Source organism: Liolophura sinensis, chromosome 8 (genome assembly GCF_032854445.1).
Source record: "Liolophura sinensis isolate JHLJ2023 chromosome 8, CUHK_Ljap_v2, whole genome shotgun sequence".
Classification (NCBI taxonomy): Eukaryota; Metazoa; Mollusca; class Polyplacophora; order Chitonida; family Chitonidae; genus Liolophura; species Liolophura sinensis.
Window position 1 is genome coordinate 28739884 of NC_088302.1, and position 119395 is coordinate 28859278.

Below are 119395 nucleotides of genomic sequence, written 5' to 3' on the forward strand. Positions count from 1 at the left end.
ATAAAGCTATTGCTTACCAGTCGGTATTGCAAGTTCCGTTGGGAATGCCTGGACATGGATCAAATTCACCGTATGAAAAGTCAAATCTGAAGTCTAACCAGAGATGTCAGTGTCATAAATCGGAACTTAAAAGTCGTCAATCAAGACCAGCCTATGCTGGCTTCCTCTCCGGCCGTACGCCGTACGTGGGAAGGTCTGTCAGCAGCCTGCCGATGGTCGTGGGTTTCCCCCGGGTTCTGCCCGGTTTCCACTAACCATAAAGCTGACCGCCGTCGTATAAGTGAAATATTCTTGAGTACGGCGTAAAGAACCAATCAAAAAAAAATCAAAATCGTCAACTAGGGTTCAAATTGATACGACTGTGTAATTGCTTCTGTGTAGCTAAAATCCATCTCGAAAATGGCATCGTGTTCGAATTCCCACGTCATTTTGGCCAGCGAGACTTGAGTTGGCCATCTGTGACGTCACCCGCTGAGCTTTACAGGGCGGCCGGCTGGAGATCGGCTGGGGGGTGGTAGACCTGTTTTGATGGATTTTAGGTCATAATTACGTTTCTCGGAGGCCCTCTCGGTAACATACTGTTTAACATGTTGTGGTCTTCATAATTTGGACAAGTAGCTAAATCTGGACACTCATCCTTTAACGAGCAAAAGCTAGTGTATCCAAAAGACATCACATGCGAACACGCGTACTGGACATGCGCAGGTGTGCTCCTAATTTGTAACCATAGAGAGGTGACGTTACGAAACACAAATTACAAGGGAATTGGAAACGACGTCGCCACGATTTAATACCATGATTTATATTTATCATATAAATTTATTTCTTTATTTGATTGGTGTTTTACGCCGTACTCTATCATATTATATAGGAACGGCTCTTTTGTAAAACAGTTTGCCGGCAGAAAGCCTGAGTCATGTCATCATATAAGCTTACTCTCAGCACACGGATAGGTAACTAATTCTCCAAGGTGCCTGCATGCTGGCATCAAAGATGTCACAACCAATTCTTTCATATCGGCTGCTGCTGCAAGGTATATTACCAAATACATGTGCATGGCCTAACACTGAGCTGAATTTAATGTCAGGTCTGGTATCAGGGTTTGTCAGCTGCCTACTTACGACATGATGTGGTCTGTGTGCTCAGTACAAGGACCCGTTAATGCAACAGCCCAAACAGCAATTAAAATGGTTGGGTCTTAAATTTTATCAGTAATTTACGAGTGTATAAAACAACGCCCAAACTGCATTTCATTATCACACCTAGACTATTATATATCATGCATGTTTTTCCCCCAGTTGTTTGTCACATGCCTTGTGTGGTTTATGTTCTCATATTTGTGCGCAGGCCTATTGATCGTGTTCTATAGCGAAAGTCTGATTTTCCGCTGACATGAAACATTATGAGCCTACCGGATACAATCTCCACAATTCATGTAAGGATTGATACAAAAATACGGTTTTGGCACTTGAGAATCATGTAGAAAAACGATTATGGTCATTTATTTGCTGTTTCTCAATAACAACCTGATTAGCCCACCGGGATTGGACAGTCAGTGGAAATCAGCCAAACAAGCCTACACCTTTTACGCCCAGCACACAACGGCGTTTTTATTGTTGGGAGCAATGGGCAAAATTCCACACAGCCAGTTTCGACTTAAAAGACAAAATTTGAAATGCGATTCAACCCTTATTTTAGACCACAGAAGTTAACATTTCTCGTTGAAGAAGTTTTATGTTCAACCAAATATATCAAAATTTAAACCCCTTCGATGTTGGTCACACAGAAAGAACTGCCATTCTGATGCGAACCATGCTATTTAGCCTTGTGATTGGACATGTCTATGAAGAAATCCGGATATATTTATTGATTGACTAAATTGATAGGCTCTTAAAGCCATGTAGTATATTAGGATATTATACACAACGGTGACTATGCAGTTTCATTTGTGAGTATGATTAATCTTCTTAAAGCTTAAAGCATTAAAGGCGGTGACTGGTTTCGATCCGTCGGCTGCATAGGTGGAAAGCCTGTTGGTCGCAGCGCCTGTCAAACCAAACCGTGGTGCGAATCTCTTTATATTGCCCTAAATGTGGTTATCTGTTTCTACCTTCATCTCGTGTACAATATTTGGGATAGACGTATACATGTTCAATACCCCAAAACATTTGCTGTGATTTGAACCTGACAAAGGGCTGTGGTTTCTATACATACACCACACTCTGGTTTCCTCCACCCATAAACCGGACTACCGGCATGTATAAGCACGGTACATAAAACAATTTTGAGCATACGAAGGTAAACGTCTATTAGAAGAATAAATTTATAGATTTGTTAGCAAATCTATGCGTCGAAACAGACATTCGTATACCAGCCGTCAACCATGACCATAAGGTCATTCCAGATCAATAATCCCAAGGCTAATTCCCAAAACGACAAGCCACAAAAGAACTAAGAAAGTATATAAAGTCTATAAGCACGAAGTTTGCTCTAGACGACTGAGTGAAATCATTATTCAAATGATGTAGCATACTATAGAATATAAGTTGTCGATAACAAAATTTCAGTTGCGCTTTGATTGCAACTGTTCATATATCCAAGGCTGCCAAAGAGATCGCCAGTAAGAGACACATGTATGGATGCAAATCTTCACATCAGTACATGCAATATACTGAAATATGGAACAGTTGCAACACCTTCCTGTTACTGTGCTTTACACATATGCAAGCCGGAGCTAAAGACATTTAGTATTTTTTGAGATACCACGTCTAACATTTACCTTACGTTGATTTTAATACACAAAACACAAAGTTGTGAATTTTGCAATTTAGACGGTAACTAATATGTAGACAGAGCAGGTTATTGTGCTCTGTACGAAAAACCTGAGCTCAATATTTTAGTTAGATACCATCCCTAACATTTTATACATTTACCTTAACATCGCTTTCCCTGTTACTGGACATTTATGCAGGTTCTGTATATTATATTATATTATACATGTATTATATTCATTATCTATCAAATCCCTGGGTGAGCAAAGGATTTATCGAGCAACTGACGTAACGGTCATCCATATACGCCTTAACAATCACGAGCTGTTAAATGCATAGTTCTAGTACACATACCGCCGAGGTTAAATGTATGAATATAATTAAGAAAGAATAGTGAGAAAAACAAAGCAGCTAGGACAGTGTGATATACCTAGCAAACTGTCAAAGGTACAACCGGTGAAATAATGCGATGTCTTTTTAATTTACCTCAATTAGGGTTTTATTCTAACTGTTCATGTAACAGAATTTGGCTATAAAAAGGCAGTGATGTTAGATTCATTTTATTAGACATCACTCATCTAGATAAATACCCACTTTTTAAAACAGCGGCAAATCAACGGCTGTGTGAGAAGAAAAAAAATTGGCAGAACGAGAATAGACTGGTTAGTCACACCATTTAGTGATCAACGGATGTTTGGAACTGCGTGAGTTAAACTTGCACCACATAAATCCGTCTTTAGAAACTGGATGACCGTCTGGAAAATGACAGATAATGTCATGCAAACGTAAATTACGGCTAAACTTTGACAGGAAATCGGAAGCTGGGCAGTCTATACTCCCAAAACACATCTTCGATGCTGTGGTAACATGACCGTAAAGGAGTATGAGCCGGAGATACATTTCTACATTGGCCTATTGGCTCAGTCACAAGATAGTGATCTAAGACGGCGTCGTACACATGTTATAAGATCAAATGCTATATTTTGACCAAACGGGGCCAGTATTGGAATCTAGGCTCTGCCGACTCAGCTGCACTTTAACGTTTCTCGAGGGTATGTTAGACTGATTCCTCAAAACGCTTTTTCCCCTTTAAAACTGATGTCAAAATTTAAGTTTCAAAATTGACCGAAGTCAAAACCAGCTTTGTTGAATCGGGCCTTGAAGAATTTGGGAACTGCAGGCCATACTGAGTTCGCTTCGGGTCAGCGTACAACACGTATATTTTTGTCTAGATGGAGTAGCTACAGATGCAGATCTTGGAGGTAATTTTTCACTTTCCTTATCTGTTTATGGAGATTGTCAATAACTGTTCACAGATCGAAAATTCAAGCATTAACTGATTTGACACGCATTTATTTTACCTCCCGCAGACCATTGTCATCTTCTACTGAGTATCATTTTCATGCGGGTTCGGCTGTGTGACTAGATAGAAAGTTTGTCTAGTACCTGACTTTCTCCACAGTCGTATAACGCCAACTTGGAAATAAATTTACTGCGGGTACATCTCAAAATACCCGCACGACTGCTTACGTACAGATATACTTCGGGTCGTCCTTCAAACCTAATTCGTCAAGTTGTCATCAGTGCATTCACCCTACTCGACATGTCTGACAACAGCCCTGTGCATATATCCCCTCTTCACTCTCCCTCGTTTTACAGCCCGAATCATCGGCGTACACTCAATCTATGCAGTTTACATTCTCTTTCAGGTCAATAAAAGAAATGGGACAAAAAGACTCGAAGTGCATTTTAGATGGGTTCGAAATGAAAGTTGTTATTATCCCGTCGTTCCGGGACAAGAAAGCCGTATTGTTCAGAAAGCTGTTGCTAAATGGATTGGATTGAACAATCCGAAATTCGCCTGGCCACTCGCATCCAATTGATCTTCCCGCCTCTCCGGAAGATTGATCGAGAACGGCTCAGACGGCTGGCAGTCCTAACCAACATCTGTCACTTGATCACTTCCCCTTAACTACCTCGGTGTGTGTGTGTGTGTGTGTGTGTGGGGGGGGGGGGGGGGGGGGGGGAGGGAGAGAGATTCAGGGATGGGACAGGAGAGTATTTGTGGGGATTTAACTAGGGTGTGTGTGACCGATTAAACTGAGTGAATATAATACAGCATTGGCTGCACCAATCACCTGCTGCTAGACATGTGACTACAGGCACAACTGGCTACAATACCCGGGTAACATGAGCAAAACGGTGGTCATGCAACAAAGCTAACTGTAAAGCCTCCATGCTCGAGTGGTTAGCGGGCTAGTACAGCTCAAGACCCTCTCACCAATGTGGTCGATGTGAATTCAAGTCCAGCTCTTGCTGGCTCCCTCTCCGGCCGTATGTGGGAAAGCCTGCGAATGGTCATGGGTTCCCAAAAACTGGTTCCCTCCCACCATAATCCTGACATAAAACTAACCTAATGGAACTCAGTTGTTCAAGATTTAATTTCACTTTCCACATTATTCTGGTCATATATGATCACATCTCTTTTTGTATACAGCATCTCCACTGTGCATGATGCTGTCTCAATGAAGTGTAAAGACACCATACATGACACCAAATACAGTCACAATATGAGTGAACACATACATACAGATGATCAATCCATGTTCTCTGCCTTAAATGCTGGGCATCAAGAAAGCATGGCACTGTAACAGTTTTGAATATTTTTAGTATGGCAGATATTCGAATAAGTAGACCTGTAATTTGATTGGTGTTTTACACCGTACTCAAGAAAATTTCACTTATACGACGGCGGCCAGCATTATGGTGGGTGGAAACCGGGCCAGAGCATGGGGGAAAACCCAAGACCATCCGCAGGTTGCTGACAGACCTTCTCACTTACGGCCGGAGAGGAAGCCAGAATGAGCTGGACTTGAACTCACAGCGACTACATTGGTGAGAGGCTTCTGGGTCATTACGCTGCGCTAGCGCGCTAACCAACTGAGCCACGGAGGCCCCTTATAACGAAATGACTGAATATAGCAGGCTTGTATTAATTAAAGCCAGTGAGCACAGTAAAACAACTCATAAAGCAATTCTCAGCAAAATATGAAATTCCACTAATTATCCTCTGAGTAACACTTAAGTGACAAAACAGGGAATTTGCTTCACCTTGTGGAGAATACAGAGAGTGTGTGCAAGAAAACGGCACCACCTTGTCAGGTTTCATGAAAACTCTTCTGTCTTTATATCGCAGTTTTGCTAACAGAAGCTTGTGTTAAACATGTTATGTTACCATAGAATTTCCGGTTAAGTCAACTGGAAAAGAACTGAAAATTAACATGGCAAAATTAACATTCGTTTTTGCTTTAGATACCGTTACCTAAAAAAAATTTGCATTTATTTAATAGAACTGTAGGTTTAATACCTATATCTACATGCTAAGACAACTGTGTTAAAATGATATTGTATTTTAAACCAATCACAATGCACCAATTTCATTTTGTTTCATCATGGTGAGCATATCTGTATGTGATATGTGAGAATGATTGGCAGTAGTTTGCCAACAGCTGGTGGTGTACCCCAGGCACTCTAGTTTCCTCCAGCCACTTCAACTCACTTCAATTGCATATAAAGTGAACAATTCCTGGTGTTAAACGGAAGTCGAATAAATAAATAAAAAAAAATTCAGACCCGTTCCAGATAACACAAACAAATTACAAGTACAAATGGTTTTCCAATGTCTGCAGTTTATTTCACTCCAGATAAGCTTCTGTCTGAAATTATATCATTTAATTAAAGTACATTCTTAACTTTATAGAGGAAAATCAATACAAGGATGGGTCCTTTCTTCCTTTCCTTTCAAAATGACACTAATGATATTTCAGTCTGGCCTAATAAAATGATGATAATTCTTTTACCTGACATGAAAAATTTTTTTTTTTATCTGAACTTTATATAATCAACAACAGATTCCTGTTTTGACTTTCTCAAAAATATCTGCCTCCTTTTTTGGAAACAGAGTGACCTTTTCCTAAAAACTGCAAGAAACTGGGAAGGATTCATTTGCTGGTAAATCAATCTCAGATGGCTACATCTTCTCCACTGGTTTTATGGACAGGATTTTGAAGCCCTGCCAATCACAGAGGTTGTGGCTTCACACAACAATAAGCGCTCCATGTTGATCTTAACAATCTTTCCTGAAAAGACAAAATTGAGTTATCAGTTTAATACAAAGACCATTTAATGTTTGCATGTCAGATGTGCCAGTAGTTTTATACATGTGCCAAAACAGGATTGCTGACAAGGTAGAGCGGGGCAATTTGCCGCCCTTTGTGACGTTTTGACTGTCTGGACGTCTTTGTCATCAGCGCAATAGATACATCATAAATACCGTAGAACAGAAATTAACAAACACATATAAATATACCCATACGATAATGCAGTATATCAACCCCCATTGAAGTTGTGGTGCTCAATGTAGGACCAAGGGATTATTTTGATAAAAAGGAAACACAATAATTTGAAAAAATTCTTTGAGTAAGCCCAAACAGTGCACACGCATGTACCTCTCCTCACAATTAGACTTTACAAGAATACACAGGTTCTTTAAGATGTAACAAGGGCTGTAATAACCTCTACACTTGAATTTGTCAGCATCCTGAAATTCATTTAAAATAAAACAATATATACCTATCCAGTGTGAGTTTGACAACAAAATATCCCCTGCTATAAATATACAAACCTTTTTTAACTTGACAGGAGGGAGTACCAAATGAACCTGCCCAACAAAACTTTTATCACACTGCCCCTGGACAAACTACAATACATGTCCACTATATGCTAAACATCATTTTACACTCTCTTCATGAAACTGACTGCCTTTGGCCTGATTCGCAAAGAGGAAAATGCTACGTGCCTATAACTACCATGGTGAGGCAATGCCTGCAGCACTGGTCAGCATGGAAGTTGTCTACACATAATGCCTGTAACTTCCACAGTGATGTACTGCCTGGAGCACTGGTCAGCATGAAAGTTACCTTCACATAACACTACATGGATGTAACTACCGTTGTGACCTACTACTAGAACACTGGTTGCCATGGAAGTTACTGTCACGTAACGCTACATCTCTGTAACTACCACAGTGACCTACTATCTAGAACACTGGTCACCATGGAAGTTACCTTCACATAACACTACATGCCCGTAACTACCATTGTGACCTACTACCTTGAACACTGGTTGCCATGGAAGTTACCTTCATGTAATGCTACATACCTGTAACTACCACAGTGACCTACTATCTAGAACACTGGTCGCCATGGAAGTTACCCTTCACATATTGCTACATGTTTGTAACTACCATTGTGGCCTACTACCTTGAACACTGGTCGCCATGGAAGTTACCTTCACATATTGCTACATGTTTGTAACTACCATTGTGCCTACTACCTTGAACACTGGTCGCCCTGGGAAGTTACCTTCACATAACCGCTATGTGATCTTTATGAAACAAGCCCCAGCACAATAGCAGAGTTGCCCGTGACATTTTGAGTAATTTGTCTACCTGTATCTTTGTCTTTCTCAACACAGTAGCAATGCTCGTAGAACTCAGTGAAGGTAGTGGAGAGTTCGTAGAGATAATCGCACAGGGAATGCAGAAAGAGATCCTCGTAGATCTTCAGATAATGTCCGGGAACTTCAGCAAACATTTGGCCAATTTCAGCTCCTTCGGGTGCTCCAATTTGATTGGTGTAGTTTTGGCTAGAGCAAACAGGTCATCCGAGGCCACGCCAGCTTTTCGTCGTATCGACCTGTAGAGGAAATGTAATCAATGTACAAATGGAATCACTTCTGTCCATCTTCATCGTGGAGATGCCATCATATAAACTCCTGAAAAAGTTTTAAGGGGCTTTGAAGCCTTGGCTAGTCAAAAATTTATTTTCAATTTCTTTTTTTTTTTGGACACACTCCCATATTCCTATTTATTTCATATCTAGCTTTCAACAACTGCAATTTTTTGGACCCACCAATAAATCAAGTTATCATAACAGTGATACATAAGTGTGTGCCAAATGTTACTGTTAAGATCTTCGATACTGCTCACAGTACAATTTTCAAAACCAATTCACATGCACATTATTGTCAGCCTGAACCATAGAGACATTAGTCAAACCATACATGTATATGTATATCTCCCTCAAAAATGACATACACCTACCAGAAAAATAAGTACATCTATAGGCACAAATTGTACAACACACTGATACAGTTTAATTAGCTTCCAGTATTTTCAACAACATAATTTCACTATGGATTAAGGATTACCTCATGTGGTGTTCAGATTTGTCCTTTTTTTAACACCTTTATCACTAGCAGAAATCAATTCACCTTCCAAACTACATTTGGTAAGCATTTCATAGAATCTCATTTTCTCCTAAAGACATAAAATCTTTATTAAATAACTTGTGGTTCATAAACTTTCCAAATATATACAAGTTACGTGTACAGTGTACGGCCGTTACTCTATATTATAATTTCAACTTGTATATAAAGAGTATAGACAATTTAATTTCTTAATGAAAACATTTTTAGCATTTTTTTTTTTTTGAGAAAGAATGCACATCATCCAAAAATTGTGGAATTTAAAGAAATATTCAACTAGTTATATTAAAAAATTGTTATCCATAAAGCTGAGAAGAGGAAAGCTGTCGCGAGGAAACTTTGTGTTACCTGATTCGTGTGTAAGCATACAGAAGATATGCGGCCGTGTTTCCTCTGTCATCCAACATCTGTCATCAACATAACGATGGGTTTTAATGCAGAAAACATGGAAAATAGATTCCTCCATAATGTTATGCAGAGGAAAAATAACAAATACTACAAAATGTCAAAATTGCACAATTATTGATGAGAAATGAATGGTATTAGATGTCAAAAAGAAAGGCAACTAAAATATTTACACATGGGGAAAAAAAATACTATAAGTGATACATGTATCAAAATTTTAGTGTGGAAATAATTAAAAACAAAAAAAAAAAAAAAAAAACAAAGGAAAGAAAATAAAATCACAGAAAATAGAACACAAATACCACTGGTCTACAGTAAAACTAGATGCTGCATTAGCGGCTTACAACACTTACATGCCCCACTCCCCACAGTTGGAGTATCTAAGCTTATTCTTATTTATTTATTTGATTGGATTTCACACGCCAAACTCAAGAATATCACACTTATATCACAGCACCCAGCACTGTGGTAGGAGAAAACCGAAGCAGGAGAGGGGGAATGCACGAAGGCCTTCCAACCTATTCCTTCCAGGCCACCTGCATGAGCTGGACTTGAACTTACAGCGATCGCCTTGGCGAGATGCCCTTGAGTGACTGTGCTGCGCTGGTATGCTAAGCACCACGGGTTATACTGAGTAACACACTCACACAATGGTGGGTAGTTCAGACTCATTACACTCAAATTAACCCTTGGAAAATTGCCTACATCCAAAACATGGCAAAACGAAATAAAAAATCCAGCAATACTTATCAAAGCCTGAGCAGGTGACCATCCTCATGTTACATAACTGTGTGCAAATTGTTACTCTTCTCAGTTAACTAGTAATTAGGAAGAATTCGGTAAAAACAGAACAAAATTATAAAGCAAGGTTCTTTAAAAATTAGAGAGATCATGACAATAGTTGTCACAAAGTTTATACCAAATTTAAGCAGGCTTACATGATTATTTTTTGGTATATCTTGCTCACAGAATTACGCCCACACCACGAACACACAGAGAGAAAAAAGTACAAATTAAGATGTCTCCCCTCACCCACCACCTTTGCATACCAAAAGGGACGTAAAAAGTGCCAACATTCTGAGCCTTCACACAGCTTTGACTCAGTCTGCCTTACCTGATTATGATCATCCATACCTTATCAAAGGAAAACACGTAGTCCGCCATCCTGTTATGTGACAAATCTGCATATTTGATACAGCCGAACGCCACTGCTTCCATGGCTGCTTTTAACTCATCCTCTGTTAACTCCTGTGTAAAATATTCAATGATTAACTGAATATTCAAGTAACTGTCTTTCACATCACAGTAAATAAACGCTGTGGAAACCGGAGTAAAATGAAATCTGGTCTCCTTACATGTACATGACATGTGAAATAAAAATATTCTATATTTAGTTAGGCAGAACTGACTGAGAGCCAGACAAGATGTCACTGAGACACAAGTGACTGCTGGATCACTCTAAAGCTGGCCATAATAATGGGAGCTTAACATGTGATTTAGCTAAACTCCTAGTTGGCGTAGACTACACAACCTTAGTACGTATGACAATAGCTGTATCCTTCTCCAGTATACATAGGGATATTTCATCTACGTCCTGACTCTCCAGTATCTCTCTCTCTCTTTCATGTGAAGGACTACAATATTTCTCTCTCCAGTAAAAGGACTATCTCACCTTTCTCTCTCTCTCTCTCTCTTGAGTGTGTGAAGGACTACAATGTTTCTCTCTTCAAAACACGGGACTATCTCACCTTGTCTCTCTCTTTCTCCTTCAGCTTGGCCTCTGCACGTTTTAACCCTTCTTCCAAGAGATCAATCAGCCGGATGGTTTCCCCTGAGCGGGTTTTGAATTTCTTCCTGTAATGCAAAAAAAAAAAAAAAAAAAAAATTCATCAAATTACTCAAAATAAAACTTCATAGATTCCTAAAGTTTCACATACATGTAGTTAGGCCTTGTGCCAACTGTCTGAATCATGAGCAGCCAAGAAGGATGGTTTACATGGTTTACATCTATTTTCATACATGCTTTATTTCACCTAAAGTTTGATATGTAAAAACACACAAAGCGCATAAAAGCAATACTTTTGATGCCAACACTTACATTTTTCTGTTATGAAATTAATCAAATTTCACTAAAACCCCCACTCGTTAAGCAGTCCTACAAGGTGGATGAATGAATCAGAATCAAGCAAATATGTGGCTTGAAAGATGCTAAAACTTTAGGTGATACAGTTTCTTACTTGTATAAATACTGTAGCTGCTTTAACAATTTGACTGAGAAAGCATTTCTTGAGACAGATATATGTCAAAAAATATTACATTTGGTGTTATAACTCACATTAGTGTATCATCCTACCTTAAAATATCTATCTAAAATGAACAGAACTCTCAGAAATGGGCTGAGTTACTTCATTATCAACTTGTATTACAGATCACTGATGTACCCTATACATGGTTCTGAATGTACCTAAACTGGTATAATGGTAAAAAGCACAATTGGGTGTGGCTAAATATTATTACAGTAAGTCTTCAACCTTTTTTGCATGTTTGCAAGGAGTCTATTCAAGCATATTCTGAAGGCATTATTCTGTGTAGACTGATAAAATGACACCTTTTGTGATGCCAATCTAACCAATTGTAGTTTTGTCTCCCGAATAAATGTAAAAAATGTGCATAAATCGCTCTGAAAGTTGCTCTTTCATCTGCGAAAGGGTTGAGGAATTAGGGTACTTGTATGTTGAGAAGATGAGATCCTTTCACTGCGCTAATGCTCTTCAACTGACCACAGTCAAGAGGAACGTTCCTCTTGAGGTGACAAGAAGTCAGTGTGTAGGCAAATCTGTTAAATGGATGTTTGATTTGCCCGTGAAATACTTCTACCTCTACTTGGACAGAATTAGTGGGCATAATTTCCTTATCACAAGGGTTCATCACAATAACACAAATCATAATCACAAGGCAGGGCTCAAGGTCCCTTTTGTCTTTTGTCATAATGTGCACCGAAAATCTTTTCTTTCACATGCTAGCTGCCACACTTAAACCTGCAGACATACATAGTGCAGGCCTAAATAATGTTAAAAACACTCCCTCCCCCCCTCCCTTTCCAGCATGTCTTTGATTTAGTGAAAGTGCCTTTATATGTGGAACGAGAAAAACCCCACCATCTATCCTTATCTTTTAAAAATGAAACTAACCAGCACTTATCATGAGATGAAAAACAAAATAATGAATCTACATTACCAGGAGACATTGAGTCAGAATGTAAACACTGTTTGAACTGGCAGGCCATTTGGAAATTTTACTTGACATGGCCAAAGTAACTACTGCCAGAAACGCCTGAGCCACTTTCCTCTGGTTAATCAAGAAGGCAGCCAAGTAACCGGGGCACAGGTCATAAATTGTGCAAAGCGAGACTGGCTTAAGGTTGCCTCCACATCAATATCAGGGGAGTTCAACACTCTCAACACTTCATGCTTAAAAGCAAAATAAACACTTGACCAAATTTAAATATACATCGATGAGGCATTCCACAGGAAGTTGAAGAAGAATTACTTTATTATTTTTTGTGATTAAGTACAACCGAGGCATCGTAGTTAAAAGTAAGAAAAACCGTGCATATTGAGACAATTGAAAGCGCCATCATGTTATCAGTTTTAACCAATCTGGCAGGAGTTATTTCTATATTTCTATTTCCACTCTTCTTCCAAAATATCTCAGGTTCTTTTAATATAAGTGAGCAATCTGGTGACATTGACATATTTGTACATGCTTAATTATTTCGAGAGGGGTTTAACTAATGAGTTTTTAATTTGCAAATTCTCAACTTGCTAGTTCAAAAGAACACTATTTCTAACTTTTCCAAACAGGCCTATTTGTTTATTCCGTAAATCCATTTTTATACTTACACGTACCACAATACAATTTAGATTGTTGCGCCAGATATTCAAAGTGGGTTATATTTTCCCCCGAACATTTCATTAAAGGACATGAATGCTTGTATGTGCATGTATTGATCTCTCCTTTCTGTTTGGCCCTTTCCTTAAAACCTAATTAGCAGATGACTGTAAAGCAATACAGCTAGGATTAGCTTTATCAACCTCGATAATCCCACAAGGCCGATAAGCCCTGTGTACAAACAGTTTGATAACTTTTCCGGCAACTTTAACAGAAAACAAAAGACATCTTATGGACACAATGGCTGCAGTAAATCCTGCTGAGAGAAGGAATTAAATCCTACCAAACATCAGCCACTTGGAATTAAAATGTTGAAAGGCAAACAGCTTGCGGTCTTTAAGCTAGCTTTAGATCCACATATCAATACTGTATACATTCACACAGAAAACAGCCTCAACCCTGGTCTGCAATCAATTCAAGAGCCTTCTCCAACTTTCGCTGAATGCATCTATTGTCTTAATACTAATGTGTTGAGCACGCAAAATTTTACCTCTCTATACATCCTACATTGCTTTGGCCACTGTATCCTAGCAACCTCAGCCAGAGCTGTGACTCCATAGCTTTGATATCTAATAAAGCTTTTTGTGTTTCACTTCTCTATCGTAGGATTCCAATCTCTGTTCATTTGTTCTCATGACAATGCCATTATGCAATAAGTACATACACTTCCATATCTTCCATTAAAACTCCCTTGAGCATCCTGAAGTTTGACTTCACAAGACATCTTGAGGAATCCATTCCCACCATGAAGTCAGTATCTCTATTGATTCTGATTCATTCAAAACACAAAATGTATTTGACTCTAAGCCTTAGTCCACAAACAAAAGACTTTAGCCATTAAAGTCGGCCTGGAAAAAAGTCAAAGATTACAGTCATCTTAGTCCATTCAAATTTACACATACACTGCTGCACAAATGTGAATGGTACAAAACAGAAATAAATTATACAGTTAATTGAAAAACATGACGTTTGGTGCATAGTGATACAGATTAAATGTAGACTATATTTTCTTATACAGATACAGAGTCTATAAGAAACTTACGAAAATTAACAAATGCTAGGACACCACAAATACCAATAATGGTAACTACATGTTCAGGTAGTGTCAGTGGAGTACAGGCTTAAAGTCAGTTGTAGATAGCCAGCAGTATTCTACTGAAGAAGTATTGTTAACATTTTACAGGGGGAGACAAGAACTCTACTGGCATCTCCACGCTGAGTGTAGCAAAGGATACAAGAAAAGGAATTCTGAAGCGAAGACATCATTTAAAGAGAATCAAAAAAAGTTATAGCAAAAGTTGAAATCTTTTTTGTCGTTTTTGAGGCAGATTTTATATCTCTTCATTTTCTGCCTATTTGGTGTCAAAGATCGGAAAGTTGTGGCTTTGTACCTTCAAATTAGATCCCCCCCCCCACCCCCCCCCACCCCCCCACACACACCCCAGCTAGCAAAGTTGTCACCACTGCACAACTATTTATAATTTCTGAAATGAAGAATATTTTATGGCCCAATAAGAAATCTAAGAAGCTTTGTCCAACTTTTATGTCTTGTGACACATACTAAACTGCATATAAAGAAATAAAAACAATGAAACCGTTTCATGTATCCTTCATAAAGGCTAAACTGGACACCTACAGAGGCTTAACATTTAATATCATTGGAAGATGTGAAAGTATCTTTGATCACTTACAGATTCTTAATAGTTTGCATTACAGAAGATGTTCAGACCCTCTTGTATTTTATTACCTGAACATTTATTTATTTCATTGGGGTTTTACACAGTACTCAAGAATACTTCACTAGCCGGGTATAAAAAGGCAGCCAGCATAATGGTGTGAGCAAGCAAACTGGGGAGACAGAATATTACGCGAACATGTCAAAGCTTGAAGTCATATACAGAACTACAAAAGAAGGGAATCTTTCTGCTAGCATAACTTTCCTCTGCACAAAGAAATCAGTTTATCATCTTGATCAAGGGAGTAAATATCCTGTCAAAGACGGCAATTTTCTGCCACTTTTAGGCAAACTAATTCTGTTCTGTATATACTTTGACAAATCTTTGCCTATTAAAACTTAACAGGTTAAGGCAACTTTCTTGTGAATAGACAAGCCTGATTTTGACTATAAGCCTGGGCTGTAGTGTACATCTTTTCACAGCTAAGAGGATTCTGACTCAATAACCTATGAGACTGTAAAGTATGAGTCCAGTTCCCACTCAGGCATGTCTACAGCTTTACATCAGAAGGTTTGTACACAGACTCTAATATACCGTTCATGTAAAACACTTAAGACAATTAAAAAAGACAACACAGTTTACTTAATGTCTGGTTTTTTTTCCCTTCATATTTCGAATGTTGTAATGACACAAACTGGGGGACACATGAAAAAGAAAAAAAAATGACCGATGACTACAGACATGAAAATGCAGCATCTTCAACAAGGAGAACATTATCCCCATTGAGCAGCTTGTGGTAGTTAAAATATTTAACTGTAATTTACAGGTTTCATATATATTTTGCATAGGTACGAATGAAATAAAAGTTATGTTATGAAGTAAGGTCTTCAAAACCCAATACCACAAAGAAAACATTCTTGGTGTTTTTTGTTTTTTTTTCACTGGCACTATATATTTTGCATAGGTATGAATGGAATAAAAGTTATATTATGAAGTAAGGTCTTCAAAACCCAATACCACAAAGAAAACATTCTTTCTGTTTTTTTTTTGTTTTGTTTTTTCACTGGCACTATTTTGAGAATGGGAATGAGAGGTTGAAGTTCTGTTATACATGTATGTCGTGTTGGCCTGATGCTTGAGTGAGGCAGCACAACAGTTATAGAAGCATTCTCTAGATATATGAGACAGATATTGGCATGACATTACACAGATCATTTTAATGTTGGAAACAGCATAAAAACCAAAACAACTTACAGTTTAACTGACAGAAACGAAAATTCTGACCACTAAACATCATAAGCTTTGATTTTCAAAATTTTTGCAAGATTATGGTGAAAAGGCTGGATGGAGTATCACTCAAGCAAGTCTTAACTAGCCTAGTAATAGTTGCTTCAGTGTGTAAAAATTTATCTGTGTTGATGTATTCCATGACAATACTTGTATTATCATACAGCTGTCCTGATGGGGCCACACCCATACACACTGGTCAATACATCCTCCTGCCTGGACCATCAACAACAAGGCTTAACAATCACCCTGATCAGATAACTGCTAAATACCTCTCTCTTCTCTCACTGTAAACTAGCTTGATAAATGTTTGATTTATTCATTTGATTGGTGTTTTATGCCGTATTCAAGAATGTTTCACTTACAGTGTACATGATGGCGGCCAGCTTTATGGTGAGAGGGGAAAGCCTGGGAGAGAACTTGCTGAACAGCTTTCACTTCTGCCACTGGGGACTTGCGACACAGCTTTCCTTTCTCTTACTGGAGACTTGTAAAATAGCTCTCCCTTCTTCAACAGCACTGAGATTTGCTGAACAGCTCCTTTCTCCCAGTGGAGACTTGGCACATAGCTCTCCTTTCTCCCATTGGATTGAGACTGGCTCCTTTCTCCTAGCGGAGACTTGTTAACTCTCCTTTCTTCCACTGGAGCCTTGCAAAACAGATCCTTTTCCCCAGCAGAAACGGCTAAATAGCTCTCTCTTTTCTTACTGGTGAGTTACTAAATACATGCAGTTCTCCCATCTCTTACTGGAGACTTACTAACTACAGGTGGTTCTCCTATCTCGTACTGGAGACTTACTAAATACATGTAGTTCTCCCATCTCTTATCGGAGACTTACTAAATACATGTAGTTTTCCCATCTCTTATTGAAGACTTACTAAATACATGTAGTTCTCCCATCTCTTACTGGAGATTTTACTAACTAGATGTAGTTCTCCTATCTCTTACTGGAGACTTACTAACTACATGTAGTTCTCCTATCTCTTACTAGTGATTTACTAAATACATGTAGTTTTCCCATCTCTTATTGGTGACTTACTAAATACATGCAGTTTTCCCATCTCTTACTGGAGACTTACTAAATACATGTAGTTCTTCCATCTCTTACTGGTGGCTTACTAAATACATGTAGTTTTCCCATCTCTTACTGGTGACTTACTACATACATGTAGTTCTCCAATCTCTTACTGGTGACTTACTAAATACATGTAGTTTTCCCATCTCTTACTGGTGACTTACTACATACATGTAGTTCTCCAATCTCTTACTGGTGACTTACTAAACACATGTAGTTTTCCCATCTTTTACTGGTGACTTACTAAATACATGTAGTTTTCCCATCTTTTACTGAAGACTTACTAAATACATGTAGTTCTCCCATCTCTTACTGGTGACTTACTAAATCCATGTAGTTTTCCCATCTTTTACTGGTGACTTACTAAATACATGCAGTTTTCCCACCTCTTACTGGAGACTTACTAACTACAAGTTCTCCCATCTCTTACTGGAGACTTGCTAAATACATGTAGTTCTCCCACCTCTTACTGGAGACTTGCTAAATACATGTAGTTCTCCCATCTCTTATTGGTGACTTACTAAATACATGTAGTTCTCCCATCTCTTACTGGTGGCTTACTAAATACATGTAGTTCTCTCATCTCTTACTGGTGACTTACTAAATACATGTAGTTTTCCCATCCCTTACTGGTGACTAGCTAAATACATGCAGTTCTCCCATCTTTTACTGGTGACTTACTAAATACATGTAGTTTTCCCATCTCTTACTGGAGACTTACTAAATACATGTAGTTCTCCAATCTCTTACTGGTGACTTACTAAATACATGTAGTTCTCTCATCTCTTACTGGTGACTTACTAAATACATGCAGTTCTCCCATCTCTTACTGGTGACTTACTACATACATGTAGTTCTCCAATCTCTTACTGGTGACTTACTAAATACATGTAGTTCTCCCATCTCTTACTGGTGACTTACTAAATACATGTAGTTCTCCCATCTCTTACTGGAGACTTACTAAATACATGTAGTTCTCCCATCCCTTACTGGTGACTAGCTAAATACATGCAGTTCTCCCATCTTTTACTGGTGACTTACTAAATACATGTAGTTCTCCCATCTCTTATTGGAGACTTACTAAATACATGTAGTTCTCCCATCTCTTAAGGCAGATTGCTAAATAGCTTTCCCTTCTCCCACTGGAGATTTGTTTGATGAAGTAGGCCTTATCCAAGTGGCATTATCCAGCATCTGCAACAATACATTCTTCGTACACAAACAGGAGATTATGATTGTGAGTCCCCACAATGGTAAGCGTGGACTAGACAAAAGTGGATTTTGAGCAAAGCTTTCTGCTGGCCGACAACAAGGGAAGGACAAGGACGAATGTAGTCTGATGACAGGTGGGTCCCCTGAGAGTGGTAATGAGGGTTAGACATCTGTCATTGTAACACAGCCTGCCACTCATACATCATTACACAGCTGTCCTAGGTGAGAGTGAGTGAGTGAGTGAGTTCACGAGTGCTTGGGGTTTAACGTCGTGCTCAACAATTTTTCAGTCATATGATGACGAAGGAATCCTTAGGGTGTATGTAATGTGCCTCCTTGTTGCAGGACGGATTTCCACCGTTCTCTTATCTGGTGATGCTTCACTGAGACGACTTACCGAAGGCAAGTAAATAAGTCACCCCGCCAGAGCCATTATACTGATACGGGTCAACCACTACCCCCTTCATTCTGAACGCCAAGCCCAACTTCCTCTTTTAAAGGTGTCACTCGACCCAGGATTGATCCTGGATCCACCGCTCCCGAAGCGGACGCTTTACCAACTGTGCTAGCCGGGCCGGTCTTAGGTGAGAAGCCTTACATGTATACCTGACCTAATGTTATACAAGTGGTTGGTCGGTCAGTCAGTCAGTCAGTCACTCACTCACTCACTTAGCTCCTTAATCCAGTATGTCCTTATATACAGTTTATGTACATTATTAGTTATATGACTACCTTCTGGGGGTTTATCGGCAGATATTTGGCTGAGGTTGATATTTCGCCCAGGAAAAATATTATCGACAGCCAAATATCTAACCGTATACCCTTTGACGGTCGTCAAGTAACAAATTTATCGCCACAAAGAGCCTTTTGGAGATGTGAAACTGGGGGAAACTAGTGCTAACTAGGCCTGGGCGATTGCTTACCTAGAGTTGTTTCCCTTTTTCTGAATGTATTGTACAGTTATTAAATGTCGGAGCTTTTCATATGTTTCTGTCACTGGCAGAGGAGCTACATCATCACAGTCACTAATCAGCTGATTCAAGTCAGTCAAGGTCAGAATTAGCGCTAATCAAATGAAACGCGCAAAGAAGATGAGACGACAGAAATAATGTGATGGATGCGATTCTGGCGATTTTGATTTCAGAAGAGAAGATGTCGACTTGGAGAGCGATGCAGATGGTACAGTACTCAGTAGGGGAAATCTCGGCACCCAAAACTCACTCTTTGATCACGTCAAATTTCTGTTGATCACAACCAACACTGTGATATCACGATCAACAGGCAGGGACGAAACTGATTTGTGTTCAGACACAGGAGCTTCTGGGCGGTGATTTAACTACACATAGAAATGACAAAGATATTCAAATGATAAACATTTTTGTAGTCCCATCCTGTTTTCAGGCCTCAAACCATGGCAAAAATGTCTTTGGACATTACCTGATCTTTCTGGAGGGAACACTTCAAAAGATTTCAGCTGTCCTTTTCATCACGACAGGAACAAAATATTATTGCAGCATGCTCATTAGATTTTTTTTCTTATTTCCGGAATAACACTTGCCCATTTTGCCACATTCCTTTTTTTTCGATGTCGGCCATGATCAAAGCAGACAACAAAATGTTATTTTGTTCAAGCAAAGTTGTCTCCCTTTTTGTTTACATTTCGCATCTGCGCGACTGGCCTTGACTCTGGGATACATCCGCCTGTGAGGCCTTCAATCCGGGGGTATATGGAAACTGATGTACCCTCAAAGTCCCGTCATATTCGGTATGTTTGGCATTTCAACCAATCAAATCACTAGAATTTTCTCTGAATGGTGATAAATGTACATACGTGTATATGTCTCTTACGGCCACTACACATTGTCAACAGTCATAATGTTCTCCACCATGGCCACCTGCCTTTGACAGCATGTTCTTTACCAGTATGCGTCAGCAGACTACCTGGTTAAGCTGCTATAGTCTTTCACTCACTAAGGTCACCCAAGACATGGGTTCAATCCCAGTCTTGAGAGAGAAATTTCAAGATTCCCCTGCTCCCTTTGTTCTCAGGTCCTTGCTGGCAAGAACTGGCTGATGGTGCTATCTTATATAGTTTAATATGACGATCACTAGAGAATGTTTGCTTTACTCAATATGACATAAGTATAACACATGAAAACTCACAAATATTAAACTTGTCAAACGTCAGATGTTTACTGCACCTCGAGTACCCATAAAACACCTGAGGTTCAATCCCCACCACCGTGCTCTTTACCAGCAATTCCTTTAACTCAAATTAAAATCTCATCCTGGAAACAAAGGTACAAAATGTTAGCTTGAGAGCTGCAACAAGCTGCTGTTCTGTATCAAATGATGGCTGACTTGGAATCCTCTTAGGCTGAGACAGCTACCACGACTCTTACTCAAATAAACAATGAAAGTTCTCACAAATGCTTTAGGGCTCACATCAAAAGTTCAAGAGCTATCATATCATGGATATTTCCCCAAATCAGCTTGAGGGCAGTCATACATTTTAAATAGAGAAGCAAATATTACATTTTCATAACTCTTTCACAAAATGAATGCTTTAGAAGCCAAAAAGCCCTGCGATGGCCACATGATTACAGCATCAACGTACTGGCAGCTTATACTTGTAGTTATTAGCAGGCACAAGTTCAATCCTGAGTCAGGTTAACCATAACACTTTAAAAGAGGCAATATCTTTGTATAATCTTCAATAAGTACTTGTTGAAGTACTTTTTAACAGGACATAAAAATGTACTGGATGTACAGTGTACTGGAATACTCTGAACAATGTTTGAGACCGGAGATCCACGCTGATAGCACAATAAATAACGATTTAATAATAATAATTTGTTAAGTAAAGCCATGTGTGCCTGTTATTGTTACGGTTACCATTCATTTACATGTCCATAAAAAAATCCAAGCAAGGAGAATAAAATCGGAGCAGTGACAACAATGTCATAGTTAGCAAATTGTGACCCATAACCTGTGAAATCTGTAACGAGTAGAAAATCAATACTCTCTGATGCTCTCATAGCTAAAATGTCTGTGTAAAGGTGGACCGAAATTTTTTCGAAAACTATAGCACTGACAACAGCAAAACTACACATTGTCCAATGCATGGTCATGTGGATTAATTGGAATTATTAACTCATACCGTATATTATTAAATCTAGCAACCTTAATCCTGACAAGTTAATCCTCTACCCATAATCTGATCGCTGTCATAGAAGTGAAAAATTTCCGAGCAGAGTATTGAACACCAACTAATCAAGCAATACATATCCCCACAAGCTCAATAATAGTTAAATGCATAATATATAACTGAAATTAAGAAAAGGATGTGACAAAGAAAACAGGTCCATTATTTGGAATTTGGCATTATCATGTGTATCTGCAAACTAAACAAACTAAGCAATGCCTCAAAATACCCCCTCAGCCTTGAGAAAATGTACAATGTAATGAATAGATCCAACTTAACCGTGGTTTGTAATAATGTGTAGATCTTGTTTGAGTGGCATTTAAACAGTTGTGAAACTGAACACAGGGATTGAATGCTTGAGCTACAGGGTGGTGTGTTGCCCCATCTCTTCCAAACATAAAAACCAATTTAACTCTTTCTTGTACTCTTAGTTTATTAGCCATACTTAACCCTATATAAAACACAAATGTCTACATGTATATACAATTTAAATGCCTATATACAACACAAATGTCTACATGTATATACAATTTAAATGCCTATATACAAACACAAATGTCTACATGTATATACAATTTAAATGCCTATATACAACACAAATGTCTACATGTATATACAATTTAAATGCCTACATACAAACATAAATGCTTTCATGTATATACAATTTAAATGCCTATATACAAACATAAATGCTCAACTACATGTACTCCTCACATCAAATTCCAAGCTAAGCTAGAAAACTTAAACCAACTCATACAGATATCATATGAAACACAGTGTGTTCATTTCCACTTGCTTGCACTTCAATGTTGTTTTTGGCCATGTGAAATGCTTATTTATTTGCTTGGGCTTCGGGTTACTTTTGGCCATGTGAACTTCAAGGTTACCTTAAATGCATGACCAAGTGATCTGTGTATTTGTTTGCCTTGGCTTCAAGTTTCTAATTGGTCATTTGATCTGTGTATTTGATTGCTTGGGCGTCATGCTTCCTTAAGACAGTGTGAATTGTGTATTTGTTTACTTGGATATCAAGGTTGACATTGGCTACTTCATCTGTACCTGTGCTTGTTTGTGCTTCGTACAAGCTTTGGTCATCTGAATTATGCATTTGTTTGGTTCATGGGTACCAAAGTTGCTGTAATTTAGTTATGTTTATTACTTTTTTTAATTTATTTATCTATATTTATTTCATTGTTTATTTTTTTTTCATAGTACAGTCAACAATTTTTTTCACTGATGCCGGTTCGTTTTATGGGTGGGGGAAACTGGAGTGCCTCGGGTTAAACCACTGTGTCCTTGATGAGAGTCCAGTCCCAGTCATGCTGTCTGGGTAACCATAAAGGTAGAGACAAATGACAGGCCATCTATGGCGACTTGGTGTCACCTTACCCAGCTAGACACTAATCAAATCAGTCTATCCTCTACACGCTCATCACCCCTGGTGGGCTCATACATACATATATATGTACATCAGAGTTAACAGAGAATATTGTCGGTGTATTCAATTATGCCTGTTATTTAATACAGGCAGAGTTATGTAATACATATCATAACTGTCCAAGTCTTCTTGTAATGCATGATTGGCTTACAATCAATAGTGTAGACAAATCCATCTTGGGTGTGACCCAAGATTGTATTTCTGTACCTCAATTATAAATCATTTGCAATTGCCAATACCAATGCAATGTGCCAGAATATAGTACATGATCGGGAAGCATTACATTGTACATGTATCTCCTCAGTGTCTGCATGTATATATAAGAATGGGCTGTACATGTAACTCCTCAGTGTCTGCATGTATAAATGAGTGGGCTGTACATGTATCTCTTCAGTGTCTGCATGTATATATAAGAATGAGCTGTACATGTATCTCCTCAGTGTCTGCATGTATATATAAGAATGGGCTGTACATGTATCTCCTCAGTGTCTGCATGTATATCTAAGATTGGGCTGTACATGTAACTCCTCAGTGTCTGCATGTATATATAAGAATGGGCTGTACATGTATCTCCTCAGTGTCTGCATGTATATCTAAGATTGGGCTGTACATGTAACTCCTCAGTGTCTGCATGTATATATAAGAATGGGCTGTACATGTATCTCCTCAGTGTCTGCATGTATATATAAGAATGGGCTGTACATGTATCTCCTCAGTGTCTGCATGCATATATAAGAATGGGCTGTACATGTATCTCCTTAGTGTCTGCATGTATATATAAAAATGGGCTGCACATGTATCTCCTCAGTGTCTGCATGTATATATAAGAATGGGCTGTACATGTATCTCCTCAGTGTCTGCACGTATATATAAGATTGGGCTCTACATGTATCTCCTGAGTGTCTGCATGTAGACAAGAATGGGCTGTACATGTATCTCCTGAGTGTGTGCATGTATATATAAGATTGGGCTGTACATGTATCTCCTCAGTGTCTGCATGTATATATAAGAATGGGCTGTACATGTATCTCCTCAGTGTCTGCATGTATATATAAGAATGGGCTGCACATGTATCTCCTGAGTGTCTGCATGTATATATAAGATTGGGCTGTACATGTATCTCCTGAGTGTCTGCATGTAGACAAGAATGGGCTGTACATGTATCTCCTCAGTGTCTGCATGTAGACAAGAATGGGCTGTACATGTATCTCCTGAGTGTATGCATGTATATATAAGAATGGGCTGTACATGTATCTCCTCAGTGTCTGCATGTATATCTAAGATTGGGCTGTACATGTATCTCCTGAGTGTCTGCATGTAGACAAGAATGGGCTGTACATGTATCTCCTCAGTGTCTGCATGTATATATAAGAATGGGCTGTACATGTATCTCCTCAGTGTGTGCATGTATATATAAGAATGGGCTGTACATGTATCTCCTCAATGTGTGCATTTATATATAAGAATGGGCTGTACATATACATGTAACATACAAACAGTTAGGAAGACACATTACAGACCCATAGCAATGAATGCATTACAGACCCATAACACTGAATGCGTTACAGACAGGAGGTGGGAGGGAGGAGAAAAAAAATCACTTTCTCCTGAAACATGGGTAAAACTTTCTATTTGGATATAAAATATGTCTTTAAAATTACCCAGCTCACATATATCTTTTCACAATGTTGCTTAGCATAGGGAAATGAAAGTGAACTCAAGAAGTCAACAACATATTCTGGAACTGACAGTCAATTTAAATTTTAACATGGTGACAATATACTAGATTAATGCATCAACTGGCTCCTGGTGAATCCTCCACGGTGTTTAGCATGTAATTAGCTCTGCTGCAAGCAGCGTGTTCCAGCTTACCAAATTAACAGTTATCTCTGCTCAGTGTATAGGGATGGAGAGGAATGGGCCAATGTTACATGTGCCTTAAGACCATCCACATGAACATAATAATGTAACCTATCTGCTGGCAATATGCATCCTTAATAATTAGAGTAGTCTCTATCATACGGTGTTACCCTTGACCCTTGACATCATACCCTTGACAAATGCATGCAGAGTACAATGGAGTTTTCAAGACAAGGAAAAGCACAAAACGGAGTGAAAAGTTTGGTTTCAATCCATACTGTTTACCATTGCTAAATTATTAAAATTCTATTGCAACTGTAAAAATTCCTTATGCACAAAGTCTAGGGTACACAATCCATATGCATAAGGAGACCTGCAATATTGATAGTAAAGCTTTGGACAAGCTAGCCATCGGATGTTTGGTCTAGTTAACTTGAGCATGATCTGCTAAAGGCTCTATCAGCTAGGAAATCCCGAAGGTGTAGCGTGTGAGATAAATAAGGCTGAGTTATACAGCTGTCTGGATTGTGGAGATTGTCTCGCACAACCATGTCTCACACAACCATGTCCAACCAGCAATCACACAAATACACTGTACATGAGAACCTCTAAATCTGACCTTTGCATACACCATCAAGCAGAGATTAACTTTTGTCAGATCAGCTCTTAATAGCTTACTTTGCTGACCAGAATTGCATATTAACACATATAAAACAGAAGGTAATAAGAAGACATTACTTCCCACATACTCACATTATGCCATTTAAAACGGACTGATGTTGTCTGCAAATGGACACTCACCATTACAATGTTTTCTAGCCTCAGTTGAGCACAATGGTACAATTGATCTGCTCTGAAGGTTAGAAGCGCAAACGCAATTTCAGCGTGGCTTAAATATCTCTGCAAAATGACAAAATGTAATTGTACAAGATTTTCCCATACAGCCATTTCCAATAGATTGGCATGCTCACAGTCTAGACACAGAAGTATCGAATTTATGATTGGCCAGCTCACTTAATGCATTGTGAAATTGGTAAGCCCAGGTAAAAAACCAACCTCAGTAGGTTTTTTTTGCTCCGACTCCATGTACTGAAGGCCATTAAAGGGACTCAAATTGTCCTTGCTTAATGCGCAGCTTATTTAATGTAGCTAAAGCCATTCACCATACAGGGTTTTATCTCATCTATGTAAGGAAAATCTACAAATCTTTCAGTTGATGGATTTTTTTTTTCACAATAAACATTTTGCTTATGATGTTAACAGACCAATTATTAGGATCACAACCTATCAGTCTGTTGTGTTCTATGACATACTCAAAATTACAGCTGTATCTTTTATGTCCCGCTTAGCTCTGGGTCATTTCAAGCAGTGGCCACGCTTAACTTCATCGGCATGGTGCCTTTGTGACCAGAAGCAATCCAAGCCTGACTGAGATACGTATCTTAGTAATCAAGATTATACAAATTTGAAATTTGGTTTGGATATCATGCCTAGCATACCAGCTATCTTCATCAATACATCACTGAAAACTGATGACTGCATGCTTATCTCTTAAATGTTGCTGGCTTTATCCCCTATTTCTATAAATCTACCTTCATATTCCCTTGGGAACTTTTAATAAACACGTTTTGGAAATGGTCTTGATACTACTGAATACTTCCTCATGGTCTTTTAGTGGTATAAAATTTTAGACTAGAGGCTTAGATTTAGAGAATATGGGAATTGAGTACTGTCTAAAACCAATTACATGTACACTTTGATACACACTGACAAATGTTTAATGACATTTTTTTCAAGTGAAACAAGTTCGATCCATGTATTTTTTTATGCACCCTATCACACATGTACGTTTTTGTACGTGCAAACAAAAGCAGGTTTCATGGCTCAAATGCAAATGAACTAGGCAATTTAAAAATTACTTCAATACATTCATGAGAATGCATAAATTTAAAACAGCTCAGAACAAAAAAAATCCTTGCCATCTCTCGATACATTGCAGCTCTTCCAATCATAATTCCTGGGGGCCTTTCTGAGGAACAATAAACCTGTATGTCGTTACAGTTTTTGTCTTCATTTGCACTCAAAACTGACAGCATTTGATAAGATGCTCTAACTCCTAGACGAATTCTACTGCCCTTGGAAATTTGATGGGAAGGCAAAACGCATCAATACCTTAGCATGCTTTAGCTACACGTCCACAATTATCACCAAATTTGAGAAATAATTGCAGCTTGAGCAGCGGCGTAATCTTGGTTCTCATCAAGTCAGGTTGGTTAATGAGCAGGCTTGGAGTGGAGAGAAGACACTAATCAGCTTCAGATGAGCATGTGGCCTACTCTACATGTAGGTGTGCCACCTCACCCCACCCTCCAGGCCTCCCTCTCTGTCCGAACAGCAGCAGGTAATTAGGTGTGTATTACTTAATACTGCAGCTACCATCTGGATATCTCTATTTGCAACCAGTTCACTCCATCAGTTAACAGCTACATATCATATATCTACCCACATTATCGGCTTACATCCCATATTTCTAATCATTTCATGTGGATACTGGTCAGAAACATTGGTTTTACAAGCTGGTATAGCTACACAACAGATCTTATGTAGACATAACAGTGATAGGCAGATGTACTGTCATATGGGCTATTTCAGATCTAAATATGTGTGAAGTAACATCAATTTGCTTTTTACATATGCTAAAACTATCTCCTATCACTCTATAAAGTACAGATGCTGCCTAAAAAAAAAAAAAAAAAAATAATGTGTTTATAATGATGCCGTTTCATAAATTCAATTTAGTGCCCTGCTGGCAGTTTGCTCGCAAAGTCAGGTGCTTGAGTTGTGCTAGATTCTAGCCTCTCAAATCCAGAGTCCCGGCCGTGACCTAAGGTGCTTATTATTTCAACATCTACACTGATGTCTGGAAACTGATAAAAGTTCAATGCAGATCCACGCAAAATGATTCATTTAAGTCTGATGATACCCTTTCTAAGTCTGATGATACCCTTTCTAAGTCTACCCTTTCTAAGTCTGATGATACCCTTTCTAAGTCTGATGATTCTTCTAAAATTTGGGACAGGTATTAGTAGTGTTGAAAATAGAACATTACATTTCTGTACCAGCCTTTTGGAAAAGTAAAGATAAAAGTATGTTGTTCATTAGATGGTCTAACCATGTAAGAAAAAGAAAATATTCCTGCCAGAATTACATATATATTGGCTAAAATGAGTATACAAGGTTTCCCAAATTTTAGAAGAAATAGAGTATGTTTGAGATCATGCCTGAAGATGATAGCCACTGGCTTTGCCTGGGTGTCATATCACAGCTACATGTCCATTAGAGCTCAGAAGAAGCCTTGATAGTTAGTCTAAGCCACATATTTTCAGAATCTAGGGTCCAACTTTGAATAAAAATGAAGGCCGCTGGTGTAGAGAGTGTGAGTAATATAAGATATGTGGCAATGGCCAGTGAAAAGAAGTAATTGTGAACAGTTATCTTCTTGGATCACTAGTTCCCGTCTGTCACTGGCTTGTCCACACATCAGTCAAAAGCCCAAGAAATATTGCCGCTTCACTCCATCAATAATTATTGCTCGTTAGATGGGATTCCCTGAGCTAGCTCAGCTAGGTTTGAAGCGGTACCAGGAAGTCGTTTTGTCTAGCCATAGATACAACCATCTGGGGTGCCATGGAAACAGGCGCTGGGAGAAAACTAACAATGGGGGTGATCAGAGAGGCAACTTTAGCTTCCTGCCACGGATGCCTAATTATACACAAAGCTCTCACTTCACACCATTTATATACACTTACATACTGACTTTACGCCTAGAATGAACTTTTATGCAATGACCTGAATAATCTATGTCCAACAGGATTTCTACTTCCTTCTCTGTGAATCTGACAAGTTTAGCTTCCTGACAGAATACTGCGGTTGGATCAGATGTTTGGATGATACAGACACATTGTCATCATCAACAAGAAACATATTCTTTACCTGTTAAAACTGCAGCATTGGGATCGACACGAAAGACTTGCCAAGAAATGTAGGATACATATACATCACTAGAGTGAGTGAGTGCTTAGGGTTTAACGTCGTACTTAACAATTTTTCAGTCAAATGACGACGAAGGAATCCTCAGAGTGCATGTTATGTGCCTCCTTGTTGCTGGACAGATTTCGACCACTCTTTCATCTAGTGCTGCTTCACTGGGACACCTTACCGAAGGCAAGTAAGCCATCACACCCAAGCCACTATACTGATATGGGTGAACCAGTTGTTGCACTATCCCCTTCATGCTGAATGCCAAGCGAGGAAGTTACAACTTCTTTCACGATCTTAGGTCTGACTTGACCCAGGACGCTCTACCAACTGTGCTATGGGGCAGTTGTACATCAGTGGATAATCTGCAACTCTCTTGTAAAAATATGTATGAACATAGCATGTAGCGTACGCCAAAGCAGTAATCACATGGTACAGGATGGTTCTGCACCATTTTGTTGTACATGTGTGTGTACCAAACACATAATAATGGTTATTTACAGCATCTATCTTGGCTTAATTTCAGATTATTTTTGATGCAAAATTACAATAGCTACAACCTGGAATGAAGAATGTTTCTGATATCCTGAAAATGTATGCGAAATAAGCAGAACTAAAAACTGCATTTTACTACATTTTACTAAAAATTGCATTCTACACTATATAGCAGGTCAATAACCTTGAAGAGAAAGGAAATGTAAGGAGCATGTGTTTCTTCACAGCATGCCCATAAAAAATCCAACGGTCCTCTCTTAACTGAAATCTGTAAAGAAGTTTACTGCATCTTCTTCTATGGAATCTCCCCTTATCACTCTTGGTCTCCAAAAAGAATGCCCCAATTCTTTGAGCTGCTGACAGTCCATTAAATTAAACTGAGTGCTTTATTGGAATACAATACTGCTTGGAATATGCACAATGTGGAGTGACAGTCTTACTAAATTGTGGCCATTCAAGCAGCTTGCTGGACTTAGAAAAGCCAAGATGGAAATAGCGCAATTTTCCAGAAGAGCCTTCTCCAAAGGCCAGGGCATCTCTACAACTCTCTCCAGTCCATTAGCCACTGTAATGGCCACTAAACACAACAGCCAATATACCCACTTAAGCAAAGGCTCTAAGTAGCAGTCTGTCGAGAAAAAGTGCCAAACTTTTCGCAGCATTAGTTGTCTTGAGTAGCAAAAGCAATACTACAGCTTTAGTCTTCATTCAAAATTGGCTTCAGCAGTATGTACTATAGCTAACTGACTTTAAATACATAAGCCGCACAGGGATAAAAAAAAAAAAATGAAATTCCAATGTGAAACATCACAGATCAGTTTGATCCCGGATGTGAAAAAAAAAAAGAGCAGTTTGAAGCTGAAGCTGAAGCAGCAAGAGCTGGATTTGAACAAGCAATCTTTTTCAAAAACGAATCTTACAATTTTGACCTACATTACTGGTAACTTGGAATAATCCTGGTCAATGCAGTACCCATTATACCCTTGAAGTGAGTGACTAAGTGCAGTATTTCAGTCATGTGACGAGGAAGGAATCCTTAGGGTGTATGTCATGTGCCTCCTTGTTGCAGGACGGATTTCCACCACTCTTTTATCTAGTGCTGCTTCACTGAGACGACTTACCGAAGGCAAGTAAGCCGCCCGCCCGAGCCATTATACTGATACAGGTCAACCAGCTCTTGCACTATCCCTTTCATGCTGAACACCAAACGAGGAAGCTACAACTTTCTCTTTTAAAGTCTGTGGTGTGACACGACCCAGGTTTGATCCTGGATCTACCCCTCCTGAAGCGGACACTCTATTATGCCCTTGGAACCTAGTTATTTGTAATTAAGGTATGAATTGTGTACTCAAATGGACTTTCTCACAAAACATACTTAAAATGCTCCAGTTTGTGAGAGGAGAGACAGACTGACCATGCCATACCATATATGGTATGACCCACTAATGATGGACATATAAAAACCATCAATACTAAAAATTTTAATACATCCTGTCAGTATCAGTCACAAACTGTTATATACTGCAATTTAACTTTGAAACCCAATTCCAAAACAACCCTCTGCACACATTATCAAATAAAGCAACATACTTTATTCACCATAAAAACGGCACTGGTAATTGAATGGTAAAATTCCCCTTGCTGCTTTTCACAAAATGTGTAGAATGAAATGCTATATTACTGAAGACCTGAAGTGAGCAAGTGAGTGCTTGGCGTTTAACGTCGTACTTAACAATTTTTCAGTCATATGACGACGAACGAGTCTTTAGGGTGCATGTACGTGTAATGTGCAGCCTTGTTGCAGGACAGATTTCCACCGCTCTCCAGTGCTGCTTCACTGAGACGACCTACCGAAGGCAAGTAAGTCGCCCCACACGAGCCATTACACTACTACAGGTCAACCAGTCGCTTTACTATCCCCTTAATGCTGAACGCCAAGCGACGAAGCTACAACTTCCTCTTTTAAAGTCTTACGAGTGACCTGACCCAGGATTGACCCTTGATCTACCGCTCCGGAAGCGGATGAAAATTTGAGGGGTGTGGTTAATCTCATTCCATGCAACTCACCTTACATTAGTCTGATGAAATAATTATCTACGCATTGTTTAACATAAACTGCTCATTAAGGCAATTAATAATAATATAATGTGTAGAAATTATTACAGCCCCAATATCTGCATGTTGGGTGAGTCATGCACCGATTTTGACAACTGAGCAGCATGATCATACGTGATCCTAAAAGAGCCTTAAACTGATCGGACTGAATTAGCTTGTTAAAATTATTAAAATGTGTCAACTCCTCAATTTGCAAAATCCCCTTCTTTAAATGTTTGATGTCTGCACAAAGTCTGATATTAATTAGACTTATAAAATGCCCAGAACTGGTACAACTATAATATAATTAAATTCCTTGTGAAGGAAAGTAATATATGCTAAACGTAATAAATTTCCAACGTTCCCTTCTTGATCATGATTGGGCACGAATATTAGAAAAAATGGACTTTTTAATAAAAAAAAAAAGGTTAACAGACAGACAGACACACAAACAGACCGGAAAGATGTTACATTTACTCCATCAACAAGGCTGGAAAAAAAATTATCAAGCTACAGTAAGTTTCATGAGTCATACGTTTTCAATGGAATTATGATTTGATGATGGTCAAATTATTTATCATAACATGAATCTAATATTAAACACCATAATTACTTCTTCTTTGATTGCATTTGTTCATATACATTTTGTGTTAGTTAAACACCACTGATACATTGTACTTATGTACTTACACAGTATAATGGTATCCCTAATTGCATAAGTGTAAACATCCATGTAGCATCAGACCTGGCAAGGATAAGAAACCATTCCTAGCCAATAACTGTCACACATAATTCCCGCTCGAAACATGTCTAGACACATACAAATATATGTACAGTGTTTATAAGTAAAACACATCATTATAGGTTTCACTGATGCATGTAAAAGAAATATAAATGACATTCTGTTTGATATTAGCTATTTCTTGGAAAGCAGGTATTTCCTATGGGTATACTGGTAGACATTAATCCAGTAAAAACAAGTATTGAATCACCATATCCAGAAATGATACCCAATTCCCACGTTATTCCAGAACTGTTAAAAGACAAGGTCAACAAAGGTTTATAACCTTGTCTAGCAGAAAGTTTATTAACCTCTTGTGAATTCAAAATGGCCATCAAGTAATTTTGGAAATTTTTTATGTATACATAAAGTTATTGCATTTAAACCCTCGTAGCCAGAAATTCTAGCCAACTGACCTATAAGGACTGCCATATTTGAACAAGTCATGCGACTGAATAGATCATTTTGTTCAATTAGAATAATCAAAGTGCTCTGTCTCTGTTTGTAGTTCACTCTTGTTGTGACATGAAATGGTCTAAGAATTCAAGATACCAAATGAGTGATAGTTATAATCTTCATGCGCACCATTCAAGTCCATGAGCACTGGTTCCCTTGAAGTGTTAATAAAGTTTTACAAGAGCAGGTGACATGCAATACTGCTAAGCAATGTATTGTAGGATCAAGAGCACACACTGGACACAATGCTTTGTACACTTCACTGTGCAGTGTAGCAGCCAGTGTCTCATTTCCACAATAAAACTCTGCTATCCAAGATGGCCGTCTGCAAGATACACACTGATATACATGCATACTTTCTCTTACCTAATGTTCAAGGTTACTGTTAAAAAGTAATTACCGGTTGATTTAAAATCTTGAATCCATCACCTTCTAACTTTGGTTAGAGTTCCATTTGTGTAGGCTTCCCCTTTTAAAGATGTTGAACACAGACTATTACCCCCCTATAAACTAGCCCTGTCTAGTCTATGTGTATGCTGATTGATTATGGCACGATGGTATATCAGCAAGACTGGCTGGATAAGATATATCGAGGTTGCCTACAGCTAATATCGTACATGCTCCAATGAAGCGCTCTTTAGTTCAGATCTCTAGGATCTATTGGAAGATGTACATGAAGGGTTGTAGAAGTTAAACATGGGAAATTAAACCCATCAGCAATATAACCTAATGGTATTCACTGAAGACTGCACCTACTCTAGAGGAAATTGTGACCTTGAATAAGACACTAAAGAACTGATTAATCACATTATGAAATCATGGTTGCACAAGCAAGCACGGGGTGCAATCTTCTTCATAAATCATTTGGCACCATTAGCAGTGTCTTGATAAAACACACCACGCCAAGCACATAATCAACTCCACCATAATGGTGCTTTGAAGTGCACGATACCTAAAACACAGTCAGATGTTAGCAAATGTTTAAATGGGCTGATCTGAGTTGAAATTCACTGAACAGAACTGAAAGATTAACAACACTGAACCAGTTAAGAATACTGACACAAAACAAAAATAAAAAAGAGAAGAAAAGAAAAAAAAAATGTCAAAATGCCAAGACATCTTCAATGTATATATCTGTTGAATGAATTTTATTTATTTATTTATTTCATTGGTGTTTTACTCAGAAAGCTAGCACAATGGTGAGAAAATGGGCAGAGCACAGGGGAAATCCACGACTATCCGCAGGTTGCTGGCAGACCTTCCCACATACGGCCTGCGAGGAAGCCAGCATATATTGAATGAAGGGAAATGGCCATAGTGTAATACATATAATATGTATAGATAATATATCTATCTATCTATATATATATATATATATATATATATATATATATATATATATATATATATATACTCAATGAGCAGTTGAATTAAAGCCCCACTGTAATGTCTATATATATACAGTACAGCTCAGGCTAAAAGTCAAAACCAGGCAGGAGATTAGCGCATTCCTAGAAGCCTTGTAGACAGTTTGTAGAGTGGCTGTGGACAGTTTGTAGAGTGGCTGTGGAGAGCTCTGGGACAGACAGTCACCTGCAGATTCAGTGATACGTCCACGATGACTGGTCGCACACAAACGTGGTTGAGCATTGTTATGCCTATTCACTGGATGCGGATAGCTTATACGCCTATCGGTAAACATGTTTACCAGTTGTTGTTTTCTTTGGTTTGGACAGCAATGTTTTGGTGCTTACTGTACTTGTGCAAGAAAATATTATGGGTGTTAGGCATCAACAGCATAGCGGACTATTGTAGGCTTAATTACACTACTCAGAAGTGTCATGCTAAAACCTGGAAGAAGTATCCAGCGTTACAAGATTGAAGAATAATAGGCACATTTGGAGTAAACAATACTCACAAGCATCAAACTTTATTAACTGATACACACTGTATGGTTTTGAAAATCTTAAACATGAGGAATAAATTATCTCTCAAAACTGCTGGTGCTGATTTCCCTATTTCTGCGTAAATCCCTCTTCTGTACGGCTTGTCGGTGGCAATTCGGTTAGCAAGTCTGTAGACAATTATTATTGTAAGCTAATATTGAAAACTTCATTTCGGGTTACTTGTTGAAAACACCAATAGCTGTGGCTAGGCTACGTGTCGGTTAGCCGGAAGTAGCCTACAGTGAAAGGTCTGCAGCTTGGTGATGCCCCATTCCGTCCGGGACTTACACGTTTTGAGTTGTTTTCTTTTAGTTCCTTTAATATGAGGCTCACATGATCCTGGCGGTAACATAAATGGATGATGTTAAAGGGTGTCCCCTTTATATAAATGTGACAAATGATAAGACATGAGCGTGAAGGATCATGCAAAGGCACGGCCACACAAGATTGCTGTCTGACTCTGCTGGGGCGATGCCCTCGGCGGGAAGTGCCTGGTATTGCACTTGCTTGATTCACAAGAAAACGAGTTTACTGTGAAATCTCTGTGGCAAGGTTCTATATTCCATAATATAAATATATATCAAAATTAGCAGGCCTATGCCGACCATCGACACCAGTAGAGGACTTCGACCACATACATGTATTTAATTTATTTATTAATTTATTTGACTGGTGTTTTACGCTGTACTCATGAATATTTCACTTATATGATGGCGGCCAGCAATATGGTGGAAGGAACCCGGGCAGAGCCTAGAGGAAACCCACAACCATCCGCAGGTTGCTGGAAGACTTTCCCACGTACGGCCGTAGAGGAAGCCAGCATGGACTGGACTTGAACTCACAGTAACCGCACTGGTGGGAGACTCCTGGGTCATTACGCTGCGCTAGCATGCTTACCAACTGAGCCACATATTTAAACCTTCAATCAAGTTGACAAACTGATTTTGTTGTTGCTCAGATAGGTTATACATTGCAAGATAAATTTTTCCGCCTAGTATATGGTTAGTATATTTTCACATAACTGAACAGACTATGACCGCACCTTCGTTATAAGGAATTTTATTCGTACCTTACAACAATAATCCTAAGCGCCTCAGAGGGTCTCTGACACAGCTCAGTAGACAGTTTGTCACGCGTCAGTAGAGCAATAATCAGTATTCGTAGTGCGCTACAAGGGGTAAACAACTGACTTTTAGTCTGAGCTGAACTGTATGTGTATTTACTGAAATATTACCACAAAAGTTCACTTTTTTAAAGGATTGAACTGAAAACACACAATATTAAACACACTGATGAGATTCCATATTACACATATACATGTCTGTACAACTGTAAGTAGACAATAGGACTTTATCGATCATTATGCCAACTGGTTGCCAACAAGGATTACAAAACCTTGATCAATTTACGAGAGAAGAGTTCTCAAAACTTCTGGCAATGTATGAGTCACATTAATCTTTGTCCCAGGGAAACACACCGCCTTCCCTCGACCCCTACCCACACTCCCTCTTTCCTCATCTCACTGATCAACCTGGGAAGAAATGTGCCATGGATTCCATGAATACTGATTAGAAAAGAGCGAACCTCGGATCGTACAATGGTCTACAAAATTCCTCTAGTGGTCTCTAAATAACTCATTTTCTGCTAACCTACAGAAAAACACATGTGACCTCACAAAGGTGACCAGATAAAAAGACCAGCAAAAACCTGAGAATCCTGGAGAAATTTATTATGTATTGCTGGATCTCTCTTGAGTCATTAATTCCACACATTTCAAATCCACTGAACTTTTCACCTGAGTTATTCTGCACTGTACAGAAGTACTAGTTTATATGACCTGTGTGTTTCAAATCCACTGACCTGAGTTATTCTGCAGTGTACAGAAGTACTAGTTTAAATGACCTGCGTGTTTCAAAACCACTGACCTGCATTATTCTGCACTGTACAGAAGTACTAGTTTAAATGACTTGTGTGTTTCAAATCCACTGACCTGAGTTATTCTGCACTGTACAGAAGTACTAGTTTATATACTAGTTTATATGACCTGTGTGTTTCAAAACTACTGACCTGCGTTATTCTGCACTGTACAGATGCAGGTGATAAGAAAAAAGACCAGCAAAAACCTGAGAATCCTGGAGAAATTTATTATGTATTGTCTCTTGAGTCATTAATTCCACACATTTCAAATCCACTGAACTTTTCACCTGAGTTATTCTGCAGTGTACAGAGGTACTAGTTTATATGACCTGTGTGTTTCAAAACCACTGACCTGCGTTATTCTGCACTGTACAGAAGTACTAGTTTATTTTACCCGAAATATAGTGAACTCATGACAATCTGCACGGAGAAAATTACTTTGGACTTATATTTTTCAGGAATATATCCTATATACTTGTAAATATGAGAGAGTGATGCGAGAAAAATACACTGGTTTGACTAGAACCAATGGTCCTCTACATCTGACATATACGCTTGCACCTTGTCAGAATGGTCTCACAGGAAGATTTGTGTCAAACACCAATATCAAGAGTTCTTAAAATTCGTGACTTTTTGCAAATGTCAAGAAAAAGAGCAATAATATAAAAATAAACATTTAAGAACAAACGGCTGGAAATATAAGGAATCAATGTCCCCCGTTGTTGACTTAAAATCATGAATGGTCTAACGTCAGCAACAGCAGAGTAGGTGGATATGTGAGGACAAAATCGTGCTGGACTTGGAAGATGCCACAGGCAACCCACAATCTCTACCAACAAGCTACCTGATCATGTATTACAGATGAGAGCTGTCTCTAAACAGACACTTCAAAACACCACTGGTCTGGTTCACCTATCACACAATGGCTGTCCATCCAAGATGTCTGTGTAACATAACCCTGACAAAAGTAACCCTTGAACAGCCTAACAATTAACGACTGGACTGTGATCTACGATCTATGCAGTCGAGAGCGTGTCAGGTTCTTCTGGAACATGCAGCAATGACGTGTCAACAGAGACGAGCAGCAGAGATAAGGACGAGAAAGAAAATCGCACAGAAATTGCACCACATGACTATATCGATTTTAGATTCGGACATAAGTAATAGGTTGTCAAGAAAAGAATGTGCTGAAGAATTGCGAGGTCCTTAGCCAGAAGTACGTCGCCATCCAGAGCCATTCAGGAAGTATCGACACCGAATGCAATACAAGCATGGTCAGTTAGACAGGAAATAGAGTTAATCTAATGCTCTGGTGTTTGCAGGGGAGGGAGGGTGGGAGGTTCCCACTCTGGGCCAAGACATCACTTTTGTGCTGGCCTCTGGCTGTCATATCAATGAACAGCTCTGTTAGACTGCCTGGAAAGGCCCAATAAAAACAATTTGCTGGTAAAGCAAGCTTAGAGTGTCCTGACTTCATCAGTTCGCGATGATTGATTTCATTTGATTTTGGCCACGAGGGGAAAATTCCTCTACGATCCATGGGAAGTCTTCAACAAGAAGGATGAAGAGGACGTACTGCCTCCATAAAAATGCATGTAGTGCAGTCATGGGTATCTTCTGGGAGCAAAATGTTTTTGACTCCATGTGAACCCCTGCCTTTATTTTTGTAGGATGCAAAACAGGATACAGGATACCAATGTACAATGGCTATGTCTAACCCGAGGCAGGAATTGACTCGTTACACAAAGGCTTTTATCCAGAAAACCATTGGCAGCTGCATTTCACTTGATGGCCAAGTGCATATCATTTGCTTAAGGTTGCCCTGAGGGTTGTAATATGTAGGTCAGTCAGGCTCCCACCATCAGTATAACTTTCCTGCAAAATGGGTTAACTGACTGATCCGTTGATTGATGTCTTGATTAAGCAACCCCTTGAGACTGCTAGAAGAAAATATCAGATTTTAGTACTACATATATGTTTACGTTTGCATCATTTCAATTTATACCTAACGAACTAGACTGCAAGGACAGGGCCCAGTTTCACCATGTGGCTTACAACATTTTTTTATTGTACATTTGTCGTACGATATTCACTATTAACGTACCATTGTCCTATATACGTGATTATCGTAGATTTACAACAGCTTTGTGAAAACATTGCCAATCAGGATATAATGGATTAAAAAAACAGCGACGCCAGTGGTATGCGTAACACAAACAGCCATATTTAAACACATACTCCATGCAGCGCATGCGTGGGTCTCTACATTCGCTTTACATCAGTGCCACTACTAGCAAGTTTTGTACAGAAATCTTGAACGATGTCGAGTTCATTAGGGTCACAGTGTTGAGGCAGGAAGTGATGTCACAATACACAAAATCTCTGTCTCAACTTTACTTTCTGTTAATACTTGATGCACATGCCTTCTCTTTATCTAAATTATGTTCAACGTGATCGTAACAATCACCTGACACTATTTTATTGATGAATTCTGATTATAGGCCCGTGCAAGGACACCAGTGGTGAGGCTAAGCCTAAATGAGAATACAGACGTGACAGACTACAAAGGTCAATATTGTCTAGTGGTGGTAGTGATGTAACGGGAGCTTAGAGAGCGACACATGCGCTCTACGGAGTAAGATTTATTAACAGTTCACGTATCACATGAAAATAATCTCTTAGTTAAACTGCATCCTGCAGTACAAATAAAGATCTCTTGCTAGAATACTGTATGACACCATTATCAATGCCACTGTGGAAAACCTGGGAAATAAAACTGACTTTGATTGAACTGCTGTTTAATGCTGTCGCCAAAATTTTTTCACACACACGATGGAAGTCAAGTTTATGGATGGAGGATATCAGATTGCCTTGAGTACAACAAAAAACCCTCTTTCAAAAAATCAGGCAAACCTACTCACTTTAAGCCCCAACTGTAAAAGCTATATCTGCATGATTAGAACCTACAGCCCCATCTGTTAAAACCTGACAGGCTTTAACTTAATTTGAGATAACAAAAATCTAATTTTTATTTATTTATTTCACTGATTGCTGTTTTACGCTGTACTCAAGAATATTTCACTCATACGATGGCAGCCAGCATTACAGTGGGACGAAACCAGGCAGAGCCCAGGGGAAAACCCCCGACCATTCGCAGGTTGCTGGAAGACCTTCACATATACTGCTGGAGAGGAAGCCAGCATGAGCTGGACCTGAACTCATAGCAACTGCATTGGTGACAGGCTTCTGGGTCATTACGTTGCATTAGCGCTCTAACCACTGAGCCACAGGAGCCCCTCTCATTTTTCCCTTGCAAATATATTTTAATACATGTCACATAAGTGAAAATATATTTCTTCTTTGTACAACCATGACCATGTCACTTTACTGTTCTTTTGAGAACATCCATGAAAAATTATAGACGGTCATGAGGTCCCAAAATGCAATGGTAGGCATTAAACTGACCATAAATGACTTACTCAATCTATGTTCAGCTGTAGATGGGCTACACAAAAGCTGTTATATTACCTCTTTTCAACTAAACTTATACCACAATGATTTCTCATAAACATTACAAGACTATACATGTTAATGAAGCGGAAATGCACATTACTGATATGTGTGAGGAAAAAAGGAAACTTCAACATCCACGTATATCTACCCATTGCTAGCTGGTTATTAAAATACTATGCATGTGGAATGTGTACTAGTAAGCACAGAAATTCAACATGTTTAATGTGCAAAATGCATCTTCTAAATTCAAAATGGCACACGGAAATAAACGCACCAGAAAACTGCAACTATCATATTCTACACCGGTACACTGGCTAGATTGACAGCGCTGATACAGATCATTGTACTGTGAAACACTTGATATTTTTCTTGGCTGTCCAGGCAATTAATAGCACTTGGAAAATACAAGACCAAAACATACAAGATGTAAACATGTGAAAAGGTTGAGGAGTTACAGTAATCTCCTCCTGTCAGACACACGCAAATGTTTAAGTAGCAAGGGTTGTTTAACAGAGACCGCTGTGGTAAAGAGGTAAATGGTCTGGGAAACACCAGCAGTGGGAAATCTGCCGTCGGAGTGTCCGCAGACAGCCAGCTGGCCATGCAAATCCAAACAAACAACAGTCTTCCCATTTGTCGTGTAAATTTTTTTTGATTTTTTTTCTTGTCAATTTTATTCTTCTAGCTGTCAAACGAAGACATGTTAATTATCCCTCGAGACAGCTCGACCCTCCCTGGTTAGGTCACTGAGGGGTGACAAGGCAAGTGCCTCCATCACACAGAAGATTTACCCTTTAGATAAACACTGTGCTGGGTACAGAAGCTGCATGCCAGCTAGCTCTTGCGATCTGGAGCCTTCGTGCTTGAAGGCTGTCTTCTATCACAGCCTCATTTATGCCACTCGCTCATTGGTCAAGTCACTTCTCCCTGAGAAAGCATACATTAAGCACAGCTCTTCAGTCAGTCTGCGCTCTCGGCCAATCGGTAAATATACAGCCGTGGCATGGACACAGGTTGTTGAGAAGAAGCTGGACCAGGGTGCTACCCAGACATGCGAGACTAGTGAGGAGGCTATGGACTAAAACCTTCTAATAACACGACAGGACCGTATTCACAAAAGTCCCACTGATCTAATGATTAAGGGCCCATTGTGAAGGAGATACCCACCCCTACCCACGACACCTGAGCCAGGTAAGACTGCAGTGAGACAGCCAGGTAAACACGCCTTCAGTCAAACTCTACCGCATAGCAGATTTTCACATAACTCTCCCTCTTTCTCGTTTACACCAACTGAGATAAGTACACAATTCTGATTACACAAGGCACATAATTGCATCTGGTTTCCTTTGGCTAAACCTTGACACTAGAATTTTTAACTGCTGGTATGGTGTAATATGAGTTATAATGCAAGCTTGTACAATGCAAGTCAGCCTTAATGTGGCCTCGGTCACTGCATGTGTTATAATAGACTGAAGATGCCAATGCACCCACTGATCAGCTAAGCTGTAACATTCAGGCTAGAGGATGTAAGCCTGTTTGTCTCAGAGGTAGCCTGGGATGTAGCCATGCACACTATTGTGCAGACGACAGATACAATCTGCCACATGCATACGGCATATGGTTATCACCTCCTCAAATATACCCTACTTTTTTCACTTCTCCAATATGGATTAAGCACAAATCTAATTTTGCTGCATTTGATGCAGAACATTACTGCAGGGATGCATTATTCTTCATTTCAATGATAATTAATATTTTTAAACAATCATGCAATTATTATTATTATTATTAAATCACACAAAATATGAGTTACTGGAGTATTTCACTTTAGTATAGGCCTGCTGTTCAAGAGAAAAGTAACAAGTTTAAGGGCGTAAAAAAAAAAGAAAAGAAAAAGAAAATAAAAGACGTGTGCTCTGACATTCTGTAAAGGTTCATACAGTCAGCGAATATACACATTGGTGGTTTATCACAAGTAACTGACCAATCAGCTCCAGGCTGTCTTTCCAATACCAATATAAAATTTACAGCTGTTGCATAATGATGATATAATATAATAATGTTTGATACACACTGATGTGCCATAAACATAAACAATGTATAAATTGTTACTGGTCTCGAACCTTTGCTATCACTTTATTACATTTCAGACAGGGCAGTATATAACTATGAACAATGCACTGCATTGCTGAAATGTTAAAAATCATATTATTCTTAACAGTGTTTAAGATTATGCGTGTTATGTATTACATACAATATCAATGTGAAATGAGTGCATGGGTCAACTCCCTGATCTCCTGATGCCCTCTGATAACTAGTAACAGTGGTATGCCTAGGGTTTCCTGTGCTAACTATGTAAGCCTCCATACTGCAGGACTCGCCCACATGAGGGCAGCAGGTTTGTGTAAGGCTGGCCCTGAGGGTGGCCATCAGACTGCAGATCTATATACACCTGTACAGGGCATTTCCCAGAACTATATATGAATGGTGGTACTGTATACTTCTAGGTACAGGAGGAATAGGGACCTTTACTCTAATCCCACACCAGTAATAGGTTTTTTTTTGCTCTTAAGATTCATATTTTGTTGTAGAAACAAACCTTCAACACTTCCACAGTTCAAAGAATTGCATTCCAGCTGCACACATACAGTAATTGAAGTTTTTTTGGTTTTTTTTGCATGTATTTCATCTAACAGTCTATAAAATTTATGCAGAAAATAAAGGAATGAAGAAGTGTGTTTTTGTACTGGAACATATAAAATATGTTTTTAAGAGAAATCTGGTTTTGAAGTGGCATCAATGTTTCAGGGATTCAAAATGCAGAGCACCTAATTTTTGTAATTTTGTTTATTGAACACTCATTTTTTTTTTTACAATAAAACTCTGGAAATCGGAAAATCTCTCCAGCTGCAATTCTGACATGTTGTGTAATTGACCAGATGAATTCTATCAGTGTAAGAAAGTGTAAAGCCGCTGTTTTAATGGTTTACTCCAGATGTGACATAAAACAGTTTGAGATCAGAGTTCCATAGTATGAATTAATGACAGATTATGATATACTGTGTAGTGCATCGGTGGTGATTGCGTACATAATGTTCTGAGCCAGGTTGTTCAAAACCGGTTTAAGACTTAATGCCGTATTTGACTTTAAGCCTTCAATTTTGTACTTAGCCTAAAAAAATTGTGTAACATTGCACTAAATATAAAGTAAAACTGCTGCTGTTATACTTTGACCCTGGAGGACTGCATTGGCCGCTGAGTTTGGCTAAAATTTTAAACATGAAATATGACTTAATACCGGTATTAGCTAATACAGTTTTGAACAACTGGGCTGTGCAGCCCACGTCTCTTTGTAGAGTTAATGAAGTTTGACAACTGCAAGAACAATGTATTATGCTACGAAGTGAGGCAAACAGACAACGCCAAGCTAATTTGCTTTAGAGCATCAGTTCATAGTCAAGCTCTGTTTAATGAAAAAAGTAATTATTGGCCGATTTATAACCTCAAATCCATCATCTTTTTTATGTTACTCAGTATTTTACTTGTCTGCACTTCTCCTTCTTCTAATGCTGGATGTGGTAAAAACTGTTCCCATCACAAATTACAATACAAACCAGGAGAGAACAAATTACAATACAAACCAGGCAAGAACAAAATACAATGCAAACCAGGAGAGAAAACAATTACCCCAGAACAAAATGTAAAGAATACCATATTATGTTATAGCAAACTGACACCCCTATAAGTTAAGCATACACCATGTGAAAGCTCATATTTAATGATCCTTCTGAAAGATCATATTTAATGATCCCTATGAAAGATAATATTTCATGATCCCTATGAAAGATCATATTTCATGATCCCTATGAAAGATAATATTTCATGAACATTCTGAAAGATCATATTTCATACTCCTTCCAAACAGGGTATTTGTTACTTTCTAACATTTCTGTACAGCGAACAAAAATCAGAAGTGACAAGCCGTTTTCTGATGTTTAAAACGTGTACACTTCCACTTTGTGGTTCAACAGTGTATACATTGTACAGCAAAAGGGGGTTAAACACACTGCTGTGCTAGATACTAGGTAAATAGGACAATTGCCTGAACGATAAATTTTGAGCAGGCCAATATCATATTCTCAATAGGACCTGCAGGTGATAAAATATTGACCCGCAGAGTCATCTATGGTTTACAATAAAGGATAACCATCATGGGTGTACATATATGTCTGCCGGACTATTCCATTGTCTAGTTCTTACATTACATTAACGCACGGACACAGATGATGCAGACAATATAGCTGACTGTCCATACATACAAGCTGTGCTTCTCTCATGGACCTGCCCTACCCTTGTGATGGGCTTAACAACAATAATCTGTTTGTAGTTTTCGCTCTGAAACCCACAGAATAGGTGGGGTACGGAGGGGAAGGAGGGGGGGGGGTGAGGTGAGTAGAACATATGGGAGACCAGGTCATCAACAGTTGGTCTCTACGCCATGGGACACATTTAAACAAAGAATTAAGACAGATTCTCAGAGCCTTGGCATTTATTACTGGTTTATTCTCCAAATCTCATAAAGGCCAGCCACCTTAAATCCATTCCTCCTTCTCTTAAGTAGCCCCAAGGAAGGGCACTGCCGTCCTATCAGTATTCTGGACAGCTTAGTTTATTCCCAGAAATTCTCAAAGGTTCTAACCCACTTGCACTGCCTTTGCTATATAATTCCAGTTTGATGAAGAGATTGAGCCTTATTAGGCGGGTCTGTGGGAGGCAGCTAGCTGTACGTAAATGTCACCCTGCCACCCATTGTGTCTATTGACATGACTATCTACACGCATCCAGATCTATTTGCCCACAGGGACTGGTGCATACAAGCTAAAAGGTACACTTGTCATCCATCAATACATTGATATTTCTAAATGCTCATAGCCTTTTATTCTCTATTTTTTTTTTTTTTTCTCACAGTGTCTGCCACTTTGGCTTTTAGTCTTCGCCTCTTTGTTTTACCCCCTTGATTTGAGATGAGCTAACGGAGCAGCGTGCTAGTGAGGCTTGATTTGATCTTGGGGTCTGCGTGGTTGCGATGGACAGATGGATAGCAACCGTTTCCTGCCCAGCCTATCCCTGGGGCCTTGACACCACATAGTCACAAGAAGTGGCAGCGGTGAGCGGTGAGAACTGCACGTACTGATAGGAGGGCATCTCGGCTCTTTGAAAGCTCCACTACCCATAAGCAAGCTGAGAGTGCCAAAGCTAACAGTCTGTGGCCTGTCATAAGAGGCTGACCTGCCGTATTGCACACAGCCACAATGCAGGGACGGGCCACATGTCACATGGGTAAACCTCGCATTGCCTCCACCACGCCACATCGCCTCTTCGGGTGTCTGTCTGCATAGCAAATTGGACTCTCCATGGAATTAATTTGACACCGCATGTGCAGACAACCAAAGGCTCTGACACTGCTGTGCGCCCCCTGTTGTTATCAGTGTCATTAAGCCGTGAGGACAGAGAGTCCGGGAATAATGGAGGTGAACATTACAGCTTCAACTCCCCTTGTGGAGTCTTATACAGTCGTGCTCTCCGTCACAAGCTTGTTGATCTCTGCCGTTTTTGGAGCGGCAGCCAGCATGACTATCTTCGTGGCGCTGTGTGCGTCCAAGTCAACACGGAAGCTCCGCTACTCCTTGTTTGCCAGTGTACTGGTCGCTAACCTGTTGTTTGCCTGTGTGTGGGTGCCAATGGAGATATATCAGTTGTTGAAATATTATAACTGTGGTACAGTGCTGGCTGATGTGAAGTTCACGTGCCACAGTCTCTACCTTCTTTTATTAACTGTTAACGTCTTTAGTATTCTCCTTATCAGCGTCAAGAATCTCACATGTGTCATTTATCGCGACAGGAAAATTTTCCACCAGAGACTGTTATTTCTGTTGCTGGTTGGAAACTGGGTGCTGAGTTTTCTTACCGCCGTCACATACGGGGTGGTGTCAGTGTGTCGGGAATATGGTAGCCACGGAGTGCTCTTACACCTGATGATGAACACACCATCGTTCCAATTTAAGGTCATCCTCCTCACATTTCACAGCTTGATCATGCTGTTTGTGCTGGCAGTACTTTTGACAACCAAGATCCCTACGGTCAACACGGATGACATCGCGTCAGAAGAATCCGACACCCAGGGGGAGTTGTCAGCATGCCTACCCACGATACAGGAGCCTGTAGAGCCACACCAGGTTGAGAGTATGTCCAGGGCGTCTACGCCTAGCCCACGCCCAAACAGGCAGCATGCTGGCATCACACAGGGAGGAAATAATGGTGAAAGCGAAACAACACCTTCAGCGTCAAAGAGGAGGTCAAGTCTGCAGGTCAACTTGGCCAATCTGCTCAACCGCAGGCGTCACACTATCTGTCAGATTGGTAACACGGGTACCAATACTGACCCCCAGGCAAAGGCGTTACAGTACAATTATGTAAGGAAGTTTTCTGTGGATGTGATGGCATTACAGGCCCAGCTGGAGAATCCCAAGGTCCATGGAGGCAACTTTCCCTTCTCTAGTGAACAGAACCTCGGAGAACAGGCCAAGAAAGACCTCAATGGCAGTGTCATTAAAGATTCCAAAATTTCTCTGCCGAGCATTCAGGAGGCCGCTGAAACTGACACGCTGGAAGTAGCCAATCAAATTCCCAATCTAACATTTCTCTCACAGCAATTTGAAAAACGCAAAAGCAGCGGAGAGAGGCACCTTCAGGACAGAGTGAGACAGATTCGGTTCTGTGTGTTGTTAGTGATAGCTTACCTGTGCTGCGTGTTACCTGTGTACATAACGGAGCTGCTCCATGGGGTCATCTCCCTTTCTGCGTACATTAATGGGGTCACATGTACGACAGCCCTGTCTGCATTGCAGATCATCATTTACCCTTACCTCTTCCTGTGTATGGATGGCGCCATCAACAAAACAACGCACAAACTGTTTGAGAACATTCGGGAGTCCTGGTTTCACAGAACAGAGGCAACTGCAAAGAACACTGTCGTAGAGTCGAATACGTCCGAAACCAACGCAACACAAGTGTAGGTGACCATATAGAGGCAGTAGGACTTTTAAGTGTTTAACTGTATGTGTAAATATGTTGAGTATACCAAAAAAAAAAAAAGTTTATGTTGTTAAATCAACAAAGTGGCTGAACCACTCAAATGGATGAATATGGGTTATGTTCAGTGCAATACCGAGTCAAGTTCCCTTCACCAAATGTGGAAACAGAAAAAATGACGTAATGGGTTAATCTGAAAATTTTGGGGTATATACTTATAAATACTAAAACTGAGGTACATCTGTGTAGACTGGAACGTGCATGTTGGTGTCCAATTATACCACGAATGCCACAGACGATTAGCTCTAAATATGAAATCTTTGAATTAATCTTTTACTAATGATTTTATGCGTAGACCATCTTGTTGATGCATACATGGTAAAAGAGCTGTTTAGTCAAATTTATTAATTCCATGTCCACCTTGTTTGAATCGTTTTGCGTCATCAAATATATAATCAAAATGCAAGTATATCAAAGCATGGTATATGTTCAAAACTTGCGGGCAAGGCATTTTTAAGCAACATGTACATATTAACTATGACATATCGTTTCAAACAATTTAATATTCATAATATAATGAATGTAACCTTTGTGGCATAGAGCTACAAAATGAATTGCTTATAACAAGCCAAATGTTCAACATAAATGAGGGAATATTGCACTTAATCACATGAAATCAACACAAATGAGGGGACACTGCACTCAATCACATGAAATCAACACAAACGAGGGAACACTGCACTCAATGACATGAAATCAACACAAACAAGAGAACATTGCACTCAATCACATGATATCATTCCCGGTATAAAAAAAAAATGTTTTATAAATGTGATGAAAACGGGGGGGGGGGGGGGGGGGGGGGGGGGGGGGGGGGAGGGGAATAGTGGCACAAAAATGCAAGCTAAACACTCTTCAATACATGCATGTTACAATATACATGTACAAGGCATGGTACATTCCAACAAGGACATTTGCACAGATGATTATTGAAACAATACACATGCATATGTATGTATCAGTCCTTGTGGTTGTATTCAGGCTAAATCCTGTTTGATAACATTGAGACTTTGGACATCTGCCATAGGTGACATCCAGCATTATCAATTGCTATAGGTGACACCCAGCATTATCCATTGCTATAGGTGACACCCAGCATTATCCATTGCTATAGGTGACACCCAGCATTATCAATTGCTATAGGCGACACCCGGCATTATCCACTGCTATAGGTGACACCCAGCATTATCAATTGCTATAGGTGACACCCAGCATTATCAATTGCTATAGGTGACACCCGGCATTATCCACTGCTATAGATGATACCAGGCATTATCACTGATATCCATAAGTCTGATATACCTGGAAACTTTAATACACCACATATTGATTATTTAACATGATTATGATTGATAAATGGATTTAATTGGCATAAGAGTTTTGCCATTCTTTTATCACATCTGGGCCTGGTTTCACGAAGCATTTTTAACGTTACATTCACTTAACTTCAACGGCAACCTGCACTGTAGGTATTACGTCGTCATGGTAGTTCTCATAAGCTTGTAACGATAAGAGAGCTTCGTAAAACTGGGCCCAAGGTTCTTAATGCATAGATACCGTTGTTACTGTTGACAAGCATACAGTCATGCAGACACGTCTCTTTTTTTTTTTTTTGAAAATAACCTGTTTCCAAGGTTACCAGACGCAGGCACAGCTGTCACTAACAACAATGTGAGTCCCACACCTTGAAGAAAATTTGTCAAATTCTTTGTTGCTTACCTAACGAGAATTTTGACATTTATCTACAATGTAAATGTAATAGTTGTTCAATACAGCAGGGATTAGAAGTGACAGCAGTACATGTATTATATACAAAGGTACGTTTTAGTCCGTTGTCTAATTGTCCAAACCCAAAACGGCCACATGTATAAATTAATTATGAATGTAAATTTATGAATTTACATCATCATTTATTGTGAACCCTATCACAAAAACTGAAAAAACAAAAATCCTCAAATCGAGTTAATGCTAGTTTCGATAGCTGCAGTGAATGAAAACATGAGCCAGTATTGGCTCTACAACTTACAATAGTGTCTTCATTTGATTTTCCTCTGAAGAGAAAAAAAAAACAAACTATCAAATGTCAAGCTGGAAATCATCCATTTTTGTCGAAGCTTTCGGCATTTTTTTCGGTGATAAAATCAATCTTTTCAGCTTCTTCATGCACTCAACAGTCTGTTTCTCTGTTACATGAATCTGTGCTAAGTGCAATGCAGTATGAGAGAAATTCATTCCTAATGGGCAAAACGCTTTTCTGTTTTTGGAATCTGTATTTCTCAAGGATTCCATTCAAGACAGCAAATTTAGCCAGAATGTAATAATGGAGATCAATGTCTTTCTCTATAACAAATAGTAAGAATTAAATATCCATTAAAGTTCCATCTACAATGTAAGTGTATGTCACACTAGACAGTTAAAGACAACATACACATGTTCATGAAGTGACATCCACATACATCTACAATGTAAGTGTATGTCACACCAGACAGTTAAAGACAACATACACATGTTCATGAAGTGACATCCACATACATCTACAATGTAAGTGTATGTCACACTAGACAGTTAAAGACAAAATACACATGTTCATGAAGTGACATCCACATACATCTACAATGTAAGTGTATGTCACATCACAGTTAAAGACAAAATACACATGCTCATTAAGTGACACGCAATACTTTTTGCAACTGACAAGACTCGACAGATGAAGTACCATAGAAACCTTGAAAAGTATTCGGTGAATATTATATCCACATCTCAAGTGTGTAGGTGTTCAATAACTCAAGCACTGAATCCAAAATTTAAAAACTAAACTCTGTCCTAAGATTAACATTTTAGAGCTGAGGTGTCGGGTAAATTTTAAACCATTAGAATTTCAAATAAAAAATGTACTGTGTATATACAATGCAAAAACACAGGTCCATTAGAGTTTGCGTCTAGAGTTACAGGTGATAATAGATCGCAACACAAATTATTCCATAGACTCTGTGAATTCACCACTGTGAGTACATCACTACACGTGTATAGGTGTTATCTGTAAGGTGTTGTACAGGTGACTGGAATGCCTGCAGGGTAGGCTAGCCAGTTGCAATCATGCCTCCATGGACATTTGGCTTGATTCTTATGCGCTACATGTAAATTCATCACGGCATTTGTTGTAGTATTTTTATCATTGTATTTTACACTCAGAATCCATATGCCTTTCCTCTCAATCGCAAATTCATTTCATTTCTTTTCATTTGAATTCTTGTAGTTTGTGTGAAAAAAAAAGGCAAAAAAAAAGGCAAAACAAGAAAAATCTGGTTACAATATTCAATAAATTCATATAAACTGAAAACTAGATCTTCTCTATCAAGTTGGCTTTAATAAGTTTGGAGTGCTCAGATATTAGGCCAGCTCTAATAAATGGTAATTGGCCACACACAAAATATGCATCACAATTTGACATTTCCAACAGTGTGGGGTTTACTTTTTACTCTTTTCATAATGCCTGGCTATTTTTTGTTTTCTCTGATGACATGGCAACAAAAAAATCAATGGAAATTAGCCTGATATAAATTCCCTTCATTTCAATCAATACAAAGCCTAGCTCCACATGTTTTTCAAAGCATGGAAGCAAAATTCGCTTTGCCTGGCAGCAAAAATAACAAACCATGACACTTCACACTACTCCTAGTTTTGTAAATCACCAGTGATTGGATGATAAACTATTTTCTTCACTTAATTTACATATTGTATAAAATGGCCTTAACATAGAAACAACATGTTGTACCAGAAAATATGTTGTGTTTGCTTCAAACCCCTCCCAGTGGAACTCATCTTTTTTATAATTCAGCAGTTTGCGTATTTATATTTACTGTATATTAATACTGTATTTGTAACAGTTTTTGCATTTCACATGCGCAAGTAGAAGTATGTAGACATGTACGTTGAGCCGTCAGCTTTTCCCCAGGGTATGGCTTATTGTAAAAGCATGTCTCCTGAACGACTGGCCTGGTGATGGGGTATCAAGTTCAAGTTCTTCACTCTTGCGCCTACTGACCAACAACAGCAAAGTATCAATCTATTCTCTGTTCATGTCCATTAGCTACAGAAGCCATGATTCTCATCCTATGCAGCATATTATGTTTGTAGTAGTTTACCATATGGAGCACCTTTGAACAATTTGATTCATTCTGTGACAGCTACAGTTTTGCTTTTCATGCATTTAACAAAGAATGGTTCTGCCAGTATATGTTATTCTCTCATCAATGTTTTTTCATGACTGTCAACACTATTTACATATGCTTGTTTCTGCATGAATATCAACATCAACACAAGAAATGCACATTTTGGGACAGCTCTGTTTATAAAGATCTGGATATTTCTATATAAATTAAATGCTCATTGCACTTCTCCGAATAAAGCAAGCATGTTTTTCAATCAAAATTATTTTTATGTTATCATATTTTGTACAGTATAACGAGTTACGTCATCAAACCAAGATCAACCAATCTCTGTTATTTTCGTTTATTTTTTGTTTTGTTGCTGAATATTTGGTGTGCTATTACAAGCATTTATTAAGTGATGTGTAATCATATCACTTCTATAAATCAAGAATCTCTCTATTTGTATACAGTATAGATTTTGGAAATCAACCATTTCTAATGAACTAACTTGGCATCATTTAGTAAGCTAACAAAACTTAGAAAATAATACTGTTCTCAAGATATATCGAAAAATGGCCTGAAAATAATTACTTTTGTGTATTTTCTTGGTAAGACAAATGTACACTATGAACTGGGCTTCTCCGATCAGTATTATAACCAACTGTATATGTAATCCATTTCTGAACTGGTACATTGCAGTCCGTACAGTTATATGAGCGAGTGAGTGCTTGGGGTTTAACGTCATACTTAACAATTTTTCAGTCATATGACAACGAAAGAGTCCTTAGAGTGCATGTACGTGTAATGTGCCTCCTTGTTGCAGGATGGATTTCCATCTGGTGCGGCTTCACAGAGATGACTTACCGAGGGCAAGTAAGAAGCTTCAACCAAGCCATTATATTTATACGATCCAGGATTGACCCTGGATCTTGAGCGCTGAAGCGAACGCTCTACCAACTGAGCCATGTATAGTTATATTAGTATAATTGTTGTAGAGCTCACTCTGCTGGCTGACTCTTATCGAGGGGTACAGATTTTGAGTAAAAGCCAAGTTCAGCTCCAAGTCTCTTTATAGTCAGGTCACGTGAAGGACTTCAAAAAGGGTAATCTTGGATCATCCCTTGTTACCCTTGCATAATAATCAAAATGTTTTGTCATTTTATTGGCCAATTGGTATGAAAAGGCCATTACCTTTCGCTCACAACGTCCCTAAAGACCTCGTCTTTGTTACCTTCCTAGGACTGGTCTTTCATCTAGTTCATCAGAAACCACTTGAACCATAATATAATGGCCGCCATCATATCAATGACAAATTCTTGTGTACCACATTATTAAAGTACCAATCAGATAGGGTGAGATGTGAAAAACAATTATGTCAAAAATAATTTTTAGAAAACAGAGAAATGGACAGGATGGACATAAAATTCCCTTTTGTCAAGAGTTTGGAAAGGGGTATAGAAATGACACCATCACCTTATGCTAATTAAGATTATCAGGAAGCTGGTAGGTAAGTTTTTTTGCTTAAAAATGATGCTTTCATCTGATACAATATATTTCAGTCTGTGATCATCCGTGTTGTGGGTTCCACTGGAATGTGACGCACCTCAAAGGCACGAGGCATGAAGCCTCCTCATGGCTTCATGTCACAATACAATGATCCTCATGGCTTCATGTCACAATACAATGATCCTCATGGCTTCATGTCACAATACAATGATCCTCACAATACAATGATCCTCATGGCTTCATGTCACAATACAATGATCCTCATGGCTTCATGTCACAATACAATGATCCTCATGGCTTCATGTCCACAATACAATGATCCTCAGAGGTGCCAACCAGTGTGTCAAGACAGGATGTACCATAAGCAGCTAAGATGAGGATTTTTGAAATCTCTGAAGAATTTTTCCCTCACTCCACTGACTGAGTCAGCAGAGTCTACACTACAAGAATTCATTTAACTTTACTAGTTACATGGTACAAGATCAAAGAAAATTTATATATTACGGTTGGTTAAACAGTAAACAGAGAGGTGAAGTAAGTACCAGGCTTCCAAGAGAGTTATTGGAGCCATTTGACAATTCCATGCAGTAGGCAGTCTGTAAATATATCTGATACTTATGGTACCAGTCTTATACTATGTCTGTTGATTGGTGAATTAACTTGTCAGAGATGGCTAACTTGTACACAGGGTGTTAATATGCTGATTACAGCCTGTTTACCGGGAAATAAGTGGCGATGTCAGATGAGAATTACTTGTCACTCACCAAAGTCCACATCCAGGGGGCAATGTGTCTTTGCAAACATACCTCATTAATCACAGGAAATAGGCCTAGGATGACAGAGATTTTAAGGCAAGATGGAAATCAAAGAGAGAGTTGGCATCATCTAACTTCCCCCCTACAGTGAACTTGGGCTCTAGACCAGGGAAGTCAATTAGTAAGGGTCCCCCCATTGTGTCTATAGTCACGTTCAATGGTTCCCGCATCTACAGGCGACAGGCCTGGGTGTCTACCCTCAGTTTAGTATCTCATCCCCCCGGCTCAGGAAACTTGACCGCTGGCTCATACAAATACTCACACAGACAATCAACCCTGTAACCTTTAATATTACCCATGGTCAACTAAATTAACTTTTCCATCAAAGTATTTGTTAAATCAATATTGTAGGCCGAGAATCAAAACTGCAGGGATGGTGACGCATGGATAATGTTTGTACAGTTTGACACTGTCATCGGCAGGGGAGTATTGTTTGGACAAAAACTCTGTCAGAAACAATCACTGGAGTCACAAGGGGGAAAGCTGGAGTGATTTGTTTATGAGAGTCATTATTGAGCTAGCTTTGGGCTATAAAGTTAGAGGGAAAAATGCCATCTTTTTGTTCAGATAATATTAACTCATTTATTATATCGCTTAGGTGTTATGGATTTGTATCTCGGGCTTTTACACTAACATTTTTGTTTAAAAACAATCTTTCTGATGGCAATCAGGTAAAGTGTCATGATACAGTCTCTTGTTTCTCAAACTGGGCAGCTGGCCATGCCCTCTGTAGTGGAGACCTTTGCACGCTCTTGAGTGATGTATGATATGCCATTCATCTCAGGCCAATCAAATCTGCTTATCCACCAATCACAGTTGTACTAAAATATTAAGCATGACGACGTTGTTGCTCTACATCATACTCAAGAATGTTTCACTTTCATGGGTTGAAGAAACCAGAAAGTCTGAAGTAAACAGTCAAACTTAGGCGAGTTAATGGTGAACTCTCACATGTGGTACATGTTATACTGCTGGTGGAAAATAGCAAGTTATCTGCAGCAGACACAAGAGTACCGTCCACCACTTACTGGCACCAAAATAACAAAATTAATGAATTTGATTTTATTGGTAATTTACACCACGCCCAAGAATTTCACACTAATATGACCGGCATTACGGTTGGAGGAAACTGGGTAGACCCCGGGGAACACCCACGACCATCTGCAGAAAAACGACAGCGAGGGGAATCTGTTTGAGAATATAGGATTAAACCCACGTCTTGTGCACTGAAAAGCATGCAACTTAACCGCCCTGTCACAGCCTGCGATAAATGTAGCAAATGTGATCAAGTGTACCTGAAAAACAAGGTACACACTGATAAATCATACTGTACAGGCACAGACAACTGTCTCCCTGCCTGAATCATGGCGGGTGAAACTTGACTGAGCCACATCTGTGCAAGTCTAGATACAATATGACATACCACATATTAGCAATATTCAGGAACACTGGTAGCACATTGGCAAGTAGCGAGCAGCTCCATCGGTTATCAATCACGCGACTGAGGTCGGGAACAGTTGGAGCCAGCTGCTTCATCCAAGGTATAGGTGGTGTAAAAAAAAAAAAAACACACTTGTTTGTCATTAAACAATTGTTTATCAGTAACTGAAGACAAAACCTGTATCACAACTGAAACTTTTAAACCGTCCACAATACAATTTCATTGAGAACCTTTCAATATTGTTAATCTAATCTGTGGATTAATCTGGCAAAAATATGAGAACTTAATTTTGCTCCCCTTCTTCAAAAGTGGTTAACCAAGTCGCAGCTGTGTGTGAACTAACAATGTCAATTAACAGTCTTGCAACAGGTCTTTGGCACATGCAGGAGATGGCTGCATGGCCTGGAGATAAAACTCGTCAAGACACAACGCCTATGGGCGGCGAGATAGAAGCCTGCAAGATTTGGAGACAAGAATGCTGGGCTGGTTCGTGCTCTTTCAGTGGCTAAACAAAGCTGCATTACCATTGTAAAGGTTAAGGCCTTGACCTGACCCCGCCTGCTCTCTCTGATCTGGGTATATTGGCGTTAGTGATTGGAGCCAAGGAATGGTCATTAGTGCCACAACCCGATTTCAAAGCTGACCAGTGTCCAGACAGTCCACTCTGGCTGAGCTTAAGCTGTGCCAGCATGTCTCTCTCAATTACAGACGGGACGTACATTAAGTGCCTTAGCAGGGCTTAGAGTCCAATCAACCTCCCAGCCAGCTATTAATTCAATGGAATTATTGGAGGTATAAAATAATGGAACAGTTATAATTAAGCTTAGCGCTAAGACAGCCGATCTGTGAGACAACCAGGAAAATTCCCAGTGAAGTTTCATTAATTGCGTGAGCCATGGACGAATTATTCTATGAAACATCCATGATACAAGTATATGAACATGTATGGAATATCAGTTACTAAGCTGCATGAAGTTTTAATTAACAAAACAGTGAGAATTAACACATTTGTTTACTTATCTGTTTATTTATTTATTTATTTTATTTAATGTAATGATCAAAATATTTTTTACTACCTTATGGGTTGAGAAACCCCAGTGCAGAGAATAATTAATATGTGTTTGACTTAACAAGCTAAGTTTTCAAAGACAATTTTATTAGTTTTGAAGGCATTAGTTTCAAATTTTTGAGATTATACACTTACATTTCAAGATGAGGCTGTTTAAAGCAAACTTCATAGATTTTATTAATTTGTCTGAGGCATCAAACTTAAACCCCACTTTGGCCTTGGCATTACACACTGCATGTATACTCAGGTAAGTACGTGCCATTATTCATGTGACCCATGTGTCTGTAGTTTAGACATGGATGGGGGCTTATATATATATCCGACCATTGACTCACTGCCATGGTGGATAAGTCTAGGACAATCTTCATCTAAACAAAAAAAAAAGAAAAAAGAAAAAAAAAAGAAAAACCTGAACAATAACAGATATCATAAATCTTATCTATAGCCTTGCTAATGCCCTACAAGTGCAAGCACAGATGTGCCTTGGTTATTGTTGAATTTTCTGGTGGCAGATGCTGAATATGGTAATACCTCCTGCCTAATATCAGCCAGCAGTTTTGTGCAATTCCAACGCATGCTACATTTCCTGCTTCAGTTACAGTTGTCAAAAGAATTACTGGACAACTGATCAGACTTTACACTGTAGTTATTATCCCAATAGCACAAGGCACTTTAAGCTGTACAAACGTAATGGTATCCCTAATCAACTAACGGACGTAAGAACATGCAGACCAATACAAATGCAAGGAGACATCATGGCATAGACACCAGATGCGATGTCTCAATCACAGAATATATGGATGAATAACCGATGTTTCAACAAGGGGCATTTCGACCTCAAAAATGCAAATGCCGCTCTTTCCTGCAAACCATTCAGCGCACAGTGACATGGTCTATTTTGTCTATTGCCTATAAATTTTTATGAGATATAAAAGTGAAACGTAGAAACTTTTCCCCACCACTTAATATACATGTATGGACATATGTACGGGCTGTAGGTCAGGGGCAATATAGGCTAGCTAACTCACAGCTGCTGTCAAAATGTCAGGCTTCCACTTTAGGCCTCAATTATAGTCTATACAGTCAATGTTATAATGTCCAAAGGAAATCATGAATCAAAAATAGCTGTAGGTCGTCAAGGAAGATACATGTATTCATAGAGTTGCTCTTCGCTTTAGTTTCTATGAAATGATACAGAGAGGCAAGCAGGAAAAGTCCATCCAAGTTTTGAAGTCAAGGAGGAGATGTCCACCCGAGTTTTGAAGTCAAGCAGGACATGTCCACACGTGTTTTGAAGTCAAGCAGGACATGTCCGCCCAAGTTTTCAAGTCATACTTGAACATATAGCCAGGACTTGGCCTGGACAGTGACACATAAGCAAATTAATAGCACGTATACCCTTATGTTGAGCCAGTGGTAGATCAACTATCTATATAACACAATGTTTCAATGGATCAGACAACACGCGCCACCTAATCCCCCATGTGCCAAAATATCATGTTGTCACAGTTTGTGCTGAAATACTACGCACTGAAATGTCATGAACTGAAACATCTACACCTAGATGTGTATACAGACACCAAGTTCCCCATTTTCACTGCATGTAAAGCCTTGTTGTCATTGTCACCGCTTGTGAAGCCTTGCTGTCATTGTCACTGCATGTGAAGCCTTGTTGTCACTGTGACCTAAGACAGGATTTACCCATTGTCACTGCTTGTGAAGCCTTGTTGTCACTGTGACCTAAGACAGAGGTTTTCCCCATTGTCACTGCTTGTGAAGCCTTGTTGTCATTGTCACTGCTTGTGAAGCCTTGTTGTCATTGTGATCTAAGACACAGGATTTCCCCATTGTCACTGCTTATGAAGCCTTGTTGTCACTGTGACCTAAGACAGAGGTTTTCCCCATTGTCACTGCTTGTGAAGCCTTGTTGTCATTGTCACTCCTTGTAAAGCCTTGTTGTTATCGTGACCTAAGACAGAGGATTTCCCCACCGTCACTGCTTGTGAAGCCTTGTTGTCATTGTGACCTAAGACAGAGGTTTTCCCCACTGTTCCTGCTTGTGAAGCCTTGTTGTAACTGTGACCTAAGACAGAGGATTTCCCCACTGTCACTGCTTGTGAAGCCTTGTTGCCATTGTGACCTAAGACAGAGGATTTCCCCACTGTCACTGCTTGTGAAGCCTTGTTGTCACTGTGACCTAAGACACAGGATTTCCCCATTGTCACTGCTTGTGAAGCCTTGTTGTCACTGTGACCTAAGACAGAATTTACCCATTGTCACTGCTTATGAAGCCTTGTTGTCACTGTGACCTAAGACAGAGGATTTCCCCATTGTCACTGCTTGTGAAGCCTTGTTGTCACTGTGACCTCAGACAGAGGATTTCCCCATTGTCACTGCTTATAAAGCCTTGTTGTCAATGTGAACTAAGACAGAGGATTTCCCCATTGTCACTGCTTATGAAGCCTTGTTGTCACTGTGACCTAAGACAGAGGATTTCCCCACTGTCACTGCTTGTGAGGCCTTGTTGTAACTGTGGCCTAAGACAAAGGATTTCCCCACTGTCACTGCTTGTGAAGCCTTGTTGTCACTGTGACCTAAGACAGGGGATTTCCCCACTGTCACTGCTTGTGAAGCCTTGTTGTCACTGTGACCTAAGACAAAGGATTTCCCCACTGTCACTGCTTGTGAAGCCTTGTTGTCACTGTGACCTAAGAGAGAATTTTCCCACTGTCATTGCTTGTGAGGCCTTGTTGTCATTCTGACTGATGAGGCCTGTGGAGCCATTTACACAGCACACTAACATTCCTTAGAATAACACGAAAAAGAACTCTAACATGAAGATTATGGTTTTAAGGCAAAGGAGGAGAGCTACGCCGAACTGAAAATAAGATATCATTTTTACAGAAATATTTTACATCTCTTTATAGCTCCCTTATTTTATGTACATTTTCCGTCAGTGTGTGAGTGCATATCATTGACAAACTTACTCAGAACACAGGGTCGGCCACCCACACCTCCTTCTAGTTCTTTCCCACACATGCCTGTTTTTACAGATACAGAAACCATAGTTTAAACTCACGTTTACATCCCAAGAAGAAAGCTTGAAGTTTTTCGGACTTTTATATGCTGTGACACATCCTGCACTGCATACAGAGAAATAAAAAACACCTGTTTTATGTATCCTTCAAGTAACTAAAGGTAGGTAGTTTACCCTGTTCCTCAGGTGATTAATGTGACCATCATCTGTACAGGTGTAAGATGCTTGATTTATGGCATTCTGCAACAATCGAATAAATAAATGAATAAATCTGATTTATTTATTTCATTGTTGCTTAATGCCCTACCTCAAGAATAAAAAATAAAATTAAAACTGTTATCCAACAGCGTTGCCGGGGTCCACACGACTGGACTTCTACCACTTCTGGTAGCCTGATGCCTATGAAGTTCATGATCATGGTAAAAAACATGAAAAAAAAAAAATGTAAAGGAATGTACTGAATTTGAACCCTAGACTGCCAAGTATCATTTACAATTGGTCAAGTATTGAAGACTAGAATAGATATTAGGTCGCTTTGATCTTCTGTTGATACCCCATGGACAAAGACAGAAAGAATACATTGTTGCAGAGCTGAGCCAGCTCCCACTGTAAACTGCAGTCAATGGTTTCGTGCAGTCTAGCACGCAGCTCCTGTGTTATTTACATAGGATGATTTTGTCAAAAATTTTGGGTGTTTTTTTTAGTCATAACATGGAAACAACACAAAGTACAAAAATAATCCTTGCAGATTTATAATCGTGATGTCATAGGGCATCAGACAGTGTGATTGTTTTATGATTTTAAGCAGTTTTATAAACTGACCTACTTTTGAGCCATGTTCATTGGTCAGTTTTGGCCTTACTTGCTTACCAAACTAAAATCTTTTTACAATCTGGGTAGGGTGATCCACCCAGTAAGCGAAAAGTTCATCTCAATAGGTTTTGGAGAAGAAGATTTTTTAAGTTTATCAATAAAATTCAAAATGGCTGCTAAATCACGATAAAACAGCATGAAACATTGCTTCATATGTTCCTTATTAAGACTCCAATATGTTGGTTTTTCTACCTGTTATAGTTCTTGAGATATTGCAATTTTACGACTTGACTAAGAATAATAATAATCCGAACGATTTCAAGAGGTCTCCCGCTAGGAACTAGCGTGGACCCCTAAATATTTACAAAAAAAGAAGAAAAAATAAATAACTTTACACAGTGGCAATACTGTTCTGACTTGACCCTGAGTTGAACCATGGTCTCCAGTTTGTGGGTGATATCAACTTTGTAGGGCTAATTGTTATTCTTTTTAGCTGTTCCATGAAGTTCATACTTGATACAATGTCAATCAGCCCCAAGTGAAGCTAGTATAAGGCTGAGCAATGTTTTGTGCAAGCTTCAAATTTAAGACACTGGCTGAACTAACATCACCACCAAAAGGTTAAATTGACAAAGAAGCAAAACTGCCAGAGAAATCAAACTTGATGCTAGCTTCTCGTGATTTCCTGGGCACTGCAGTGATACTGTCAATACATTTATTGATTGCCATGACAACTGGCAATTTGTATGCACATGTTATCGATAGGGAATCACCACGACTGATCTACGCTGCAGATATCCTAGGACAGATACGGACTCAATTGTGAGCAAGCTTCTACTGAGATCACCTGTTTTGGAGACACCCACTTAAAGTACATGATCTCTCAGAGATGCTGAAATCTAAAATTTGTACAGCTTCGACTGATTTTGATCTCCCCAATGCTCTTTGCGATAACAAATTTGAGGCACATAATGACCCCATGAATATTCATCATGGATATATAATACATAGAGGATTGTTTCCTTGATATAAGATACCCAAAACTGCACTTAAATCTCTGGATAACAATGGGATTCACACAGCAGTAAATGAATAAAATTTGTTTCCACAAATGAAATAAATTAAATCTGTTCCTTTACACAAAAGTGAAACACTAAACACCTTGATGCTTTCATAGTTTTTACACTCCATGCTCAGGGTCTTCAGAGACCATGTTACACTTTGAATTACATAATAAACTGAGTTGTGCAAATTATTTGAAATTGGGTAGTTGTGTCAACTGCTGGCTGCAGCAAGCTCGCACTAAACCTTTTCTCTTTGAAACTCTTTAAAACAGGCATCAAGGCGCTTTTATATGTTTTACGATTCTTCACACCACAATACACGCTGGGCACAATGTTCTTCATTACTCCCATCAGGTTTGACAGTTTTGTCTTTGCTCCTAAATGATTGTAGTCCCTTGTACATGCATATAACTAGCTTGTGCTTGTTACCCAACTTGTTATTTCGCACAGAGCACAGGAGACTGAAAGTCTCGGGTAGGATTCAAATTCTCCGGTTCATTAGTGAGAGGCTCGATAGCATCCGAGGCTCATCAGGTCCCAGAGGAATCACAGCTATTGCGATGGCTTATTCACTATTATCTAACCCTCCCCGATCAAGTGTGAAATCTGGTCACATGTTTAAAGCAGGAAGGGTTTCCATCTACCACTTTTGTACTGCGAATTTTCAGCTGGAGTATATAACAAGGCCCGCGCTGAAACACATTCAAGTTCTCTCATTCACAGACAAAGCGTAAAATTTGTGAAACTGATGTCAAGGTTATTATCACAGTTTAGGGACAATATTTAAGGCATTAGCACAGACAGAGATCATCACTAAACAAAATCAACCCCTTCCCGTGGCCGAGACAACATTTTTCTTGGACATGGCCATCTTAGTTCAGGTGAAATGTAAAATGGCAGGAGATATGGAGCTTCTGAATGTTTGCCTCGGTTTTTTAGACCAGCCACAAAGTGTCCAACACCTTCACTGTTGATTCTCTGTCGGACACGCTGCATAATCGGAGATTTGATTTTTATTACAGGTGACTTACCCACATACATTGGAAACACTGATTTGTTTCAATGCTAAATTTTCACACAATAGTTTAGGTAAAAATCAAATGGCCATCATGAAGTCAACTGACACACTTCCCACGTGACTAACAGATTTTTAAATTTACATTGACATTTGTTGTACAGTTTATTCACTGTAATTGCTCAACATATTTCACATGTCTGCAAAATGTTTACTCAAGCTTTTTTTGTGTGCACTGCTTACACTTTTTGTTAAGCCCTAAAATTGGCCAACTGAATCCATTCAGTTAGTCTCAAATTAAAATGTAAAAGGTGCATAAATTTCTTGCAAAAAAAATTGTTCTTTCAAAAGAATTGGTGTGGATGAAAACTGAACTCTTCCTCATCGTCATGCCAACGCTACATGTAGCTCACAAATATAGGTATATTTAAGTCATTACCTCCCTGATGGTACACAGGATATGCGTACTTTGCCCTGCCCATTTCTGATCAGTAGGCGCATTCACAGACAGCAGTTACTACCGACAGGGGTCTCACAGGCCATGGCCACTGACATACATGACCAGGTACTTGTAGTGCGTCCGTAAATTAACTAATGTATTGATCATTGGTTGACTCTAGTGAAACAGGTGAAATGGTTCACATATCCAACCCGTTAGCTCGGTCAGGCTTGCTTTACTCCGATGGCTTTGAAGCAACTGTTTAATTAGAGAGAATACAGGAGAGCTGAAGGGCAAGATGCCTGTGTGGAGATGCCGCGGAGACTGAGCAGTTAATCAATGTCTGTCCTGCCATGGTTTGACAACATTATCTGTGGGATATGGTTCAATATGAAACCATCTTGCTGACCCCATGCCCGACCCCCTGCCGCTCTCTTCTGTCAATCCTACACATCCAGGACCAGAATAACAAGTCTTCACCGAAAAAGGTTCCGTAATGTAGTAGCTGACTGCAGTCACAATCTGCTAATAATGTCATCATCAATCACCTTTCAGCACACTTTCTCCTGAGACCTGGATGGCCCCAGGCGGCATTCAGTTTGACCAGCCCAGGACACTACATGACTACTGACTCCAACAGTTGTGACAAACACACCTAAAGACTCTACAAACAAACAGGTAGAAAGACACACTTACAGACTCCACAGACAGGAGGTAGAGACACACAACCATAGTTTTCAGACAGGTAGAGAAAGACAAGTGTAGATTTCACAGACAGGCAGAAAGACTGGTGTAGACTCCACAAACAGGTAGAACGACACCTGTAGACTCCACAGACAGGTAGAACTACACCTGTAGATTTCACAGACAGGTAGAACGACACCTGTAGATTTCACAGACAGGTAGAAAGGCACCTGCAAATTTCACAGACATGTAGAAAGGCACCTGCAGATTTCACAGACAGGTAGAACGACACCTGTAGATTTCACAGACAGGTAGAAACATACCTATAGACTCCACAGACAGGTAAAACGACACCTGTAGATTCCACAGACAGGTAGAACTACACCTGTAGATTTCACAGACAGGTAGAAACATACCTATAGACTCCACAGACAGGTAAAACGACACCTGTAGATTCCACAGACAGGTAGAACGACACCTGTAGATTTCACAGACAGGTAGAAACATACCTATAGACTCCACAGACAGGTAGAAAGGCACCTGTAGATTCCACAGACAGGTAGAACTACACCTGTAGATTTCACAGACAGGTAGAAACATACTTATAGACTCCACAGACAGGTAGAAAGGCACCTGCAGATTCCACAGACAGGTAGAAAGGCACCTGTAGATTTCACAGACAGGTAGAAACATACCTATAGACTCCACAGACAGGTAGAAAGGCACCTGTAGATTCCACAGACAGGTAGAAACATACCTATAGACTCCAGAGACAGGTAGAAAGGCACCTGTAGATTCCACAGACAGGTAGAAACATACTTATAGACTCCACAGACAGGTAGAACAACACCTGTAGATTCCACAGACAGGTAGAAACATACCTATAGACTCCACAGACAGGTAAAACGACACCTGTAGATTCCACAGACAGGTAGAACTACACCTGTAGATTTCACAGACAGGTAGAAACATACTTATAGACTCCACAGACAGGTAGAAAGGCACCTGCAGATTCCAGAGACAGGTAGAAAGGCACCTGTAGATTCCACAGACAGGTAGAAACATACCTATAGACTCCAGAGACAGGTAGAAAGGCACCTGCAGATTCCACAGACAGGTAGAAAGGCACCTGCAGATTTCACAGACAGGTAGAAAGGTACCTGTAGATTCCACAGACAGGTAGAAACATACCTATAGACTCCACAGACAGGTAGAATGACACCTGTAGACTCCACAGACAGGTAGAAACATACCTATAGATTCCACAGAGAGGCAGAGAGACACACATAGAATCCAGTTGAGATGTGGTGTAGGCCTGACCAGTTCAGATATAGTGTAGGCCTGAACAGTTGATATATGGTGTAGGCCTGACCAGTTGAGATATGGTGTAGGCCTGACCAGTTGAGATATGGCATAGGCCTGACCAGTTCAGATATGGTGTAGGCCTGAACAGTTGATATATGGTGTAGGCCTGACCAGTTCAGATATGGTGTAGGCCTGACCAGTTAAGATATGGCATAGGCCTGACCAGTTCAGATATGGTGTAGGCCTGAATAGTTGAGATATGGTGTAGGCCTGACCAGTTGAGGTATGGTGTAGGCCTGACCAGTTGAGGTATGGCATAGGCCTGACCAGTTCAGATATGGTGTAGGCCTGACCAGTTGAGGTATGGTGTAGGCCTGACCAGTTGAGGTATGGCGTAGGCCTGACCAGTTGAGGTATGGCGTAGGCCTAACCAGTTGAGGTATGGCGTAGGCCTGACCAGTTGAGGTATGGTGTAGGCCTAACCAGTTGAGGTATGGTGTAGGCCTAACCAGTTGAGGTATGGTGTAGGCCTAACCAGCTGAGGTATGACGTAGGCCTAACCAGTTGAGGTATGGCGTAGGCCTGACCAGTTGAGGTATGGTGTAGGTCTGACCAGCTGAGGTATGGTGTAGACCTGACCAGTTGAGCTATGGTGTAGGCCTGACCAGCTGAGGTATGGCGTAGGCCTAACCAGTTGAGGTATGGCATAGGCCTAACCAGTTGAGGTATGGTGTAGGCCTAACGAGTTGAGGTATGGCGTAGGCCTAACCAGTTGAGGTATGGTGTAGGCCTGACCAGTTGAGGTATGGTGTAGGCCTGACCAGTTGAGGTATGGTGTAGGCCTAACCAGTTGAGGTATGGTGTAGGCCTAACCAGCTGAGGTATGGTGTAGGCCTGACCAGTTGAGGTATGGTGTAGGCCTGACCAGTTGAGGTATGGTGTAGGCCTAACCAGTTGAGGTATGGTGTAGGCCTGACCAGTTGAGGTATGGTGTAGGCCTGACCAGTTGAGGTATGGTGTAGGCCTAACCAGTTGAGGTATGGTGTAGGCCTAACCAGTTGAGGTATGGTGTAGGCCTGACCAGTTGAGGTATGGTGTAGGCCTGACCAGTTGAGGTATGGTGTAGGCCTAACCAGTTGAGGTATGGTGTAGGCCTGACCAGTTGAGGTATGGTGTAGGCCTGACCAGTTGAGGTATGGTGTAGGCCTGACCAGTTGAGGTATGGTGTAGGCCTAGCTGACATAAGCATGATTTAACCATGTATCAAATCTCTCCAGAATTCCTATTAATACATCCACTTCATCAACAACAACTCAAATTACATTCTATTTATAAGCAAGCACTGGCTCTATTTTGGAATAAAATTAGTAGTTTCATGTTTTCTCCCACATATAAATATCATTTTACGATGCATTAATAATTTCTAATTCAGTATGAACAAGAAATGTTGAGCAGACCAGGTTAACATTGCAGTTGCTATTTCTATATTCATACATGTGGCTGCCTGGTATATGTGAACTATTTTTACAACATAGCGTTTTGCCATTTTCTTTTTTGCAAAAATGTGAGTTAAATATTGTGAGCCTACAGCTAAAGTGTCCAAATCCCAGATGAAGATCTTTGTGAAGGAAAGCACTTTTAACAGACTGATTAGAATGAAATATTATTCTTTTAAGAAATCATGAGGTGATAACATTTTGAAGCTCCAGGGCAACCAATACTATTTCAAGGTCTTAATGAAGGAAAAACACCTTTCATGGAATGGATAATTGAAGATCCGAATAAAACTCATCTACTGATCCAAACTGGCAGAATGGGACAGGTATTGCGAGTTGTAAGTGTGTTTGAGGATTTGCTGTAGATGATACGGACAGAGTTTAATAACATCGTAAATCCTCATCGACATCACTAGCTCATGAAGACCGGAGGCTGTAAGCCCAGCCATTTAACAATTCGCACATACCAATTTCCTTGTCAAATAAGCCAAATCTTCCCTGTGCACTAACTATTTACATGCAAACCTGTAACCTAGGTAACCGTGTGCTGAGGTGTTGCGAGACATCTTTATTCGTAAATCTACCCTGAAAATGGTAAAGCAGGCAGCCTTGTGGAAACGAATGCACTGCACCCTCCGGCCACTCAAAAGTAAATACCACCTAAAGCATGCATAAATACCCTCCAGTGTTGACATCCCACGAAATGTCCATGTCGTCTTGAATGCAGGTCCCCTCCAGAAGTGAATGGCTCGTGTTTAAAAAAAAAGATGATGAAAGTGTAACAGACTGCTTGGTCAACAGACACACAGTGATTTATAAAGCCTCTTGTCGAGCTAAACACATCACTGATCACTGAAACTGTTGTCAATTAATTCTTCTCATTTTTATTTATTTATTTATTTGATTGGTGTTTTAAGCCGTACTCAAGAATATTTCACTTATACGACGGGGGCCAGCATTATGGTGGGTGGAAACCGGGCAGAGCCGTGGGAAACCCACGACCTTCTCACCTACGACTGGAGAGGAAGCCAGCATGAGCTGGACTTGAACTCATAGCGACCACATTGGTGAGAGACTCCTGGGTTAATACGCTGCGCTAGCGCGTTTCTCATTTATAGCAAAAGGATTTGGTATGGGAATCATTATAACAGGATTTGCAGAATTTCCTTACGAAACACACACAAAAAAACACCATGTAGTTCATGCAAAGTTAGCCCTGATCTACGCACATAGAGCACCCTGACAGAACAATATCATTTAACTCTTGACGGTATAGTTATGAAAGGAACGACAAGGCATATCTTGCAAAATTCAACCATTTTCTTTCAGAATGAAAATAACTGTACGAATTACATGTATAATAAAGAGCAATGCTACAAGTAAAGTACTTATGACTTTGGAAAAGATACACATTGACTTTATAAATCACAAATACAATGGACATTCTTTTCACTTGATGAAAATTAGTCCGCATCAAGCACCGTGAAGAGAACAATGTACAGGCTGACCAAACAAACTCAAGAAATGTTGTACCCAATGCTAGGGATGATACTAAGCCACCTTAATACACTACCTCTTTTCATTTAATAGAGTCTTTCAGAATGTGAACATAATGAGCAGAGACAAGAAATTGTAGGAAGATTGCAGGGATTCCAAATGAAATTCCATACTGCCGTAAGACGATATCAACAGTGGGGGAATGTGCGGGAAACATATGGAACCATCTGGGACCCCTATAATTTACCACGAGTGTTGTAACAAAGACAATCCATTAGTCTGCAAAAGGCATGCCCAACACTCGCTCACAGTTGGCTATTTCTCGAAATATCAAGGTAAAAAAAATGCGTTCCGAATAAATTTGCATCCAATACAGCAAAGATAAAAGGCAGCTGTCACCAGTGAGGAGTGTTCAATAGTGGACTTTGCGCGAATCTCTCAACTGACCACATTTAACCAGCACTTCCCACAGATTAATGAAATCTTCTTTCCATCTTGTGCCTGTCATGGGATTTGCTTGGCCTGATTAAATCTAGCTGTAAGCATATATCAGTTTGGCAAGAAGTCAGCCCACTCTGACAGTTCCGCAGTAGAACGGAGGCCAAAAGAAACATGGCTCCCAAGCTGGACATGACAGCTAAAACATTCTCATTAGTTAAATACGGTATGATCAGACAAGTAAGTCAAACAGCACTGTTTACACCAGCTACCTCGCTACCTCGCTTCCCTGGTACCCAAACCAGGTCCCAACAACAAAAACAGAAAAAATGAAAATAAAAACATCAGGCACCTGGCAGTGACAACTGAAACATTCGCTGCTCATTAAGAAACATGCATGTGTAGAAAACTAAACATGTACTACACCAGAAATGCACATGCCAGTCACACACACACCAAGTTAGCTTTCAAAAATTTATAGTTATCATAACAGGATTTACTATCTTGGTATTTTTTTTTTTTTCGAAGGATGTTTTCACATTTTAGCAAATAACTGCTGTGGTCTGTCTTCTCAAGCTGAAGCAAGACTTTAACATCAAGCACACTTTATACCATGATGACGTATCTCTTCACTACATCATGTCAAGGGCGTTAATGACGTGCATGTCGCGACTGTTTCATAAGACAGGCTAAAAAACACCGTTATCCGTGGGTCAGTAAACCAACGAAGCTTACTGTAAACCTACATAACACCATCTACCCCTCTTATTCTATAAAACCAATGTCCACAGGTATTACAAGGCTACAAATTATCTTGATTGCTAACATTAGAGCAGTCAAAATTTCACTTACTCTGCAACTGTTTAACTGTTTTTCGTTTTAAACAGTCAACATCTATTCAACTATATTAAAAAAGTTAAAGGAATGCATTTAGTGCATGTGGTAAAAAATCATAAATCTCAAGCATATTAATAAATAACCCAGAAACAGTGACAGGTAACAACATAAACACCACAAAAATATTTCATTCAGATTCTTTTCTTTGCACAGATTCATAGTTCTACAGGAACGTAAACATCCTAAGAGTTTGTTGTCTTGGAGAAGAGATCAGTTTCATCTATCAGGTAATCAACTGGTTTGGATGATAAAAGTGTGGGGTGAGGTATGGTGGACTTATTAGGCTAATCTCACCTCAGGCAGAGTTGCGTCCTATTTTTCTAAGCCTTAACAGCTTTAATATTTGTAAACAAGGACGTATATTTTCCTCAGTGTTGATAATTATAATCTTTTTATCAAAACTTTCAAAGAATATTTCTGCAAACCTTAAACAGAATTTGACATCAGCTACATGAACACAAAAATCTGATTTTGGTCAATTTTGCAGAGGTAAACACAGTTTGCGTGTACATGAATGCATAGTCCATCCAAAAATTATTATACGCATACAAACATAGAAATTCCTGTTATTTCTGGGTGTAAATTGAATTCCCATCAGCTGAATTTCAATAAAATCAGTTTCTGACAACATTTCAAAACTTGTGAATTTTATTTCTCTAACTGTACTGCATTCTATGATAACACCTTGAAATCATCAATTTACCTGTCGTACCTATAGTGCCTAAACTTTTCACTAACTGTGGTGTGAAGTTTGCTACTAGAGCAGATCAGCAGTTTTGTTACTGATATCACTTTTAATTAAAAGGTAACACTAATCAACCCAACCACCCCTCTGAGATGGATATATATATATATATATATATAACACACAATTTATCCATACTTAATTAATCACCTCTGTCCATCACTGGCTGATCTACCTGACACACCCTAACATCCCTCATCCCTTTACTAGCAACAATTTATTAAACTCATCATAACAGGCTTTTCCTGTCTTAATAATCTGTATGCGAGGTATTGCCTATTTGAGTTGAGGTGTATTTCACCCAAAGTCTTGTAAGTACACATGCACTTGCAGAAGCACATACATGTAGGTTTTAGGTTTTGTGTTCAAAAAACACTTATTATATCAAAAAACTTCACTGTTTCCTGTTTTAACCCTGTTCTCGGCATGATATTGCTGCACAATTGCCGATGTGGCATTAAGCCCTAAGCCTTCATTCAGAAGCACATAAACACCTTAACATCATATTTTTGGTGCCAACACTTATGTTTTGCCAATAAGAAATTAATCAAGCTTAAAAAAACTTTTAATTGGCCCCATAGGGTGGATGAATCAATCAAAACCAAGCAAATTGTGTCGCTTTAAAAATGCTAAACTTTACATGAAATCAGTAATCGAGCTGAATGAATCTATCAGCACCAAGCAAAGAACGTGAATTCAGTAATCGAGTTGAATGAGCCTATCAAAACCAAGCAAAGAATGTGAAATCAGTAATCAAGCTGAATAATTCAATCAGAACGAAGCAAAGAACGTGAAATCAGTAATCGAGTTGAATGAATCTATCAGAACCAAGCCAAGAATGTGAAATCACCAATCAAGCTGAATGAATCAATCAGAACCAAGCAAAGAACGTGAAATCAGTAATCAAGCTGAATGAATCAATCAGAACCAAGCAAAGAATGTGAAATTCACGAATCAAGCTGAATGAATCAATCAGAACCAAGAAAAGAACGTGAAATTAATAATCGAGTTGAATAATCAGTTAGAAGCAAGGAAAGAATGTGAAATCAGTATTCGAACTGAATGAATCAGTCAGAACCAAGCAAAGAATGAATCAATGAGAACCAAGCAAAGAATCTGAAATCAGTAATCGAGCTGAATGAATCAATGAGAACCAAGCAAAGAACATGAAATCAGTAATTAAGCTGAATAAATCAATCAGAACCAAGCAAAGAATGTGAAATTCACGAATCAAGCTGAATGAATCAATCAGAACCAAGAAAAGAACGTGAAATTAATAATCGAGTTGAATAATCAGTTAGAACCAAGCAAAGAACATGAAATCAGTAATTAAGCTGAATAAATCAATCATCACCAAGCAAAAAACGTGAAATCAGTAATCAAGCTGAATGATGCCAGGATCAAAACTTTATCTGCCACAAGAACAATGGCTCCAATCTCAAACTGAACAGAATTATTCCTATTCCAATTCAAAATGCCTCAGGCAGTCTTAAATTCATCAGAAATTTAATTTCAACAATCCTTGAGGGAGATACTCATGGCCACTGCAAATGATAGCAGCTTTGCTTTATCAAACAGGATAAAACCAATGTTGTGACTGTATTTTTTTAAACTCTTATGTCACATCACAAGCCAGAAAAATACCGTGCAATGCACTAAATACCCCTGTCATTAGAACAGTTGCAAGAGATAGTGGCGCTTACAAGGTAATGGAAGCACAGCTGGCCAAATGACCTTGGAAATACGGGTCAAGGTCAATGAAAAACAATAGGGGTTATCTTGACAAAAATTGACCAAGATTACCAACACAAATAGGGTTCTTCCCAAGTGTCTCAGTGTATATGTGGCATAAGTTTGGTAAACTAGGTTATAAGTGTTTAGAGTTTACGAAGACAAACTGGCAGATGGCAGATGAACGCTGCAACAATACCCATCATGATGCTTGGACAATTTTGGGCAAGAGGCAATGAGTATAATCTTCATAAAAGCACAATTATGCAATAATGAATTTAACTTGACCAAAGCCAGATTAAAAAAATCAATGAAGGTGTGTTGAAGCACTCTGCAAATAACATATTTTTGTAAGTGAATTCTCAAGATGGAAAGTCGGCACAGTTTGGGTTCATTTGTTAACTTCAGCAGTGCAAAACTTACTGCTGTAAATTCTGCCAATCTGCATTCAACACTAGCATAAAAAAAAAAACCCCACACAGATAAACCTAAACATAGCCCAGGTAAACGAGCATAAAGGTCCAGGAATTACTCTGATTGGCTATAAAATGCATAAAAAAAACTTTCACAAAGATGCTCTGATTCCTTGACTTCATGAAGAGAGAGACTCTGATCATCAACGTTTTATGTCTTGTAGCAAATCGAACATCTCCCCATAATCAGCGGAGACTCGCTGTCTTATAGTTGCAGACTGTCAGGATTCATCCTATGCTCAACAAAGGCTGAAATAATTGGCAGTGCGGCACATACGATACAACTGATCACTAATGGCAACTCTGGATTAGGTTACTCTTATAAGACAACAAAGGGAATTTATGAGGCATATAACAAATGAATGCGAACATAAAGCAACTTCAATGGATCAGTCATGTAAACTGCCTTTTTCTAAACGACTTTTTTTTTCTATGAATGCATCCTTGTTACCACAAGAGAGACAAATCAACCTGCAACCACCTGTCGGACACAGGGAGGATTTGTTTTGTCAATCTGTAGAAAACCATGCAGTTGATGAAGAACGCACACAAAACAGTTTCTTTAATAACATTTTAATTAACTTACTTGGTCATGTACGTGGCATAATAGGCTTTGACACAAAAAAAAAGTCACATGGTTTGAAATCTCACTTTAACTGTCCCATGACTAGACAAAAATTATGAACCTTTAAACTGCTTTTATGTACATCATATTATGTTTCAAATCTGCAATAATATCGAATGAGCACACTCAAACCTATTTCAATAACGCCAGGTGTGGTATAAACTGCACAATACACAATGACTACTTTCAGACAGAATGGCACAAACTCAGCCCTGAGTAAAAAGAAAGTCACTCTTGGTATTCAATAATGCAGCTGCACAAGACTCATCAAAACAATGATGGTCTAACATACAAATGATGGGTAAAGGCATTATCCAAACGATGATGGTCTAACATACAAATGATGGGTAAAGGCATTATCCAAACGATGATGGTCTAACATACAAATGATGGGTGAAGGCATTATCCAAACGATGATGGTCTAACATACAAATGATGGGTAAAGGCATTATCCAAACAATGATGGTCTAACATACAAATGATGGGTAAAGGCATTATCCAAACGATGATGGTCTAACATATAAATGATGGGTAAAGGCATTATCCAAACAATGATGGTCTACATACAAATGATGGGTAAAGGCATTATCCAAACGAGGATGGTCTAACATATAAATGATGGGTAAAGGCATTATCCAAACAATGATGGTCAAACATACAAATGATGGGTGAAGGCATTATCCAAACGAGGATGGTCTAACATACAAATGATGGGTGAAGGCATTATCCAAACGATGATGGTCTAACATACAAATGATGGGTGAAGGCATTATCCAAACGATGATGGTCTAACATACAAATGATGGGTTAAGGCATTATCCAAACGATGATGGTGTAACATACAAATGATGGGTAAAGGCATTATCCAAACGATGATAGTCTTACATACAAATCATGGGTAAAGGCATTATCCATGCAATGATCACCTTAACACAAGAAACTCTTTGCTTGCTTTGATTCCATGATTCAGCTAGAGTTTTTCAAGCTTTAGAGCCAAAAAGCTTTCATTCCATAAATGATAGCCAATTCCTTCGCATAGCATTTTGTAGAATTCTGCATCTGTTTAGCAAAAACAGTGTTGAGCTTCAGCTTTCTTGATTTTCCATAAGGAAGTTTGGCAAATCAAACACATCTTTAATATATTGGAAATATTCGCACTTCTTTATTTGTTAGTTTTACAGAGTATTCAAGAATATTTCAATTGTACGATTGCGGCCAGCCTTATGGTGGGAGGAAAACAGGCCTGGGGAAACCCATGATCATTACCAGCGGAATGTTCCGACATGCAATTATGCAGAGATCTGTCTTTTGTCTTTGTATTTAGTTTTTGTACTTGCCCTGGCTGCAAAATATGCAGTGACTTGTCATCTATTAAAATAGATGAGAAGAAACACTTACTGCCAGTTTGTCTGATGATCTTACTTATGTTTAGAAAGCTTAAACCTTCACATAAATTTAAACTGTCAATACATTAATGACTAAAATTCCTGACTTAAGTCAGAGTTAAAATAAAATAAAACACATAATTAACATCTGTTTATATGTTTCTACTATTATGTCTGTCTCAGTATCTAAGGTCTGCATTTAATATCTGCTTGAAAAATAGAGAAAAAAAAATTGTCCAGTACATTTTGAAAGTTACGTACAAAGGCATTGATACCTGGCACAAAGTCATTGATATCTTGTCACGTGCATCTCGATTAGTTATTTGCAGTACAATGACATTTCGAAACGAAATGATAATCTGAATCATAAATTGAACATTTTCTTGACCGTAGGTGTAGTAGTGACTATTATGAATGAAAGCTGAAAATGTCTCTAAGTGAATTTAATAAAGACGGTTACTGCAAATCTTGTTCGGCTATCTGAAAAAAATCTGGGCTACCAAATGTCCAATATAGACTGCCCGCAGGGCTGCCAGATTATTTCAGATTTTGCGAGCCCTGAACTCATTGTCTAGCAGTAATTACATGCATGAACCCGTCCTAACTCACTGTCCAGCAGTAACTATGACCCTACCCTGATTCATTGTTCCTCAGTAACTATGATTCTGCCCTGAGTTATTGTCCAGCAGTAACTACGACCCTTCCCTGATTCACTACTTATCAGTAACTATGATTTGCCTAACCCGAGTCAGTGTCCATGCAACAATAACTATGACCCTACCCTGATTCGCTGTTTATCAGAAACTATGACTCTACCCTGATTCATTGTTTATCAGTAACTATGTCCCTACCCTGACTCACTGTTTATCAGTAACTGTGATTCTACCCTGAGTCATTGTCCAGCAATAACCATGACCCTACCCTGATTCACTGTTCATCAGTAACTATGACTCTACCCTGAATCATTGTCCAACAATAACTATGACCCTACCCTGATTCACTGTTTATCAGAAACTATGACTCTACCCTGATTCATTGTTTATCAGTAACTATGACCCTACCCTGATTCACTGTTCATCAGTAACTATGATTCTACCCGGAGTCACTGTCCAGCAATAACTATGGCCCTACCCTGACTCATTGTTGATCAGTAACTATGATTCTACCCTGATTCATTGTTCATCAGTAATTATGATTTGCGTAACCCCAGTCATTGTCCATTTAACAATAACTATGACCCTCCCCTGATTCATTGTTCATCAGTAACTATGGCCCTACCCTGATTCATTGTTCATCAGTAACTATGATTCTATCTTGACTTCTGTTTGTGTGCTATAATCCAGCACTTCATGGTTTTTCTACTGGTTTTATCACGTACCCTGCTAGAGGTAATTAACACCCATAGTCATATATGACCACTGTCATGTAAATGAAATATTCTTGAGTACGTCAGTGAACTCCAATCGAAAATACATGAAGAAACATAACAGTACATTGAATATATTCAAAGCATGTGTACGCACTTTTGAACACCTTTGTCGAAAACTGCCTGCTCAAAAATGAAATGAAACACCATTACAGGAAGTGGCAGTTAAAAACTCTTGTTGTGACAGTGCTCAAGTGGCTGCACAAGAAACTTGTATGATGTTGCTTTCCCGGAAACTAGCATGAAATAAGTGTTACTATTATGCTTGCCGTTTAATGATGATGTTAATGATTTTCTTAAATGGATGGCAGTAATCTTTTGTACAGATGGATGAGCCGGTGCTCTAAATCCTCTGACAAACTCGCTGATGAAGATGGCTTTTACACCCAGGCCTGCCTGTTATACATAACAATACACGGCGCGAATCACATGCGCACAGTGGTCCAGTATGAAGCAAACTAATAGCGTGTGTAAATCCCGTGCCTGGCTTCCTGCCAGGATATTGGATATAACAGGCTTGGAGTTTACCTGGCAGGCTTACGAGCTGAAGGCTGTGCTAATTGAGCTGTGATGCATTCACACGCCGGTCATTAAATTTTACATGAAGATCTGCCTGATTTCATCTTTTCCCACGAAGGATTCGGGCTCAACTTCTTAAGGACTTTAAACTTGACATCAAAGAGAACAAATAACAATAGTATAGTTTGTTGACCAGATACATGTCTGATGTGTTTACAACAGCTCTCCTGTACGAAGTACAAGAGGGAGCTTTTGTCATGCTCTGAATGCAAGAATCCAGAAACTGTAAAAGCAATTGCCAGGCATGTATTTCTATACTGTCTAATCTAATTACCCAATCTTAATTGGAGTAACAAATATCCAAGCACAGATATGGATACCCACAGATCATTTGCATAAATGCATGTTAGTACACTTACCTAATAAATTTAAATCTTATTTCAACACTGATCTATTCTTATTTCATTGTTTAAGGCGAATGGTATAAGAGTACTGGATGTGTTCAGCTCAGTTTTGCATATATCTGCATGCACATGTATAAAAGCATAATGGCATGAGGTTGTATTCAGTTGTTGACACCCTGCATGCAGTTTTGTATTAGGATCAATGTAATGTACAAATTGTGGTGCTTGACACACTCCACAGGCAGACATCAAATTCCATCTGCTCAGGTGCATGTGCAAATTGTGGTGCTTGACACACTCCACACACAGACATCAAATTCCATCTGCTCAGGTGCATGTGCAAATTGTGGTGCTTGACACACTCCACACGCAGACATCAAATTACATCTGCTCAGGTGCATGTACAAATTGTGGTGCTTGACACACTCCACACGCAGACATCAAATTACATCCGCTCAGGTGCATGTGCAAATTGTGGTGCTTGACACACTCCACATGCAGACATCAAATTCCATCCGCTCAGGTGCATGTGCAAATTGTGGTGCTTGACAAACTCCACACGCAGACATCAAATTCCATCTGCTCAGGTGCATGTACAAATTGTGGTGCTTGACACACTCCACACGCAGACATCAAATTCCATCCCCTCAGGTGCATGTGCAAATTGTGGTGCTTGACACACTCCACATGCAGACATCAAATTACATCCGCTCAGGTGCATGTGCAAATTGTGGTGCTTGACACACTCCACATGCAGACATCAAATTCCATCCGCTCAGGTGCATGTGCAAATTGTGGTGCTTGACACACTCCACATGCAGACATCAAATTCCATCCGCTCAGGTGCATGTGCAAATTGTGGTGCTTGACAAGCTCCACATGCAGACATCAAATTGCATCCGCTCAGGTGCATGTACAAATTGTGGTGCTTGACAAGCTCCACATGCAAACATCAAATTGCATCCGCTCAGGTGCATGTGCAAATTGTGGTGCTTGACAAACTCTACATGCAGACATCAAATTCCACCTGCTCAGGTACATGTACAAGTTGTGGTATTTGACAAGCTCCACATGCAGACATCAAATTCCATCCGCTCAGGTACATGTACAAGTTATGGTGCCTGACAAACTCCACATGCAGACATTTAACACAGGGGGTCGTCAAAATGCTGGTTGGATTGTATGGTTTTGTAATTTGTCAGTCACTCTTTAGTAAAAAAAAAGTTATTTGCAGGCCTGAACTTCTGGATTTGCTGAAATGGCTGATTTAAGGTCAGAATGGACTTTCATGAAAGATCAACATGTATTTCCTATTCTGGGCATTCGTGGCTTAGTGGTGTGCAATGCTAGACCAGCACAATGACCCAGAAGCCCCTCAACAATGCAATGAATCTAGTTCATGCTGGGTTCCTTGCTGGTCATATGTGGGAAGGTCTACCAACAACTTGCAGATGGTTGTAGGTTTCCCCAGGCTCTGCCCGGTTTCCTGCCACCATAATGCTGGTCACTGTCGTATAATGTTTTTTAGTACTGCATACAAATAAGTAATAAATATTTTCTATTTTGTTTTTGCACGCTCCTCTGGTGAACAACAGAGCAGTTTGGAGCAGTAAGTGCAAAGCATTAAGGGGCTGTGTCCAAATAATATCATAAGACTTATGAGTGTATACCTCTAGCAGATGTGTAGACGACAAGATCTGGAGCAAATATTCACTACTCTATGGTTAATGTCGTATCTGTATGTAGAACCTGTTCTGCCATATCACTAACTAAATCGGGCAAAATTTGTACTCTCAACCTCCATGCTGCTGGTTTCATTTTTAAATATAAACAATACTCGACCACATGTAATGTACACGTATATGTAAGTTTCCCACTTTATGGAGCTTAAAAAGCAAATCTCTTTGTCTTTTGATTTTGCGCAATCGAAGTGTGGCAGTTCAAAATAAGCAAAATTGCACACATTTGGGGAAATTGAAAATGCGGCCATATTATGAATTTTAACCAACCAGACATGACTCACTTCTGTAAGCTGAGAACACACCTGTTTCACCTTACATCTTGAAGACAATGTTTTGCCTTTTAGATTTATGAGTGTGAGGGTACTAGTGACACTGCATTGTATTTGTGGTTTCTCTACCATGGGTTATCTCTTGGCCTAGCAAAGAATTCTGGATAGACTCTGATTTATACAGTTATCAAGCAAATCATTCCAAACAGTCTGTTGCCAGTTACAACTTTAGTTCTGTTTTCACACCTGTTTTTGAAATAACCACGCAAAATATAATCTGCTGGGCAGTGAGTCAGGGCAGGATTATAGTTACTGATAGACAATGAGTAAGGGTATGGTCATAGTTATAACTGGACAATGAGTCACAGTAGGGTCATAGTTATTACTGGACAATGAGTCACAGTAGGGTCATAGTTATAACTGGACAATGAGTCACAGTATGGTCATAGTTATTACAGGACAGTGAGTCACAGTATGGTCATAGTTATAACTGCACAATGAGTCACAGTAGGGTCATAGTTATAACTGCACAATGAGTCACAGTAGGGTAATAGCTATTACTGGACAATGACTCAGGGTAGAATCACACGTTGTTGCTACTGGACAATGAGTCAGGGTAGGTTCATAGTTACAGTCGGACAATGAGTTAGGGAAGGGCAATCATTATTACTATACAATGACACAGGTAGCGAGATAATTATTGCTGGACAAGGAGGCAGGATTGGGGTCTTAGTTACTGCTGAACAATGAGTCAGGGTAGGGTCTTAGTTACTGCTGAACAATGAGTCAGGGTAGGGTCTTAGTTACTGCTGAACAATAAGTCAGGTAGGGTCTTAGTTACTGCTGAACAAAGAGTCAGGGGTAGGGTCTTAGTTACTGCTGAACAATGAGTCAGGTAGGGTCTTAGTTACTGCTGAACAATAAGTCAGGTAGGGTCTTAGTTACTGCTGAACAACGAGTCAGGGGTAGGGTCTTAGTTACTGCTGAACAATAAGTCAGGTAGGGTCTTAGTTACTGCTGAACAACGAGTCAGGGGTAGGGTCTTAGTTACTGCTGAACAACGAGTCAGGGGTAGGGTCTTACATGCTGTTAACGTTAGGACTGACGTTTCAGAGAACTTTAAGACAGGGTCAAGACAGACTGGATAGAGGCCAGCATTGATCTGAGTTGGGCAGGAGTGTCTCGACCAGTGCCTATCCTCACAGAGCTGGCCCCATCACTGACAATTACCACAACACGAGTCTTATAATTTCTACATGTGCACACAAACCACTTGTCAGTTCTACAATCAATCTGTCTTTTCTTTTCCTCAAGCAAACATATATGTGGCCGGGAGGGCAGCTCTAATAGACATGCACGCACAATCAATACGGTACGTGGATCAATAAAGTAAGCTGCAGTGCTGGTACCAGGGTGTGGGGAGTGCCGAGGGTCCATTAGTCAGGGCCCAGCCATACCAGTGTAAGCACAGGACAAATAGTTAACAGCCCTGCTCCAACCGAAACACATCCATTTAATTGTCAACCAACATAAACCATTTGTCGACGTCAATTTGCTGTCTTTTATTGTCCATAAGCTTCAGCCATGTTTCCCCCCACAATGACAGCCTGAGCACTCTAACAATTAGTCTGCCATTGTGATGCATATGTCACTCACCCGGTGACAAGCAAAAATTCCACGATACAATATTTATTTTTGTGCTTGTGGACAATGGAAAGCAGTACCTGAACAAAAAGGTAACACTAGAATTATGATGCCCTCCTAAAGGAATATCACTGTCTTTGAAGAAATGAAACGGAGTCTAAATTGATCAAAACCATTTGTGGATTTTTTCCATTCTCACTGTCCATGGAGCCATTGTGACAACAAGCGACTGACGACCACTTGTATTCAACCAATATGATGTGTTCATCTGTAACTTTGCAAAGGTTGGTGGTTTACCAAGGGGCCCTCTGTTGTCCGTCACCAACAAAACTAACTATTATCGTGACAGTGACAAATTTTCTAGGATGACCATAAACAACCATTAAATAAAATATAGCTGGGGTTCAAGAAATATGCATCTGGCACATGTACCGCATAAAAAATAAATCGCAGCCCCTAAAAATTGAGAAAAAAAACCTCCTTTACAGCAATTATTCTGCTGTTTTAAGCAAAAATAGCTCAACGTCCAGATTTGGTGACGTCACTTCCTGTGCCGTAAGTTTGTTCCTCACATGATCTGCCGATATATGCTGTACGGCCCATCCTTTTAGACCAAAGAGGTGCTAAGATACAAGCATCTGAAATTGTGATTACATCACTTCCAGTAAATACAAATCCATCTCTGGCAAAGGGTGTTATTTTCCATGCTTTATTCTGCTGTTCTTAGCGAAAACAGGTCAACTTTTGATTGCGTGGCCGTCACCTCCGGTGGTGCAAACTCGGTCCGGAAATGATTGGCTGCTATATGGCCCTGTTCCCCCTGTCACAGAAGGAAGAGGTGAGAAAATACACGAGCATCCATCTATGGGAACGGAACTTCAATCCACTTGCACTTCAGTGTCAAGCAATGTTGCCCCTGTACTGTACCTGTACGTGCCTGGATTAAACTAAAATTGTTCCATTCTCCAAGTTGTGAGCTTTAACGTTTTTGTGTTATTAGTATGTATGCTAGAGTCCAAGTAGAGCACGGCTTTCTAGCTGTTATCAATTTTTCTACATCTCCAAGACCAAATTGTAAGGAATAATAATAACCATAAAAAAATTATAATAAGAAAAATCCGAACAATTACAATAGGGCTTCCAGCCGTGAGGCTTGAACCCCTAATGAATGAACTGATCAGAACTGACTGGTTACAGTATTTTAGAACATGTAAGCTCACACAACCTGGGAACCGAAATATGTTCTTCATAAACATGTATGAAACAAGAAAAATCAACCATTCCATGTTACTGTTATATGTTGCATGCATCAGATCATTTTCTAATGGCTACTGAGTTTTTTTGCCAAGCTTTTAAGTTTATATGTTTGGACTCGATGCTCTAAGCGTTATGCCCTTTCACTGAAATTGCAAGAAATGTTGTCAAAATCTTCTATCTTTTCTGATAATACCACGGCTAATAAATTAACAGATTGGCATTCTTTGTGATACTGTTTTGGGTTTGATAACATTTCCGGCCTTCTAATGCCAGCTATGGGCTGTAAAATCATCCCATTCTTAGTTGTTAGTTTGGTTGCAGGCCATGCGAGCAACCTGCCTGATATAGAAACAGTGATGTGTAACAGAAAAGAACAAAAGAGTCCATCACACAATTTAGGCGGGCAATGCTTCACGATGTATGCTAAAATCAGAGTGTACATCAAAGGAAACTACTTCCATGTAAAACTTTAATACATACATGACTGCATGATTGCAGCAAAAAACTCCTTTCTGACCAGTATTTTATTTTATCAAGCATGTATGATGTGTCTGCCTGAGTTGAAATACATGGATCATTTGTTTGCAAAAGTAATAAGTAACAACTCATGACAAATTTCACAAGAAGAAGTAATAATCACAGACATATCAATGCAATACCCTAAATTCAGGAACTGTAACACATTATTTTATGACAGTCACTTTAGAGACCAAAAACCTGATCCATTCAGCCTTGCATGTAGCCGGCCATTATCAAGTTGCTATGGAAACCACAAAATCTGATAGAATCAAATGAGCCTTCATGTACATCGAGGCAATATAAACGAACATAACAAATACATGGCTGACTTTTATTGCAATAACACCACTGAAAGTTGCCGTTTCCAGCTGGTCACGATAGAAAGCAGAAATTTGATCGAAACAGTCCTAAGTATAAATAGGAACCAAGTTCACGTCAATTTTTAATCTGCATGTCAAATATGAAATCATTATGTAAAGCAGTTTAACGTTCATAGCGATCATATCACTCATCCATGCAGACACACATCAGGGCCACTCAATAACCCCTCCAGCATACTATAGCAATGTGATAAAAGGGCCTGGGTACAAGTATAAGGACATCTTTGACAGCCAATCAGCAGATTCTCTGATAAGAACTTGCTATATCTACATAATCATGCCTTGTCAGACACCATTCTTCACTGAGTCATCGGGCTTTGTTAAAGTCACAAACTAACATACATGTACATTTACCTCAGATATGTAAAGAGTACAGACATTTAAAAGTTTTTCCATCAGTTATTTCGCTCTCCCATGAATAAATCCTGCTGTAATTCTCTACATCTTGTCGAGTTGGTAAAATTGTTTGCAAAAGCAGAATTACCGGACAGTACGGGTAGAGTACTCTCCCTTTATTGACCATCTTCACGATCATACTACATACATTCAGAGAATGACCAAGTCTTATTCTGTAAAATGGTTGGAGATCATGTGATGGCCCTAGCTCTGGTGAAAACAAAGTGACTACAACATAATGAAGCACACTGAAAATGGGCCATGTCCGCAACTCTGGTTGTACAAAATTACATAAGTTCTCCAGAAATATTCAGACGATGTGGAAAGCAGAAAACAAATCCGATGAAGACACTATGAATTCAGAAATAGGCATTTTCCTATGCAATAACATTAGGATGACTATTTTCTTTGCTCACCCCGTCTGTTACTAAGGAGATTATATGGTCTCTATCTTATGGGCTGTCTTACAGGGTCCCAGCTTATGGCTGCTTAGTACATGACTTGGTAAGTGAAATATTTTTAAGTGCGTTATAGAATACCAATCAAGTAAATAAACAAATCACTTGGACTACTGCTTTTGAACAGCCTTGTTATGGCACAACAGTGGAGAGGAGAAATATGTTTTGTTGAGTTTTATGAAGTTTTAAAGTTGCACAAACACCAAAATCAAAACATTACATCTAAAGTATGAAAGCTCTCCTGATTTCTGCGACAAAGGGGTCCTTTTGCTGAACACATCAATAAGAACAATGCCAAAGCACCAAGTAGGGTAAGAGTTTTGGAACAATAGACAATACAACCAGGACTGGTTGTGCTGATCAAAATATCCTAATACTCCTCAGTTTGAGGACAGATATTACTAGTGATGAAAGCAGAGTATTTTTTTTTTATTGCTTTTGGGAAAGTAAAGATAAGAGTATATTGCTCATTAGATGATATAACCATATGTGCAAAAAGAAACCAAATATTTCTGCCACAGTTATATGTATATTGGATAAAAACAGCAGACTGGTTGTCCCAGAAATGAGAAGAAACAGGGTAGATCTATTTCAAACTATCATTCAAGTGATGCATTTCTTCAAATGACTTGAAGCACAAACCTTCTGGAAGTACTTCGTTTACAATAAATACCCTCCACTAGTTTGAGGTGTCAAAATAAAAGCTATGTCAAGGTTTTATTGTGGGGTAAACCTGTAGAGATAGGGTACTAGAAACTAACATATTTCAAAAGGGAAATAACTCTGGTTTCTGCTCATGGGGGTCGAGGGCAAAAAAAAGTGACCAAGTGCAGCAGTTCTGTAGATATAGTGGTAACTCCAAAGAGTTTATGGGCAGACAAAACCATACCATAGAACAACCATGTAATACAGGCCTAGAAAACCACTTACTTGTCTTCTCCAAGCACCACTCCAAAGCCAATGTGTTCTGCTCGGACTTTGTTTGGGTTTAACCAGCCTACTTTTTCTGCTGCAGCAAATATAGTTGCCATGTGCAATCCCTGTAATAAAAAGGCTTAGAAGATTAGAACTTTTGTGATCAATAATGATCTATTTGATTTGATTTTTTGTTTTATTCTGTAGTCAAGAATATTTCACTTTATATACGACAGCACTGGGAAGATGTTAGCTCATTCTAGAGGCGAAAGATCAATAATGTCTAGCGTAAAACAGTTCTGTCACAATGAATAATCACACTAAATAGCCTGTATCTGTCATACTGAATAGCCTGTACCTGTCATACTGAATGGCCTGTATCTTAAACACTGAAAAGCCAGTAACTGTCATACTGATTAATATGTATTTGTTATAGAATCTGTATATATCATACTGAATAGTCTGTATCTGTCACACTGAATAGTCAGTATGTCACATTGAATAGCCTGTAGCCGTTACACTTGATTGATTTTTTTGATTGGTGTTTTACGCCGTACTCAAGAATATTTCACTTATATGACGGCGGCCAGCATTATGGTGGGTGGAAACCGGGCAGAGCCCGGGGGAAACCCACGACCATCCGCAGGTTGCTGACAGACCTTCCCACTCATGGCCGGAGAGGAACCCAGCATGAGCTGGACTTGAACTCACAGCGACCGCATTGGTGAGAGGCTCCTGGGTCATTACGCTGCGCTAGCGTGCTAACCGACTGAGCCACGGAGGCCCCTATCCGTTACACTTAACAGCCTGTATATGTCATGCTGAATAGCCTGTATGTGTCACACCTAATAGCCTTGTATTTGTCACAATGAATAGTCTGTATTTGTCACAATAAAGTCTGTATCTGTCATTTTCAATAGCCTGTGTCTGTCATACTCAATAGTCTGTATTGGCTATATAGCCTGCATCTGCCACACTGAATAGTCTGAATGTCACACTGAATAGCCTGTATCTGTCACACTCAATAGTCTGTATGTCACAATGAATAGCCTGTATCTGTCACACTGAGTAGCCTGTATCTGTCACACTGAACAGCCTGTATCTGTCACACTGAATAGCCTGTATCTGTCACACTGAACAGCCTGTATCTGTCACACTGAATAGCCTGTATCTGTCACACTGAATAGCCTTGTATTTATCACACTGAATAGCCTGTATCTGTCACACTCAATAGTCTGTATGTCACAATGAATAGCCTGTATCTGTCACACTGAGTAGCCTGTATCTGTCACACTGAACAGCCTGTATCTGTCACACTGAATAGCCTGTATCTGTCACACTGAACAGCCTGTATCTGTCACACTGAATAGCCTGTATCTGTCACACTGAATAGCCTTGTATTTATCACACTGAATAGCCTGTATCTGTCACACTGAATAGCCTTGTATTTATCACAATGAATAGCCTGTATCTGTCAAACTCAATAGTCTGAACGTTGCACTGAATAGCCTGTATCTGTCACACTGAATAGTCTGTATGTCACACTGAATAGCCTGTATCTGTCACACTGAATAGCCTTGTATTTGTCACAATGAACAGCCTGTATTTGTCACAACGAAGTCTGTATCTGTCATATTCAACAGTGTGTATCTGTCATATTTAATAGCTTGTATTTGTCGCAGTGAATAATTTGTGTCAATCATACTGAAAAGCCTATACCAACCACACTGATTAAGCTAAAACACCTCTACAAAGCTTAATTATTTGACGTGGACTGTAATCTGTCCCCCGTTTGTGTTGTTGTTACTAACAGTTCCATTTCCTGAATTCAATGCAAGAATCTTGATGAACATTGGCAAGTCTCTTTTCCCACTGTGACTGCTTGTAGGGCCTCGGCCCACGGGTAAATACAGGCAATGTACAATGACCCTCAAGATTACAACGCGATTCACTTATAACACGGTCAGTGGACTAGGTAATAATGAGGGAGGGGTGTATACATATATGTATATATAGTATATCACCGCTACACTGCCTCAGCCGATACACATAGAACAGCTGTATCATTCACCTGCCCAGCATCTATGACATAGACAAGCCTGTCTCCTTTCTCCTCTAGGATCCTCTGTCGTATAGCCGCCATATCAGACGTGTCATACGTGTAGCCTCCATCTGACTTTACAATAGTCAGTGGTATCTGACCATTTGGAACAAACATCACCTTCCTTCCTTCATCCTCTTCCAAATAACCTGAAACCAAAAACAGTTCACGTTAAAAAAAGATTTATTCATTTATAATCTGATCAGTGTTGTAGGCAGTGCTCAAAAATACCTAGGATATACCACAGTGGCCAGCATTATGGTGGGAGGAAACCAGGCAGAGCCTGGGGGGGGGGAAACCCACAACCAACCGCAGGTTGATAACCAACACATACAAAGTTCACAGTAATCATTAAGTAATGTATGTCATGGCAGAGTGGTTAAGATGCTTTTCTCATTCGCTAAAACACCCTGGTTGGCAATAAGTGGTCAACAATGAAAATCTGCATCACAATGAGGGGAAAGTTTGTCAATTTGTTTCCAAAAGCCATTGATTTTAAACTCCAATTTCCTCCACTGCTAGATTCAAGATTTCCAAACCCTCCCTAGTTCACTGATATGGAACTTACCACCTGCTTCTAGCTCCTTCACAACATCCACCATCATATCCTGGTAAAATGATTCACCTCTCTCAATGATGCTCACTCCAAGACGATCATAAATTTTCTGAAACTCTGCAAAAGATAAGATAGAAAGCAAATTTAGAGAGCTTATATCTCACACTAAATCTGCAGAACTTACCCATGGAGCATCCCAGTTTTCCTAGCATATAAATCAACAACCAATCAGAATGAAGGAAGTAATTAAATATGTAAAACTCATGCACAGATCTACATGTAGCTGATTTTTGACATGAAAAAAAAAATGACCACTGAAAACCATGGAATTCATTAAATATGTGAAACTTCTGCATGCTTGGGGCAGGTTTTCAAAGTTGAGGTAAAATTTTATATTTGCAATTTTATCAAAATCGTGCATTATTTAGCCCCAGCCACTGTGTCACGGATAGACAGCCACACCAACATGCCCAAATAATTATCCTTTTCTTTTGCTGAAGAGTGGGTGGTGACTCTGGGACTCACCTTTCCTAGAGACATCACAGATCAGCTTCCAGGCCATGATGTAATCTTCCTGGTGCTGCTGTAGCCTCACTACAGCATCATAAGCTCGCTTCTTAAAGTCTGCCTCATTGTCAAACCTCACTTTAGATTCCTGTATAAATAAAAGTACGCTTGTTTCTTAAAGTCTGCCTCACTGTCAAACCTCCCTTTAGTGTCCTGTATTAATAAAAGTACGCCTGCTTCTTAAAGTGTGCCTCATTCTCAAACCTCACATTAGATTCCTGTATAAATAAAAAAAAAAGCTCGCTTCTTTAAGTCTGCCTCATTGTCAAACCTCGCTTTAGATTCCCGTACAAATAAAAATAAGCTCACGTCTTATAGTCTGCCTCATTGTCAAACCTCACTTTAGATTCCCGTACAAATAAAAATAAGCTCACTTCTTAAAGTCTACCTCATTGTCAAACATCGCTTTAGATTCCTGTATCAATAAAAATAAGCCCGCTTCTTAAAGCCTGCCTCATTGTCAAACCTTGCTTTAGATTCCTGTATCAATAAAAATAAGCCTGCTTCTTAAAGTCTGCCTCATTGTCAAACCTCACTTTAGGTTCCTGTATCAATAAAAAAAAATAAGCTCGCTTCTTTAAGTCTGCCTCATTGTCAAACCTCGCTTTAGATTCCTGTATCAATAAAAATAAGCCTGCTTCTTAAAGTCTGCCTCAATGTCAAACCTTCCTTTAGATTTCTGTATCAATAAAAATAAGCTCGCTTCTTAAAGTCTGCCTCATTGTCAAACCTCACTTTAGATTCCTGTATAAATAAACATAAGCTTGTTTCTTAAAGTCTGCCTCATTGTCAAACCTCGCTTTAGATTTCTGTATTGAATAATAATAAACTGTTTGCACAATATCATCATCACATGCATGCACTCAGTATTGAGCTCTTAAAAAAATGTCAGATTTGTCAGATGGTAGAATGTATTTATTTATTTATTTCATTGAGGTTTTAACCAGAAGTACATATATACCTGTATATTTTATAAACAGCTTTATTATAATATGGACACAGTATGAAGAGCTTACCTTGTAGAAAGCCTGCAGATCCCCAATGGGTGGAGACTTCTGGCGATAGTTAGGGAACTTCTCCTGCAGGTGGGCAATCAACATGCCAAACTGTGTACCCCAGTCTCCTACATGGTTCAGCCGCAGAACATCATGCCCCACCCACTCCATTAACCTACACACACTCTCACCTATGATTGTTGACCTGTGGAATAGAAAAACAATTACAGTCAACTCATCAATATATCACACACTATGGTATGAACTAATGTCATCAACGTTTATATTTGCAAACTAAGGTGACACCAATTATATTTTGTGTTGTACGAATGACCAGACAATAAAAAAACTGGCATAAAAATAAGAATGGAAATGTACCTATTTATTTTGTTCAAATTTTAGGGGTGTTATGAATTTCCTGTTACTCAAGGCTTTCTGATCATGTAAACATGTCTTCAATTTTGCTGCGAAAGTCAAAATTTTCCATAAATTTGAGGCTTTTATTTTTACACTCTCTGACGAGATTGTAGAAAGATTTATTATGCCTGTAAAACAATAACTTAAACTGGTGTACTGTGGCCTAAGTAGAAACAACCAACCCTTGTTGCATAAGTCCTTGTTTTGTATCCCACAAAAGATGAGAATTAAATGAATCTGTTGAGCATTAGTGCGTTCAGCCAGAGTAGGGTCAAATGAAACCTGGCAAATCATTATTTATGGAGCAGAAGCACCATACAGAGATCAATGTGTCTATTTCAATACACAGTTGTATAAAATCATACAACAGTAAATCTGCCTATTTCAATACACAGTTGTACATGTATGTACCTGTAATCATACTATTAGTTAGACGGTGACTCAGTGATTGGATACGCAAATACATGGTGTCAATAATCCTCATATTCAATGTGAGGAATAATGACACCATATATTTTGTGTATCCTATCACTGAGTCACCATGTAACAAATTTATCCTGCAAAGACCCATCAATTCAGTGCAATCTTGTGACCAACCTTGGACCCCAACAAAGGGAGATAACCTACTCAGCAGACACACTTGATGGTTCAAAAATATACCTTTACCCCCCATGACCACTGTTGTCCAATGAAAAGCGGAGCATTTTGTTTGATGCAGGGTAAAACAGAAAATCTGCCAGTTTCAATACAACAGTTGTATAAAATCATAAAACAGTTATTCTGCCCACAGATATGAATACATAGATGCATGTTCTCATCTACATGTAGGTCGGAGGGGGGAGAGAACAGATTTAGCCAGCATGTCCATTTTTAATTTTCTCCTATTTTCCCTATCTCTCCCAAGCTAATTTTGTCATAATAGGGCGTCTCACAGATACTTAGACACCTCTGTGGCGAAACATATGCTTGGGCATGAGAAGTTTGGGATCCCAAATAATAAAATTTTCACACATTAAATTTGCGTTATTTACAGGTGAAATATGGTGAAATCGACAGTTTTACGAATCGAAAGGATGCCCAAATTATTCAGTTAAAGCAACCTCTGAGATGTGCCAAATGTGATTGAACTTTCAGAAGAAAGTTTTTTTTTTTTTTGAAAAAATTTCATAATGCTTTGTTAGCTGCAATTCACACATGCAACATGTACAGTATGTTTGTTCATGTACCTACATGTACACGACTTATCTACATACAGTGAATCTGTGCCAAGACTTGTTGTCACAAGACCTGATGAGCTGACCTTGAAGGACAAGACAATACCTGGCTAAAATATATTTCAGTTGAAAGTAGGACAGTCAAGCTTTCAAAAAAAAGTATCATACTTTATTATTTAAAAGAGATTTCATCGAATAACATGTGGAACAAAATGTCAATACTGCACAAATGGCTGGTGTGAATCGAGGCAGACATCTTGAGAATTTCATCCAATAAAACTTTTTGCTATCAGATTGTGCGGCCTAAGCTGTGACATAGCCTTTACCCATTCACTCCATGAAGTGACATATGATAACACAGAACTACTGCATAAGACATCATTTTGAGATCGTTTACAACGATTTATTTACGTGTAGCCAAAGGGCAATTTCACACAGTGTTGTGGGACAGGTTTGTATCATTTATGAACCACCCCAGATGTAAAATTAGTTGATTTACACGGTATGACAAATTATGTCAGACAGCAGCATACCGTCTCGGGCCAAAAGACATTCATCTCCCCAGTAAATCTTAGGCCTACTTAGACACGCTGTTCAAATTATACAAATACATTTTTTGTCGCTCATATTAGCGTTTAGTCAGCAAACATTTGCTAAATAACAAATGTTAGTGAAAATTTCATTAGGGATGCTGAAGTTTTGTAGGAATGAGAAGACAGCATCTCACTGGACAATGCTTAAAGTTAAATAACTCTTATGAAAAAAGATTTTTTCTCCGAATTTATTATAACTGTAGAAGTTAAATTTTGCCCTTTTTCTTTCTCGCATACAAGGAATGTTTTTTTTGTTTTTGTTTTTTAAAATATAGTAAAATTATTGAAAGGCCGTGTTCAAGCCGAGGTGCTTTCTCTGACGTGCACGATAACATGATCAGCACTGCTCTCATCTCTGAAGCCACCACAACAAAATTAAAGCATAAATCCAACAACAGTCGAATGCCTAGATCAGCCTCAGTGGTGCTTAGATTTATTTCCATTTGTGTCTGAACTGAGCATGAAATCAGTCGTACAACAATCCAATTGTAATTTTGTAAACATTCCACAGGGGTCAGAATTACCAGTACCAGAGCAACCCCTCCGGGGGCCATGACCTGAACCAGGAATACCGCGGCCATGCATCTGCAGGTTACTCGTACACTGTATAAATGATATAGGCCCAGTAGGCCTACTGAATGAACAGTTCAAGCAGTGGAAGAAGTATCCTTCTGGAATGTCAAATTTCTGAGAAAGATATTTATCCCTTGATCCGTCATCGTCAAAGTCCACAACTTTAATCTGCCATATACTACTACTTAGACTATTATATGGGAAATACCTTCGACATTTGAGAGCTAGAGTAAACGTGGCGTCACCTTGCTGTCAATAATGAGAGACGCGCTGAAGCTGTGACATGACTTTCACTTAAACTTTTACTGGGTTGAAAAAAAAAATCGAAAAAATATTTAACAACTGTTTAAGATTGTTTGAATGGTAGTCTTTCAGTGGACATAAACATTTGTCAATTGCCGTCTATCACTTTAAGCGCAAATGAATGTTTGAGCTCCTAAAAAGGACGTTTATCAGTCTTCTGATGTAAAAAACAAAACCGTATCCACACGAGTCCTTTGTAATGGTAAACAAAACAAAACAAAATTAAACTTTGTGAACCTTGAATTTGGAAAAAAAAATCAAATGCACAGGGTTTTCTGTTGTATTGCACTCAAGCTCCCCATTTGGTGAATTGACCATGAATAGCAATTTAAAGATAAAATGTTAAAAAGCTTGACTGACTGACAGACTGACTGACCGACTGACTGACCAACCTACAAACACACTGAGCCAGATCTGCTTGGTCCTATTAACAAAGCTTTATCCTACCTGGACATCAACACTAACACAGTCTGGGTCAGTATTTTTTTTTTAGCAAGTCACTTCAGCCACTGATCAGATTTTGTAGCAAATGCTATTTTTCTTTAGCCATATTTCCTTAGTGGCCTTGATTTAATCTCTTGTGATCATCATCTTGTGATTGAATGGAAGCAGTATCCATGACTCTTGTAGGTCTGCATCTGTAATTCGTTTTTGTCTGCCTTGGTGTAACTGCTGGAATCAGTTTGGTCTCTTCCAGCTATATCTAGAGTTTATCAAACGTTAAAATTTATGTAATGGCACATATTCTGAACACTGAATATACTTTGGATCCCAAAAAAAAATTGTTTACTAAGTGGAAAAGTTTAAATTTTTCATGGGAGGTAACTTCATTTACAGGTGTAACTCTACCTCGATTTATCTCCCTTTTTTTACAATTGGCGATGAAAGGCATCCCCCAAAATGCCATGATTCTCATTGGTTATTTAACAAAAATGATTTCCAAGCGTTATTTAATGTAAGTCAACTTGCAACAATGCTGAACCCCCTTTATAGATTTCTGTCAATTAATCGCCGTACAACTGTGTTGTTGTTGTTTCGCCGAGATGATGCCGTTTGTAATGAAAGTAAGTGGATTATTTTCATTAGAAAAATTGCAAAAAACTGCCTAAAACCCCAGAAAACTCTCAGAGTAGATTTTTTATAATGTTTGTATTTTTTCTTAAGTAAACAACTTTTTCGCCAAAAACATTCACATTTTTTCAAATTTTATCGCCATTTCAAAAAATTGTTCTAAATTTGCGACAATGGCCAGTGCCAGCAGAAGCCTTGCTGACACCACCATCACCACACCACGGCGCCTCTATTAGAACAGGTAATCAGATCAGTCTTACCTGAGGTGTCCAACATGCATCTCCTTGGCAACATTAGGTGAGGAGAAATCCACAACAATTCGTTTCCGTGGTCCGACATCTGGGGGTCGCACACCGTTATTGAGGAGGTCATTAATTCCTTTCCCAACGTATGACGGTGCTAAGTGGATGTTGATAAATCCAGCACCTGCTATCTCAACCTGAAACCCAGGGGAGGGGCATGAAAGACAGGATTCAAAGATGCGATGAACACTTCAGTAAATCGTCAACAATGCGGAGGAAACTTACATTAACTAATCACTTTTCTGTACTACAGATCACAGGAGAGGAGATCAGTTGGCGAAAAATTCCAGGAAATTATAGGACATTTAATAACGTAAAGCAAAATTTCCAAATGTTGTGGATTTTATCTACTTCTGCAGGAACACATTAATCCAGAAGTGTAAACAAGTATGGAAACAGATCATTTTCCAATGTGATTGATGGCTGAAATTTTTTTAACCCAGAATTCTTATGAGGCCATGGGGTCTGCCACATTAAAGCAACTGGAAACCCAATGTTGAATCACTGGTACCAACCCACAGTTGGTAAAAGGGTTAACTGGAGCTCAGGTGATGTAAGCGTTAACAGCCGCGTTATCGGCTCATAGAGATAACTTACTCCTGATTAATCAAAACTGATAACATAGAGGTGCTTTAGATCTTCTCACTGTGTGCGATTTTCTTTACTTTGAAATTCGATACCGGAGTTATACAATATCATCAAGACAAAAATTATGCTTTTTAACATTTAAAGGAGAAGAAAACTTAAACATCAAACATATACCATTGAGAAGAGTATGCATTTCCTCGCAGGTGCATGCCATAAAAAACATTCTAATATGTACCTCAAGTTGATAAATTATAAATAAAGTCAGCGCCTAAATCCATTGTGGGCGATTCTATTTTACCTAAGAACTAGTCCTGAAGTCTTCTGTAGACCAGAATGTTGGACGTAGGTTCCGAGTTTACACAAACAAGCCGGCACTTTTATCAACTCTCATTGTCTGAGACACAACACACCCCCAGCATAAAATAGGGTGTTAAAGATGGAGGACGCGACGGACTCAGCGATTTCCGTTTTCAGGCTTTACGTGTGTGGCGAGGAAAAATCACAAAATTATGCAACAGGCACCATCAGATAGAATAAAATGTGCTCTTTTCAGCCTATAGTGTCATTTTTTAAAGTTTTCTTCTCCTTTAAACAGACTTATCTGATGTCATGTGTTTTTCCAATTCTCATTGAAAAGAAAAGATGAATGTGTATTTGTGGATCAAGTAAAAATTAATGTGAAAGAGAACAATGTATGGCTTTGTACTGATTTTATCATTTGTTCCTAGGAATAACTTAAAAATGACAAACACTGTAAAACTGTTCCATCTTACTTTTTGGAATATATCTGACTCTGGGAGATGATCCAAAACTTTCTGAGCCACTTCCCTGGGAGGAATCTTCTGTCCTTGAGCCTTGAATAACTGTAAACAACCCAAACCAAACTCCACCACTTAGAAACTTGTACAAGAAAAGTAGACAATAGCTGCACAATGTCTATGTATTACAATAGCTGCAAAAGGCATGTATCAAAATAGCTGCACGATGTCTATGTATCACAACAGCTGCTGGATGTGTGTGTATCACAAGAGCTGCACAATGTGTATCACAAGAGCTGCACAACGTCTATGTATCACAATAGCTGTACAATGTTTGTATCACAACAGCTCCACAATGTGTGTGTATCACAATAGCTGCAAAATGCATGTATCACAATAGCTGCACGATGTCTATGTATCACAACAGCTGCAGGATGTGTGTGTATCACAAAAGCTGCACAATGTCTGTGTATCACAACAGCTGCACAATGTCTATGTATCACAATAGCTGCACAATGTCTGTATCACAACAGCTGCACAATGTGTGTGTATCACAACAGCTGCACAATGTCTATGTATCACAACAGCTTCACAATGTCCATGTATCACAACAGCTGCACAATGTCTATGTGTCACAATAGCCCCACAATGTCTATGTATCACAACAGCTGCAAAATGCCTGTATCACAATAGCTGCACAATGTCTATGTATCACAACAGCTGCAAAATGCCTGTATCACAATAGCAGCACGATGTCTATGTATCACAACAGCTGCACAATGTCTGTGTATCACAACAGCTGCACAATATCTGTGTATCACAACAGCTGCACAATATCTATGTATCACAACAGCTGCACAATCTATTAAAATAGCTGCACAATGTCTCTATCACAATGGCTGCACAAGAGACAAAGGGTGTATCTGCCCTCTTGACAGTTTGTTTAGTTTAGTTATTCATTTAATAGTTGAATGAACATTGCTTAATACCATACTCACGAATATTCCAATAAACAATGCAGGAGACCTGAGAGTGTGGTGTAAAACACTGACCGTTGACAAGTTACTGACACAGATGTTCAGATGTGAAACTAATCAGAACATGAGAGACTGAGTAATCTAGCAGCACATTACCTGGGCGATGTTCATGGCACTGCTGAACTGATAGTCCCCGAACTTCTCCGTGTTTGTCTGAGTCACGCTGATGGGAGGGTTCTCCAGCTGAGGGTAGGCTGATCTCACAGCCATACCAAACAGATCAGAGAGAGCTGTCGTGATGCTAATCATTCGGACAGATTTACCTGACTTTTCTGCTGTTAAACTCTGTGGAATAAATAAATAATGATAAATACATAATATTAAATAATAATTATTCATTATAACTTTGTGGAAATAATGAAGTAAGGAATGTTATGATATAAACATACCTAAACTCGTCATTCATTCAAACTGATGAGTTACATTTGTTAGTTAAACATAAGTCGTCACCAGATTTAAATTTGCTTCAAATTAGTTTTAATATCATACATTATTGAAATAAGGACAACCATACACTAAAATTTTAACTAAATGGACAACCCATTACAACTGCACCTGGGTAAAATCAGGGATAACTTTCCACAACAAGACAGGGCCCACTTTCACAAAATCCTGAACACATGCATATTTATGGAAATGGAGTTGTCTAAGTAATAAAAATAATGTCATATTATGATAAGAAACAGTGGATTTACAATGTTTCGAAAGTGTATGTAAAAACAACAAATGAGGACTAATAATGAAGTGAGACTTAAAGTTTCCTACCTTCTTTAGGTGACCAATCTGGTATTTTAACTTTGCATTCTCTGCCTGCAGTCTGTCCAGTTCAGGAGTAGAGAATGTTGAGTTATTGGGTTGTTTCAGCTCGTTCAGTTCCCTTTCCAATAGCTGAATTTCAGATTCCTTCGAATACATAAGCAGGGATGGATGAAGTGAGTCAAAATGAGACAAATAAAAGAAAAACCCCAAACAAAAATCAATACACAGAAAGTCTCAGCACTCACAATATGCGTATAGAAGAACACTAGTATAAATCTAACAGTACCTTCTATATAAAACCTCAGTATTATTTAATGTGATGATGAAACGTATGGTAACAAAAAGTGGCATTTCCACAAATGTCATCAGTGTAGAATAATCAGCAACTTCACAGGTTCAGCAAAGTCATGGTCACAGAAACAAGATAAGGTCATCTAGTAACTGATACACCGCATAAAACTTTGTCATAACTGTCTTGATTAGCATTCAGAGTGAAAGTTTACGTCCTTCAGCAACCAGCTTGAACAACGTGAACTGGGTCAAATGACAAGTTGGAACTTGCACAGCACTGAAACATTAATATGATCTAGGTAACACAGGGTAGGAGCAAGTAGCGATGTATAGGAAGTAAATAAAGCAATATAAAAATGTCTTCTCCACTTTCTGCATCATTATACATTCCATTGTTTTCTTTGAATCTGTTAAACAGTCACTTATAGATATATATTCACATTAAAGAACTGATTAAACTGGTTGCTGCAGCACAACTGGACTTGAACTCACAGTGACTGCATTGGTGAGAGGCTCCTAGCTGGGCCAGTGTGACGCTGTGGATTACTCTGTAGTCTGACACATTCTAATGCACTTCATTATTACCCATAGTTCTCAGAACATCAGACCATGTTGTTCATTTCTCTATTCTTTCCCATGTTACCTTTCATGTCATTCAATTTAGGGACAACCATTTTCACCTTGTTGTCTGCTAGCGACTGCCGGTGACAAGAAAACTGCCAGGATGTGCACGGTCACAAACATGTGTATTGACATATTTAGTGCCGAGTCTTGGTTTGTTCAGTTTCATCTTAACTCAAGAATCTGTTTTGTCCTTGTAAGTAACTTATTGCTTACACTATGCTTCTTTCTGTTTTTCAATGATCTTGATGACAACATTTGCCGAAGTATTTCTGACAAGGCTTCAAGGATTTAATAATAGCCTATAATAATGAAAATTAGTCATATTCACAACAGGGTGTAAAATTAATTGGAAAATTCTCAAACCTATATTACTAAACCCTTCAAAAATCAGGATGAGCAGCTAAGAAATTTGTTTACTTAAGCAGATAAGAAGAAAGTTTACTGACTGTACAGGAAAGTTTGAACTTGATATAAAAATTAAGTGTTCACAGAAAAGTGGGTGTTTGTTTAAGTTATTGAGTGAGGGTATTTTTTTGTACCTTACTAAAATGCGTCCGCAAAGTGGGTCATTACCAAACTGTTAAATTGTTGCCCTGAAGGGCTAACTGCCGCTCCATATCAGCAAAGTATACTACTTATTATATTTAGAGGTGTAAAGCTATCAATCTGCGTTCAAAAAATGATAATTGAATAATTATCTTAAAATCCTTGCCGGTCGCTAACAAATCCATGATCTGACAGTCAAGTGCTGAGAGCGCCTTGTTTCAGAATGTGTTAGAACATTAGAAACTGTGATAAATATTCAACAGAGTTTAAGGAATAACGCATTGTTAGCTAACACCAAAATATACCCACAGCTTTTTCAGCTCGAGACAAATATGATGCAATTTCATCTGCCATTTTCCAAACTTTCAGTGCCAACAACAACGTTGCCTGCCCGCGTGGTGATCAGTTGTAGTGGCGAGTATATAGACCACACCTGTCGATATATTTATGTATGTAAAAAAAAAAACAAAAAAAAACATTGGTGTATTATCCCTTTTTAAAACTTGAATCAGTTTTTGAAACCTTACAATGTGTATAGATTTTGTTAATGTTTCAAGAAATATATTTTCGGAATCTTGCTAACAGTGGAGGTGTTCTGGATAATAGTAGCCTTCGAAGAGTATGGTCCATAAACGTGTTGTTGAAACTAGGGCCAGCGTCAGGAGACTGATGCTCCGCACCTGGACTAACCGTCGCTTACATCAACTAAAACATGTGAACGCGGCCATAGTTTGAACCCTAAGTGTCTGCGAAGGAGGATGCGTTCAAGACATGTGTACCTGAAAATTGTAACCTTTGCTGGTCCAAACAATGAAAGCACTGGCTCGCCGTGACTATTAGTGGTGTATAGTTTTGATTTTGCGACTTTAACCTGCCACTAAGTAATATAATTAATATAATTAGTAGGGCCTATTAGTCCCAGTTTTAATTATTTGACCAACGGCCCGTTGATTTCTTAACGGCATCGCGAGACGTTAGGTATCCCAAGCCGGCATCTTTCAGTTTTTCATTTGCCGGTCTTCAAAACAGATATCCGTATAGGCCTACCCGTCGTCAACCAACATGTACGTTCCGGGTCAATAATAGTGAAACGAAAAATCAAAACAGCGGTCAACACAAATCATCCAAAAACTAAGAAAATATATAAAATTCCACATTATCAGGCAAGTTGAATCTTGATCTCATTCAGGAAGGTTAGAGAATGCAGTACAGTCACACTGGTAACAACCGAAGATGGCAGTTGACTGCAGAGAGGAAATCTGTTGATTCATCAATTCCCAGGTTAGCCTAGACCTACGATGTTGCTGTGAGACGGAAAGGGACTCTCCAGCATTGTGTTATTCCTTTCCTTAAGCAAGTTAATTGCTAAGCAGTGTAAAATATATAGGGCCTTTGAGAGATACGAGTTCTAGGGAGTTTCGCGCATACACCGGAAGATGGGGTTAGAATCCTGGCGGTATACGACCGGCGTACGATTCCATCCACTTATGATCAGGTATATACTGATCATCCCAATAATTGATGTACACTACTAGTAAACGAGTAACAGGCAACCTGTGTACGCACATGTAGCGGTTTTGAGTAATGTACGTGTAAAATGGTTATAATAGACATGTGACATACGAATAGTTAAATCAAGCTATAGACTGGGTAGTCAGCTGTGTCCAGCTTGTTAACATGTATACTTAAGTAGATTAAGTGTGAGGATCAACTTTCCGCATGTGCATTTGACTAATCAGTCAGTGTTTGAAATTAAAGAACAAGTTTATACCTGAAACCAGCAACTGTTAGTAATAGTTAAGTATACAAATAATTGTAAGTATAAATATGGTTGTTTCTCAAGTAAAAGGAGGAAGGAAAAAGGGTTTGGGGGCTGACCTCTAAGGACTCAGAGTCTGGTCATTCCCATGTTGTTATGTATAATAAACGCCTGTTGTTAACTGAGAACGCCTTGAGGAGTTTTCCTATCTACGTTAGACATGCAATGAAAGATAAATGACGATTACCATTCCGGTCGCAGTTTTACTAAAGACCCTAACCCGGTCTTAGTTGGTGGAGATCGAATCTTAGCATCATCTTTCATGCAGAGAGCAAACAGGTCAGGTGCCCTGTCATCCGTCAGCTTGTGGAATCTGACAAAGATGTGAAATCTTTTGAGCCATAGTTCTGCGTCCTTATTGCCGCGACCATTGAATGAGTTCGGGACAAGACTGGCCAGAAATTCCATACCGACGAAGGTTTTGTTTTCTTTACATTTGTTTGTCTGTTATCTTTTAGTTAATTATTACTGGGGCTAATGTAACAGTTACATTAGTCTTGGATTAATACGATTAAATTATACATATATTCGTCAATAGCAAAAAGTTTGTGACTATATCGATTGGTGTAAGCGGCGGACAGTTCTAGCTTGGCACTTCACTCCACTCATGCCGGTTGCAGAAACCATAAATGGGTTAAGCAGATACGGCTTCCCAGAAAGCAGACAGCAACCGTAGAAGACAAATCAAAGTCAACATATTCCGGCGTTAGGTAGTGCATTTCAGTTTCATCTTCTGTTCACTTAGATTTAGAAATGCCTTGCCATTCTTTGTGAATGTCACTGAAATCCTGTAAAGGGCTTTGATTGTGTGACAATGTTAAAGACACTTCATCTGCCACAGTAGGCCTAACAGTAACATAACATGAAGCTAAAGCGGTAAACATTCTGTTAGCCCAAAGCCAAGCTGGACGTTCCTACCGTAGCGTCCCAGTTTGTGATAGGACGCGAAAATTTTATCCTACCAAATATCTCTCTTTAAGAATTGCGGCATTAGGGAAGTGACGTTCAGCTTAGCTTTGGGCTGACATTCTGTAGGCTTACCACTATGAATATTTTAACAAGGCGGGCGTACGTGGTTATCAGCAGATTTCTGATTCACACTGACATACATAGCTAGTAAGCTGTTCCTAGCCTAAGCACGTGCCATAAAATATTGTGATGCGCAAAGCTTAGTTGCACATTGTGTTGATCAACACATAGTGTTGGTAAATACATTTTCAGACACTACGCCAACAGTGTTGTCTGTTGCCATTTTGATCACTTGTGAGAAGGAATGAGACTGACGCGATTAGCGCCCTCTGATGACCTGAGGGAGTGAACCTAGACTTGCCTAGTGCTACTATAATAATTTCCACAGGTATTATCTCCATTTAACGACCTTATTTTTTTGTGCGCTCACATCAATCACAAGACTTGTATGTACAACTATTAGAAGAGATGACAGCCACAGTGGGTGTAATGTCTGAAAATGTATTTATTTTGTAAATGTGTAATGGATCATTGTTGATTCGGCAACACTCAGAACTGGTTTGTTGATTATGGGGAGCACTCAGTAGATGTCGATTTACGCGAGGCATGTTAGGGAAGATTTAATGTGCGTGTGAAGATATGGTAAATGTGGCTTGCTGTCAATCAGACACAATCAATACAGAGAGATACAATTCGCAACTATGCAAAGCTTTGACAGTTTGAAACATTTTTTTTATATTTTCTTTTCAGTTAAAGTTTGGTTTGGTGCTACGGTAATGAACCGAGTCTGCATTTCAGTCCCGAGGGTTAACGCGTATACTGATGAGACAATATCAGCTAAAAGGCGAGATTTTTCGATACTTGCTAGACTGAATATACATTTTGCATAGCTGGGTCCGTTGACTGAACAGCGCCGCTATCAGCTACCGTAGAATCACGTATTTTAGCCACAATAGTTCACGAGAGCCCCCACCCTGTCTTTTCCAAAGCTGCGTGAACTTGTGACACTGAACTGAAATGCTGACTCGACTTATTCCCCAGCCTTTTAGCATGTACATGAAAGAGCAACTTTCAGTGTAGTTAATGCACATTTACAATTTGATTTTGGAGACAATTGGCCAGTTGTTCACAGATTTTCACAAAAAAGTATAATTTTAGCGGTTTACAAAGAATAATGTTTTTAGAATATTCTGGAATAAACACTTTGCAAACATGCGAAAACGGTTGAAGAATTACTGTTCTCAGTACTGTAGCAGTACATGCATAAACAACATTTAATCTTCAGTGTTCAAAAATTCTGATTACTGATTTGAGTTTTCAAAAAAAATAAAAGTTGTTAAGTTTGTAAAGCAGTAAGTATGCTTGTGATGTCTAAGCTGGATAGGCTCTTATATTTAGGTCCCTACACACTTCTAGCAGGGCTTTAAATGGTGTGATGAATTTGATCTAGGCTGTAGAACCAGATTGGTAGATGTCATTTACAATGTTGTTTTAAGTAATTTTCCATGCAAAGTTTACCCCTAATAATGATAATACTGTTATTTAACACTGTAGCGAATTCTTGGGATTTTTCCCTCATTTTATTACTTGGAGGGTATTATTTGAACCCTGTTATTGTGTAATAGATCTCATTTGGCTTAAAAAGCATGCTAAGTGATCAAAGTAATTGTTGCAAAGTTACACAACCTAACAGGATTTTGATATGATTTCAGATGGTGTAGGGCCTTGCGATGGTCGTGCAGTGGTGGCACTGGGTGACGGCCAGCTGTTTGGTAGACTCATGTTAATATGAGCAGATTTGATCAGCTCTATCGCCGAATCCTCATCACAAAGTTTTTTACCAAAGGATGGGGCAAACCAGACAACCTCAAACGGTATTTATCTGTCTGTGTAGGGATCAGAGATTGTGTTGTCAAGACATATGTCGTTTTTTTTTTTTTTTTTTTTTTCTATTTCACATTGCTCATGTATTGACAAATCCCTACAGGACTTCAGTGTCAAATTTCTTTTCTCAGTTTGTTTTGTCTTAATGTATTAAAAGATATATATATATATATATATATATATATATATATATATTTATTTATTTATTAGGACTTATATTATATAATAGGACTTAGGTTATTTTTGCACTAGGTTGTTCGAGTTCCGACAGATCATATCAAACCGAGAGTCCTGCCAGACACTGGTTTCTCCTGACTATCCTGTCCACATTGACAAGGTAAGACCTGATCTTACCCTGTGCTCGCTGAGATGTTAGAATGCCACCACATGAGTCTGATTTCTTCCTAATTATTCCCACTGGTCTCAGTTCTGGAGTATTGCAGGAGCAGTTTGCACATTAATTTAATGTTGTTTCTGTTTTTTCGCTTTTTGCTCAGAAATCATGTTATTGTGTTGTGATGTTAGCTTAGATAATATGCGGCGTATATGTGAATTTGATTGTAAGGTAGTTAAACAATCTGATATGTTGTTTCTTTTGTCATTTGGTTACAGCCTGGTTAACAATGTAATCTCAATAAGGCCACTCTCACCAATGCGGTCGCTGTGAGTTTAAGTCCAGCTCATGCTGGCTTTCTCTCCGGCCGTATGTGGGAAGGTCTGTCAGCAACGTGCCGATGGTCATGGGTTTCCCCTGGGCTCTGCCCGGTTTCCTCCCACCATAATGCTGGCCGCCGTCATATAAGTGAAATATTCTTGAGTATGGTGTAAAACACCAATCAAATGAATAAATAAATAAAGCAAAAAGGCCATATGATTTCCACCAATATACGGGTATGGATATCTGTACATTAGATGTGGGAAAATTCCTTAGTAACTTGCCAAAGGTGGGGGTTTTAACCCAGGCGATCTGGTTTCCTATATGCCTAAAACTGCCCACCATAGTCCCAGTAAGAATTCTTGAATGTAACATTAAAAAACAATCAAATAAATGAATGAACTATTATGTGTTTAATAACGCCACATCAACAATATGTCAGTCATATTGTGGCGACAAATAAATCAAGTAAACAAATAACATAATGTAGGATTATTAAAAGATCAAAGGTAAAATATTCATGTAGCTTTTATATACATTGCATTATAATAACTTTGAAATAACACTAAATTGATACTTTTAAATACATTATTTTAAACTTCACAGGATTATTTGTCCATGGCTATTCGAGGTTGGTTTGCTGATTTAAATATCCTATGTTTTCAGGAGTATGTTCAAGGCAGTGTTCGCACACTGGAGGGTCACTTTGTATCCCCATTTTCGCGTTGTCTACCAGGGGTGATGCCCAAAGAAGTGGAAAGGGCAAAGTAAGCATGCTTAGTTTAATTTTCCTTTTTGTCATTTTAATTGATTGGAGCCTGAGTTTTTTATTATCTCTCCTAAGTCATTACTGGAATAATTTCCTGAAGAAATCTTGGGAGAATAGGTGAAAGAAGCCTCTGTTTACCAGACGCCCTTATGTCAGACCCCATGTTCGTGAGCAAAGATCCCGCTTGTTTGAATTTAGTTCTCATTGGATAAATTCTAAATAAAAAACAGAATTAACTGCCCTGATAGAAAGATATTTTACACAGATCATACAAAATTGATGTGTTAGATATTAAAGCCTGGTAGACACTTAGCCATTTCAGATGCATGTAAAACTGCTTTGACAGTCTAGGAATATCAGTAGAAATCACCTCTTCATAATGCTGCTGTTAGCTGGTCACTGGTTTTTACTCAAATGATTCTTAATACTTGTTAACAGGTTCCAAGTGATCCTACCTAAAGAATGGAAAACCAAGTTACGTCCTGTGTGTTTACACCTGGCTGGTACAGGAGATCATGTATGTGGTAGAAACGAGCAGATGTGCATGAGAGATTTAAACAACTTATCTGCCTTGGCTGTGACCAGTGAATGCTTGACCTTCTTGTATGACTTTTAGGTGGCATATATATGCTGATCAACACTCTCATCTGTTAGAGCACACACATTGAGTTTCCCCTGGATGAAAATCTGTGTGTTTTTTTTTTTTTTTTTTTTGATTGGTGTTTTACGCCGTACTCAAGAATATTTCACTTATACGACGGCGGCCAGCATTATGGTGGGCGGAAACCGGGCAGAGCCCGGGGGAAACCCACAACCATCTGCAGGTTGCTGGAAGACCTTCCCACATACGGCCGGAGAGGAAGCCAGCATGAGCTGGACTTGAACTCACGGCGACCGCATTGGTGAGAGACTCCTGGGTCATTACGCTGCGCTAGCGTGCTAACCAACTGAGCCACGGAGGCCCCGAAAATCTGTGTGTCATGGATGAGAAAGTTTGTCAGTTACATGTGTGAGCCTACATGTATTTTAAAGGCTTCTGGTTTACCGCAGGCTCTCCTGATTTTTTCATCCATTAAATTGACTGCTCTTGTGTAAGTGAAACATTTTTGAGTGGGATGTTATCCACAAATCAAATAAAAGACCACTTGGGAAAGCTTCCTTTCAGTGAGTCATATAAATTTATATTTGTATCAGATTACTGTAATTCATGACAATACACGACCAACAATGTATTTGTCCAGCGGTGTGCATCACACAGGCTGCATGTCTCTAGTAGGTGTCCCTGGCCCTAGTAATCACGTATAAAAACACCTGCAGGGATTACCTTCGTTATGTTTGTAATGGAAGTGAAGTTGACATGGAGATGAATATTGGTGCTATATAAAATTTATTTATAAATACTTGAGGTGTTTTAGTGGATATATTTGTTTCATGATATGCCCTGTAGTCCTAAATACATGTAAGAAACTAAACAACAATTTTGTCTACGTATGCAGCAAATTTTATCAAAGCCTATGAGTCTTGAATCTGAAGTCATGCACTCCTATGAAGTCTCGCCTCTTGCTTCAGTGACTATATGTACTGTCTGTTCACCATGTTCATTTCTATGCCGATGTACTCACCACTCTGGCATGTGGGAGTGCTCAACCCAGGCTGACATCCTGGATCCCCACACCCCATCACCTGCTCAGGCCGACAATTCCTCTCGGACATGATGATGTTTGACTTTGCGAGATGTTGCAACTGTTGCTTGATTTTAGAGCAAGCCGTGACAATGTGATGATTATGTACATTTCTTGACTGTTGTAGTTTTTCTGGAGACGCCGTACTCTGATGGCCAAACCACTGTTGAAGGAGGCAGGCGTGGCATCCATAATCTTAGAGAACCCTTTCTATATCCTTTTCCCATATTAACAGTTAACCTGTTTCTTTCTTACCATTCAGTTTTTTCCTAATTTTGGTCTGTGATCATGGAAGATAATTGTGTCAACATTGACATCAGACTTAATGAAGAGTCTGTTTAATGTTGTTGTGATCAATTAGGGCTTTTGGATTAAACTATTTCCATTTTAGTCTGCTCAGGGTTTGCCGTGAAGTAGTATGATTTAATGTAGTGAATCTATGCACCATCTGTCGTTTGTTATCGATAAATGGTCATGTTATTTATTTTTCACTTTGTAAGTCACCTATCAGTTTGACATGAGAGCTGAATTGAAGTCTTCCTTGACTTCTGAAAACATGGAGAAAGGAAGCCCAAACATCAGATGTAAGTAATTTGTAATATTACCAGATTTGATTAATAATTACACTCTTCAAGTAATATGTTTTTTTGTATGTGTCTAAATTGTAGATCATTGTTCTTTAAGACTGGAGCCGATGCAGGAATTGATTGTATGTGGATAATCAATTTACGAAGTGATGGTGTCCCACCACAAGGGTACCTTCATTAATCAGGGCATAATCTACATATGCTACAGGGGCTAATATTTGGCCCCATTTCAAATGTCCTAATTTGTAGCTGACTGATTTCCCCAAATATACTCTTTGCAGATGTGCACACCTCTCCTTTATTGTTTGAATATTTGTGTATGGTGGGCAGGGGAGGTCGGTTGTTACGGTTTAATATGTGACCTAAAGGTTTTGTGTGCTTGGTTTTAGTTAACCTGAAAATGAATGCTCTCTGGTACACTTATTCCCCAAAGTATGTTCCTTTTTAAATTAAAATTTTCCCAATTCCCATTACCTTAATGGGATACCTTATTATAATATAATAATACCTTATTATGCTTTAATTAATGTTATGTTATTGTACTGATGTTGTAACTTTCAGCCGGTCCAGCCTGCACAACGTGAGTGACCTGTTTGTGATGGGTGGGGCGCTTGTACTGGAGTCCCTGGTTCTCCTTCACTGGTGTGAACGACAGGGTTATGGGCCTTTAGCAATCACCGGCGTTTCCATGGGAGGACATGTAAGTAAAGTGTTCACAGGTGAATCATGGACATGCATGTAGTGATTATCATCCATGGGTGAATTGTGAAAATATATCATCCATGAACAAGCCAAGGAGGTAAAGAGTGCTTATACTACAAAGGGCCGTTTAGAGCAACTATTATTTCTTACTGTTTTTCACTTTTGACACAGTTTTGGAGACAAGTGAGGTTACAAGTGAGGTTACAAGAGAATGTCAAGGCTCAACAACAACAACAATGGTTGCATGTTTGTGGGCTTTGAAAAGATTTTGCTGTGCTGAGAGAAGCTGTTATATGTATATTTTTTCCAATCAGTACATAAACTTTCAAAAACCTGACACAACATTTAAAGCCCAACTTGTTTTCTCTTAGCCACCTCTCTTGTGGGATCACTTTCAGAATCTAAGGCAAAAAATTTTTTATTACCAAATATTTTCTTTGTGAATTGGGGTAGTTGGCTAAATGAGTTCCAGTGATTTAAAACCTAGACGTACAGCTCATTTTCTCAATCCAGTTTCCTTCACTTACTAATGCACATCACATACATTTTCTATAAGTGGACTTCTCTTGAGTCTGGAGCAAAACATCCATCAAAATATGAAACATCCATCAAATATGAAACATCCATCAGATATGAAATCGCTCATATAATGCAAATATTATACAATCCACTTTATGGTTTAATTACTGTTCATGATCCATTATGCCATATAGTAAAATGTGTCCAGGGATAATGGATAATTAAATAATACAGCCTATAATAATAGACATCTACTTGTTGAGAGTCATCGTAATTACTGAAGTGACAGTTGTAGGCCTACATATTGATAGACAGTGTTTGAAGTATCACAGTTTTTCATGTAGGCAAAGGACGATTTTATAAATGGAATATACTTACATGTAAGGCTGCAATCAGATCTACATAAAGATAATATAAATTTTGATATTTGATTTTGTTTGCACCAGATGGCTTCAGCTGCTGCGACAAGCTGGCACAAACCAGTCTCTCTGGTACCATGCCTGTCCTGGAGCACTGCGTCATGTAGCTTTACACAGGTATGCCCCTGGGGCTGTAGGTGTTAAGCGGGAGCAGCAGTCGGCATCACTGATTTACTTACTCACATCTCTGCACAGAGCACTCTCACCAAGAGACGGATTACACAGCCAGGATAGATTTCAATGTCTTTCTGGAAAAAAATTGATGTCTTGGTAGCCATTCTATAGACTGCTTGTGGCTTAGCTGATTTATGCTAGGAAATTTATGTAGCTACAAACCCTGTGGAACCCTGCGTTAAGTCCCCTTCTTTAACATGCGCATATAGACTTTATGTATGCTTCACTTTGTGCACTGTGACTTGTACATATTTGTAATAGTAGCTTAAGCAAATGTGAACATGTAGCTAATACATGTTTGTGCATATATTACACCTGACATTAACAAACTACAGCATTTGTCTTGTGCCAGATGTTGGTGAGGTATCTCAGTGATGCTGGGTGCTGCAGTGGGACAGGGTTGGATGTTGGGTGGTATGTTAGAGGGTTTTAATGGGGAGGGGATTTGAGTAATAGATGTGAGGTGGGGTGTCCTACAAATGCCCTTTTTACACCACTAGATGGCTTCCCTTGCTGCTGCCAACTGGATCAGACCTGTTTCTTTGGTTCCTTGTTTGTCCTGGAGTACAGCTTCATGTGTCTTCACCCAGGTGAGAACAAGGGAGATAAATACTGGCATTTGTTACATTTGTAACAAAGGGAGACAATTCTAACTACAACAGAAAGATAGATGTACATGTACATGTACTCTGAATCACCATATGATAAATAAAGCCTGCAAAATTACTTTTAAGTTCCTTGGAAAATGTATACTGTCTTGTGTGTTTGGTCATTCAAAGCAGTAAACAGAAATTTTTTTAGTTTTTATGAAAGATATAAATGTTAAATATTAGTGAAAGGTAAAAGCAGTAAGTTTTTATTGGGATGTAGATGCTGTTCCCTTTCCTTGTCCTCTCCACTCTGCTCAAAAGCCTGCTTTAGCTGTTGGCTGAGTAAGTATGGGTTTCTAAAAATTGCTACGGCCTGTTGCTTAATCATTGTGTACAGTGTAGGTATTGGGTAATTTACCGTGCTGAAAATATGAACACATTTTATACACATGTGGCTCTGAATTGATGCAGACTGGGAGAAGTCTGCAAAGCGGAGAAACACACTACTCTTAAGAAACGCTTTTTGGTGTTTTTAAGCTAGTTTATTGTACTACCTGTAAAACCAATCCAATACATGTAGCACAAGTAGGCCAAGGCCATGTTATGTTCTGTCAGATGTTGGTATACTGTGACAGTGCATCATTGTCTAGTGTCTTTGACATGGTATTACAGTGAGGCGGCACTGAAAATGTGCTAGAGTGGGGTGGGAACAGCTACATGTTGTTTATAGTGGGTGTGTCACGGGCTGGTCCAAGCTCTTCACTGTCACTGTACTTGTTGATAAGAAATGTTCATTGTCATGCTTAAATGGTGTTCCTTCACACAATGCAGTTTGTTGTGCCTGTTGCAGCTGTCAGACCCTTGACCAGTAAGGTTGTGTGTTCAAATCCAGCTCTAGCTGTGTTGATTACAGATTTTATGTCAGGAGGTTTGTCAGATCTCTCATGTAGGTTGGTGGTTTACTGTGGACATTCCAGTTTCCTCCACTCATAAACCTGACTCTTGATGGTCAAAATTCCTGAATATTACATTGAACATGATTCAGTGTAAATAAATAAATTTGTACTTGTATGGATTAAGTGTATCTGTACTAAGTCATTATTGCATTTTCCTGGATAAAATCATCACACATCTGTATCAGCTTACAGTTGGGAGAGAATTTTAACATAAATTAACTTGAACACTGAAGCCACAAATGGACAGTTTCACATTGTGGTGGCTATGTCATGATTCAGGTTGTGTATTGAGAGCAATTTCTTCTACATGTGTAACGGGTGCAGCCTTCCAGTGCTTATACTAGCAGTAGCTAGTGGGAAGTGGGAATTTCCCTTTAGCTCAGTCGGTAGAGCGCTGGACTTCAGCTGCTGAGACCAGAGTTTAAATGCTGGTGTGGCACACTCAGTGAAATCTTTCAACCATTACACCGGGTGCCATGACGAAACAGGTTCCATGAAGCGGGGGCCTCTGAGCCTGTGAATGTGGGTGTGTCTTGGGAGAGGGAAGAATTTAAATGGGGAGGAGTGTAATGGGTGCAGACTTTCAGTGCTTACTAGATGGAATTTCCCTTTAGCTCAGCTGGTAGAGTGCTGGACTTCGGCTGCTGAGATGTGAGTTGAAATCCTTGATGTGACCCACTTAGTTAAATCCTTCAACCATTACATGTACCTACATGTTGTGGTTGTGTGTGGTGGAGTTGTGTGAGGTGTGGCTGTGTCGGGTGCGGTCTTGTCTGGTGTGGTTGTGTGAGATGTGGTTATGCCTGGTGCAGTTGTGTGCGGTGGTTTTTGTGTGTGGTGCGGTTGTGTGTGGTGTGGTTGTGTCTGGTGCGGTTGTGTCTGGTGCAGTTGTGTGAGGTGTAGTTGTGTCTGGTGTGGTTGTGTGGGGTATGGTTATGTCTGCTGTGGTTATGTCTGGTGCAGTTGTGTGAGGTGTAGTTGTGTCTGGTGTGGTTGTGTTTGGTGTGGTTGTGTGTGGTGCAGTTATGTGAGGTGTAGTTTTGTCTGGTGCGGTTGTGTGAGGTGTAGTAGTGTGTGGTGCAGTTGTGTGTGGTGTGGTTGTTTCTGGTGCGGTTGTGTGAAGTGAAGTTTTGTCTGGTTCAGTTGTGTGGGGTGTGGTTGTGTCTGGTGTGGTTATGTCTGGTGTAGTTGTGTCTGGTGTGGTTGTGTCTGGTGTGGTTGTGTGAGGTGTTGTTGTGTCTCCTGCCGTTGTTTGAGGTGTATTTGTGTCTGGTGCAGCTGTGTGTCGTTTGGTTGTGTGTTGTAAAGTGTCAGTTTAGTTGCATGAATGCATGATAACATGGTTTCTCCTCACACAGGGTGTCTTGAGTGGCGCCATTCCTTGGGATATTCTCCAGTTACAGTATTTTGAGAACAGTGTCTATGAGAAGGAGTTAAGGCAACTGATCCACTCCCAGAAGATGTAAGTACTCTTGGGCCATGCTGAAAAAGTTTCTTTTTTGGGGGTGGGGGTGGGGGGTGAAACTGAACCCTGACAGAAAAGATGAAGTAGGTAAGTAATTATTTCTGTTTGTTTTTTAATCTGGTTAATGTAAAAGATAGGGATTTTTAAAGAAATTAACAGAGACAAATAAACACAAATTAAAAGAAACGTTACTGTTAAGTCCCAATAATAAATTAAAGTAGGGATGAGTTGATGGTAAATATTGGCATTACGTTGAACAAGCAGGGTTTTAATGATGGCTTGACTGTTGTCGTACAACTAGTATACAGAACTATGGGAAGTCACTGCGTTTCTTTTTCAACTTTGGTTATAATATTATAACATAACAGAAAACTTTGGTTATAACATTGTAACATAACAGAAAAACTGTGGCTATAATATTATAACAGAAAACTGTGGTTATAATATTATAACATAACAGAAAACGAAGAACATCTGACTGTTTTATAAGAGGAGTAGGCCTGGCAGAATTTATACGTAAATGGACATTCGTCTCTGGAAAAGGTTTTGTTCATGAGAAAAAGGTTTTGTTCATGAAAAAAAAAAGGAAACAATCCATTATAGTTTCTTCTATTCTTTCCATAAGAATGTCACCTAAATTTTGGGTATTTATTAGCGACTGGATATTAATATTTTTGTATTGAAAAAGTTGTATCTTGAGTTAGAAAGAGAAATTAGTCAAAAGACAATGAACAAAAATTATTCTTGATTGTATTGCAATGATCTAAATGTGAAAATATTTATGAATGGGGTATTACAGGGGATGTAATTTTCAGGTTACAAATCAATCAAAACTTCATTCCTGCTAAAATGTATAATTTCATTGGATTCCATAGTATTTTTACCTCATACATTTAATTTATTTGAAATGTCCTGTACAGAACAATGCTAAGATAGAACAGGAGTTTCTTTTGTACCTCAGAGAGCATTCTGGTTAGGACAGAGGTTAGCACAGTGTATTTAAGTTATATTTTCAGAGCTAATATGGGTTTGTACAGAATTTTATACATGTACTTTCTGGATGTATATCAAGTATTCAGGAGCATATCAGTTCGAAGAGAAGTTTGTACATGTACAAAGTTTATTTAATGTATGTTTTTAGGGTGATTTTAATTTGGAAGTGTGTGACAGAAGTGTGTTTGAAGTTTATTTAAAATGTATTTTAAGGATACACATTAATTGGGACAGAAGTTTGTACATTTATTATTTTTATTTTGTCCATTTATTATTATGTGTTTTCAGGATGCATATCACCTGGGACAAAAGTTTGTACAGAGTTACTCTTCAGATATGGGACAGAGTGAGACTATGTCAAAACATTGTGATAGCAGAGACCCAGGGGGAAAGACACGGCGATATTGCCACAGTCAGTGTTTTATAACAAGTTTACCTTGGACGGCAGTGAATACCACCACAGGGGCTCTAGAAGTACTTTTCTCAACCTGCCTAGTTACACGTCCCTTCTGCCTGGCCAGAAGAAAACCACACTGCGGAGTGAGGCACTGGAATTCATGCGGGGTGTCATGGACGAGTTCACCCACCTGGGCAACTTCTCTCGGCCACTCGACACGAGTTTTGATCATCATTGTGGCAGCTAAGAAAGACGCATACATACCTCGGGACGGGGTGCTGAGTCTGGAGGAGATCTGGCCGGGGCGGAGGTGCGGTACATTGACACAGGGCACGTTGCAGCGTGCCTCTTCAAACAGGATGTCTTCAGGTGAGAATAATGCAAGGCTCTGTTCTACACAACTACAACCGTGTTTCAAAAGCATGGACCCTATTGGTTATCACTGTCTAGGCAACTATGAATTAAACTTTTACCACTTGAAAGGGTGGGGCATAATGTTTTCATATGGCCACTGCTAAATTTTTTTGCGTTCACAAGATGTCAACTCCACAATACAAGGCATTTTGTACTCTTGGAGGTGTTTCAACTTTGGGGTAAAAACTATTGTTTCCATGTTGTGCCTCAGCAGGTGGAGGGCATATAGAGCATTTATCAAATTCTTGGTAAAACTTATAAATTATATAACCATTTGTAACTTTTTTGTGTAATTATGGTATTTATTATTTGATATTTGTTTTACGCAGTATTTAAGAATACTTCATTTATACGACAGCCGCCAGCATTATGGTGGGAGGAAACTGTAATGGTGATATGCCGCAAACGTGAAATATACTGCTTTGAAATTGGGTCAATCTGTTTGAAACACCATGTATACTGGGCATTTTAACCCCACTGCAGTGCTGGCTGTTGAGACCATCATCTTGCTTGGGTTCTGCTGGGACATGCCCAAGTTGTGCTTAATAACAGTTGGAAATCTTCATATTTCCGCCGTGATTTTCCAGCATGTTATTTTAGTGAGGCAGCACTATAAATATAACATCATTGTGATTGGGCTGCTGTAAAGAAACAACTTTGTGATTTGACCAGTGTACATCTAATGCTTAGAGTAATACCAAAGACTTAAAAAATGGTACTTGTTGCTGCCTCATTTGGCACTCAGCATTGATAGGAAACTCCCAGTCAGAGGAAGGAAACTCGACTGGCTAGCCCGGTGTCATTATAGTGTGACTTGGTGGGTTATCATGCCTGGTGTCTTCAGCATGATGCTTCAGTGGTGGCAGCACTTTGGGAGCATGGTCTTGCCCTACCACTAAGAAGACACAATATGTGTACAGACATGTTGACTTCTTGTCTTCATATGACTGGAAAATTGTTAAGTACGAGGTAAAACCCCGAGGATATGTACTTACATGTAATGTGTAAGTAAGAGTGACAAATTTATTGGAAGCTAACAACCAACCATCCAATTTTTAGAAGTTTTAAGTTTCAAATGTTTGTTTCCACTTTAAATTTCAGGAAAGCAATATGTGATACATTGCAAAGACAGGCACAAAAGTACTACAGCTGACAAAGATACTGCACTGGACTGTCATGAGAAGCTGTGGAAATTGTCAGTATACCCAGTGCCTTTAATTTTTGATGTGTGAATACATGTGAGTGCCTATATTTATACAGTGTGTTCTCTGCACAAGGTTTTCCCAGCGCCATTTCAATGAGGCCATGGACACAGTACAATGCTCACGTATATATATATATTTTATTTTTCCGAATGGAAAGTGTATGAAAACTGATTGCTGAGATGTGAACACTTTGTCAGAACTCTCAGACTCATTTCTCACTCTCTGGACAGAATTTGAACACTTTGTCAGAACTACTCTCAGACTCCTTTCTCACTCTGGACAGAATTTGAACACTTCGTCAGAACTACTCTCAGACTCATTTTTCACTCTGGACAGAATTTGAACACTTCGTCAGAACTACTCTCAGACTCATTTCTAACTCTCAGGACAGCTGTTTGGCCCTTGGCAAATGATGTCAAGTGTTTTGAATCCAATAACCCTTGATGTGGCTGTGGTTAGGAGGTTTGTTATCGTGCCTGGTGAAGGGTGGCTATTTTCTCTGGGCTCTGACTGCTTTTCTCCAATAAATCTGACTCCGGTGAGAGAATGGCTTTTAGTATCCTGTTGAATATAATCTAGTAACCAAGGCTGTAAGTAAAGCTTTATGTAGTGCTGAAAGATTGTTTACTATTAAATGGACACAAACTGCAATATGTATTGAGTATTGTAGCCCTGTATTGAGTAGAGTTATAATAATCTTGATTTGTTTTTTTGGGGTCTTTTTCATGTACTGTAGTAAGTCTTTAGTGTTGCAAACATGTTTGTTAACAACGATTTAATGAAATGAAAATTACTGTAGGCCTGCTTTTGACCGGGTTTTTTTTTTTAAGAAATACATGTATTCAGTATTGAGAAAAATAAACACTTTATTTACCGAATTTTACTTATGGATGTAGTTCTTGTCAGTTGTTATTCTCAAGAACAGTTTTTTGTTTTTAAATAGTGTGTAAAACGGAGCATCACCGTGTAATGAATCCATGAAACTACCTGTACATGTATTTGAAATGTACATGTATTTGAAATGTACATGGCCAGCGAGGTTTACCTGTTCAAATCCAGCTCCTGCTGTTTTCATTACAGCTTTAAGTCAGGAGCTTTGTCAAGCCAGGCTTATATCACCAATAAACCTGACCCCTGCCATATAACTGTGCAGTTCTTAAACATGGGGTTAAACACCAACCAGTCCGTCAATCAATCATTTTAAGATGCAGAAATTTAGGAAATTGATCACAAGTCATGTGATGTCACTGTACCCTATTAAGGTCCCGGCAGGCCTCAGTAGAATCCAGTATTTTAATGCGTTTTTGCCAAAAGAGGTGTAAAGGTGGTCCTAGACAGAAGTTTCTTCTGTGGTTCTGTGGCAAACAGTTCTCTCGCTCTTTCGTGGTGTAAAGAGGTGTAAAGGTGGTCCTAGCCAGCAGTTTCTTCTGTGGTTCTGTGGCAAATAGTTTTCTCGCTCTTTCGTGGTGTAAAGAGGTGTAAAGGTGGTCCTAGACAGCCGTTTCTTCTGTGGCAAACAGTTCTGTGGCAAACAGTTTTCTCGCTCTTTCGTGGTGTAAAGGTGGTCCTAGACTGCAGTTTCTTCTGTGGTTCTGTGGCAAACAGTTTTCTCGCTCTTTCGTGGTGTAAAGGTGGTCCTAGCCAGCAGTTTCTTCTGTGGTTCTGTGGCAAACAGTTTTCTCGCTCTTTCGCTGCCATCAACTTCATTTTAATTTCTTATACACTTTTCATGTATACCTTTCTTTAAAATTGCTGTTGCATGCCAGCTTCTGTTTCACTCCCTTTTATTTCTGGTTTGTCCGGCTAATAAGGGAGAGACCGCCGTTTAAGTTCAGTCAGAACTAAAACGACTATCAGTTAACCATCAGTTTCTGGCCATGAGGTACCTGACCCTGAGGTCGCTGTTTGGAAACCCGGAGAATTCCAACAGGGAAATGCAGTGGTGATGTGACTGGGATAATGTTGACGCCATGCAGAATAAATCTGAACGTCGTGCAGAACTGTCTTGGTAAAGTAAGACAGCATGAGAAAATGAAGTTTTGTGAAAGTACCCAGGGCTTCTTTGCTCCAACACTGTGCCTTACACCGTGGATTCTGCACCAAAGTATACTGTGACAGTGCCATCAAGTCGAAAACCACTGAGTTGTCTGTGAATGACTTCAGCTATTCTGTACGAAAGTATTCATGGTGATGGTAACATGAAATCTGGTTAAACAATCTGTGTATCTGCCGATGACCTCACCGAGTTTGTGTTAGAGTATATGCAGCATCACAATCTGGATATCTGTGGAAGAGCGCACCGAGTCTGTGTCAAAATATACACAGATATAGCATCGCAATCTGGATATCTGGGGGAGAGCGCACCGAGTCTGTGTCAAAATATACACAGATATAGCATCGCAATCTGGATATCTGTGGGAGAGCGCACCGAGTCTGTACCAAAGTATATGCAGATATAGCATCGCAATCTGGATATCTGGGGGAGAGCGCACCGAGTCTGTGTCAAAATATACACAGATATAGCATCGCAATCTGGATATCTGTGGAAGAGCGCACCGAGTCTGTGTCAAAATATACACAGATATAGCATCGCAATCTGGATATCTGTGGGAGAGCGCACCGAGTCTGTGCCAAAGCATATGCAGATATAGCATCACAGTCTGGATGTCTGTGGAAAAGCGCACCGAGTATGTGCCAAAGTATACACAGACAAAGCATCACAGTCTGGATATCTGTGGAAGAGCGCACCGAGTCTGTGCCAAAGTATACGCAGATATAGCATCACAGTCTGGATAGCTGTGGAAGAGCGCACCGAGTCTGTGCCAATGTATGTGCAGACAGAGCATCACAATCTGGATATCTATGGAAGAGCGCACAGAGTCTGTGCCAAAGTATATGCAGATATAGCATCACAGTCTGGATAGCTGTGGAAGAGCGCACCGAGTCTGTGCCAAAGTATACGCAGACAAAGCATCACAGTCTGGATATCTGTGGAAGAGCGCACCGAGTCTGTGCCAATGTATGTGCAGACAGAGCATCACAATCTGGATATCTATGGAAGAGCGCACCGAGTCTGTGGCAAAGTATACGCAGACAAAGCATCACAGTCTGGATATCTGTGGAAGAGCGCACCGAGTCTGTGCCAATGTATGTGCAGACAGAGCATCGCAATCTGGATATCTGCCGATGACCAAACTGCCTTCTGTGTCAAAAAATTCAGAGTGATGATATTATGTAGTCGACAACAATCTGGTTATCTGTGGACAATAATCTGGTGATCAACCGCACTGGTTCCATACGATGTACAATGTGATAATATTATACTTGACAATACTATACTGTGATAATCATGTATAAATTGTGTAGATGGCTCTTATAACCATGGGGCCTCCGTGGCTCAGTTGGTTAGCGCGCTAGCGCAGCGTAATGGCCCAGGAGTCTCTCACCAATGCGGTTCCTGTGAGTTCAAGTCCAGCTCATGCTGGCTTCCTCTCCGGCCGTATGTGGGAAGGTCTGTCAGCAACCTGCGGATGGTCGTGGGTTTCCCCCGGGCTCTGCCCGGTTTCCGCCCACCATAATGCTGGCCGCCGTCGTATAAGTGAAATATTCTTGAGTACGGCGTAAAACACCAATCAAAAAAAAAAAAAAAAAAATCTTATAACCATAATGACTGCCAAATTAAATCGTGGACATTTGTCATAGAATACCCTCGAGATATTTTGATGCAGTCGCAGGCAGATTGCCGGTTTGGACGATTTGATGTTATGTGTAGTAATTGGTTTATTTATCTATTTACTTGATTAGTGTCTTACGCCGTACTCAAGGATATTGCACTTACACGACGGCGGCCAGCATTATGGTGAGAGGAAACTGGGGAGAGCCTGGGGGAAAGTGTAGTAATTGGTAACACATTTTATTCAGCACATGTTTTCATCACATAAAATGCATCGTGAATATGTGAACCTATATACATGTATATCGAAATACATATACATATCTATAAATATCGAATTTATCGGTGTTCTTTTGTCTTTTGTATTAATGATTGTTATAGATTTGAGAAAAAGACTCAAGGTAAAGCAGCATAAATCTTTTTTTAGCGTCAATTCAGCATAGTTATGAAATGAATATAGCACTAGAAGCACGAGGTGTAAGGCTAAGTAAGCTTGTATACATATATTTTGAACATGTCAAACATTCCCGAACTAAACCTAGCTCAATAAATATTTCCGTATCTCAAAAAAAAATGAAAAACACAAAACACCCCCGACTAAGGAATAAAATGCGCAAACGATCTGAGAGCAAACGCAGTAAACAGAATTGCACAGAGTTTGTCAGGTATGAAAGAGAAACCCCGCAATGCACTGCTTCCAGAAAGGCTAGAAAATAACTTGTTTTGCTAAGAGCCTTCTTTCTAGGTCAATGTGATGGAGCTGCCTCTGTTTTTCCTGAATGGATCAACGCCTAGGCTTGGCTGAAGTCATCTGTAACCATCTCGGTGCCATACATGGCAGGTTCTTTGAGGATAGCTTTCTTGGCTGTGATTATCGGCGCTTCTTTGCCTTCACGACGCTTCTTATCTGACGGATCATGCAGGTAGATTTGTACGACGCCTCGCACGCTACTCGCCGCGAACAGAATAAACTGGTCGTCCCATGTAAACATCCGAGCGCCGAGCATGTTATCTGCCGTGATGTTCCCAACGCTGCCAACAGAAAAATATGTATACGTGTTAAATAAGCTCTTACGTCACAGAAGCCAACATATAGAAAGAACTTCCTACGCTTTTTCTTTGTTAATGATGTCACATGAAGTTTCATAAAAGTGCCCTCCACCCCCCAAACACACCTAAAAAGTATCCCGATTAGTATTAAGAATGCCTTGAATAACTGCCTTGAATAACTGCCTTGAATAGTTGCCTTTCAGTACATATCAGACTCGTACCTGTACTATTATTAGTGTTCAAAAGATTCCAAAGATTGAAAAAAGTTATAGTGCGACTCGCTGTATAAATTTTAGAAAAATTTATTACCTATTTTGAAGAGAGCATCTGTTCAGAAGAAGCTAATATTTCGTGACAGGTAATTATTTATATTAAAATACTAGCAAAAATTTAATTGGTTTTGTACTGATGTATTTCTGGCCAGTAATCTCCGATCTCTAATACTTGTAAAGAGCATTCACCACAGCATCTAGAACTGCTTGCAGTTTCACGGCCTTCAAGCAGTCCTCACGAATGGTTTTCAGCTCCTGCTTCAGTACAGAGCAGTTTGCATCTTCACAAATTTTGTAATAGTGGATCACCAACACAGCATTGCGGATACATTACACACGATATACAAGTACTCAGCCCACTCAGGTATATCATGAACAATTAGCTAGGCAGTTAAAGAACATATAATTATTTAGTTACCCTTTCAGTCTAGGATGAATGAATGAACTTTAATTGCTGTTTCTGAAATAGGGGTTTGTCATTAATCACTTGTGGCGAGAAAACTGTTTTTGTGGCAGCTTAAACTGGTTCAACCCTCATAAAAAGAGCATAAATTACAAGTTTATAACTCATAATTTTGGATTAACAGGCGACTGAAATTATATAAATTCAAAACTCTAAAAATAGGGTTTTTTTTTTTACTCTGTCTCAAACGTGACAAATATAAGCAGATTCGGAATCATCGACATCGAAAAAATACATCGGAATAGATAAAAGTTATATCAAAATTCCAACCGCTTCATGACGTCATAT

The 119395-nt window shown here is 39.2% G+C and overlaps 3 protein-coding genes across 3 annotated transcripts; 2 read left to right on the forward strand and 1 right to left on the reverse strand.

Moving 5' to 3' along the window:
- Window positions 1–6447: 6447 nt before the first annotated feature.
- Window positions 6448–97832, reverse strand: LOC135472560 (arginine--tRNA ligase, cytoplasmic-like). Its single transcript, XM_064752115.1, is given in 17 exon segments — window positions 6448–6845; window positions 6848–6910; window positions 8281–8400; window positions 8403–8527; window positions 9447–9505; window positions 10638–10751; window positions 11252–11357; window positions 84171–84280; window positions 86227–86405; window positions 86825–86929; window positions 87338–87467; window positions 88396–88579; window positions 92806–92984; window positions 94209–94298; window positions 95327–95515; window positions 95996–96133; window positions 97760–97832. Coding segments are annotated over 17 exon segments (1980 nt in total). The 5' UTR covers window positions 97805–97832; the 3' UTR covers window positions 6448–6801.
- Window positions 41448–48379, forward strand: LOC135473892 (uncharacterized). Its single transcript, XM_064753826.1, has 2 exons — window positions 41448–41639; window positions 45417–48379. Exon 2 carries the CDS (start codon window positions 45974–45976, stop codon window positions 47522–47524), a length of 1551 nt encoding a protein of 516 aa, XP_064609896.1. The 5' UTR covers window positions 41448–41639; window positions 45417–45973; the 3' UTR covers window positions 47525–48379.
- A 2076-nt stretch (window positions 97833–99908) lies between the features above and the next one.
- LOC135473389 (protein ABHD18-like) lies at window positions 99909–114474 on the forward strand. Its single transcript, XM_064753239.1, is given in 15 exon segments — window positions 99909–99979; window positions 101951–102112; window positions 102375–102459; window positions 103444–103544; window positions 103985–104063; window positions 105356–105440; window positions 105785–105812; window positions 106377–106515; window positions 107483–107572; window positions 108130–108219; window positions 110534–110637; window positions 111922–111979; window positions 112011–112253; window positions 112255–112480; window positions 113546–114474. Coding segments are annotated over 14 exon segments (1545 nt in total). The 5' UTR covers window positions 99909–99979; window positions 101951–102026; the 3' UTR covers window positions 113677–114474.
- The last annotated feature ends 4921 nt before the right edge of the window (window positions 114475–119395 follow it).

Excerpts from the sequence above, each read along its gene's own strand:
- LOC135473892 (XM_064753826.1), top strand. The coding sequence starts at position 45,974 with ATGGAGGTGAACATTACAGCTTCAACTCCCCTTGTGGAGTCTTATACA.